Source organism: Spea bombifrons, chromosome 1 (genome assembly GCF_027358695.1).
Source record: "Spea bombifrons isolate aSpeBom1 chromosome 1, aSpeBom1.2.pri, whole genome shotgun sequence".
In the NCBI taxonomy this organism is placed as follows: Eukaryota; Metazoa; Chordata; class Amphibia; order Anura; family Pelobatidae; genus Spea; species Spea bombifrons.
Window position 1 is genome coordinate 135,294,862 of NC_071087.1, and position 144,179 is coordinate 135,439,040.

Below are 144,179 nucleotides of genomic sequence, written 5' to 3' on the forward strand. Positions count from 1 at the left end.
TGCTTCTTTATCATAAAAGAAATACATTTTTAAGATGAAATGCATGGATGAATTTCAAAGCATTGAGAGATTCCAACAGAATTAGGTACTTGTAAATGTATTTTCCTTTATTCGTATTACAAATTCACTTTTACTTTTATTGTATTTTTTTTTCATTTTGCTTTATATTTGTTTGGTGTGACATGCAGAGATTAAGTGAAGATATCTTCATTTATCAGGGGGAAATAAAAATTTAAGACACAAAGAAATAGCATAGCATATTTGCCATGTGGAAATGTGCATATGAATAAAAATGTCTTGCTATCCCACACTTATAGGGAAAATGTATTACTTTGGCTTTTGGATGCAATGTCCTTTGAGGAACATTACTGCAAGATTTAAGGGCCATACCAAATCTAAAGCAAATTACAGAGCAGATGTTAATGAGATGTGCGTATCTGAATATCTCATTAGTCCAATGTGGTATTCCATGTGGAAAACAAAACTGACACAAATTGAGGTAATTAGATGCATACTAAATACCGATATAATGTTAGAAAGGGAAGTTTAAGATGGCATGTGAGATTCAGTATCTTAGTTTTTATTTTTCTTAAAAGAAATACTAGTTATGCAGATCAAGAAGGAAGCTCAATATCCTGCTAACTTTACTACTTTTCCTCTACTGCTTAACTTCATCCATGCCAAAGTCAAAAACATTTTCCGCTTGCTTTATTGTCTTACTTTTTAATGACTTTAAAGAATACATGCAATTTGACATCCCAATGTCCTTAATGAGTAAGTTTTACATAGAAACCCACATAAAGTATATAGTCAGTGGCAAAAATTCAGCAGTTCTTGCCGATTCGCGCGAACCTTTTCTTTAAAAATGCAGAGTTCGCCTAACCATTTCTTAATTACCCTAGCTTAATTCATATGGCCCGACTCCCCGGGACATGCAGTTCTGGGCACCGGGCAGGTGTTTTTTCTTTTCTTTTTCATGTAGCTCTGCGGGCAAACTGCAGGGATAGAATCCAGATCCCCCACAGCGCTGCAGGGGACCTGGTTCTGCCTTTCTGGCAGCCGGTGGACGTCTGTGTGATGCAGACAACCCCGCTGCTGCCGGCACTTCCGCCGGGGCTTCTATGCCGGTGCTCCGTGGAAGCCCCGGCGGATGTGACGAGCAGCAGCAGAGGTTGTCACAGCGCAGACGTCCACCGCCTGTCCCCACTAGACACCAGGGAGTCTGGGGATGCATTGGTAAGTCGGGTGGGGTCAGAGCGGCATATCAGGGGACCAGCATGGCTATTTGGGGAGGGGGCTCTGACACACTAAACCCATTGGCGTGTAATCCTTATGTAGGTACATTACAAACCTTGATAACAAATATAAGTGTACCTAACTTATTGTGGTAAATTGCAGATTTTTAACGAATTCGATCTTTAAAGAGTACTTGGATTTAATATAATTGAACCAAGGAAGCCATATATCATTATCTTTCTGAATATTCTGGGGGAAAAAAGTGTTCAATTTTAAGTCTGGAAAAAGTATGCACTGGTGATTTTTAGATTATTGATTGAGATTTTTTATGTGACAAATGCTATTAATAAAACATTTACTGTATATATGCTAAACAGCTTGATATTCTTCAAAGTGCCTTTTTTACAGTAAATTTTACTTATTTGTGTGTGACTGCCTGAGTCTTTGTGTGTGTGCAAGAGTCTGCCTGAGTCTCTGTATATGTGTGATATTGCCTGAGTCTCTGTGTATGTGTGATACTGCCTGAGTCTATGTGTGTGTGAGAGAGACTGCCAGAGTCTGTGTGCGTGTGAAGTTTTTATTTTTTAGAAATCTCGGAAGTTGTTACTAAAAAAAATTGAATTCCACTACTGTATATAGTATACAGAATACAGTATAAATAGCATTTGACCCTGAACCCACTTGCTTATGTGTTATGTCATTTTACACTACACAGCAGAAACACAGTTCTCATTTTGTTGGGTGTTGAGGGGGCCCATCTGGTCCATAGGGACCCTCTCCTGCAGCAGGGATATTAGCACAGATACAGTTGGGCTCTGTTGCTTTGGCATGATCAATGATGGCAGAGGAAACTTCTGACTTCCTGTCATGACAGGATCAGCTAATAAGAAGCTTAGTAGTCACGTTTCCATCTGTAAGATTGGAAATTGCGTGGCTCTCTACTTGTAGGAAAATCCAAGAAGGGAGGGAGAGGTGGTAGATAGTGAGAGGAGGGTAGATAGTGAGAAAAGAGGGAGAGGGGGTAGATAGTGAGAAGGTAGGGAGAGGGGGTAAATACTGATAAGGGAGGGAGAGGGTGTAAATAATGAGAAGGGGGGAGATAGAGGGGGGTAGATAGTGAGAAGGGAGAGGGGGTAGATAGTGAGAAGCGAGGGAGAGGGGGTAGACAGTGAGAAGGGGGTAGAAAATGCGGAAAGGTAGATAGTGAGAAAGAGGGTAGTAAGTATATTGGAATGTCTGCCTCAGTATATTGCGATAGGTGTTATGCTGTACCACCGTCATTGTCTGCCTCAGTATATAGTGGCAGGTGTTATGCTGTACCACCGTCAATGTCTGCCTCAGTATATAGTGATAGGTGTTATGCTGTACCACCGTCAATATCTGCCTCAGTATATAGTGGTAGGTGTTATGCTGTACCACCGCCAATATCTGCCTCAGTATATAATGATAACAGTAATGCTGTACCACCTTCAATGTCTGCGCCAGTATATAACGATAGAAGCTATGCAGTTTTAAAGTGTGTGTGGGGGTGCCACATACATGATCCGCCCCAGGTGCCAAATACTCTAGGTACGCCCCTGGGTATAGAGGTTCATGAATAGCAATAAAAGACAACCGAACCATATTAAAAAAAATTAAAGTTTGGGATAGTGAATACAATTTTATTAATCTAGGACTAATATATAAGAATGTTTCCATCAAAAGCATAAATGCCACTGTGCTTTTTACTTTTTGCTTTATTAATAAAACATTCGCAGAATTCATCCCGGTAACATATACTCATGGAAATATGCTTCACTGCAGATAAACCTAAGTGGTTTGCAGAAAACTTCTTTAAAATGTAATTTCCAAACTAAACTATCTCCTTATTGGACCCAATCAAAATGAAAAAAAATGTTAATGTAAATAAAATTCAAGTTAATATTTTCCAATATGTAAAATGCATTTCATAACCACAAAAAAGGGATTCAGATGTTCATAGAATTGAAAGGAAAAAATGTCAAGGCCTGCAAAAAAAAAGTATCCAGGTTTGCAAGAACAGCAGTATTTTCTTCTGAAAATCATAATGGAATAGGAAGATTGTTTTGAAGATACAACTGCATAATCACACTTCTGAGTTGGAATAGAGGTCATGGCTGTTTCGATGCTATGAAGCATAACATTGCACTTTTGAGATTTTTGGTTTTCAGAGCATGTGCATATGTTCCACTTGATTATGGCTACCAGCTAATTACACACACAAGGGTGTTTTTATCATTACAGTTAAAATGTAGTTACGCTGCTTTGAGGTTTAAGAGAAAATTAATTGCATAGAATTACCTTTCCATGGCTAAAGCAAATATTTGTCTTTATGCAATACATTTTCTTAAACAATACGATTTTAAACGATGGCTATAATTTAAGAGCAAGGCAACGAAAAATTTAAGGATGCTAGTGTGATCTTTTAATTCCTTTCACATGTCAGCTTTTTACCTAATGTAGCCACTTTTATTTTTATAACAGGGAGCTAATTGTCAAAGATTGTTATGCCATTGTTATGATGATCTGTGGAGGTAGTTCCATGATCCCTGGAGCCACCAGATCTTGGGGAATAAGGTAGAAAAACAAATAAGAATTCAGTTTCCATAAAATTGAATGGGAACTGCCACTGATTACATAGTTAGAAAAATGATTGCCTAGTTTACGCCAAGAAAAAATACAAGGGGGAGTAAATCAATATGACCCACTCGTACATTATATTTTAAGGTATGCCAAAATATACTGTGTATCCAAACAGGCAAAACTGAAGGATAATCTATGTATTCAATCTGAAAAACAAAGCCTGGTTATTTTTCAGAGCCTACAAGAATATTATTGAGTAAATTAACAAGAAAACAGATAACATGCAAATCCATGTAAAGTTACAGTCATATAGCAAAGTTACAGTCATATAGCAAAGACACAACACGTGGTTAAAATACCCCAGATGATATCTGCAGATTGACAAAGCCCGTACATCTACAGGCTCAAAATGCATTGCTTTCAATGGGTCTAGGGACCGCCCATTGTCCTTAAGGGGTTAAATTTTTTACCTCCCAAAACTTCTTTTTATTTTAGATTGGATCCATCAATTATCTCTTAAGTGTAGCAACTCTATTTAGGACTCTCATTATAGTTTGCTGGGTTTATTACAACAAATCAGAGGACTTCACAAACAACATTTTTGGGCCCATGCCATTTGCTTCCACACTTGCATTATTTTTTCCCGTATGTGTATGTGGATTCACACTCTGACCAATTGAGCAAGAGGGAGCAGTGACATTGCGGCTTCCACTGGAACAGGATGATCAGTCTGGATTTCAGCCAAGGTCATGTAAAGAGATCCTGGAACTTTCTCAGTAGTACTTGAGAACTAATTTTGTGAAAATCTTGTACTATTTGGTGAAAAATTCAAAGGAGGGAATGAGAAATTTGTCAAATTGTAGTGTCCACAGATAAAGCACTTGAGAAAAATAAATTAAAGTCTATTGTTAGTTGCTAGTCTCTTGTTAGTTGCCCATATAACATCTACAAATCAATATGCACTTGTCATATCATTCGATATTTGCAAATAGCACACAGCAAAACTTTTACTCAAAGTCTTAAACATTACTGGACTTACAGAAGCAGGTATGTACATTTTTGATAGAGTATAGTTAATTGGATAAATGTCAGCATGGTCCCATTGTTTTCTGCATTATGTGTCTTTCATCTGCTGCATTACGTTTCCTTGGCCAACCACAGTGTCTATGGTCTTCAACATTGCTCTATTCTTTCCAAGCTCTTCTTTTCAAAAGAGCTTGGAAAGATCATCCTGGAAACTACTGTCTGCCTGGGAGAGACCTTACTGATACTTACCTTGCCATGGTATATGACTTTTGACATTAAACTTTCTTCAGCAACCTATTAGTGAGTTTGACTGTTTGGTATAGTTGTTAAATCATACACTTGACTATGTGCCTACAAAATCCTTTGTGCAGGTGCATCTAGAATAATTTGGTCACCAAATATTGATTTGATTTAGGTGCTTAGGTGGTATGATCCCCACCAAGGATATAATGGTAGTTGATGTTTTTTCCGGATAAAAAATATATAAAAGAGTAAAAACAGGTCCAGAAGAAAGAATAACTTATTTAAAAAAAAACTATTTATTCCAGATGGTAATAAAACCTAGTAAAAGATAATAACAGCAGGCTTCCTCATGGTGTGAAAAATTAGTATTTAGGTTACATCTTCCAGTTGCATTAACAATCTATATTAATAAAATCCCATCCTTCCTTAGATACAATCAGTCTTTGAAAGACAGCCCTAGCTGTATATAAGATGACTTAATGATTGATCCATAACTCTTTGTATTAAAAGGAATTTTACCACACAATTTAACCAACTCCATAAACAGTGTCAAAGTAACAAGAGAAACCTCACTCACTAGTAAGATTTTGATAGTGTTTTCGTAATAGTCAGTGTACCTTAAATTCAATGATATCTATTATTTTTTTATAGTATTTTGTTCCATTTTATTGCAAAAAGGATATACAACTATACGCATGCCATACAGGAGAAACAGAAAGAAAAAGCGTTCAAGCTAAGATACTACAAAAGGATTCAAAAGAAGAAAGACATTTTTATAAATGCTAATAGATAAGGAATACATTTAGAAATTTTAGACTTTTCTGTATTTTGTAGCATACGGTATTTGTCCAACAACCTTTTAAAATACACTATTCTTCCTGCATATTATTTTACTCATGTATCCAAAACACCCACCCAGTCATGCATTTACTGTATCACAAGGCATGATCCCCTCCAAAATAGCTCCTTGTAAATCATTTTAAAATAATCATAAAATGTGAGTGAAATATAAGAAGAATGTCATTAATATTGATGGATTTGTTCAAGATCTAACAGTTTTGTGTGTATAAGAATCAATACTAAAATACGTAGCTCTAGGGAAGAGCCTTTTAATGAGCATAGACCTAGACATTTTGCATCAACTTCTAAATGGAGTAGTTGAAGTTTTGCAGGTAAGGCTGTAATTTCAATTGATCCACACTCCATTTCATTTTATAATGACTTTTCTTTGATCATTTTGTATTGATAGTCAGTTGTAGCTATAGTGATATGCTGAACATATGGATATTGCAGAGGAATGAACCAACAACTTGCATAACAGTAACAATGTAAACAAAAAAAGCCCAATTAAAAGAAAAAGTAACTTTCTGCAAATTGATTAAAAGAGCAAAGGGTAAATGCAATACTGTCTGTACAGATAAAAGTGGACGGGCATGTACAGAAACTAACTGGCCTTCTGGCACACCCAGTCAATGCCTGGTCAGCCAGTGGTCTATAGAGCTTTATACATACTGATGCTAGATTATGTCCTGCAATGTGTAGGCTGCGAGCTGGATACACAGCCACACACTGTGAGAGTATAAAAAACATTACACGGCCCTTCGTATCCAGCTGTAGGCCACATGTATGGCTGCTGGCCTTGGAGTGCCAGGGCTGCTTAGACAACGCCAGTCTAGCCCTAGGCATATATCTGCTATTATTTGTCTTGCATGGCTATGAAAACAATGTAAGTAAATACCTAGAATTACACAACCCAGCTATATGGTCACAGTTATATGGACATCCAGATGGCTAATACATCTTCTATTTTCTTCTGTTTGTTGTTGTAAGACAATGGTAGAAATATCCAAGTTTCCAGTATTTATCAAGCAATAACTCTTTGGATATGCAGGTATGGGAAATAGCCAAGACATTGACGTAATTCTGCAGTTATGTACTGAAAAACTGGTAACCAATGATTTCTATTTTCACATTGGGTCACAAAACCCTGACGCGTAAAAAGTTAAGCTAGTCATTTAAGTATGAAATTGTGCAGTGTTTTCACTCCAGCAATTGCTGCATTTTGTATTATGTTCCCGTGTTATGGTAACATGGCAAAATGTAGACACTGACTCAACAAAATTGTTCCTAGGTGCACCATTGATGAACTATAATATTGGTGGTACGTACAATCCTAGTATAAGTTGCTTTATTAAAAAGCAAAACACCACGAATGCACAAGTCTGATTATTATTATCTATAGACTTTAGGGAAAGCAGGATCTACCTGAATTTTTTTTTGTGAACATTTTAGATTATTATACTTATATAGATTATGTTTCATATCCCTGGTGCTAACATTAGCAATCACATATTCTTACCACTCTGATAAATTGTGGACGTATTCAAAAACCATCACAGCCATAAGCAATATAAACACAGGGAAGGCAGAATGTGCCTGTAGTACCTTCAGTACCTAGAAGTAAAAAGGAAACAATCATACTAAAATCAAAGACCTACCGCAGATAATATATATCTGCCTTATACCATTAATTAGATGTGGTCACATAAATAAAGTAGCCATAACATTAATTACTGGCCTTTTATCCCTGGGAGGAGGAACATGATCATACAACTTTCAGAAGTGCTTCTTCAGCACATTTATGGCACACAATTAAAGCATAATATCATAAAGACATTATCTATATGGATCCTGGGCTCATTTATACTTAAACAGTTGGCTTCTGGAAAGGAACTAATCCTAAATCCTTGAGCTGTAAAGCATCAGCAAATGAGATTGTTTTTTTTTCTTGTCCTAGCACAGTCTATTGAATATATTTTGTAAATCATACTATACATATTAACAAAAAGGTTCAGACTTTTGTTGTGAAGAGGAACAAATAACATAAGGTAATCAATTTTCTTTTTGTCTAACTTCATATGAAGGTCCTACTCTAGTCTAATTATACTTCCCAATAGGATTGTTTTGTGCGTATGTTATCTTGAACTTTTCTGTTCCCCTGCTGAATGGAAAATTACAGTTCATATCATTAAGGCTGTGGCTGCTCATGTTGCGCATTTATCAGCTGTGATATTTCAGGGATATGCAAAATGGCTTTTCTGCTTTTGTGATTAGCATAAAAAGCTCAGATACGCTAACTGTAAATTGTACTTTTTTTTATATAATATAAATAAATAAATTTTATTTGATTCTTTTAACTCACTCCAAATCATTTTTTTAACATAAAAAAACACAACTGTATACATAGTTTAGGAATGTAAGGTCCATTAAGTTCAACATTCCCTCAAGGCAATGTTTTATCACTTTAGCTAAGTCAAAACACGTTATGCAGTATTTTCTTTAATGCCTGCTAATTTTGAATGAGTTGACCATAAAGAGAAAAGGGCTTCCTATGGCTTTAACCATGGTGTCCTCCCACTGCTGGTATGTAGCTAGAATAAATTTGAACCAATATAAAGAAATATTTCATACATAAGGGTAGTTTCTAATCAGGGAATTTTAAAATGCCGCCCCCCCTTATCTACCCTTCCTCTCCCTCTGTCCCTGCCGAACCCCCCCCCCACTATCTACCCTTCCTCCCTTGTACTTACCTTTCAGCAGTCCTGCGGCGAGTCTCCCTGTTCGGTCTCGGTGCCGGCTTGTAATGCTGAGCATTACAAGCCGGCACCAAGACCGAACAGGGAGACTCGCCGCAGAGGAGAGAGAGAGGGGCGCCAAGCGGGTACTGACCACTCGGCGCCCCTTTCTCTCTCTTTCGCTTTTTTTTCAAAAAAAAGGGGGACTTGGGGCGGCGAAGTGCCGCCCCTTCAAAAGTGCCGCCTGGAGCGGTTGCCCCACTCGGCTCCATTGTCGGGCCGGCCCTGTTTCTAATAACTGTTGACCTCAAAAGCTAGGTTTTCTTTGGTACCAAGATGTCAGACAAGGGTGCGGCATCTCTCACTTTTTCAATTATGATCTGAAATTTCCAAGTTAAGGTTACTTAAAAATTCATAAATTACAGTCCTCTCGATTTAAAAAAAACATTTGAAACATACGTAACACTAGTTTTACAATTCAAGGTTAAAGTAAATCGTTCTTTAACAAGGTGAGTGGCTGCTTGCTACACAAGCACACACACACAAAAAAAAAGTAGCGTGTGGCCACACATATCCAACCTCACATGATGTTATTATCCACCAAACATAAAGTGGCCGGGAAACCCAACCATTGCTAGTCCAGCCCTGATGGTTAGTAAGTCCCATCGCACAAAAATGGGAAACAATTGCTAACTGCTCATAATTGTTTGCATCTCATACTAGCAGCACAACATCTGATTCCACATTTAAACATGTGTTGATATGATCAAATTATCAGATTAAGCTCAATTATGTTAAAATGAAAATGTTTAGAGATTGTCCTATTAAAGTATAAACTTGAGGATAATGCTACTAATAGTTTATGTACAGGTGTTGCAGGCGTTGCGCGTTTTTTCTCACAATAAAAAAATGAAATGTTTAAATTATAAAACGGCTAGCCACGTTCTTTCATTTTGATGTTGTTATCCCAATTAAATTTGATTATTTTTCTGGGTTTAATGCCGGAAACATCATAACCAATTTCTCAATTGGTTAAACTATATAAATGGGTTAATGTTTCAGCTTTCCTCAGTGTGTTAAATTTCTTTTGACATGTCCCAAGAATTTCAAACAAAGTGATAGTCTAGAATGTACATAAGCAGTAAAATCTGCTCACTACAAAGAATCACCTAAATATTTTCTACGTACCAATTTACTGTATTAGCGGTCGCAGTCTATAATCTACATTCAGTATTTTGGCACTAGTCAGGTACAGACAGATCACCTGTTAAATACATTTTAACAGGTTTATAACAAAGTATATTTAAAGTACATTTAATAGCACAGTAACAGACATAGGTGTGAAGGTGATGTTCAGTGTCCTGCACAAATCTCCTACACAAAAAATGAATATCACATATACTAAAAAGGTTCAGGTATGATTCCAATTTTACGTAATTAAAAGAAGGGATTTCTTTTTAACTTTCTTTCAGCTCAATGATTGACAGCTAATGCGCATTAGAAAACATCTCAGTGAAATGTGTTTGACATAGCTAATAGTAGTTATGCTATTCACCAGCACGAGTCTGCATGTAATAGTAAAAGCAATTCCTTGAATTTGTTCCTAGCTTTCGCTAGTGCACAATCATTGTATTTGAGAAAGAAACAGTGTGACATTATAAAAATATTACTGGCCAGAGCAGGATTTACAGGATAGAATTAATCTAAGGAAATCCATATTAATGAGTGTTATTACAAACTGCAGTCATCCAGATCACACAAAGTATTCTGAGTATGACATCAAAATAAACTGCTTGTATCAGGCAGCACTTTGTCAAAAGATGGCTCTCCAGACATTGGTTACTGTAACATCTTTTATTAGTGAATTGTTTTTCTTTGTTCTATGCTCCAAGTGAAACATCTTTAGTGGGAATCAACCATTATAAAAAAGAAGCAACATTCACGCCACACGTAGCAGACAATGGAGTAAAAAATCTGAATAGGACAGGAGACATTTCACAGCCAACAAGCCACCTCAATATGACCTGAGTGCTGCTTCATTCCTCCAATGTATTTATTTTTTTGGAAATTGCACTGTTTGTGTGCATTAGCACCTCCCATTCACATCTACACTACATGAAGTCTAGTGTTCACCGGTGGAAACAGCTATTAACGTGCTAGAAATGTCACATAAGCTTTCAGGACTTTCAAGGTCTCCTCTTCAGGTACAGGACAGGTCCCTTCTTCAGAAAGTCTGAGGTCCCAAAAGCTTATGCAACTTAAAATATTTTTTGATGCTGGATCAATAAAAAGGTTATCAACTATCGACTAAAGAATCCATTTTCCTTGTGATCCTCCTGCAAATGTATAGCGGAGGTATGCTTCAGCAAACATTTTCAGATGGAGAAACAAGAATAGTTTGAAACAAAAAGAAATTATTCATTCGATGGCTTCATATCAAGTACTATCCACTTTTTTTTAGTCCCCTTCTTGTTTTATATGATGACCTACCTATTTGGCCTTTTTGTCATTTTTTACTTAAGACCTTTAAGACTGTGGTTATGCAGTTTAATAACCAAGTCATTACATTGTAACTACTGCTTAAGGAACATTAGTATTTGTACACAACCCTATAGTTAATGGAGATCTGTATTTTAAACATTTTCACCACTACTTAGTTATCTTTGCTGTTATGACTTTTACAATAAAACATTTTTAGGGTATTTTGTTTAATAAAAATTAAGTTTTAATTTAGTAATTCTGTACTGTTAGTTTTGTTAGCTGGTATATTAGGCTTCCTTATCCATGGAAACTGGCTCGTATTGGACCAAAAAATGAGAACTTAGAGGAAGGAACTTTTAAGGTCTTCTTGATGTCATGACTTTGAAGATAGAGTCACTATCTCATGCCATGTGCTGCTTAAATGTCTGCGAAGAAATATTTTATATTAGATTTAAGTTTTTGATTTTCTAACTAAAGAAACATAGGAATTTAAAATGATCACCTCTAGAGAAAAACGTTAACACGTACCATATGCTGATACCGACAGTTTATATTAACTATATCAAATGCTACCTGATCAAAAAACAAGTTAGAGGATAGGAAGTCAAAATCATATAGTACTCTTGGGCACAGACACATTCAAATGATTTTTATCTGTCAAATCTTGTTGTTAAACGACTTTCTGGTGCTACTGATGTAAAGTGAGAAAATGTCAGATGCACACAAGATAGAACAAGTATCTTTAAAAAAAATGGGTATACAAGTATGTGGCATCTTCAAACGTATCAAACATAGGTGCATAAACTTTTTGTGATGCACGGAGCTTTTGGTTAATGCTATATTTTTTATATTGAACCCTTTCTTCTACACATGCGGCACAAGCTCTTCGTGCTCGTTACTTTTACAATGCCAGTGGTAGTAACTTTAAGTGCACTGTAATAAACACACATCTAACTTTATTTGAGCATTAAAGTCAATTAACACCTATAAAAATGGCTGCCTGATTACATATTGCAGTGGTGCATTCCATGCTTTATAAATTATTTTAATTAAGCAGTAACAAAATCTGTCTGGCAAAACTGTAAAAAAAACCAAAACAAAACAAAACATATGCTTTGCTGTCACTGATAACAGTCTATATGACACTAGAGAAAATTAAAACCATACGATTTACCAGAACACTAGCTATGAATTGCTGATGCCACCCCTGTTTTCACAACCTCTTATACTGTTATACCTAATGCTATACCCTTGTCCTTAGACATACTGTAAAGTGAATTTAGGTTGTAGCCCACATATCACAAGATAATACATTGAAAACACCTTTACCTTTTAGATTTGAAGTAGTTTTAACTTAAATGATCGCACGTAAAAGAAGACATGAAACAACAGAATAACAAAAGTGTGATGTTCAGTGAGTGTTAGAAATGTGTGTGGCCTTAGAAAATATTCTGTGGCGCCCTTCAGTGTTTTTTTCCCTAAAGACACAGCTTCATGAATACATAAAATACATAAAAATGGCAAATTATTAATGCATACTTGTCAGTGATCCATTCCCTAGAGATATGCATTCAAAATTAGGGCATCCCAAATACCAGAGCGAAAAACTCAAGATTCTCCCCAGCTCTCTGTTAGTTATTAGTAGAGCAAAAAGTCACACAAACAAATGTATCAATTCAAGACTTCCTATTCAAACATTTCTTGTACTTTTATATACGGAGTGATGTTTACAATCAGTGCTGAACAGTTTCCTTGTAACTCGAGCATGGAATTTCCTCCACAACAATACAATGATTGACAGATCACTGCCTGAGAGTGAGGATTAGGGTGGACGTATATTCACATGGGGATTTATCAACTAACTCACTTTACTGGTCATTATGAAAGGCCAACACTAGAAGGGCTGGGTTGGATATGTATATGGGTTATAGAAAAAAAATTTAATTCTAGTCTGCTATTTTTTTTGTAGAGGCTCTGACCTTATTAAGTCTTTCATGGCTATCATGTGTGTGCTTAAATGTAATAATTGTATTAGCTTCTATTACTTCTGCTCTGAAGCTGTTCCATGTACCTACTAGTAAGTAATCTAAAAATCAGTGAGGACACCGAATAAATTTCACTGATTTAACTATACCTTATACAGGACAAACCTTTAGGTCACTGGGGATGGAGCTTGATAATATGCAGTCGTGTGAAAAAGAAAGTACAGTGTCTTTGAATTCTATGGTTTTACTTATCAGGACATAACAACAATGTGGTTTTAGTGGGTCACCCCTTCCGTTCCACTATCTCTTCGAATAGCAAATTTGGAGTGACTTAACTATTACATTGAACATTTTCTCCACACAGGTTTCACATGTATTTTAACATACACCCACTCTATATCCTGAATTCTTATTGCATAGTTGGTGGACTATTTCAACCTTTTTGTCTCCTCAGGATTTTTTAAAAAACCTTAACATTTTTGCTTCAAATACTCTTTCCAGACTCCATTTGCTCCTTTGAGTTCTTTTTTCTCTATCCATAACTCAAAGTTGTATGTTGATTGTATGATAGTGGAGAGTTCCATAGCCCTAGTTACTATTCAAAACCTTCTTTGTTACTTTTGCCTTTTAACACTATGTGGAGGTTATACATTTATTTGCTAAATCTTAATTGCCTACCCTCATCAGAGCCTACCGACCCTGATTTAGACAGATTGGTCAAGACCGATTGCATGGTCTCCTGGCTCATTATTTGACCAATTGCATGGTCCCCCCTGGCTCAATATTTGATGTGATTGCATCTGGCAGTGTTCGTGCCTTTTTAATTACTTTTGTTTTAATATGACTATACATGGGTCCTTTTGCTAATTGTTTTGGTGAGTTAGTGTGTCTGCCAATCTTCTCAGAACCTTCCAGACACCAGAAGCATGTCCACTGACCTTATGAAGTTTACCTCTCTGAATGTCAGATGCCTTAATAAACCCAGGGGTATGATTTGCTGTATTTGCTCCAATCCCTTAAAAGTCATATTGTGTTCATCCAGGAAACTCACTTTAAAATTAACAAGGAGTTCAAACTGACAATAAACATTTTCAATCTGTATTCTATTTGAGTTCTTCCATCCTAAAACCAAAGAGGTGGCAATAATGATCCATAAAACAATTCCTTTCAACTATTGGACATATGGAGGGACACTGAATGCAGAGCCGTCCTTCTTAAGGATATTATAGGTCTTCAGAAGCTAACATTAGTGAACATTTACACCCCTAGCAAAAATCAAGCAAAGACGTCCCAAATAGCACACAGGGCAGAATGACCAGATTCGAAAAAATGGTTTTGCAATAGCAAAACGCTACTTGTACTTATTGCCCTATAACTTGCGGGAAAACCCAAAACATAAAAACATCTATTTAGCAGGTTTTTCCTTAGCTTTTGTAGATGAGTAAAAGACATTTCAAATAAAAGGAAATTAGATGATATGATCTAAAAACAATGGCATCTACAGAAATTTTGAAAAAACAATATATAACTTGTATGGGTACACTAAGTGGGAAAGGAGGAAATTACAGCTAAACACGAGCACCACAACAGTGTTAAAACAGCCTTGGTCACAAAGGGTACAAAAAAATAGAAAACAGCCTGGTCCTTAAGGGGTTAAAGAACAGACTATCATATGAAGATCACTCATCTCTTGAATCACTCATTGGGTTAAAGATGGATTTACACTGGGAAAAACTACTGTACATTTTTGTTATCATCAGGCTCTATATTGGATCCACAATCTAATTTTGCCCATATAACATTCCCTAAACCAGGGAAAGATGCCAAAATCAATTTTTTTTTTATAAATTCAGATTTTAAATTAGTAGCAAATATTTTAGCTCTCAGACTCCAGCTCTTTATTCCTACTAGGATCTATCTGGATAAAGCTGGTTTTGTCCCTGGTACATAGGCCAGGGACAATACAGTCAGAATCATTAACTTTTTGACATATGCACATCACAATAAGTCTCCTTTCCTATTGATATCTACCCAGAGGATATGCTATGCATGATTACTGATCCACTCAGTTCTCTCTCGCATATCATCTCAAAATTGAATATATTCTACAAACTCACCAATTACAAAATTAATATTAAAAAATCAGGACTTAAAATCCCAGACACACTCAAACTATAACCCGATGCTATGCATTTAGGTGGTGTAAAACTTCTGTAAATTGCTTTGGGTTATATATTCCATCAGATTGAGGACACGTATGGGCATTCTGGATACTGACCTGTGTTGGATTGCCTCACATTTGAATGGTCTCAAAATGCTCCTAAGCAGTGGGTCCAAATTGGAAGTGCCCCTTTTCATACCATATTTCAACTATTCTGTGAATGCTGGAACAGTATAAACGTCATGTCTGTATAAACTGTCTGTCGGTCATCCCACTATAGCTGCCACTCAGCAATCTCAAAAGACTTCTCTCCAGAAAATGTCTCACTAGCTCCCCTTGCCCTCTTCTCCCAATCACAAATAACCCATACTATGCTACTGGCCTGGACATGAGTCATATGAAAACTCCAAAATCTGCGTTCACTCTGCCCAAATTTCACCCACACCTCCTCAAGCCCAATTTTATACTACCAGCTTTGACATTGTGTTTCTCTATTAACCTCACACAGCTAAGTAGACCCTTTACCTGCTTTGAAACGTTATGTGTTGATTTTACAGAGATGTCACACTTTTTATCAAAATTATATGCAATTCTTTTGGCCACGGAACCCTACTACATAGGCTTGTGGGAGAGAGATCTAGGTAGAAACTTTGATTCTGAAGAATGGGATCAAGTTTTATTGTTAATGCATAAGGGTGCGATATACGGTAATATACAAGAATCTGATTATAAGTTGTTAACTCGTTGGTACAAACTCGCAGCAGACCTTCATCCCTTTATCACCACACATTCATCCTAAATATACTGGCGATGTTGCTCTGATGTGAGATCCTATATCTACCTGAGGTGGACATGTCCTCTCATACACCCATTTTGGATAAGCATTTCCATGCTTCCCAAGCCCATATTACTTTACCACAATGATGTATCCTATAGAAGATCTTTACCTTTTCTCATTAATGCAGCAAAGTCCATGATCCCAAAATATTGGAAAGTTTTTGACACACCACCTACTTTAGCATGGATTAAAAGAGTAATATTTATCTGTCATATAGAGGACTTAGTTATGTCTTCAAAAGGGTTCACATACAAAAATAGTTTAAAATGGTTACCATGGAAAGAACTTTTATCTTCCTCCTCATTGTTCAGACCATTGTAGGTATGCTGGCTGCCACTTCTACTTAATTCAGTACTTACCGTGACTGTTACCAGGTATCAGACCTCTTTTACCTTTAGATATGAGCTTGGATAACGTATCTGCATTTATCTCACTTATGTCTGTTGGAACATAAGGTTCCGTTACTTGTCTTAAAAGCAACATACTACTCACCTAGTCATTTTAATATTTGTTTTGTTCAGTTATTTCTTCTGTTGCATTTACAGTACTTTGTATACAGTCTCTATTTCTCTGCAGGTCACTTGGCATGTTTCCTTTTATGATTTCTAAGATGCGACTGTTCAGAAATGTTGCAAAGAATGGGTGTAATGATTGCATCTTTCTGTTGTACTACTATTGCCCAATTGCTATTGTACTTTGTACCTGCACATCTTTGCACATTGCATACTTGTGCATCTTTCTAAATAAACAGAGAATTAAGTATTAAAATATTAGGAACATACATTTGATGCACATGACATAATACCGTATAATGATTTATTCAACAAAAATAAAGCCATTCTGTTGTAGATTCGCTGGCGTGCTTGGGATCTTTGTCCTGTTGCATGACCCTATTACGGCCAAGCTTTAGCTGTTGGACAGTCACATTTGATTCATTAAAATACTTTGGTATACAGAGAAGTTCATGGTCGATTCAATGACTGAATATGGGTGTTTGTGCTGATATGCGGTGTTTGGTTTTCACCAAACGTGGTGCTACATATTATGGCAAAACATTTCCACTTTGGTCTCATCTGTCCAAAGGACATTGTTCTAGAAGTCTTGTGGTTTGGTCAGATGCAACTTTGCAAATATACGCTGTGCTGCCATGTTCTTTTTAGAGAGAAGAGGCTTTCTCCTGGCTGCCCTTCCAAACAAACCATACTTGTTCATACTTTTACTTTCTCCAATTGTACCATCATGAACTTTAGCATGCTGAGGCCTGCAATTTCTCTGAGCATTGCAGTCTGACCTTTGGTCAGTGAATTGGGGTGAATTTGCTGGGATGTCCACTCTTAGGACGATTGGCAACTATCTTGAATGTTTTGCACTTTTGAATAATCTTTCTCACTGTAGAACAATAGACTTTAAATTGTTTGGAAATGGCTTTATAAGCATTTCTAGATTGATGGACAGCAACAATTTCTTCCCTAAGATCATTACTGATGCCTTTCCTCAAAGGCATTGTGTGATCCAGACCAGCAAGCTGCTAAAACTTGCTTTTACAGAGGTGGTCACACTTGTTGGTAATCACTTAATCAAGGGAATCTAATTAGCAACATAGGTCTGCTACTTTAGCTTTACTTTTGTTGACACAGTGTAATATGTCATGTGTTGTTTAGACCTGCTAAGGAACAGATGATTGTTATGTCCTGCTATCTAAAACCACAGAATTCAGAGAGGGTGTACTTTATTTTTCACACAACTGTATAATGATGTCAATAAGCTAAAAGTACAGCTCTCTTGCAAATGTTTCCTTAATTTTCGACAAACGGTTATTTGGAACACAGCAAGAGTGATACATTAAAAAGTTTTAAGACTGGAGTCTTTGAATTACTAAAACATAATTATAAAAAAAATGCAATTTTGTACACATAAATCATGGTATATATTTATTAAAGTTCAGGTTGCACATTATATATCAGAATCAGAATAAAAAAATCCTTAGAGAAAATATCAAAAATGTTTAAATCACTTTCAACAAATTGAGATAAATTGTCAAAATGCTGTTGAATCAAGACCTGTGAAAGAATTATAATTAAGAAAAATCTATTTTTCATTTTGTGGCCTTCGAGTATGGATATTTTAATTATTTATTTTCAGACAGTTAAGTTCATAGCAGAAAATATTTTGTATTCTGTTCAAAGTGGATAAAATATTGTATTTCGGATTTAATGCACCCAAATTTAATTCGGATTTAATGCACCCAAAGTCTTTGCGAACACTGCTTCATATCATTGCAATTTTCTTATGTACGGCAACAAACCTTACTTAAAAAGGCAAACCTAGAATTATTGCATCTTGCCATGGTTATGCAATGCTAAAGGTACAATACAGAAACAAAGGACTATGGCAATGTAATTATGAAACCAAAAAACAGTTTGCAGACTGTCAACTCATCGATCATTGATGCTCGAATAAAAAACATGCTTTGTCGAATATTGCATTTTACTATTTGAAGATAATATTCTGAAATACGCCCCATCCAAATTAAGCACTTTTGTGAAAGCAGCAATAAATGTTAGAATGAAAATACATATGGTAAAGTGCCTTTATTAAAAGCAAACAATGCCACTTAATAGCAAAAGCTATGTTATAAAAGATACATGTCCTCAGATAATTGCTGCCCTGGTACAGGTCTCCCCCAGATATGGACCTGAAGCTTTTGTTCTGGGTATTTTAACAGGTTGCAGCATGCGCCAGGCAGCCAGTGCAATATTTGACATGTTCACTGGAGCTTAAAACCAACATGCCTATATTTGTACAGCACTTTTTCCCCAATGGATGTGCGAGTAGTAGGGCTTGCTATCATAGGAAAACACAATGTTAGATCCACACGAACAGGTGGATGCCATGTACAGAACATTAAGTGTTCTGTCAACTTTTAAGCCGGGCCTCAACATGTATTGATTTGAGAAACAAACATAAAAACAATTTGTTAAAATGATCAATAATGGTTGCAATATAAGAAATGTCTTTTAAACAATGTATGTGTTGTGTATTAATAGTAAATTACGCTTAATTTTCTGTTGACCCCTTTTACCATAGGCTGTCTCTGGCTCATGTTAGGTACTAAGGAATATTGAAGTACACAACCCAAGCTATTAATGCATTAAACACTATACGACCTCTGAAAAGTCTGCAGCTTAACAAATTCTCATAAAAAAAAAAAACAGCAATATATGGTGTGTTCCATTTAAGTGAAATTATATTTTTACCATTGATTTCCACTGTAGATTATCATAATACTGCGTAGAAGAATTTGGATAAAGTAGTAAAAGAGAAATAAATGCACAAACTGACTAATAATCCCTTACTCCTTACTTAAAACAAACATGGAAATAATTAGTGAAATATGAAAATGCATGTACTCATCCCAAGCATGCACAACATCCACTGACAGCTTCACTGTAAATGTAACATTAGCAAGGAACAGTGAAAATATAAATTTCTTAAGAATACTTAAACACTCTTGATTTGTGAAGACACACATAGCATACACCAGCAGAAATAACACATCTGAACTAAATGAACTCAAAATGATTCTGCTTTGGTTGGCTCATGGATTCCAACTTATGGCACATTTTGTGCTGGCATCCACACTTTAGCAGTAATAGCTGCAGCCTGCAATCAATGACATTAACCATTAGAATTCACAAGGAGAGGAATGAAAAAACAACATTAGTAAAAAAAAAAAAAAAAAAAAAAAAGGCAGAAGACAGAATGAAAGTTTTTTTTTTTTTCCAGGTGACAATGTGGATAGTTGACATGTTCACTCTCAATCCATGGCAATGGAACTTGTACTATAAAAAATAGTTGTTTTTGAAGTACAGTAACGGAAAGCATCCTTGGCATCAAAAAAGTGTATTCTATAAAATGCAGTCTCCAAGATGATCTTTGAATAAACGTGTACATTCAGCAAGTCAAGCTTTATGGATTCACTGGATTCATTGTTACCTTAGGACATAAAGGTGGCTGTTGGAGATGTCAAGTCTGGATATAAAGAAACCCCCAAGAACATTAAATAATTAAAAGAAAATTGTAAGGCACTTTTTTGTATGGTTATTTTTGAAAACAAGGAATAACCATTATCCTTTTTTACTGTATATGATTATCTACTAACCTCCATTTTTTTTTTAAAGTGATGGAACAATTGCACATTTCCCAAACTGAACAAAAAGCACAAAAATACAACACGTTAGGAGACTGATTTTGGGAATAAACCAATTGTGTGTCTGAGAGGTGAACCGCAAAACAATTTGTTGCACACCCCAACTGCTGCTTGGTAATACTACAAGTTTAAAAAATATGCAAATTGCACTTAATTTTGTATTCAACTCTTCATCATAGGAAGTACATGGGAAACCATTTGCTTTTAATGGTTTTAACTATTTGGCCCCTAGCTGTTAATCAAGTTCTTGCTTACCTTCAAATATATATTTTTTATATTTCTTCTATAGTGACTTTTGTAGAAGTTAATGAATCAACACAAAATGACAACACAAAATTAACACACTTAACCTGAGATTTCAAAAATATTCGAAAGACATCTTACAAAAGCAGTGGCAACATTTCTTAGACATGGCCTATGGAATTAAAGCCCATGTTAAACATGGCTTCCTTAACCATTTTTTTCCATGGAGGTTTTGGTCTGCCAAAAAAAGGAAACAAACAGAATGCATATCCTCACAGTGTCCAGAAACTGGGCTCACAATGTGCTTCTTTATTGCATGTCAGAGGAGATGTAATTGTTGTCTATAGCAGCGATCATTTTAATTTAATTCGGAATGTACTTATATCCATAGGTTTCATGTTGATTTCACTTATGTTTCTACCATCTGAAGATGGATGCATCAAGGATAATGTTGAAGGTATTAGGCTTTCAACTTTAAATCCATTGAAAAGTTGGTAAATTGGAACCTGAAACAAGAATTGAGATGATGGCGTCAAAAACAAACATGCAAGCTTGTAAATGTAACAAAAGTTGAAACATTTATTCGAAGGAGCTGAAATAAATACTTTACATATAAGAACTGTACACTAACTTTTTTGTTGCCTGTTCAAAGCAGCCAATTACTGGGAAGGAAAAAAGCATGTGGCTGCAGAACCCTGTGGAAAACTTGTGCAAATTTGCGCTAGAGTTAAGTACCCACATGCATTTTCTGTCCGAGAAAAATTGGGGGGGGGGGGTGAAACACGCAAAATGCATAGGAATGTTTCTGATAAATCTCTAGTGCATTTGAGGGCTGGGTGTACCTCTAAGGCTGCAAAAAGTTATCTTAGAAAATAAAATGTATCTTTTTGTAGCAGAGAAAACTAGAATTCCAATCAACAAACCGAATTTGCGAGCAGCAGAAAAAAAATGAAAATTATTGCATAATCAAAACAATTCAAAAATGGAATATACCTTTCCCTGAGTTGTTGAACAGAACAGTCCAAGGTCTTTATTTGAGAATTTGCAGTCAAAACCTTTCCTATGAAGAAGAAGAGCTGCTTCATCCGATGGAAAAAATCCCACCTTAAACATAAGAAATGGGCTATGTGGTTAATTGCTGAAAGGTGGATTTAATACACAAATACAGACATTAATGGCTCACTTGTATACACATTAGGTAGACTTCCAATGCATGTTACTAATTTCAGTCTGTTAACACACCTACGTTAGTTTACTAAAGTAAACGCAAATGTAAAAAAAGTGGAATATGGGAAACCGACAGGCTCTCTTTTTTGATGGTATATATTTAAGTGCATTGGTTAAAGAGAAACACATACCAATCTTACATTTATTTTTACTGAAAATTACGACTCCTGGTCCCAACTGTAGGAAAAACCTATAACAGCAAGCAGTTATATCGTTTTGAAGGCATTTTAAAGCAACAGTTTGTGGTTTTAAACCAGGTTTTTTTTTTACTTTTTGCTTACAAGAATATGACACCTCTAATTGAACTTTGCTATGCTCCAATATCATACAAAAAGCAACACTCAGATTACTGCTTCCACAGAAGGATCAATATTTTCAGGAGACACAATAAAACATATTAAACAAGTACCTTTGATTGGATTGTCCTTAAGTTTATTAAGTTGACATCACAAGGCATCTGTGTTGTGAAAGCGTAGAAACCATCCAGTAATGCAGGAACATCGAGATCAGCAGTCACTGCCATCGGGATTACAGGGAGGTTTAGGAAGGTTGATGTGACGTGGCTCAGAAGAGACGGATAACTGACCGTTTTTTCTTCTTCTTTCTATTGCAATTGACAAAATATTCATACATTATAAAACATGAGTGCACATCTACAATTGATAGATAAAATAGTATTTCACAGTCACTATGGGTTTTCCACAATATAGGAAAGAAATTAAAACAGTAAAAGCATATTTTCACCAAATGTGAGACTGAGCATGTCAAACCTCATCTGAGGTGACCTTACTACTTTGTCCATCGCATAACCAATTTAAGGTCTGAAAACCACATACCACGTGTGTATTTACACTAAATCCAGATCAATACCTCATGCCAAGACCATAACAAGGTGATTTTGTATATTTTTTTTATTCATTTGATTCTTCATGCATCCCCACTCTACTGCTAACTCATGCAGTGATTTCTGGATTGAGGAAAATCCATAACAGGACCTCTTTAAAATGTTTTGTAGGTGTGATGTCAAAGTTGGAAAAGATGGAAAAATCATCAAAAGTGTGTGAACCTTAAGGGAAATGGGCAAAATTATCAAAACACAACTTTCACCTCCAGCTACACTAAAAACTAAAAGCTTAGGAATCAGAAACATACAGCAGACTATTCAGCCAACCTAGTCTGCCCATTTTTTTCTGCTGTAAAAGCCTCAAACTTTTTATTTTTATATCCAGGCTATCCATTTGCCTATTCCATACATGTCTGGACTCCCTCACTATAGTAAGCTCTTAAGAACATATTACCTTTAAAAAAAAAAAAACCTTCCTTACATTAACATCTAAGCCTCTGAGCCCTTTGGCTGCCATTCAAATATACTTCCCTCTTGTGCCTTGAGGAATCATATTTAATGTTTCTATCACATCACCTATGTCTCTCTTTTTCCTCCAAGCTATATATGTTGAGATCCTTTAGCCTTTTCAGGTTATTTTTCTTTCACAAACCGTATTAAACATTATTTGCGCTCTCTCCAGAATATCTACATTCTTTCCAGAACGGTACACAATACTCTAAACAAGGTCTGACCAGAGATCTGTAAAGTGCCAGAAGCACCTTCCTTTTGTATTCCACAGTGCTTTGCAACATTGTCTGCCTGTGTTTAAGTCCTCTGTCACCAACGGAACACTACTCCTAAGACTACATACTACCTTTGGATTTGTACGCCTAAAGCGCATTATTTTTATATTTATCAATAATTTACTGCAATTGCCACCACCTCAACTAATTTTTCGCTTCTGTCGCCGATTTCGCTTTAAATTAAGTACATTTATTTACATAAAATGTCCTGAAGTACAAGGGCTGCCCGGCTCGCATAGGACATAAGTGCAACTAATATTTTTTACCCATATGTCTGCAAGGTGTGATGTGGGACACATTTTCTGTACTGCATTTTACACAATAGAACTACAATAATTGAAATAACTTATAATAATTGGGGAACCTCAAGACCTAATGAGCTTCAGAATCAGCCTTGAATCTCTTTTGCAATTACAAACTATACAAAAGAACAACATTTGTTTTAGCTCATGAAATAACAATCTGCACAGGAAAATCTTAGTGGAAAAACAATTGCTCAAAATCCAAGCCTTTAGAAAAATCAGCTGTTCAAATTATAACTTGTTAAAAACCAACAATTATACTCTGAACCCTTGTGGCTGCCTATACAGCTAATTAAAGAACGTGGCAAAATGTGAAGACCATTAGCACTGTCTACATTTACAATGAGAGCTTTCATGTTTACAGCCTTCCAAATTATGGCTTGTAGAGTCTCTTGATTATGCTTCACAACTTTCCAAAATAGAGTGTCACAAGAGAAAAAAATATTGTTATAAGCCCTTTATAGTGTTCTGAAAACTGAGCACGCTGTGTTTGGAATGACTGAGCAGAATGATTCTAGGTTGTAGGAGGAAGCCACTGGAATAAGGAACTATCAATGGGAGGAACATTGCCAAAATTAAATCAGGATTTTTATTGGTCTTTTGCTTTGGCAAATATAATAAAAATCTGGATGTATAAATTATTTCCACTATTATCTCAACATGATATTTTTAACAAATTGCCCTCATTCTGTGCATACAGTGCACATTGTAAACGCATTTCTAGAAAAACTGCTACATTCCAAAATGTATAGAGATAACGATGGTAACAGTAACATTTAAGTCTTTAGATGATTACCACAATTATTATACCTACACTGCCATTTCAATATTTAGAGAAAGAAAGGAAAAAAAACATAGCGCGTTACGCTCTAAAGATGACATTTACTATGCTGGATGTGACAGTAGTAAAAATAAATACTATTAAACTAAAAAAACTGTACTGGTCATATGTTTAAAAGAAGTGCGATGGAGCTGCATGCTCTCTGTATAAATGCGTCTTAACACATATAGTAACTGAATGGGGTTATTTGGGGAAAGCAGAGCTCATGTTGAGAATTTAATTCATTCAATTCATACACATTTACTTGATGAAGGCAGACATACTGTGGAATACTAAAAACTTGTTCTGAGAAAAGCAAGAGAATGCAAGGAGTCTTCTGCGCTTTAGTGATGTATTATCTCAACTAAAAAGTCATGTCTGATTAGTGTCTGTAACGCGAGATAAAACTTTACAGAGCATCTTCCGGTTTTTACAAAACCACTTGGTTTTGTTCACTGACGTAGGCACAAATGAAACAAAAAAACTCAGTTGTTTTAAAAATATAAATGACCCAAATATTCTCCTGATTGTATAAGGTGTTTGTGCTCCCAGTTCTTTCCTGCATAACCTGGCCTAATAGCAGGGGGTTTATGGGCTGGGTGCAAACATTATGTGCCTAGGAGCATAATCGTTGCGATTGATGTCCCCACCAGTCTAGGAAGTAGGGACAGCGTCAGATGGTGGTATACCTGTGTGCCTTACACCTGTGTTAGAAAATATTGACATTATTTCTCATGCATTACTATGTCCACGTCCGATTAGTATATAGGAAGTATGTTGTTTCCTGAATATGTCCAGAGATGAAGCCCATGATGAACTTGAAACTATAAAAGTCTCTCAGAATATACGGATATAACTATGTAATGTGGGAAAGTGAAGTACCGTATATTCCGGCGTATAAGACGACTTTTTAACCCCAAAAAATCTTCTTAAAAGTGGGGGGTCGTCTTATACGCCGGGTACTTACCAAGCCGGAGGTTCCCACGAAGCCACCAATCTCTATAATCACTACGCGCCGGCTATTGATGCCGAGCGCAGGGATGCCGTCATGTCCCGGCGCCCGGCATAAATTGCCGGCGCGTAGTGATGAGGGAGCAGGGAAGCCCGAGGTCTGGCACTTGAGACCTCGGCTTCCCTGCTCTCTAATAACTAGGCGCCGGCTATTGATGCCGAGCGCAGGGATGACGTCATGTCCCTGCGCCCGGCATCAATAGCCGGCGCGTAGTGATTAGAGAGCAGGGAAGCCGAGGTCTCAAGTGCCAGACATCGGGCTCCCACAACTGGATGGAAGAAAGAAGACAGAAGATAAGGTAAGAGATGGGGAGAAAGGCACAAAGGGGGGAGAAATATATATATATATATATATATATATATAAATATATATATATATATATATACACACACACACACTGGTGTGTATATATATATATATATATACTGGTGTGTGTATATATATATATATATATATATATATATATATATATATATATACATATACATACATACGTGTGTGTGTGTGTATATATATATATATATACATATACATGTGTGTGTAAAGGTAGGGGTGTGTGGTGAGGGCAGTGTATAAATGTGTATGTATGGACAGGCATATGTGTAGATATATATATAGATATATATATTATATATGTGTGTGTGTGTGTGTGTGTGTGTGTGTGTAAGGGCAGTGCATGTATGTATATGTCAGCAAATCAACCAGCAAATCACCGGTAAGGTACATCGCTTGCCGTGATTGGCTGGTTGTTGTACGCTGGGTAGAGGGGTAGTCTTATACGGCGAGTATAGTCCAAACTCTATATTTGGACTGTAAAAGTTGGGGGTCGTCTTATACGCCCAGTCGTCTTATACGCCGGAATATACGGTACTCGATTGCTTTAAATTGTAATACAAAAAAACCCCAAAAAACACAACGTTTTGATTATTACTTTATATGGTTAATATGCGCATAATTCACACTCTCTGTTGTGGATTCTTCTGGTTCTAAAGATGCACAAGACAATTTAGCACCTAAACTGCCAAAATACAGCGATATTTTAATATTCCGTTTTAGAAATATACATTATGGATAAGTATTGTTTGTTCTGCGGTTTAATAGTCGGGATTTTCAAATCTAAAACAGCGGTTCAAAATACTCAGCAATTTACATACCTCATCTACTCCAGTTCTTTGCTCTAGAAGAAGTCTGAACAAATTAGATGTGATTTTGTTATCTTGAAGACCTTGCCCAAGACCACGGTTATCATCCTGCATCAGTCGCCGGTCCATGACAACGTCTAGCTGACCTTGGGAGCAAAAAGAGGCAACGCTTTATACAATCAAATGTCTGAAAACATTACATTTAGATAACAGTTTTATATTTGGCCTGCTTTTATTTTCTGTATTAAACATATACAAATGTCATCCTGAATAATTATTGTGCAGTTTCCTACTGTCACGGAATGCTGCTAAAGAGAAAACTATAGGCAAGTTCAGAAAAGCGTGAAATTTAACAAACGATCCAAGAATACAACACGAAAAGAAAATCTTGAAAATGTGCATCGTAAGAAGCGGGAGAAAAGACGAATATCTACTGTTTTCAAGCTTATGAAAACGTATAGTTTTAATAAAGCACAGAAATCTGTGCTATAGAAACAAACTATTTTCCATCTTTAAAGGGTAAGTTAAAGGACTCTCTTCCTGAGTATTGCTTCTCTATGTAAACTGTCTATAGTATGTTCTGTCATCTCCCGCCCTTTTTTGAAGATCACTCTCTTTTACCAACATTTTTACTATGCATTTATTTACCTCAAACCTAGGAATATACAAAGACATATCAGACAGAACGGCAGAATTTCTTTGTACACATTATTGCCGTCATTAAAAAATTAATATGGAATTAATATGTTTTTAAGGATTTATGCCCAGAGGTTTTAGTCAAAGTGGCTACATAAAAAGAAGCAAAGTCACAAATGCTTTCAAGACCTCACATGACTCTCTTTTTAAATACTCCATCTTCTCTTGGGCTTATATTGCTTGATATGAGAAAGCATACAAATGAAAGTAAAGCCAGGAATTTGATCTTCTGGAATAACGCACAATAAAAACACAAAAGTATCAGACAACAACTGGTTTACGCTCCCTTTGTTTAAATATTGCTAAAACATACTTTACGTGAAACACAAGCAATAATGAGGGTAGCTAGGCTGTGGAAGCAAATCATGTTCCAACATATAAGGATCATCACTCTAGTTAAAATGGCCCTAGAGGGTTAAGGCTAACAAGCAGCACAACAGAAAAGAAAGAGTATCAAGGCGTAATTTGTTTCCAAATGATGCTATGCTCAACATACAGAATAATGTTTTTATATAAATGAAAACCACAGGGGGGAAATAAGATTTTTAAAAAATCATGCTTAAAGAGACAGAAATTATTTTGACGTTTTGCTGGGCTATGTGAAAATGCTCAGTATGTGAACCATCGACACGGGTGCCCATTTTAAACACCTAAGAAGTTAACTGGAAGTTGTGTGCTTTGTATCGAAGTCAACAAGGGAGACTTTGAACTAGCTGAAGCAGATTGAGTACGGAACCATGAACAAACAAATAAGTCCACATACCACTCTTTAAGCTGGCAACACCAAGAGACTGCGCTGAATGAAGTGTCAGTCGGCCTTCATTATCTTGAACATAAGCCATTGTAGTCATTGGGTATATGTTGGCTTGAAGGGGTAATTTGCTTAAGGTTTGTCTTGGTTGAATCTGGAAAAAATAGTGCAGTTCAAAATCAATCAGTATCCATTATCCTGTTTGTACTATATTTATAAAATAAAAATATACTTTTTATTTTTCCCACCGCTAATCCTTTTGCTGCTAAGAGGGCTACAGCTGGCTGAGAATATAACACCTAGTCTGCTCTCATAACCCCCAGACCACATTTCAAGCTTCATTTATTTTTTTTTATTCAGTAGAGAGCTTTATGGTTCATTACCATTTTCAGAAGCTACCAGATATTAAACAGTATGATTACAAGCAGTGAAACATTTCTATTCAATAAATAAATAAAAATAACTTTTCCTCCTTCAGAAGCTGCATTTTGTTCCTATTTTAAAACTCTAACTTATGCATTATTGCCTTTATATATCATGTAACGTGAATGAGATTTTTGTAGGCTTTCTAGCAATCTCCTTATACATGAACAAGATCAGTCTGCTAGTCTTTGAATATCAGGTGTAGCATAACTTATTTTTATGCACCGTTCACTATACTGAAAAAATATCTCAATCTCAGGGATAGCTTTTAAAGGAAAATGTATAGTGCATTCCAAACATATGCACTAAACATATAATAATAATAATAATATATATTAAACACTTGAATAGCATGGGGTTTCCAAACATTGACCAATACATTTACGAACATTTCCATACATTAATAAAAAGATAAAACGTATTATTTTCCCCAGGGGACTAAAGCAGATAGAAAACCACTGTGGTGGGACGTTCTATGTCAAGCCCTGCCTCAGGCGTGTCCCAAGGCAGCATCCCTGCATTTGCATCCATGGCTGCCATTCCACTCTAGTGAGACAGACTGGGTGCTCAGCTAAGAATGCATTGTGCTGGGTACAGCATGTTATGTAGGCACACAGTAAATGGGCAGCATGGGAACTGTGCCTTGTAACTAGCAGTACATCGGGGGCACTGGATGGTCCTTGGCTTTTTGGACCTGCCACACTTGCCAGAGAATGCCATTAGTTGTCAGTGCGGCACAGATGAAATGCTACTCTTCTCCGTTGGTATGTTAAAAGTAGTCACAACAGATATTCAACACAATACTGTTTAAAAGAGAAGTATCTTTAAATGTGCAATCGCTAAACATTTTTGTTAAAATGAAAAACAATATGCAAGGTTGCAGCTAGAAACAAATTGTGTGTCACCATATTGCACTACTCAATATTTGAATAAACGCTCAGAAATATCTGAATTTTTACTGCAGGTGAGTTAACTGTTTTGTGCATGATAGAAGAGCTGTAGCGGATCACTTAAACATATCCATAACAATGTGTCACTCAGGAATATAGCTCTGTTAGAAGGCTGGAGGTTCTCTAGCTCTCCGAGACAGCATGTTAGCAGAGCATCATTGGGGTTGTAGCTCAAAAGCAGGTGGCTACATGTTACTAAGCCTTGCTTTATTACATAGATTCCTATAATTGTTACATAGTTACATATTTACATAGGCTGAAAAAAGACATGCGTCCATCAAGTTCAGCCTTTCCTATATCTGTTAATTTGTTGCTGTTGATCCAAAAGAAGGCAAAAAACCCCGGCTTCGCTCTTTCCAATTTTGCACTAACCAGGGGAAAAAAATTCCTTCTTGACCCCAAAATGGCAGTCAGATTTCTCCTTGGATCAATAAGCTGTTTCCCCATAATTAAAGATTATATCCCCGAATATTATGTTTTTCCAGGTATCCATCCAGTCGCAGTTTAAACGTCTGTACAGACTCTGATAAAACTACCTCTGCAGGCAGAGAATTTCACATCCTTGTTGTCCTTACTGTAAAACCCTTTCCTCTGCTTTAGTCTAAATCTCCTTTCTTCCAGTCTAAACGCATGACCACGTGTCCTGTGCATAGTCCTGTTTATGAACAGATTTCCACACAATGGTTTGTATTGGCCCCGAATATATTTATATAATGCTATACATGTTTAGGAGTGATGCATCTTACCTGGAATCCATTTAGATCACTGTAAAACCTGTTTTGACTGTTTATGTCTGAACTTATCCTCATCACAATCTCACGATTGAATTCTCCTCTGATATCCACTACATTTGATATTTCTGGAGATTGTCCGTCAAGACCTGTGTACATTCAATGTGTGAATCAGGTTAATTCGTTGTTAAAATAACTTACATCAGATTCAGACCATATGAAGCTTAATGCTGAAACACTGAGGATGGTAGGTTGTTTTTGCACTACAAAAAAAGAATCTGCTACACAAACTTGCCATAAACTGATTGCCATAAACCCTCCTAAACACCCGTGGAGAGCATCTAAAATAGCTGCAATGTAAGGAAGTTTGACTTTATGAGAGGGTACCAGATAAATATACCAGCCTTCCAAGTGAGCAATCTAACAGTGTATTGTGTAGGCATAAAACTATACTGAATTTGACAAGACCAAGGATTAAGGTCTTTAGATCAGGCAAAATAGGCAGTCTAGATGGGCTGAATCCTTATCCGCCGACACGGCTCAACATGTTATGTAGTCTTACCGCATGAAAAATGGAATGTGCATGCTGACTGCACCATTCCATCGGTTGTAGAGGAGAACCAAACAGAAATCAAATGTGTTTTGACCCTATTTTCATGCAATATAGTGAAGGCCAAACGCAGAGTAAAACAAAATACGTGTTGAACTCTATTGCCTGATGGGGCAGATCTCCGCGTATTTCATTTCCCAGGTATGTCTGTAAATAAGTATGATCTGCGGGTATGTGCCGGCAATACTCCACGTATCCCTTTATACATGGATTTACCAAGCTGTTTTAGTTGAAGGGACAGTCAGATGCCACTGACACCACTTCTAAAGATGAATGCATAACAAAGCACTTGCCGCGCATGCGGGGGGCACAGCTAGCTGACTGAAGGAGGGTATAACATGTGGAGTGAGATCGGCACTTTGAAATTATTCTGTGTTTTCCACCATTACTCTGAATTGTATTGAGCATGGTGGTTTCATTTTACAGAATGCACTGTAGTTGGGAACCAGGACGGGATGAATATACATATGTGGGATATTTCATATCTAAAGGCTTTATATACTAAGCACATGCAGAGCTGGTATGGAAAAATTAGACCACAAGCACACGCGTTAATTATAAGTGGACAATTCCATATTGATTCACAGCATGTACTTGGACTATTCTTCACTACATGACAAAAAGTATATAGACTCCGCTATTAGTTTAGGTGCTACGGCCATACCCATTGCTAACAGGTGTATAAAAATCAAGCACATCCATATAGAAACATTGGCAGTACATCGGGCCGTACTGAAGAGTTCAGTGACTTCAGAAGTGGCATTGTCATAGGATACCACCTGTGCCACAAGTCAGTTGGTGAAATTTCTGCCCTGGTAGATTGGACTCGGGCAACTACAAGTGCTATTAATGGGAAGTGCGGGGCTGCCAAGAGCTGAAGCATGTAGCGAGTAAAAATCGCCTGTCCTCTGTAGTATCACTCACTAGAGAGCTCCAAACTGCTTCTGGAAGCAACATTAGCACAAGCACTGTGTCTCGGGGGCTTCATAAAATGGGTTTCTCATGGCCGAGTAGCGGCATACAAATTTAAGGTCACTCAAGCATCAGCTGTGGTGTAAAGAAAACCACCGCTGGACTCTACAGAAGTGGAAATGTGTTCTCTGGAGTCATGAATCATGCTTCATTATCTAGAAGTCTGATGAATAAATCTGGGTTTGCCAGGAAAAGGCTAGCTACCAAAATGCATAGTGCTTACTGTAAAGTTTGGTGGAGGAGGAATAACTGTCTGCGGCTGTTTTTCAGAGTTTGGTCACATAAGTTCCAATGAAGGGTAATGTTAATGCTTCAGCACACAAATACATTTTAGACAGTTGTATGTTTCCAACTTTGAGGCAACAGTTTGAGGAAGACGCTTTCCTGTTCCAACATGACTTTGCCCCTGTGCAGAGCAATGTCCATAAATACACGGTTTGCAGGGTTCTGCATGGAGGAACATGAGTAGCCTGCACAGCGCCCTGACCTTAACCACACTGAACACATTTTGAGATGAATCTGAATGTCGATTGCGAGCCAGGCCGCCTCATCCAATATCAGTGCCTGATCTCATAAATGCTCTTTTGTCTTAATGGACTCTTATTATGGATTATATACTATATGATTTGACTCAAGGAACACACTATCCACAATTCAATAAATGCAACACGTTATTTCATTAGAAAGCATGGAAGGACACAGGTAAGGTATAATAAACTAATACATGTCCCATTCCTGAGTTAGAGAACTAGTCATAAAATGAATATTCTTACCTTGTACATTGTAAAGTCGTACTGTGTGTGTCACATGACTGAAGAAACAAACAACTTCATTGAAAAGGCTCCCATAACCGACTCTGATAATTGGTGGATTAGCAGAAATATAGGGCTAAAAAGAAAACACAAAATGTAATTCTTTTAAATGCAAGCGGCATCAGAGTGATTTAAGGATTATTACATAACCATTGAAATTCCCAAACATTTTGTTAAGTTCCACAAACATAATGAATGTTTTGTAAAATCAGAGTGCAAAACATTGTCCTTGAGTCTTAAGTCTCAAACTTGAATTACCATGAAAATAAAAAGTATAGTGCAAAAATAACAATATCTGTTTTAGATATTTAAATTAAAGGCTGCAGTAAGCCAAAGTACAGATAATGGCACTGCATATTCAACCATGATTTGGATGGCAGATGTGAAAGCTGGAAAATCTGAATAATGTACATAAAAATATCAGAGTGTGATAGAATCCCCAATACGCTGGTTTCTTGCTCTGTTTTGTTCTAGATTGTTTTATTGTTTTGTGCCAGATATAACAGAGCTCTGTTTAAATGCTAAAAGCATACGAGTAGAAACCAATCAATAAATATCCTACTTTAATCGATAAATCCTCAGGATACGTTCAAGATCCTCAGGTGAGACTTCTAAACTTACAGATAACCAAGGCCGAATATGTTGCTTCTGTACAGATAACGCTTAGATGTCCCTGACTTCAGTTTACAACGCAGTACTCGTATGTCAGACAATGAATGGAAATGCAAGACGCAGTCCAAGGTTAGACACCAATACTAAGTAAAGGGCACAATTTAAGGTTAAGAATAAATGGCTCAACTCTGTCCTTCCCTTACTAACTTACTAACTAATTTTGAGAACAGTTTTTTTTTTTGGACATGCATACTTCCTTTCCATAGTTTATACCCAACATATATATAACAGCAAGCAAACCTTCATTAATACCTATCTTAAGTTTAACACACACTAACCCACAAAAGCCAAGAAATACAATCTAATATTTGACATTAAGCTCATAGTGCCTGTATGCTTTGCTAATCACATCAAGGTATTATAAATGACATTACCAATTACATAGTTATGGCATTGTAGGACATTACATGTGATCAATGACAAGACAAAAAAAAGTCCTTTAAATTTAAATGCATCTACTAATCCGATTACAGATTTGCATAATCAAAAAGCCATTATAGAGCTTAATTGGACTTGGGTGCTGAAAAAGAAAACTTGACAGATTTACATGGTTGCATGGTTTGCGGTGATTGTCATTCTGATAAGGACTCCGACATACAGCTGCATTCAAAAAGTATTAGCAAAATAAAGATCAAGTTTCCAGTGTCAGGCTAAAATTATGCTATTTCTTTCAATAACACTTGCTAACTTAAAATAACAAAAACACTAAAATCATTCTGAAAGAAAAACTAATGTATCGTACCTGAATATTGTAGTATTAGGGTGGTCCTTTCGGGTTTACAATATATATAAGAAACTGCAAGGTTTGGTTGAATAGGAAAGGTATAAAAATACCTAGGGGGATTTTTAGTTATGAAGGGGGCTCAGCTAAAAAGGGCTCTTGTAAAGGAAGTTTTTATCCAATTCAACAGATAAAAGAGGCCACTTATTACCATTGGAGATGCTGTGACTCCACCTTACACAAAAGAGGGTCTTCACAGTAAGGTTAGAAATGCCATGGTTTGCTCTACTAATGGCGGTGGCCACTGAAAGTACAGAGGCTTTACATATATCACATTTATTTATACAGCACCAGCAGATTCTGTAGCACAGTTAGAGTCCAGAGACAATACGTTGACAATTTAAAATAGCGCATATTAAGACATACAGGTACAGAAAGGGAAAGGGGTCTTATTCTGCAAGTTTACTAAGCTTATTAGGTGGTTGAGGGATGAATTCTAGATTACGGTGACAGCACAGGTGAAATCCTGAATGTGTAAGCATGAAGACGTAATAACAGTAGAAGAGAAAGAAGTCATGGGAAGGAAGGAAGGAAGAAGCTGGGGAAAATATTTGGATATAAGAGGGTGAAGCATTGTTATAGGCTCTGTAGGATTTTGAAATTAATGTATTTATTAAAATGAGGGTATGGGGAGCCAATGGAATGACTGAGAAAGTGTATCAGCAGATGAGGAGTGATGGGAACATATTAGTTGCCCAAGGGAAGATGTATAGATGGAGAAGAGTAGAGGTCAGAGCGAGAGAGCTAGGAAACAGATGTGTCATGGATGCCATGAGAATGAAGGGTCTTCACAAGGACGGGTGGTCAAGAGTGTCAAAAGCTAAAGGGAGGTCCAAACTAACGTCCGGGGTGAAATAACCTTTGGTTTACTGCAGCCCCCTCCTCGCAACCTAAGTAAAATGCTGCCGCTAGGCTTATCCTCCTTACATGTCGCTCTTTTTTCTCCTCCCCTGCTCTGTGAAGCTCCTTATTTCCTCAAGAATTTAATTTAAAATCCTCAGACTGATATACAAAGCCCTGCACGGTACTGTTCCCCCATACTTTTTTGCCCTCAAAATACTCCTCTACTTGATCTCTATGTTCTTTCCATGGACTAAGGCTCTCATCCTCACTCATCACCTCTTACAAGACTTTAATTGTGCTGCCCCATTTCTCTGAAACTCACTTCCCCCTAACCACCAGCTCTCTATATTCAGGAAATGCCTCAAAACCTATTGCTACTGAGAAGTGCACAATGTTATCAGCTAAAACCTTCATATCTTATTTGCCACTTGTACAACTCCCACAGTCATCTATGGCTCTATGTAACTATGGCCCAGTTACACTGGGTTGTGGCAACATCAGGGCAGGATGAGGTAGAGATGCTGGGAAAAGAGAGGGTAGAGAAGGTGTGGGAGGCATAGCAAGAATGAATGTTAAGAGGTTGTGGACATAAAGAGAGTGGAGTGTAAGAGAAACGAGAGATTGTAGAAAGATGGAAGAACATCCAGACAATTTAGTGGCCATCACTATGCGCGTGGGAGGTAGTATAAGAAACGGCATTTCTTTTCAACAAGAAATGCTATTATTACTGGCTATGGAGTCATGAAGGAACTGGTATTCTCCTTTCTACAGAAAAAATAACTTTTGTGTTTATCTAGATCAGTGCAATAAGAGTCTGGGAACTGTTTTCCATCTGTACTAAATAATTATGTCCACATACCTTTGCTTCACCATCAGGAAGGAAGAGGTAGGCTCCACTCTTATCTCTGTTGTTTGTAGTTCCATACCACATAAATTGTACTTTAACTTGGTGAGTTTTTCCATTAACCTTTGTCATTATTTTCTAAATGAATAAAGAAATAGTTTTAGTTCATGAGCGCTGAAGGGCCAGGAAAATTGGATTGGAAATAATGAAAAACAATATAAAAATGGGCTTATAACTTGTGAATCTCCATTTGTATTATTTGGAATTAAATGTGTTTCTTCTTGTTCCTACTATTACAATTGAGAACCTTACCTCCAGGAGTCCAGATGTCCCAGAAAACCACAGCTTTAAGAATGAATTTTCAATGGTTAAATCATCAACGATATTGTCTAACTCTGTTATCTGAAAGACTCCATCGGCAATGACTTTGTTGCTTCTTCCTCTAGAAAAGACGGTATACTCTGCCTTGATAGCTTCTGAGCTTTCAGTTTCCACTAGCTGGTAGACCGTCATGCCAAGAGCGGGTAAGTGAGCGAGAAAGGAAACCTTGTAATTTAAGAAAGCAGTGAGGAAACAAAACCGTTAATATCATGGTAAATTATATGTGAAAAATAATGAACTAAAATATTTCTACAAGCATGCACTAATTAGATTAAAAAAGAAATACCTATATAGCATATGTATACTTATCCAAGCACAATGAGCAAACCTATAAAGAATGTTATATATTTTTCCAAAGTTATTTAAATACAAATCTAATGTTTTCTCATACTTATTTTGCATATAATGCAAAAAAGGAATGGTGCAGATGTGTAAAAACCAAAATATAATTTTCAGCTATGCATATACAGTATGTATAATAGCAACTTATATGACCTATAGGGACAAAATGAAAAAACCTATGATGAAACCAAAGTATATGTAAAGGTGTAAAAACATACGCACACCTTGCACCCCAGTCCATGTATGTATGCTGTAAGGTCAGAAAGTTTAGCAAACCATCTCTTCAACAGAAGTAGCGAAGTCTAGACATACCTACTATTAGGCTACTAACGTTATACTCCTGCCAATTGGTTTAAACAAGTTTAAATCAAATTCTATTCTTTTTGCAGTGGAACATTATGTATTTCTACTTTTGTAACAGGTACACTTTAAAATAAGACCGTGGCACTTGGTTGTGTAGATTTATTCTATGAAGGAATGTTTGTCACAACAGATGTTGACTGCTATAAAAAGGAGGACAAAGAAAGTATGTGTGTGGGTATGTATAATTGAACCCTTACATGGTTAAAACTGCCGAACCACTTAAATGGAACATATTTGGGCAGATGTCTGCTATTGATTGTTGGATGGGGTACAATATAAACACACTGCCATTTTTCTCATGTAAATATTGTTAACTTGGGGGCACAGGCTGGAATCAAAGCAGTATAAAACATAGTTTATATAATTATACCTGATATGTGTCTCGTAACACAGAAGAAGCTCCATCCCAAACTGCACTAGATTGGGATTTCAGAGGCTTTCCAGCAGAATTTCGAACTTCTGTTTTGGGTGAATTTACATACACAGAAACCACAGCAAAACGTTCTTGTTCCGAGGGGTTAAAAACAGTCAAGTACCTATTAGATATAATATAAGCAAGTGAGAACAATCACTGCACTGATCAAAAATGTTACGTTTTCTTTAAAAGAAACTGATGTTTAAGGCTTTTTTTTTATTACATCATCAAAAATGTGCAATATAGTTAGAATGCCCCTAGTGTATTTAGAATCCTATTTATTTTTATTACAGAAGTAAAACAAAATACAAATGTATGCATCATTAGTATTAAACAAACATACATAATCTTTATATATAATATATATTTAAGATGGGATTTTGCACACATTTTTATATGCATGAAGGCTGAGCATGCCTTAAAAAAAACACTGACAATTAGATAGATGGAATACGTGCCCAAACATTTTCTAATGTTGAATATACAGTGTGACAGAAAACCACATAAGGCAGCTGGGTAATGCCATAAACCATAAGAGACAGAACATAAAGCAAGCAGAATGTTTATTGGTACAGCTTAACCTGCATTCCTTGTAGAGACTAGCCATTACATTAATGTAACTCAACAGACCGTTTGCAGACATGATTACATTTAGAAAAAAAGATAAAACTCATCCCAAATACGAGCGTTTTTTTTTTCCGGCGCGCTATCAGCTTCGTAAAAAACCCACAGGATGAGCCTGAACAAATTCACCTGTTTTTCCTCCTCCAGTAGCAGTAGCCCAGTGTATTTTGTTATCAGTCCAAATACCAGCCCTACAATTGGTGTTAAATATGCTTGGCAAGGAGACGACAGGCCCTAGAGTACTTAAATCACTGCACTGAATTTACACAGGGTGCGGCCTATTTTCGGGGTCTCGTGCAGGAATGCGCAATTTGTAGCGCCCGGGTAGGCAGCAGGGTTAGGATACAGATCCCCCGCAGCGAGGCAGGGGCCCTGCATCCTACCCTCTGATACGCTCAGACAGCCTCCCCTGCCGGCACTTTCCACGGGGGAGTCTTGGCAAGGGAGATTGTTAAAGGTTGTTTATGCTCGCGTCGCCGCAGCCGGTGAACGTCTGCGCGATGTACGTTAACAATCTTCCTTGCCGGCACTTCCCACGGCGGAAGTGCCGGCACCGGAAGTTGAATACGTGTACTGCGTAGATTTCCCCCGCCGGCCCCGCAAGAGTCTGGGGAGTCTGCACTGGTAAGTTTGGGGGGGGGGGCAGACATATATATATATATATATATATATATATATATATACATATATGTACATTTCTATAAAATCTTAAGCACTTTTCTCAGTGATGGCATAACTTGCTACACATCTATCTGTTTTGGTCCATTATTTCTATGGAACTACTGCCCTTCTCATAATCTTCTGCTTACTTATAGGTCTTATGTAACATCTGCAAATTTAGCTACCCAAGACTCACTATATCCTAGAAAAGTAACCCTAAGTTTATACAGATACCAGTGATATGGCTCGTATGACATTCCTCTTCTTACTGTATTGCTGCATGTTTTATTACCTTGCTGTACTGTTCTAGCTTTGCAAAAAATTGTTGGAGATGACAGTGCCGTAAAGACACAATTTTAGGGTTCCTTTCCCTTTAAACCCTTAACAACCATGTAAAATGAAGGGGAAAAAAAGAATGCATGATGTGTGTGGATACACTAAACCTGCAAAAGTGGAATCAGGTTACACATATGGTAGAAAAAGAAAGGTGGAAAAACAAAATGAACAAAATTAGAAACTAACAGACTTTTGTATTTAAATAAACTGTAAAAGTCCTAAGATATATTTAACAAAGATTCAAAATATACATTTTCTGGAAAACTATTGCTTACCTTGGATGCCTTGTTATCTTTATTACTGTCTTTTGGGGTAATGCATCTTGTGACGGTTGTACATCATCCTAAAGAAATATTTCAAAAGCAATATGACAATGGAAAAAACACATAGTTCAACATCTAGCCTACTGTCTGGCAACCAGATTCTCAAATTGTTATCGCAATAATTACAATTTGTAACCTCCTCCTCACTCTGTTCACCTACGTTCATGAGGCAGACAAGTTTACAGATAGGAAAAATCTTAGCAAACACCGAATTTACTGTTCTGTTTACTGTATTTAGTGCAGTGGTTTCAACTTGTTGGAATAAATCCATTTATGGATAATTTTTCTTAGCTATTTTAGGTTTCTGCATAAAGTTTTTTCCTCAATGTATTTCTATATTTTTAATAATAAACAATGGGTTAAATATATAAATATGGAGTCCTGCTTCCTGAAAAAAATAGTATATAAAGAGGATAGTTTAAGAAATATATATATGTCTTAATTATAACTATATATACATATATATATATATATATATACATATATATATATATATATATACATATATATATATATATATATATATACACACACACACACACATATGATTTTTTTTTTATTGTAATGTGTCCAATGCAATTGGGTGTGAATGCTTTAAATTACCTTTTTTTAAGTTTAAGGCGTTTTTTTGGAGATGTTTGCTATAAAAGTCAAATAGGGCTTAGTGGGAATTAGCAGCAAACTTACATGTCCTTAAGTAACCTCCAATCTCATTGTTCAGCTTCAAGGGCTGCCAGGATCAGATTTAGCAAAAGGGAAAGAGTAACTTAACTGGGAGAAATAAGCATGTAAATGCTGGGAAAAGGTCGATAATACATCAGCCGACGGTAAAGGAATACAGTAAGCTTCAAATACCAATTCAATCTTTCTATTTGAAACGGGCGTATATAAGAATATAAGAGATTACAAGTAATATAACTAGGATATATATGCATGATGATTACATCTAGCAAGTAGTAAGGGGGATCCCAAACAGTTTTTCCTAGATTTTTTATACAGCCTTTAGCTTTCACTAAAGTGAATAAAAGAAAAACACCTACCATACTGAAGAATGGCATTGATGGGTTGTAGGTGTACCTTTCTTTATCCTTCAGGATAAGAACATGAGCAGTGTCAATGATCACCCTCTTCAGGTTCATAAGAGAATGGAAAAGTCTGTGCATTAAAGAAGAAAAACTTATTAACCCCTTCGTGACAAGAATTATTTTTTTGTACCCTTCATGACAATGGTTTTGACATTTCCGCTTTTTTTAAGCTGTAGTTTTCTTGAATCGTTTAGTGTACCCACACAAGTTATAAATTTCAGAAAGAAGGGCGAGCTTTATTATTTGGATAATATCCAATTACAAAAATATAAAAATAGTGAAAAATTTAAAAAAAAATTTACTCATCCACAAAAACTAATGAAAAAAATTGCTAAATAGATTTTAATATTTGTCCTGAGTTTAGAAATATGTTTTAAATGAGGCAATTTAAATGGAAATAAGTACAAGTACCATATTGCCATTATACAATCATTTTTTTTTTCAAAATCTGGTCATACCGCACTCATGTCCTACTTGTCCTACTTGGGATTTCTTTAAAACTGGCCAATTTAATTTACCCCATCAAACCATATATTTTTTAACACTAGACACCCAGGGTATTTCAAATGCTAGTATTTAAACTATTTCCATGCGCTAATTCAACCAACACATTGTACTTCAGGTATGAATTTACAGCCCCTGGCATGCGTCACTGTCAAACAAACCTGTCATCAAACAACCAAACAGGATTTCTATAGTATGACACCTTTTTAAATATTGACAACTGTGTTGGCTTTTTTTATCTGTATATAGGCTTGATTTCATCAGAAAATATACAGATGAAATTTAGATATGATAGGACACAAAGTTGTACATCCAGTTGCAGAGACTTCCTGTTTTCCAGAAAATGGTGAATGGTTAGAACCAGTAAAAAAAAAAAAAAAAAAAAAAAAAAAAAAAAGAGGGAGATGACAATATCTGACAATAGCGCCAATAAATTTGCTGTAACTAAAGCAGTGCATTAAATTCTATACAACTAGTGCAATGGTAATCATAAAAAGATAATGGATCAATAAAGCAAAGGCCAAAAGGGCTCAAATAGCATGCTGAAGACTAAAAGAACATATGCTACTTTGGTGTATTCTATATTCTGTGTACAGAGGCCAGCGAAATAGATTATAAAACAAAGACAGACAACCTAGGACTCAATTTCCTAAATTATTAGAGTTTAGCGTTTATATGTGTAGAAATGAGGCAGTTAACCTAGCGTTTTTCTGGTAGTATTTGGCAGAAAATCTGCCAGTAAAAGAATATAAAATATTTTTTCTATTTTTGTACAAAGCTTATAAAGTTGCGTATACCAAAAGGGTAGCAACACAGATGAGCCAAAATGATTGCATACTGCAATTGTTCATATTTGTGCTAACAAGTTAGTATAGAAGCCATTTCAAAAGTTGTATATGTATTTTTTTTACACGTTAAATGCCTCCAATATTAATTTTTCCATTTTGTGTATTCTATATTTATTCTATTTATAAACATATGTGCACTGCATATGACCGCTATTACCAACATGTATGTATGTAATATATATATATATATATATACATACATACACACACACACACACACACACACACCGTATTTGCTCGATTATAAGACAAGTCTTATAATCAGGGTCATCTTATAATCAGACCTCAACTAGGTCTGACTATGAGACTTAGATCGAGATCCCCCGCAGCACTGGATCCTCCTGTCTCCCCCCCCCCCCAATTTACCGGTAATTCTGAGTCCCCAGTGCGTAGTCCGGGCAGCGTGTAGAGCTCTACGGGATTCGCGTGCACAACTTCCCGGGAGGAGGTGCGGCTAGCAACGGGGGTTGTCTGCATCCATCGCGCAGACCTTCCCCGGCTGTCAGTGAGGAGAGTTCCCCGTGATCTCTGACAGCCGGGGAAGGTCTGCTCGATGGACGCAGACAACCCCCACTGCTAGCCGCACCTCCTCCCGGCTGCAGCGGAAGTTTGTCTACGTGAATCGCGTAGAGCTCTACACGTTGCCCGGACTACGCACCGGGGACTCAGAAGCTCCGGTAAGCTTGGAAGAGGGAGGGGGAGGGAGTGTTAAATGGGGGAAATAAGGCATTTCTGGAGGCAGAGTTCTACATTGTTTTCTTTTCATATTCCGTTACCAGAACAGGGACTGTATTACTTCCACACAAAGAAACAAATGATAAGCTATGCGTATGGATGTAGATTCCTACAATTTTTAATGTGAGATACTACCTTTCCTAATAAATGTGATTTTTTTATTTTGTATTCCTTTTCCATATAAGTATACAAGGAGAGAAGTCTATTTTAAGGAGTTCATTTTTTCTTCACAAATATGCGAGTGTTACATTTAAAAGCACAGGTCACGTTAATTTATATTTTTTTGGGGGGGGGTCAATTCTTATTTGGTTGTTGCGTGTATCATTTGATGAAGAGTTACAATATATATAGAAGGTGAGAAAACACTGTTTTTAGTAGGTGTGTGTGTGTGTGTGTGTGTGTGTGTGTGCGCGCAATATCTGATAGCACAAGTCACTTTAATCTTGCAATACTACTACTACACTATATATATTTTTCATTTTCCTTTTTTATGTCCAACTTCTATTTTGGATGCTGAGCGCATCGTCGCTTTTACAATATTTCCACGTAGCCTTCCTATTGTTACAGTATTACACTATATTATTTTTCTTTTTATGTTCAAACATTGTGAGGTCATTTTTTTTTGTATGTGCAACAAAAAATTATATAATGTTTTGCTTCCTAAGTGTTTCACTAAGCACATTAATCATATTTATTGTATATTTTTTTCTAATTTTCTGTGAAATGGAAGTCACATCGATTCACGTGCAGCTGGTGTGGTGTTAAGCATGAAGTAGCTTTTCTTTTTGTATTTACATACATACACACGCTTATGTTTAAGTTCACAATACAGACACGGCTCTTTTTACCCAGTAAAGGCCAGAACAACCAACATAATTGCACAAATGCTATACTAATGTTTGGCATTGGCATGTATTGCTACATGTTATTTTGCAATAAATTATAAAAAAAGAAAAATAAACATACCTTGTACCATAGTCAACCACCACCCAGTCTTTTGCAGTTCCAGTGATTGCATCATGATGTTGGAATAGTCCCAAGTTTCTTCTAGCCTCTGTTAGGAGTTTGTAATGCTCTGTAGAAGGAAAGCTCTTCAGTTTGCTGGATTTCTGAGTCTGTACAAGTGCTAAAGAGAAAAGGATTTCTGCTGCTCTGTAAACAAAAAATAAAATGTTATGTAATTTAGCTATATGTAAAATTAATTAGACCTACTTTTTTTTCCTTCAAACTATGTGTTTTAGAAGACACTCAAGTACAATAGAGCAAATGCTTGAATTCATGAATTTCATCTTGCTCACAAGCCTTTCTTCTACATTAGCAAATCATGCACAGTGCATCAAAACCATTACTGTGGCTTAGATTCTGGTTTATGCAACTCATTAAAAAAAATATATCCATTATTTCAAACTTTAAATAATAGAACAAACTGGCCTGTGGCAGTCAGTACAAGCAAGGTAAATTTAGCTAATATACTTAAAATATCAGATAAAATAAACCATGCAAGTTAAAGCTGTGCTGAATTATCTACGTAAAACATATTTTTTTTCAAAACGTACTAAAAATTATATTGCCAAATAATTTAAAGCATTGTGTCGAAAGACTAGATTAATTAAGCACTCACTGAAGTTACATAACAAAAGGTTGCATCAAATGCATCCCTAAATACAAGCTCATTACACAGGAACACAATTGTAGTGCTTTACAGATGTATTACCAGGTATAACCTAGCAATATATCAGTATAATTGGAGGCAGGTTGAAGAAGTTTCAGGATTCAGTCAGCCTTCCGCAGAACAAAGAAATCCTCTGAATAGCAATGGATCGGAAATAATGAATATTTTAACACGTTCAAAGCATCTGCAGAATGGGAAGAGTGGGGGAAAAGTCCAAAGTCTTATATTTTTTTCATAAACTTGGGCCACTTAATAATGCGTCATGATTGCAAAGGTGTGAAAAGTTGAGAAGCCACTGCGTACATTTGCTAGCAGAAGGGAAGGGATTATGGAAAAACTAGCTTTCTTCCAATGTAGAAACTCAGCATTTGCTTGGTTAACAAATTTATTTGAATCTCACATTACACAAAATATAAACAGTTAAATAAGATGAAGAGCACTTGAAGGTCATATGCTCTATTGAAACCTCCCCATAGTGTTTCTCTTTTTTGAATGCTAATGTAATGTCCTTGAGAATTACTCAAGGCTGCCACAGTTGTGACAAGACATATTAAGACTGCTTAAGAAAGCATTTATGAGCTTTGTACTTCCAGTGCATGATTCATACGGGAAAATGGGGAATAGAATAGTCTGCCTAACTTAAGAAAGGGTCTTACTTTAATAAAACAAAGAATTACGCAGGCATGTTTTATGTAAATATGTTATTGCTAGCATCATATTGAAAATAAACTTTCAAAAATATCGTGCAGATACAATATTTTCTTTTTCTACTTTTTGCATATTGTAATGTTTTCAGGCAGCTGTATATTTGCCATTTGTATGTCTTCCTGGCCAGATACTCTGAATGTCTATGGGGGGGGGCTTTGTTAGCATTGCCATAAAGAATCAACTCGATGCTGTGATTGTGCAGGGAAAGTCAACCAAAACATCAGATGACCGATAATGGCAGCTTCCAGGTCTTCACATCAATGCAGTTGGAAGAAACTTAGATAAAATTAGATTTTTGTCAAAGCTAAGCTACATTACTTTATACAGCAGTATTTTTCTTCCATAGGACACCCTCCTTAATTTTAATTATGGGATTCTTCAAACCAAAGATTTTGTTTAAACATATTTGTATAAATAATACATTATTTTGTGATAAGAAGTACAGGCTTCATTGGACACAAAGCTCCATGTCTGTATAATGCTCTGCTAATCTTTACTTGCATTGAAAACAAAAATATCAATGAAAATTTTAGCTATGCTCCATGTCAAGGAACGGGCAATAATATAAAAGATTTAAGGAATATATATGTCTGCTTTTTATGAAGTTAAACATTATACCTTGTCACTTGGCAGTGTATTTACAGAACGCTTAAATTATTATAAAACTACTTCGCAAAGGCTTGCGTTTTATTTTTTATGCAAACTGTTGCAGGATTTTAGGAAGAATTAAAAGACTGTAAAATGCTTAATACTGACCAAGCACAATGGGTCTTTAAAAAAAAAATACGCCCCAAAAATCCCAATCCCAATATTGTTGATGGCCTTATTTCAAAAGAATTTATGCAAGCTACATGTAACCATCATACAGCAAACACACTCCACACGAAAGTGCCAGCAACAAAACCTAGAAGCCAAAGGCTGCCCACATTACTCTGGGGTCACAAAACCCTGCCGAGGACCCACCAAGGAACACCCAGCTCTACATATTGCCAATTGCAGGACAGGCAAATTGGCTCTCTACAGAGCATCTTCTACTGTCCAGCTGGTGAAACTTTAGGTTCCATCTTCCTTTGTCAATCCGCTCTCTAAACATACTGTCCTAGAGCTATAAACATGGACAAATGGAAATTTGTGCAAGTAGCCATTACTTTCCTTATAACAATCAAACCTAGTTTAGGACCACATCTCAACCACATGGATGCTTCACAGCTCATAATTACTTAGGTTGCTTAAGTGTTGCATATGTTTTTGCAAGAATCTACAGGACTGAAATTCTACGTTTAGTTTTATACAGAAACAAAAAAATGCATATCTCACCTCATGTGGGATTCCATAACTCTTTCAAGCCGTTTATAGAAAGGTCGCGAGGTAAAATAACCACTCCAGTAGTGATCATCTCTGTCTGCATAGGTAAAGAAATCACCACCCAAGGCAGGAAAAAACGATGGACTGTTATCAATATTGCTGGCTTTTCGAAGTGCTTTGAAATAATCAGATACAGTCCCAAATTGTGCCTATAAAAGAGTAAGTGTTTGAACGACAGAACAAATAAGCAATGTTGATTTTGAAAGATGGCTATCACACTGGTTCTGCAGATGATGTTAGGCATTTTTTTAAAAAAAATGTTTTTAAACTTTGTCTTGTACTTAAGGACTGTCAGACTGCTGCACTGTTCTGGCAAGCATCCAAGCACAAGTGGCAAATTATCTTAGTGGGTTATTTGGTGGTATTTTGCAGCGTATGGACAAAACTGTGGAGAGAATAGAGTGTTTCAAAAGTACCTTAAGTACTAAACACATATGATAGAGATCATCTAAAAGATTAAAGTATTGATACATGTTTCCATTAAAATAATCTTCTGAGACAGACACTGAAAATTCAGAAGCAAAGTCCCAGGACAGCAGCTACAGGACGGGAAACAAATGCATGCTTTCAAGGTCAGGTCTGTACTGCATCGGATTCTTCCTAATATATCACCGCAGTAACTTTAAAGTTTTATTTTAGGCTACCCAATTGATTTAAGAACCAGCTGTATTATTTCAATACAGTTCACTATATAGGAATTAGAATTGGATAACCATAATACATACCTTAACATTGAGCTCAGGGTTAGAGTTCATGTAATCGAATAGCTTTTGATAATTCTGATATTGTTGATCCCATTCTGAGCTCTCGCTATAACGGAAATCATCGCCCAGAGGGACTAAGAGCACTTTTGTGCGGAAGAGCTTTGACTTCTTTCGGTACTGATCTAAAATCATCCATGCCCTACAATGAAAGTTAGGGGAACAAAATGAATTTATTAAGCAAAAAGGAGAAACATTACATTATTTTCCCCCAACAGCAAAGTAAATCACAGCCTATATAAGGTAACCTGTGCAAGGCAGGGTTATGTAGACTACAGACAATATCTGTGTTAAATGTAAAATTAGGGATTTTTTTTTCAGTTTTTCATAATTTTATCATACCCAAGAGCAGACCTGGGCAAAGCACGGCCCGCGGGCCACATCCGGCCCGCTGAATAGCTCGGACCGGCCCGCAAAGAGTGTCCTGGTGACTCACCAATGAGTCCGGTGTCCCCCCCCCGCCCCGGTCACTTACCTTAAACTCCTGTGTTGGAAGCGTTTGTCTCGGGTGCCGGCGCTTTACGCTGGGCGCCGGCATATGACGTCAGACGCCGGCGATCAGCAGTGAAGCGCCGGCACCCGAGACAAACGCCTCACGCTTCCAACACAGGAGTTTAAGGTAAGTGACCGGGGCGGGGGGGAGATCCTGAGAAGGGGGGGTTAGGGAGTTAGAGGGGAGATACTGAGAAGGGGGGTTAGGGAGGGAGGTCTTACTGTGTGTGTGTGTCTTACTGTGTGTGTGTGTATCTTACTGTGTCTGTGTGTGTCTCACTGTGTCTGTGTGTGTCTCACTGTGTCTGTGTGTGTCTCACTGTGTCTGTGTGTGTCTCACTGTGTCTGTGTGTGTCTCACTGTGTCTGTGTGTGTCTCACTGTGTCTGTGTGTGTCTCACTGTGTCTGTGTGTGTCTCACTGTGTCTGTGTGTGTCTCACTGTGTCTGTGTGTGTCTCACTGTGTCTGTGTGTGTCTCACTGTGTCTGTGTGTGTCTTACTGTGTCTGTGTGTGTCTCACTGTGTCTGTGTGTGTCTCACTGTGTCTGTGTGTGTCTCACTGTGTCTGTGTGTGTCTTACTGTGTCTGTGTGTGTCTTACTGTGTCTGTGTGTGTCTTACTGCGTGTCTTACTGTGTTCATAGCTTATTCAGTTATTGTAATAAATATTTTAGCCCATTTTTTAGCTCAAAATATTTTTTCCTTTTTTTTCTCCTCTAAAATCTAGGTGCGTCTTATCAGCAGGTGCGTCTTATAGAGCGAAAAATACGGTATGCACTCCGAAGCCTTGTTCATTTTGTTCACTTCTGTGCTGTGCTAATAGTTATTCAGGCCTTACTTATTCAAGCACCTCTACCAATGACGTAGGCTTGAATAACTTTATTAAACAGCACATAAGTTAACAAAATGGACAAGGCTTCGGAGTTTGTAGTTTGTAGAGGTCTGGCCCTCTAAAACCATTCCAATTTCTCATGTGGCCCCATGGGAAAATTAATTGCCCACCCCTGCCCAAGAGGAATGGTCATAATGTTGCACAATGATAGTTATTATTGGATAATTAGACCAAGGTGTGAAAGAACCCAAACCATGAGACTCATGGTTTCTTAAAAAATGTTTAAAAAATGACTAACCTATGTTGGACATTTCCTGGATGGATAGCCTCTGGAGGTACTCTCCATGGGCAACTCACTCTGCTTCCAGGGAGGCGCTTAAAATCAAACTGACAGCATACTTTTGGATCAGGTCCGCAAGTGTGAGGAACATCATAGCTGTAAAAAGGCATCATATGGCACAGAATGTCTGTACTACTTCCCAAATCTACAATAGGAACAAAATAACTATTGTTAAAAGAAAAGTTATGTGTTATTAGTATCCACAAACCATATCATGAATCTATGCTAAACAATAAAACTAAAGAAAATGGGAAAGTCATCTTGTACACACTATAAATTAAGTGTTACATATAGTACTCATCCAGCCACTTTCTTAAATCCCTACGGTGCAGTATGCTTAATTATAATTGTACTTAAATACACAATTTACCAAAACTACCAAGTATTATGACAGAATATAACTGTTTTTGACAGGAACAATAGAACTCTGTTTCCTGGTGTAACACTAACTTAAACTATCTTCTAAACAGGAGCCATGTGGATTTTTTGTTGTGGCCAATGACATCGATCTCTATGGGTGTAGCACTTTCTTTAGATGACATTGTTTTGATTGTATCATATTATTTAGTATTAAAAAAAAAAGTATAAAATATGGTGAAAAATTTAGAAAATAAATGACTTTTTCTAACTTTTAGTTGAAAAATCTTTTACTCATCTACAAAAAGGTAATGAAAAAACCTGCTAAATAGATTCTACTGTTTGTCCTGAGTTTAGAAATACCCAATGTTTTTATGGTTTTTTTAAAATGGTATTTTTTGTGTGTATTTTTAGCACACACACCTACTTTATGTATGAATTTACAGCTCCTGTGTTCAGTAACATCTCCTGACTACAGCGATACCCCACATGCATGGGTTTGTCGTTTTTTTAGGGGGGGGACTAAAAAGCCACATTTGGGACGTGTGCATTTTTCTAATTAGAAATTAGATGTGTGACCACCCTTCCCCCTGTGTTGATTGGGACGTTGTTGAACCCGGCCAATTCAATTTACCCCATCAAATCATACATTTTTTTAAAAGTAGACACCCCATGGGCATTTAATATGCCAGTATTTTAACTCTTTCCATGCGAGAATTGTTTTAAGGTAATGTGCTAATTTTAGGACTTGCTCACAAAATATATATATAATTTTTTTATTTAATTTTTTATTTTTTTGGCCTTTTTTAATTTTCTTTTTTTACATTTTTTTTTTAAACTTGAAGGTTCCCCTGATGGTGGGAAATTATTTTTACATTTTACCTTTTTTAACTATTCTTTTCTTTTTATTATTATTTTTTAATTTATTTTTACTAATCACACTGATTAGAAAGCTAATACAGTACCTGTATTCAACCTGCAAGTGGAGCCAGAGTTCTCTAGAGGGTCTGGAGACAATCTAGCAAACTTTTTCAGCTTGATTGTTTTTTACAGGGCGGCCGCCATCTTGCGGTTGGCGAAAATCACTCACAGTGGCGACTGTGACCGCTCTCTGGAGTGCCATACAGTGTATGGCGGACGTTGACGCCCCGGGGAGGGGCCAGACACAGCCCCTGATGTCGATCACGGTGTTGCTGAATGAGTCGAGGTCGAGGCATTACAGCAACACCGTTTGGGTGCAGAAAGCGAACGTACATCATTTTCTGCTCCCGTTTAAAGTCATGGCACGTCAATTGTTGTTAACCCTTCGTTTTTGCATGACATGCCCGGGTCGTCAATTGCCATTAAGGGGTAAAATAACAACCAACAACCATAGCACCTATATTTATTCTAAATGTTTCATACTGCTTGTTGCATTTAATTCACTAAAATGAGTTAGCAGGAGCTCAGGCCATGGATAACATGCAGTTATTTAGTGAATAAACCCCAGTAACCAAAAGTCTATATATATATATATATACATACACATATATATACATATATATATATATATATATATATATATATGTATATATATATATATATATATGTATATGTATATATATGTATATGTATATATATGTATATATATATATATGTATATATGTATATATATATATATATATATATATATATATATATATATATATGTATATATATATATATATATATGTATATATATATATATATATATATATATATATATATATATGTATATATATATATATATATATATGTATATATATATATATATATATGTATATATATATATATATATATGTATATATATATATATATATATGTATATATATATATATATATATGTATATATATATATATATATATATATGTATATATATATATATATATATATATATATATATATATATATATATATATATATATATATATATATATATATACACACACACACACACACACACACAGAAATCTACACATACAATGAGATTTGGACACCCAGGACTTTGAAATATAACAATTGGACGTGATAGTCCATTACAATAATCCCCCCTTGTAAACTTCAATTAAAGTGTGAGAATTATTAATCAACCATTCCCTCCAAAGTACAAATGAAGTATGAATGAGTGTAGCGTCCGAGAACAACATTTTATATCTAAAGAGAACTAGTTTTTCATTAGTATATCTTATGAATCATTAACTCAAATAAATAGAAATACCCAATAAAGAAATTCTGAGATAACCATGCATTAATAACAAGAAATCTTTACTCCTAAATAATAAGATATTCCTTTAAAATAAAGAATATCTTGAATACGTTTGGACTATCTGAGTATCAAAAAAAAATTACAATTACCCAATACAGGCACTAAAGAGATAACATTGATTAACAGACCTGGTCCCCAGAAAGTGATAAAAGTGTGCAGGTTAAAGGAGAAGAAGAAAAAATACATATTAAAATTACCCCAGTTTTGCCTCCAAAAAAACTCCAAAGTTTTCTTTGCTGCAAAATGTTTCTTTACTGAATAATGTACACGCTGAATAACCATATTTGACAGTCCTGATTGCTTAAGCAGGTAAGCCATCGTTGGGGAGTGGCCAAACGGATCAACTGCCCATCCAGATTTTGGTTTTACCCCTGTTTTAACAAAAAAAATATATGTAATGTAAATCATTATCTGTTGACCTAAGCAAAAAGTACGTTAGCATATTTTGCGAATTAAGCATCTTAGTCTTTTATTTCGACATAACAGCAGACAGGTATCCATAGACAGTTTGGGTACGAACAATTACAGTTTGGGTTAAAATTAAAAAAAAAAAATGGGATAAATGGATTAAGCAATTTTAAGTCTTTTTAAAAACCATTTCACAAGAGCAACTGAATCCTTGTGAGATTGACAGCATCACAAGAGGACACCAGGCACGCCAGCTAAATAGGTTTGTTTTAAAAAGGAAGGGTTGCTTAACAGGAATACTGACATTCCCTTTGGCATTCATTTTCCACAAGTTAAGACACTATGTTGTAAACCACTGGTAGCAAACACTGCCCTTTGGGTTGCTTACACAATGGATTGGATTTAGTAAGGAAAAGTTATAGGTTAAGCTTTAGCTTCTCGGTGCACTCTTTTGTAACGTTGTGTGAAACATGACATGTATGTTTTGCACACATAGGCTAATGGAATGCTTTAATAAAAAACGCAATTTCTTGCATGTGGAGAAGTACTTATAATTCTTAAGAAATAGAGAGGTAGATTGGTTTCAAAATGGCCTCACCAAGGTTTTTTTCCAGCCACTGATGTCCTTCTATGAGTTGGTCTATCATTGAAGAATAGTGAGGAGAAGCTTCGTCGGGCATCACCCAACCACCTGTTACAATCTCAAACTTCTCACGTTCTATTAACCTGAAAAATAAAAACATAACAAATGTTGATTTAAAAAAGTGTATTTATGTTTAAAGCTGAAAACCATCTGACAAGTCAGTTTACACACCCTTGGATTTGTCCATGCTCTTAACCCCTTAATGACAATTGCCGGTCCTGGCACGGCACGGAAAAGCATGTGCTTTACGACAATTGACGTGCCAGGACCGGCACGTCTTTAAACGGGTGCAGAAAGCGATCTACTATCGCTTTCTGCACCCAAAAAGCGTTGCTGAATGCCTCGACCTCGAGGCATTCAGCAACGCCGCGATCGGCACGAAGGGGCCATCTCTGGCCCCTCCACGGGGCGTCAACATCCGCCATACTTTGTATGGCGGCGGACGCCCGTTTTAAAAGCGTTTAGGAGGCGATCGACGATCGCCTCCTAAACTTAAATGGTGTCGCTGGAATGCCTCGATCAGGAGGCATCCAGCGACACCAAACACTAACCTTTTGATGGGCTGTGACCGCTCCGGAGAGCGGTCACAGCCGCAGCTACCGGCAATCTTCGCCATCAAGGAAGATGGCCGCCGTCCTGTAACAGGAACCAACAAATTTTAAAATTTAGCTAGATGGTCCAGACCATCTAGAGAACTTTGGCTCCACTTGCAGGTTGAATACAGGTACTGCATTCACCATGCAAGTCAATGGAGCCCAGCTTTCTAATCACAGTGTGATTAGTAAAAATAAATTAAAAAATAAAATAAAATTAATAATAATTAGAAAAAAATAGTAAAAAAACAGTAAAATGTAAAAATCATTTCCCACTGATGTCACTATCAGGGGAACCTCCAAGTTGAAAAAAAATGTTAAAATTTTTTTTAAAAAAAATAAAAAAAAAATATATATATATAAAAAATATATTTTTGTGAGCAAGTCCTAAAGTTAGCATATTAGCTTAAAACAATTCTCGCATGGAAAGAGTTAAAATACTGGCATATTAAATGCCCGTGGGGTGTCTACTTTTAAAAAATGTATGATTTGATGGGGTAAATTGAATGGGCCAGGTTCAACAACGTCCCAATTAACACGGGGGGAAGGATGGCCACACATCTAATTTCCAATTAGAAAAATGCACACGTACCAAATGTGGCCTTTTAGTTCCCCCAAAAAATGACACACCCATGCATGTGGGGTATCACTGCACTCAGGAGATGTTGCTGAACACATTATGGGGTGTCGTGTGACAGCGGCATATACCAGGAGCTGTAAATTCATACATAAAGTAGGTGTGTGGGGGAAAAATACACACACAAAAATATTACTGCAAACTTTGAAAAAATGCTGGTGGTAAAATGTGTGCATGCAAAGAGTTAAAATACCAGCATTTAAAATACCCTGTGGTGTCTAGTTTTGAAAAATATATGGTTTTGTTGGGCACACTGAAATGGCCTGGCTCAAAGATGTACCAAATAGGGCATGGGCAGTGGATCCAAATGCCAAAGTTCAACATTGAAAAAAGCGCATGCCCCAAATGTGGCCCTTTTGCCCCAAAACAGCCAGGCAAAATCATTCATGTGAGGTATCTCTGTACTCAGGAGATGTTGCTGAACACATATTGGGGTGTTTTGTGATAGTGACATATACGAGAACATTTTAATTCATACCTGAATTAAAATGTGTGTGGAAAACCAAATGCAAAAAAATGACTACCACAAAGTTTGACAAAGACTGGTGGTAGATATGGTGCATGGAAAGAGTTAAAATACTAGCATTTGAAATACCCTGGGGTGTCTAGTTTTCAAAAATATATGGGTTTATTGGGCACACTGAAATGGCCCGGCTCAAAGATGTACCAAATAGGGCATGGGCAGTGGATCCCCAAATGCCAAAGTTCAACATTGAAAAATGCGCATGCCCCAAATGTGGCCCTTTTGCCCCCAAACAGCCAGGCAAAATCATTCATGTGGGGTATCGCTGCGCTCAGGAGATGTTGCTGAACACATATTGGGGTGTTTTGTGATAGTGACATAAACGAGAACATTTTAATTCATACCTGAAGTAAAATGTGTATGACAAAACAAATGCAAAAAAATGACTACCATAAAGTTTGACAAAGACTGGTGGTAGATATGGTGCATGGAAAGAGTTAAAATACTAGCATTTGGAATACCCTGGGCTGTCTAGTTTTCAAAAATATATGACTTGATGGGGTAAATTGCATTGGCCGGGTTCAAAGATACCCGAAATGGCACAAGGGGGGAAGAATTACCAGATTTGGAAAAAATGGCTTTGAAATAGCAAAACGCTACCTGTACTTATTGCCCCATAATGGGTAGAAAAAAGCAAAAAAACATAAAAACATTGGGTATTTCTAAACTCAGGACAAATAGTAGAATCTATTTAGCAGGTTTTTTCATTACCTTTTATAGATGAGTAAAAGATTTTTCAACTAAAAGTTAGAAACAGTCATTTTTTTCTAAATTTTTCACCATATTTTATAATTTTTTTAATAGTAAATAATATGATACAATCAAAACAATGTCATCTAAAGAAAGCCCTTCTTGTCCCGAAAAAAACAATATCTAATGTGTGTGGGTTCAGTAAACGGGAAAGAAGAAAATTACAGCTAAACACAAGCAGCGCAGAAATGTTAAAAAGGCCATTGTCACAAAGGGTACAAAAAGTAAAATCAGCCTTTGTCTCGAAGGGGTTAACCCATATTGTATTTGTTTTCCAATAAAATCTTGCTAAACCAACAATAATCATTATTTTATTTGTTCTTTCAGCAACTCATATATATATATATATATATATATATATATATATATATATATATATATATATATATATATATATATATATATATATATATATATATATATATTTTTTTATTTTTTTATTTAACAAGTATAAATACATACAGACATAAAAAACCATAATACACCAATTACAATGTCTTCCGGCATCGGATAGTAGGCAGCAAAAACAAAAACACACAGAGGAAAAAAAACAAAAAAAATCACAAAGAATAAAAAAAGTATTACCATTGGAAAGTGGACGAGGGCCCCAGAGGAGAGAAAGACATTTTCATTAGATTGTTTTTTATTTATTTTTTGTCTCTACAATGTCCTGGGCTTTTTTTTTAGCCAATTGAGATAAATCCATGCAGTTCTACCGGTTATATCTAAAGACCAGCTAATATCCTTTTCCATGCTTAATTGATGGATAAGCTGGACCGAGTAATGGTCTATTTGAAAGAGGTTAGTAGATCTCCAATTTCTAGCTATAATTATTTTTGCAGCTGCTAAACAATGTATCGCTAGTGGTCTCCTATCTTTTGAAATATTTTTTATATTTAAAAGGAGCAACGCGGTCTTGGGGTCTCTGTCTAATTTTATATTAGATAGTTGGCAAAACAATTCATAAGCATATTTCCAAATTGGAGAAACTAATTTACAATACCACCACATGTGTAAGTGTTTTACTTATTTTATGCCTTTTCCTATTTCATCTGAAGTCACACATAGGTGTAAAAATCCAACAACTTGAACACTTCTACAGAAAGGGTGCACAATACTATAAAAGCATCCAAAGAAACCGCTCCTGGCAGGCAGAATTATGGGATATTGCCATTAGCTTGCGGCAAACGATGAAAAATAAGTCATTGGTCATAATCCGTTTTTAAAATGGGTCTGGGTGCCTAAAATAGACAGACGTGGTAATACTGCCTATGTATTGTGTTAGTCCTTTTAACACATGGACGTTTCTGAAATATTTGTACTAAAGGATTTACGGCATATGACACAGACAAACCACTTTATGGGATTATAGGCAAAAAAAAAGAAAAGAAACAGGTAGGCCTAACAGAACAAGATTTTATTTCCTAAAACTGTCTGAATAAAAATAAGTCTTTCGGTATAAAAATGTCAAACGTTCAGACACAACGTTACATTGTGCATTATCACTTGCAATTTAAAAGTTTATTTACTAACACAACAATCCATTTTGGTTTTCCAAAAATGTCAAATTGATCAATAAAGAAGAGAGTGAACAAAGAAAAGGCAGCTTTTTGAGATGTTGGAACAAAGACGTGTTTTTCCCCATATATACTCTTATTCAACATTACTAGTATAAAATGCATTCTGAAATATCTTCTAGAATCATTTTGTAGCTTATGGGAGCAATTTGTATGATTATCAGGACTTTTATCCTAAACGTTTGGGAACCCGTGAATTTTCAACACATTTTTCCTTCTCCACTCTTGGCTGTAAGACTTATTTTTTGTAGATTGGAAATGGTTTCCTTGCACAATTCAGGATTTAATAATTGAAGCTTTGCTAAAAACGTGGCCATTTCCCAATCTCTACATGTCACAATATATTGTAGTCAATAAAAACTCCATGATATTTACAAATAGGAAGTCACTTTAACCCCTTAATGACAAATGCATTGTTTTCAATGGGTTTAGGGACTGCCCATTGTCCTTAAGGGGTTAAATAGAGAAAATGGGGTGCAAATTAATTCCACCAGTAGCAGTTTGCAATCCAAGAGGGCAGCCAAGGACTTCATATCTACAGGGAAGCGATTTATGACGATTTTAAAGCAATTATCTGCAGAAGTGATTATCGCTCAAGCTTTAAGTTGTTCTGATTAATTACTTATGATAAAGAATGAACAAGTGGAAACGACCGAAAACAAACTCAAGTATGCAAATAATTCTTCTTCAGACAGACTTAAACAGACTGGTGGGCTGGGCAACTTGTCACAAATTTGGTTTCAGAAGTGTAGAGGAAAACAGCAGGTCGTCTGTTAGTTGAAGTGCTATCTGTGCCATGTACCAAAATGACCCATCAGAATGGGTGAAAGGCAAGAAAGATTTAAGAAAGTCAAGACCAGATGATGTGGCAGGACCTGAAATCAGCAGTTCATTATCAAAAGCCACAGAGGTCACTGAGCTGGCACAGTTCTGCAGAGACTAGTGGACAAAATCCTTTCATGAGGCCTGGGAGGTCAATAACTAGAGGAAGTATTGATCCAATAAGAGTTAAATAACTTTTCCACAAGGGAATTGCTTGTTGCATAATTTTCTTTAACAAATAAATGGTACGAGTTTCCCTTCATGCAAGTTAGCTTTTATATATTACCACGTTATGGTTCAAGAACTTATAACCTTCGCTTTTCATTTGTAAACATGCATACTTATCTGATATATTGATTAGAACTAATGAACATTTTATTACATTTTTTTTCTGCCATGGTTACATTTGCTGTCAAACGGGGACGCAACAAGAGAGATTTTTTAGTGTATTTTGCATTAGTGATTATTTGTTTTGTTCAGCAACAGAAATCTCAGCTGATTTTTTTCGTTATTGCCCGTTTAATGCAACACATTTCATAATACTAACCCCTCTGTGCTGTCCATGTTCAGCGCACAGAATAATAGTCTATATACTGTATCATTGCTTGACGTTTACCTGTGTTTTTGGATTGTTTAATTATTAACTTTAGATAAATATTTGTTTTTGTTGGGTCATACAGCTTGGTAAATGATTAAATTATTTGCCTAGGAAAGCATCCCATATTACCCACTAAATTATTTACACTGAGTAAAGCAAAAAACAGAAGACATAACAGATGCTCAGACACATTTCAAAATATATTCTGCATTTATCATTGAGCCATTTCCCACAAAGTAATTTCTCACAGATGGCGAAGGTCAAAACAAAACAGAATGTGAAATGTTCCTATGCATCCTTACTCCACATAGCCATGCAAAGGGGAAAAAAGCCTAAAATATAACACCAACGCTTAACAGTATTATGTCTCAGACAGCAGACTAAAACAAATCCTCTGCCAAATTCTGTTGACTATTTCAGTAGAACTCCCAAGTGAAATCATTAGGGTCAGCTCACTGGAATCCATTCACAATCCTTTGATCTCCGAAGAGTGCTATACAGATTTAGGGCTGTAGCCCAGGAGTAGCAGATTGAAGAATTATTATTTTCTACCCAAGAAGGAGCAGAGAGTAACAGATACAGAGACACTATTAATCTGCAGGTAACCAATGAGGTTCAGTGAAGGAATCGTGGATACATGGTAAAACATTCCCTTAGAAATATATTAAGTTTAGATGGCGGGGGGGGGATAAATCTTTTTTTTTTTTTAAATCACATTTTTTATTTAAATCAGATATAAATGCTAAATAATGTCAAATTTTAACATTTTCTATATGAGCAAAGAAGCATCCATTACACAGCAGGTTTTCCTCCCTTTTTACCTCCTCTCTCATAAAGCATAAACCTTTCGATCCCCACCCGGCAAAAGGTGACAGTCACCTCCCCTCTGTAATGTGATGCTTCAACCAAAGTTCTCTGCATGCATTTCCTTCTCATTTTATGTGCACTTTGATACACCGTACGTGTATCCTATAGCTATTCATATAATATGTGTACTCTTAATTCTTTCCCTTCCTTCTTGTATTGTCACCTGATTCTGACTACATTTTAGGACTGCTGTTCTCCTCAACATTTGATATCCAGCAGAAGTCCTTAAGAATTTATTCTTTTGACCAACATCCATTATTTCAAGACATCCCCAATCTACCTATATATTGTGCCTGTTAATAAAGGACTAAAATCCAGTCCTATGTTTAGTGGCGTTTCAGTTCAGGACAGAATGTACAAAATTGGGATTGCATGGCATTGACAACCATCTAGTCAAAATAGGCAGGTTTAGTCCAGAATGCCTTCTGCGGTTTTTCTACTATTCTATGTATTAGCCTGTTTAGTTTATTTAGCTTTTTACAATTATAGTCAACATTTTGCATTTTATACTCCTTACCTTATAATGGAAGTGCTGAAAATCAAATCATTTAACGTATGATGGATATCAAAGAATCCTGCTATTTTATATTCATTTTCAATAGACTGGGGGGGTTTATGTTTCTACTGAGAGGGGCTGGAGATATTTGAAAACACTTTAAAATGCTTTTTCTCAAGATCTGCATTGCTCTTAATCAAGAGAGACCTACTGTGTGACCAGAGGTCCTCATGGGGTTTTATAGACCCCTGGATCCCTTTTAAAGGTGAGGATGTCAATAAATCTCTTAAGATATATATTAATTTTCAATTACTTTTAAATTAAACATATCCACAACAAGCCCTCTTCACGCTCACAGCCACTGATGCAGAAGACAATGCTAAATACATAAACCTTTAAAGAAGAATATTTAGTTTCAATGACGACCTACCACCACGGTACTTGCAGCTATGAGAAGTATAACCTGCAAAATTAGTAATTTATAGTTATGATTCATAACGAAGACTGGGGGTGAGATCTTGAGAATCCAGATATTATGTTACCAAATTACCAAAAATAAAACTTCCACTTGAAACCATATTCTAGGTTTAAAACCATTCTAGTCCACATGAACCTGAATCAATAAAATAACACAACTTTCAATTACAAACCATTTATAAAACTGCATCAAGAAACATAATGTGCAAGCAGAACTAAATAACAGCTTATGATTTTAAGGAAAACATTGTACAGAAAGAGAACAAAGTTTTTATCTACAATAAAACATCAAAATAAGACAACAGTTTTTTTGCAAAATACCACCCCCAAACAGGAATAAGGAAAATTACATATTTAAGCCTGACAACCAAATATTATCGGTGAGCAACTGTGTTACACTCTGGTTAAAAAAAACAACAAAAATAACAAAGCTTGTAAAATATGAACACACACAATGTTAAGGTTACAAACAAGTAGGCATACAGTGATGTCAAATTAAAAGGCTCTGTAGAGCAATTGGAATTTGTAATTGGGGGTTAAATAAAAGCAATACTTGATTCATAACTTTTGAAAACTTTTATACAATGAAAATGGAATCAACTACCGTATTTGCTCGATTACAAGACAAGGTTTTTTCCGAGCAAATGCTCTGAAAAATGTCCCTCGTCTTATATTCTAGGTCATCTTTAATCAGGCCTCAAATACACTAAGACTAAGACCCAGATCCCCCCGCAGCGCTGCAGGGGACCCGGAGCCGCCTCTCTGGCAGCCGGTGGAGGTCCGTGGGATGCATGACGGAGTGCCGACATCACATTACCCTTCGGTGCTGCACCATAGAAGTGCCGGCAGAAGCGGAGGCTGTCCGTGCACATTGTGCAGCCGGTGAATGTGCGCATCCCGCAGACGTTCTATGGTGGAGCACCGGAAGGTCATGTAATACCGGCGCTCAGTTATACAAGCTCCGGTGGAAGTACTGGCCAGCAAAAGCGGAGGTCTGCACCACACAGACCTCCAACGGCTGCCGCAATAGACACCAGGAAGTCTGAAGCACAGGGGACAAGTGAAGTTAAGTGGCATGGGGGGGGCTTCAATGGTTTTCTGGAGGCAGAGTGTCATATAGGGGGTTAAAATGCATGGCAGGGTGGCAAATAGGGGGTTAAAATGCATGTCTGGTGGGCACAGTGGCATATAAGGCATATCTGGGGGAATATGTGCATAACTGGGGCAGAGTGGCAAATAAAAACAAACATTTTCAATCATAGTTTTTCTTAAATATGAAAAAATTGTTTACACGTGAATCAATATTTATTAGTAAAACTTTTTTCCTATAGGGTAGTCTTATATTCAGGGTTTTTCTTTTTTCCTAAATTACCGTATTTATCGGGGTATAACACACTTTCAGAACTAAAATAAGAAGCTGAAACCTTACCGGCGTGTTAATATGCTGATAAATCCTAGAGCTGCACAATTTGCAGCCGCGTCTCCCTCACTTCCGGTCCGGGCAGGGGTGTGTGTTATGTGCCGATAAATATGGTAATATTCAAATTTGGGGAGGGGTCGTCTTATAATCAGGGTCATCTTATAATTGAGCAAACATGGTATTTAACAAACTGCCTGATTTCTGCAATTCCACAATATTAATAGACACTAAAAGGCACACTCTTCCATCAACATAAAACGCTTACCTCTTTACTGCGTCTTTTTTCTGGTTATCGATACCATCCCACCATTTGGAAAAATATGAGATCTCAGACCAAACAAACTTCATTTCTTTATGTTCCTGGAGCTTTACAACCATGTTATTAAGAATATGTTGTGTTTGGTCTCGAAAATAGTCATCAAATGTTTTCACCCAACCTATGGAAGAAATAAAACCATGAGCTTGGAAGTTCTCAAGCAATTAAAATCAACTTGAATCAAACTGGATAATTATATTTTGACTATGATTGAAAACTGCATGTGGCTAAAAAGGCAAGATTTCCTTCTGCTTGTTTATATCCAGCTCAACTCATGCAAGCCTCGGAAACCAGCGGCATTGCTCTGGCTTGCCTAGTACTCGGCAACAGCCGGTACTACCACTGCTAGCGCTAAGTTGGATGTCAAGAATTTTAACAAGCAGTTTGTGACGGAACCATCTATCACTGGGGCCACTGGAGAGGCCTGAGAGCCAGCCTCCTCCCTGTTGACTATGGGCCCTGGCTTTGTAAAGACTTCTGTGGCTACCCCCAGCAGTATATCATCCCATCACTTGCGGAGGAGATTATCTCCGGCAGACGGCCAGGATATGCAACCAGAGAGTGACGAGCCATTGTTTCAGTTTAATGTCAGACTCTTCTCCCCCACCCCATGGTGTACTAATATGTTGTATAAGTCAGCCCCCCGCACCCCCCAGGTCCACCACAACAGACATTTACCCCAGTCAAACCTTGGAACTGATTTTGGCCAGTGATAGATGGTGGAGGTTGGGACCCTGTTGTACTGTTAATTCATTTACTGACCCTGTTGTCTATGAGTGGCAGATTAAGGGGCGGTTTGTATCCCAATCTCCAGTGACTGGGAAACCGTGGAAAGAGTGTGTTGCCCCAGGCTAAGGGATCACAAGTCAGAGGAGGTAGTCGGTCGGACTATCCAGCTCCGTGACACGCTTTAAGATGTTAATTTTCATTTCAAGGCTATTCTCAGGCTGATATGCCAGTTAAAGGTTTGACTATTTTAATTAATTAGTAATCTGCTCAATCATGATTAACACTAGGTAAAATCGGTTTCATTACAGCAATTTCCCACTAGCCAATTGCTTCAACTTTACAATGGAAAGATTCATTGAGAGGATCAGACTTCTTTTCAAGGCATTGACAGCACATCACTACAGTAGACGATACTTTTGATCTTTGTAACATTTCTACAGCAACAGGTCAAACACGAAACAATTTACAATTATCTGTTCTTCTGGTTTAACCAGTTTGGTAACACACATTCACGCAAACTTAAAGCTGTCCTAAGAAGTTTATCAGGATATGTGATTAAACACATTGCACAACATGATTTTGTAATAGACAAATCTAAAAATTATTAAAAAAACAGCCAAAATGTGTGTGTCAGAGAGGACATATGAAGCCCTATAGACAATAAAAATTGTGTTAACAAGGACAACATATTAGAAAGAAAACAGTGCCAAGCCAGTTTGTGTATTTTAGCTCACTATACAAACACTACACTTATGACTGTTTACATTAGGAGGTATAGTCTTGAAACTGAAAAACCAGGGAGACGCTTTATATAAAAAATTCACTCCCTCAATGTATTCACGCCAATAAAAAATAAACAAACACACAAACTTAGGCTTTTGTATAGATATGCATTATGATGGTAGGCATAAGGGCACAAGGCTAATGATTTGTAATGACAAGCCAATGAATAGCTACTAAACCCTATAACTAAAGCGTGACTAAATAGTGTCTAGAGAAGAGTACACAATAATGGTGCTGTATTCACTTTAGTTTCACTTTACAATAAATATCAAATAAAAGTGAATTTGCTTGATTTCACCAGGTTATTCGGTAGCCTTTTACATTTGAATTAAAAAAGGAATCTAAATTATTCATGTAAATTACACTGTGAGCCTTTGGTGTTCTAATGTATTGAAGCTGAACCCAACAGAAAGTAATATCTCTAAGACATTTACAAGAATTAAACTAATTAGAACACAGTGGAATAATGCTTTTGTCTAATTCAAATGAACTGTTCAAAAATATATTCTCTGCACAATGAGCAAAATCAATAGAAAGACGAAAATAAAAACTGAAGTAGTCAACCTAAAGACAAAAGAAAAGAAAAAAATCAGCAAAACAGCAATGCACGTAAAAGATGTCACGTAAAAGATGTTTGTCCCACCTGGTTAGACATTCTCTACACCTGTTGTACCTCAAACCTTACTTGGCCTTTTCTTATGCTGCAACAATAGTGCTTCAAGCAAAATTCAACAGATTGTTCTATTAAAATGTTTTGTAGTCCTATTAAAAAACCATGGCTTTCTCACCAAATATAAATTTGACATTAACCAACAGTACGCAAAATTCTGCATGTATAATATGCTATTGGAGAAAAATTAAATAAAACCCCTTTTCTCTTCAATGCTAGACTTTATTACAGTTTACAGTACTTTATTTAGTGCTAAATGAAACTATATTCTCATAGGACTTTACCGTGAACGAGTCATTCTATAATTTATTCTAATTCTGCATAATAAGTAGTCAGTGTGTTACATATTACATTAACTTAAAATTATAACCGTTTAACATAATATCTTCAAATGCATTTTTTAGTGCGATTTTAGTAATATAAAATTTTGGCAGGAGCTACTCTTAATTATGGTTCTATCTTTCAGCTAGGACATGGTGGTCCCTAATGCTAGAAGCTGAGAAACACTGGGCCAAAGAATGTCATACCATATTTTTGTTCACTAAGTCAATATTTCAAAGATGACTCCAGCATGGTTTTTGTATTAAATGCATATGGAAGTGCATTGTGCATGGACTCCCAACGCGCTTTACTGCAGGCAAATCATTACGTGCATTCTTCAGTTAGGAGTTAGGAAAAGAGACGCGTCTTATTCTTCTCCCCTGGTTGCGTGTACTGAAACCAAGAAGCATACACTCCCGATTACAAGCATTGCCACTGAAATCAGAGGGGCAGCCACTATGTCTGCGGATTACATACCTCCCAACATTTCAAAATGTGAAAGAGGGACACTGCCCTTACGCACACACACATATACACGTACAATGCCCTTACACACACACACATATACATGTACACTGCCCACACACACACATATATACACGCACACTGCCCTTCAGACCTCGCTTTACTGCTCCATCTTCACTACGCGCCGGCTATTGCTGTAGAGCGCAGGGATGATGTCATATGTGATTAGTGAGCAGTAAATGCTCCCTAATGTTGAACTAACTAGAGGGAGATCGTGATCTCCCAACTAGTCTGCAGGCTGCAGCTGCTGATCGGGCGTCTGTACCGATCTCGCCTCACCCTTCCTCTGCCCCTGCAAATCGGGGCAGAGGAAAGGATAGGTGGGACAGCGACCGAAAATTGGGACTGTCCCGCCTAAATCGGGACAGTTGGGGGGCGTGGGATTACAGTAACAGAACTACGGAGCACGTGCAGGAAGTGTACTTCCTGGTTTCACAAGAGGCAACAGGGAGAGAAAGGCGAGACAGAAGTCTAATTTTTTAAATCAAATAACTCCACCAATTTGCAGTCAGTGAAATGCACTGGAGCCCATACAAACATAACTCCAACATGCATTAAGTATCTTACAAACTAGATACAAATCAACTTTGCAAAAAACATACAACATGACTGCAGTAACTATTAACTTATTTACAAATTACACTAATACGGTAATACTAAATCAAGCAAGCATTTGTACACACAATATTTGGTATCTATTTTATGCATATTTTACTGCAAATTTAATGGATAGTGTGCAGTTCACATATTTTATCAATTTCAGAATACCTCAAAGTGGTATGCAATCCCAAATGCCACAAGTATTTGCTTAGATATAACCTATGTTTGTATTGAATTACCTTACCAATCAGGTCTGGGGTGTGACCCTGGAGGACTAGAATTTAACTGCCAAGTTTAAGATGTAAGGGCCAAGTGCTGTAGGTCATTAAACAACATTTACCTGGGTCATTATGGGAGTGTGGCACAACAAAAACTTGAAGTTTTTCATTATCCCATTCATGTTCGTCATACGTTATGTCAAAACCTTGCTTCCAAACACCACCATCTGGATTATCAAATGGAAGTATATCATATACATCCAGCATCTAGAAACAAAATAAAACTAAAGTTAGGCTTAATATTTCTTACTGCACTGAGAACATGCAATAAAAGGAAAATTACTGGCTCATTCGGATTTTTACCACCAGACGTACAGTAGACACGTTAATTATAACGACAACAGCAGAAGACACACAATGTCAAAGTATTACGTTTTAATGTGTATAGCAGCTAGCTCAGTGTGGACATACTACCGAATTGCTGTGAAATGATATATATAATACTAGACACACACACATACACCCCTTGAATTAAGTGGAGCTGTGCTGGGATCACAAAACAAAGGGCTGTGTTTATAAAGTGCTAGTCTGAGGCCAAGTCCTCAATATGATAAATCACTAGGGAAACAATAGATTTCTGCACCTATTTAGAAAGTCCTTTAATGAGGCCACCCCCCCCCCCCGAGTGTGTTGCATTTCAGTGCTAAGCTCCAAAACATAGTCAAATCAACGTTCCTTTTATTAGCTTTTTTTATTAAATCGGCACCATGCAAAGAGAGCAAATGACCATAGTGAAATATGTTCTCTGTTTATCAAAGATATATACCTGTCCCGACTGGTAATTCTTTAAATATGAAAGATTTATTGCTTGGAATAATTTATATATACCATGTAACATTTTAACCTGCTGCACAGATAAACCCAAAACAAAAATATTTTGGTTATTTTTGTGGAAAATATGCAGATTATCAGTTTTAAAAAAGACGTTATTTTTATTTCTCCCATTTGTTTTTGTTTGAAACTATCAAAAACTTGCATGTCCTAAAAACAGTATATACTTTTTTGTGTGAGGAAGAAAGGAAAAATAATGAAGTTGTAAAAATTAAGGTATATAAAATTTTTCTAATAATCATTTTTCCTGCTAGTCTCATCTAATGATACTTACCGTAACACCCCTGACCTGATGTTGGTTCCTGTATTTCATATTTATTTTAGTGCTTCTCCATAAAAATTGACCTCTAAAACAGAAAAGCCTCTGCAACCTCAACAGTGCAAACAGCTAGCTAGCAGAATTATCAGAAAAAAGGTGCTTTAAGTTTGTTTGCACAGTACACAATTTATGACAAAATATGACCTCAAATACATGAGTGAATTACTACATTTCAGAATAATCTGCACAGTGGTGTACACAGTCAACACATTCATTTCCTTCTTAGTCAATGTAATTAAAATTATTTTACTTAAAAAGGTAGGACAGTGTTTTATAAGTTACACAAATGGTGACATATTTAAGAAGAACTGAAGATGTGGGAGGTTCACCAGGGCTTACAATATAAATACTTAAGAACCAGGCTGTTTTTTTTTTCTTTTAGCACTCTTTGTTTTAGATTTTTTGCGCTGCTTGTGTTTTGTTGTAATTTTTTTCTCCCTCATTTACTGTACCCACACAAGTTTTTTTTCCAGGACAAGAAGGGCTTTTTTAGATACCATTATTTTGATCATATCATCTACTAATTTAAAGAAATTAAATGGGACTTTTCTGATATTTATTTGAAAAATCCTTTACTCGTCAACAAAAGCTAATGAAACAAAACCTGCTGAATAGATTCTAATATATTTCCAACATTTAGAAATACTCTGTTTTTATGGGGGGTTTTTTGCAAGTTACAGGGCAATAAGTATAAGTAACGTTTTGCAATTTCAAAACTGTTTTTTTTTCTCAAATCTTTTAATCATGTCCCTATATCCTATTTGGGACATCTTTGAAGCCAGTTACTTCAATTTACTCCCATCAAACCATATATTTTTGAAACTAAGCAAACCCAGAGTATTTCAAATGCTGGTTTTTTAACACTTCCCATTCACTAATTTAATTACCAGCCTTTGGCAAAACTTTATTTTGTGGGGGAGGTTTCACACAAATTGTTCTTGAGGAATTTACTTACAGCTCCTGGTATATGTCACTGTCAAACAACAGGCCAATATGTGTTCGGCAACACCTCACAAGTACAGTGATACCACACATGCATTGGTTTGTCGGGTTGTTTGGGTGCTAAAAGGCCATATTTGGTAGGTGCGCACTTTTAAAAAAAATATATATTATATTTTGACATCTGGTCAGTCTGCACCTGTGTCCTATTGAACCTGGCCAATTCACTTTACCCCATCAAACTATACATTTTTTTTTTTTTAAACTAGACACCCCATGGTTTTTCAAATGACCTTTCCTTTTGTTTTTTTTGGGTTTTTTTACATTTTATTGGAAATGGATGGTTCCCCTGATGGTGAAATTTGTATTTCTTTATTTTTTTTCACATTTTTGTTTATTTTTATATTTTAATAATTAGAAAGCTGGGCTCCCTTGACTCCCATGGTTGCAGTACCTGTATTCAGTCTGCAGGAGGGTCTCAAATTTCATGGGGGTCTAGAGAGGCAAAATCAGTCGCTATGACTCTTCTGGTCGCTCTCTGGAGGGACTACAGTGTGTTTTGGGGGTGGGTTTTCAGTGCCACTGAATGCCTCAATAGATTTGTCATATCCTCTGAATACAGGTACTGTAAGAAGTGCTGCGTAAATTGTTGGAACTATATAAATAAAATATAATAATAATGAGGAAGAGGCATTGGCTAGAATTATTATATTATTAGTATAGAATTTACACTTTAACTTAAACAATTCTACCTTCCACGCTTTTAACTTTACCTGTTAATAAACCTTGTCCCTTACAGTTTTAAAATGGCAAAGGAGCACACATATGACTAACAGCATATGACTTACCTGGACATTTGATTTTTGGCTACCACTTGCAGAAGCAAACTGACAGTCCTCGTTACTAATTGGAAGGAGGGCAGGGGCCGATGGTAAAAGGCGAGAGAATGACCCACTACTGGCGTTCATGGCTTCTGGGTTCTTCTGGCCATCTTTTACAGATTCACTAAGGTTTATTACCGTTTCTCTTATATTAGTAATGATCTCATTATTTTCTGCTAAAAGACGTTCTAGATGATCAATTTTTTCTTGTAACATTGAGAGCTGACCCTAAGAGGGAAAAAAATGGAGACATTCAAACAACTTGACATTTTTACAGATTTCACAATGTTCCAGTAAGTACAAAAACAATTTGAATGGATCTGCCAATTGAGATCAATATTTGAATTGAATAAATACATTTAGTGGAGAAACACAAGTAAATCACGATGCAAATTGCTGCTGCTGTATAAACTGTGATGAGGATTATAAGGATAATGATATCAATTCTACTAGTAATGAAACTATTTCGTGTGAAAATGGATAGGGTTTTTCCAAGCCAGAAGCTACACTGGGGAAAAAGGCACAAATTACTTCAACGTACTTTACAGAGGAGGTGGTAGATAAATGGGATAGCCTTCCATCAGAAGTTATAGAGGCTAATGCTGTGAGGGAATTTAAAAGTGTATGGGATAGGAGTAAAGCTATCCTAAATCTAAGAAAAGGCCAAAGATTGATTGAGGTTAGTTTTTACATCAGGAAAAACAAGCAGACTGGACTGAATGATCTGCCGTTAAATTCTGTTTCTATATTTTTAAACATCTCTTGAATGGAATTGGTACTTTGTTAAGTGTACATTTATTATTCACACCCTCATCTCAAAACACTCCATCATGACTAAGGATCAGCTGGGAGTGCAAGTATCTTGAATAATAAAAAGATAAAAACTGGTATGACTTAAAGATGTGAGTGTATACATATGAAGATATGAAAAGTTTAAAGGTGGTTGAAGCCACATTTACCAAAGTACATCCACCATACCAATGCAGTTGAATAAAAAATTTAGACTGCAACAATTATTCTACATCATTTAAATAAATATTTTAGATTATGGGGGGTTTTTTTATAATCACAATGATTTAATTAAATTAACATCTAAGGGTACAAAGGGCAAGTTGGTTTCTGGGATAAGATATTAGCATGAAAGATGTTAGAGAAGAGGATACTCACCCGACAATAACTGTTCAATAACTGTTTAAAGTATCTTATTTTAATGCTAAATGAGTAAATACGGAAATTGTCTTGACAACTACAAGTCAACCACAGCAAGGTTATCTACACCTTGCTGCTAGCAAATTTTTCAGCAGCCAGAAAAAAAAAAAGTTTCCTCCGAGATCAATAGCTACATGACATTTAAGGAGAAATGCCAGTAGGCCACTGCGCGGGCCTTACTGTGCAGTCAACACAAAAACATTGTCTTTCAGCGTCCGTTAAGGCATAATAAAAGAACAGCCATTTAACTTAGCAGTCTTCAAGTTCTCCCATTTCCTGTGATTCCAGATAGTGTGGAACACACGCTGTATAGTGGCTAAAACCTTTCCGATGAAGTTCACTCCAGTACTGAGTCACAAGTTAATTTTCATTTTTCAGGATGAATAAACCCTTTGACACCACGAGGGAGCAGGGTATAAGTATTTACTGATTTATATGACAGCGTCATATTCTGCTTCTACCAGGCAGCACAAATAGATTACAATTTTAAATTAAAATTGTAATAACTTTTTTTTTGTAAAAAAGTTTCTAAAGTCCCAAGTACGATAGTATGTTTCATAAATATATTTCAAATGAATCACCATGAGCGTAAAGACAAAGAAATCCAAAAAAAAGCTTGCCAGGGCTACCAATGTGAATCTGGCTCTCTATGCTTTTCCACAGGGGCGCTGCGAAGCCTCACGGCACTTGCTTCACTGCACCCCCGCAGGAAATCATAGGGTGCCGGATTCACGATGGCAGACAAGCAGCAGTGTGGCAATTCTCCACGGGGTGAGTAGGGAGGCAGAGGGAGTAGTGTATGTGAGTCTGTATACTGTAGTATCAGTATGCATTTATATAGTGCTAGAGCCAGTGTGTGTGTGTGTGTGTGTGTGTGTGTGTGTGTGTGTGTGTGTACACACACACACTCTAGTGTCTGTGTGCATATGTATAGTGCTAGAGCCAGAGTATACTGTATATACTGTAGTGTCAGTGTGTATATGTACAGAGCTAGAGTTGTGTGTGTTACATAGTGTGTGCATGTGTGTGGTGTTAGTGTGTATGGTGTTTTGAATGTCACAGTCAGTGCATGTCAGCATGTAGTGTTAGCATGTTTAAGTACATGAGTGTATGATGTTACATGTACTTTCCTCAATCTATAAAGGATAAGGTGTTCATCTACAGAGCAGATTAAAACACTGGGGATTTCATTCATTGTTTCATCCATGTGTGGTTGTAAATATTAGAGGTCTTGCTAGCCATTTGGTTTGGTTTCAGGGTGATCTAGCTTCAGGTCTCATCTTTATTAGATATTAGTGGCAGCAGCTTCAACACAGAGCTGAGAAAAGTATAAATTAGTCATTGTTCTTATTTGAAAAAAGTCAACATTTTAGTAGTGGTTCTGTGGAAAGTTTTCCAATAGCTTCCACAGAAGGATTGATAAAGACATAAGAAAGATCTCTAGCCAGAATGTTGAACACAGAAAAAAAAATGGTGGGGGGGAGCGCCAAATACAACTCAATGTTTTACTCTTTCATTTTATTAAAAATAATTGACAGGTATGCAAACACACACAGAGGAATACCGTTTAAACATGCAAGTTTAAGTCTTTGTGGGGTAAAACACCCTTTTTAATTGGTTATCTGCGTTACTCTACTAAGTGGTGCAGCACGGAAGAAAGGTGTGTTTTATGTTGTATTACCCCTAATAAAAATCCTTTAACTGCAGACCATATGGTAATATGAAAATAAAATCATAATTGGGGGAAGAAAATAAAGATGGCTCCTAAATGTTTTGGCTGGCTTCTAGGTCCAAACCAAATCTGTTGACGCCTATATTAGACAAAGATAAATGATGAAATGTATAGAATGAAACAGCTATTCAAATCTATGCAGAGCATTGCAGAAGGATGCACGGGTATTGGGGAGATATCAATGTCTGTCAGAAAGAATGACTGATTGGCTTTAATCACCCATACCACACAAATGAATGTATCTTACATGGTAGAGCTGGGAGCATTCATTTCAGAAACAAGTATAGGAAGCAGGGCTAAAACTCAGAAAATAATTATAAAAATAAGTTGGTCAACAGGTAAATGACTGCGTAGACTTATCTTAAGTCATGTAGTTCTCCATAACAGCTGGTCACCATATATCTAAGTTCAAGTAAAACTTACAAAAATTTTAAGTTGTGTTCCAATTCTTTGGTATTTTTGCAAGGGGGTGCCCCCTTTTCCCTAAGCGATTTCAAGCAAAGATAGCACAGGTAGGAAGACCATTGTTTAACTAATCCCATCAATAGGATTGCTGCCAGGGGAATTAACGGTTGGGTTGTATCCATGTATCTGTTTATCTATGTTAATGCAATTCTGTGGATATAGGAGGCTATGTGTTTCACAATATTAAAATGTTCATTCTAGCTGTACTCAATTGAAGGTAGTTGTGTCTACTTATTGGGTACACATCGCAGGGTTCGAAGGTGGGCATGCTGACTGGCGCTGGAAGCGATTGTGGGGACAACAGAAGGATACATCTGGGTGATCTCTGGGAGTGACTGCAATTCTCTTGGTGAACCCCTTACATTATTGATGTGAGAAATAGGGAACGTTAGGTGGTTGTAATATCTAAATGACGTAGGAAGGCCACATCAATTCTTGTGGACTGCACTAGGATCATGCAGGTACACTATAAGACCAAAAGTATGTGGACACCTGACCATCGCACATTTGTGAACTTGTTTGACATCTCATTCCAAAACCAGGGGCATTAATATGGAGTTGCCCCCGCTCCCACTCTTCTGTTAAGGCTTTCCACAAGATCTTGGAGTGTGTCTGTGGGAATTTGTGCCCATTCTGGCATTAGTGTGGTCAGGCACTGATGCTGGACAAGAAGGTCTGGCTCTGAATCTGTGTTCAATGGGATTAATGTCAGGGCTCTGTGCAGGCCAATTGAATTCCTCCAGAGTCATCAAACCATGTCTTTATAATGGGCCTTGGTTTGTGCATGAGGGCAACAGGAAAGGGCCCTAGTCAAACCGGTGCCACAAGAAGGAAGCATACAATTATCTAAAATGTCTTTGTATGCTGTAGCATTACCCTTCACTGGAAGTAAGGAGTCTAGCCCAAACCCTCAATTCTCCCCTCATGTAATTACTACTGTAAGTTTATTCGCAACAAAATCATATTGTTTGCAACAAGAAGGTTTCCAGACTCATCAGTTCCACAAATGCAAATACATCCATATCCTAAAGTTAGATTCCTCCTTGTCTCATTGGCTCTTTTCCTTCCCTCTCCATTGATCTATTCTCAATTGCTTACCCTTTTTTATCTTTTGGCATCACAGAGCGAAACGAGCGTGATTTGTTAGTGACCTCTGAAGACGCAAAAAGCATCAGTTTTATTTTAACAATAGATTTGATGATTTCATATATGTATTAAGTATGAATTAAATTCTGAAGTCATTATTACTCTGTTCTATCATATCACTGAAGTGCCAGTATATTATTATCATTATCTCTCCTCCACCAAAGTTTACAGTAGGTACAATGCATTCTGGTAGGTAGCGCACAATGCATTCTCCTGGTATCTGCCAAACCCAGATTCTTCCAATGAATCACCACTTTGGAAAACACGTATCCACTGCTCCAGATTTCTGGGGTGGTGTGTTTTTCACCACTCCAGTCGATGCTTGGCATTGCACATAGTGATCTTCAGGTTATGTGCCGCAGCTTGGTCACGCTACCAAATATACACATACAGTTCTTTTGCCGATATCGCTTGCAGAGGCAATTTAGATGCTGGAGAAGACTGGGGATTTTTACACGCTACATGCTTGGGTACCTGGCGGCCACTTCACAATAATAGCACTTACAGTCGACCGGTGCCAAATCTAGCAGGGCAGAAAAACCAAAGGTTTCTGGCAAACATGGCATCCTATGACAATGTCATGTTTCAAGTCACTGAGTTCTTCAGTATGACCCATTCTACTACCAATGTTTGTCTATGGAGATGGCATGACTATGTACTTCATTTTCTACACCTGTAAGTAATGGATGTGGCTAAAAAAAACCCAAAATGAAATAATTAGGAGGGGAGTCCACATATGTGGTCACATAATGTGTGTGTACAGCATTAACATTACAGATGTGCAGTCACTGTAGCCTTTAAAGCCCACATTATGTAACCACTGAATTGCAAACAGATAAAGATAATATCTTTATGGTATACATATAAGGGGTTTTGGTAATTTGTATATGTTAACACATGTCTTTGGTGTCAACAACTGTAAGATGTAGGATTTGGGAAATATAAGATTCATTTCAAAATTTGACTTTTGCACAAGTGTTTTTCAGAAGAGCACATGGCAACCTATCTATCTAGATTGATTATTTACCAACACTACAGGGTATGTGATAATATGTCTGGCCATCAGAAGAACAAGGACTCAATACAATAACAAAGTAAAAACTCTTTGGCAATGGCAAGATCTTCTAAGGATCAGCCTCCATTTATAAACAATAGTGATCAAATTATAATGATTTAACAGTACTTGTTGACAAAGTGGTAAGAGGGTTGGATAACTACCGATCAACACAATGAAAGAATACAATGTATTTTTTCAAAACCTCCAGACAATGAGATGAAACATTTATCTTACCACCTATGCTTTAGGAACTTTCTCCTGAAAGAAAAGTTGTCAATTAACATATACTTAAAGGGACATTCCAGGCATCATATATCCTTTAATGCATGTAATAGCCGAGTGTACACTTGGAAATGCATGGAGGGATTCAGCAAAAATCTATACTAGCGTATACAAACACTGTATTCAGAACTGCCTGGACAAATCAAAACTTTATGCGACAGGGCCTTCTAATTCCTTCCTTGGGAGATAATCACCTGGTGTGGCCCTTCATAATATGGAGTTAGACAGCTAAAATGTCTGAAGCAACTGCAAATGCCCAGTTTACTGAATATAAAAAAGGTATGTTTTAAAGAACAGTACTAGTGTACTAAATGTATAATTGATAAATTACAGGCAAATTCTGGATTAAAGCCGACAAATTAAAGGGTGAAAGTGGAAACGTTAATAAAAAAAAAAGTAACGAGTATTATTCTAATTTGACTTTTACGTAATTATAGCGATTTTCTCAACTGTTAAGAATTTGAGCGCTGTCCAACAAAATACATTTATTTGACAGCTAGTCACCAGGGGACAGTTCTCCGCTGCTTAGAAAAATGTATTGGAAATACTTAATTCAAAAACTAGACAAGGGTTGTCACTTGCACTGTGAAAGCCCCCTAGTGCCCACATATTCACATAAAATATAGTTCTGCTCCAGTGGAAGTCAAAACTAATAAAAAAAAAAAGTTCAGTCAGCTTTCACTTCACGGCTATACCAAGCGTTCCATTACATTTCTTAGTGTGTGCCGTAGATATCTGCAATACAAGGCAGGTCATCCACCAAGATAGAAATAAATCCTACATCAAAAGAACTCATTATTTCCAATTGAAGAAACTGGGTAACATGAAACACAATTTCACTGCCCAGGCTGCTAGAACGATTCTCTAAATTGCAGTGCAGATGGAAAAAAAACACACACACTATGATTGTGTGCATCACATTTCATTCCGTTTGCCTGTCCTTGCACTCGATATTTAAAACTTTAAAATAAAAAAAAATAGCACAGCTTCATCTGCTCTTCCATATAACCTGGATAGCTGATAAGTAATCAGAGTGAGTAAGACAGCATGTGTCTATGAAAGATACAGAATAATGGAACCATTTGGGCCAGTACCAAGAAAGAAAAAAAAAGCACAGCTAGCCAATGTAAAGAGGTGGGCTACCAAGATAGCACAAAAGGCAGGAGAGCAGGTGTTACAACATAAGGGTAGAAAATAGCACAGAGTCAATGAAGCGCATTAGTATAAAGAAAGTGAAAGAAGCTTGCGGAAACTGTTTTTTTTTCTTCATATAAGGCACATGTGACAATAAAAGGCTAAAAATAATCTCTCACAAGGTATCTCAAAATGTAAGGGCCAGATGTGAGGTTACAGCTTAATAGACAATCATTCTTTAATTTTACAGAATCATTGGCAAGGAGAGAATGCATAGCGGTGCCTGGTTATTGCCATGCTGTAGAATGCATGCAAGTGACAGCTGGAATAGAACACACAGTGGTTCAGAGGGCATGGTTGGCATAAAAGCACCATGAGCAGCTGATCTCACCTTGGGGAACGCTCCATCTCGATGAGGGGCTTTGGGTTGGTCAAACTGCCCCCTGTCCAGCATCAGGTAGAGGGAGAAAATCACCACACAGAAGACAGCACTGCCTAGCACTGTGATCTGACGGCTGAGCTTCATGTTCCAGGAGAAGGGAGGCAGAGATAAATCCAAACGGCGAGGGCTTTATGTGCTGGGGTCAGGGCTTAGTCCAGAAGTCAAAACAGACGGGAAAGAGGTCCAGGTGTGTCACCCCCGCGGGCATATAAACGCGGGGGGTGTCACTGCTCCAAGGGGCAAAACCTGTGCAGTCACACAAACACCAACACGAGTGGCACAGGCAGAAGTCACACACACGGGGCAGCACCTGAGTAGCCAGTCATTCACAAGCTCAGGTGGCAAAGCCTCGACTCACACAGGGCGAAGCGGTAAACGTGAGCTCTCCATACACCTCTGGCACTGCTGTAACGGGGGCACAGTGTCTCACACAGCCGGGGTCACACACCGTCTCTTCGTTCAGCGGTTGTGTGGGGCCAGGCGCACACACTGTCACTTCGGAGACTGGTGCTGTGCCACTTCGGGCACTGTTACACACGGTGACACAATCGGTCTTCGGGCACTGTTACACACGGTGACACAATCGGTCTTCGGGCACTGGTTGTATGGAGCCGGGTGTGCATACAGGGTGACTTTACACACTGTTGCTGTGGGTCCAGGAGCGCACAGAGTCACATGCTCGGGCGCTGTGGGAAAGTCCACCGGTCAAACTCTGACAGGGCAAAGTTTTCCTCCACAAGGATACAGCACACAACGGAGCGACCCGGGGCTTACAGTCCGACGGAGACCAACCAAAACCAGAGAAGCTGGCGCTGGGGAGGACAGGCGGAAAGACCACTTCCCAAAACACCTAGAGGCGGGTACACACAGCTCTGCCTGGCCGGGACTTCCGCAGAGTGAACACAAGCTCCGTGTAGTAATAGCAGCCGACCTCGGAGAGTTAAACCGAGTACCGGTCACACGAAGCGCTAGCTGCTTCAGGGAGTAAAGCTTTAACCGTTGATATGTGGCAGTCAAGTCCTCGTCCCGCAGCCTCCACCTCAGCACGCCACCTCCTGCTGCCGCCGCCGTTCCACAACTCCGACCAGCGGCGGGCGAGTGAATGATGCGGGGCGTGGCTTGCTATTACATGGTGGGCGGGGTTACAGTGCTTGAATGGCGTGGCTACCCCGTGAGAGAGCTGCGTCGTGTTAGCTGGGTAAAGCGGCCCGAGGTGAGCGTTAATGACGTCGTATAACATTTCGCGTTCTCTGGCTCCGCCCCAGTGGAATTTTGGAGCTTGGATGATCCGTCCTCGGCCAGAAGCCAGCGCTTTACATGTCGCCGCCCTCCGTTGGCCATTACTCCGTGGGAGGAGCGCTCATTGAGAAGTGAGAGATATTTCTGAGAATAGAGAGGATGATCTGCCCCCAGCCGAGCTCTGCCGCTTCAGGCTGTCGTAAACCTACTTGTGGGTCTCTGCTCACTGGTTCACGTCATCTCCAGCTGTTAACTATTACTCCTATTATGCTCAGGCAACCACAGATCGTATAAAGCTGTTTTTTTATTAAACCAAGTTCTCTTGTCCTAATACTATAGTATTTACTCCAGGATAAATTGTTACACCCATCGGTAACAGTGATGGAGTCAGTGTACCCAAAGGATGGTTGAGCATGATAGGATTTGTTACGAACAACAGTTGATGTAGTAAAATGACGAGCGTGATGGGAGCTGTGGTTTACAGTACACGTGTTAGGGTTAGATGTTGATCGTGAATATATTTTATTTTAATGCCAGGGTGGTGAGATCTTATCTAGTACGGAAGGGACGAGCGTTTGTAATTAATTGTCAATTTGTAGCGAAATTCTGCGTTTTAAACCGAGGAACAAGTATAATGTAAATTTCACATTATTTAAAAAAAAGAATACACAAATACGTCATTAAATTTGAGGACCCCCAAATTCTTATCACTGGTTGCTAACATCTGCATCCTATCCTAATCCACAGCACGCTGCACCATTGGAATAGGTGAGACGGGAGGACCACGCAAGAACATGGCTTGGGTTCAGGTTCACGCGCAAACACAGACTGCTGGCAATTTTGACGGTTATGTATAAAGGTGACGCAGAAGCAGAAACTGGTAGAATTGAGATCTACCACAAGGTGGTCTGTGAATGGAAAAGACCAGTCCCACCAGAAAATGAAGTAATGGACCAGCTGAGGAGATCAGTGATCTGTCCTTTGAGCGTACATAGAGCCATTGCTCTACAGGGAGTCTGATCATCCAAGAGGGCTATGAGCTCCTTGTTAGGTGGTATAGGGACTGTCTCCTTCCTAGATTTACTTCCCAAGCCCAGAATACAACCCAACCCATTTTATGTGAGGGTCACTCTGATTACATCATCGACCAAGGCTTAAATTGTAAATATAATGTCTATTTTCCCATTAAAGGTAAAACCATTGTTACCATGAGTGTGAAGTTTAATATGGAGCTGACCTTGCCACGGCTGAACATAATAACCCTAATGTGGCTGCATTGATTCTTCATGTTGATTTGCTGTCTATTGTTATCCAACGTGCTGAAGCCTGCAAATGGAAAATAAAGAAGTAAAAGAAAATAAATTCAGCTCCATTCAGTAACAAAAGTAAGAAATGAAGATAAGTACTCATCGGAGGCAACTCTATGCCCTGATGTGCTGGCCATGAGCTCAAATCATCCTTTGACTTCCCGTGCATGATGATCAATCACTTGATTTCCATAGACAGCAGTGATTTCAATTATGCTTCTGAACTAAAACGTCAAGCCAAGAGTTCTACGTACATCATTTATCTCTGTTTGTTAGTCCAGACCTGACACAAAAAAAAAGAGGCCAAGTTTTAGACAAGCGGTAAAGTAGCATGATCGAGACCGGTCAGATCATACAGGACAGGTATGAGGTCATGAGAAGACAGACTCGGATGGAAATATACGATTTTAGAGGTTTGGGCGGCAATCAAAATGAGATGATTTGCTGAAATGCATGTTGAAGTGGCAATCACAGTAAGTCAGATGAACTTAATGGGTAACAGTAGAGCTCTAAAACAATGACTCCACATCCAAGCCCCAGTTTGTCATACTGCGTGTCCGGGGCAAGCAAACGTGCTGTGTATTGATCTCTTTTCTTTAATTGGAAAACAGGCTACATATTCTAAAAATATCTATTTAAAAACAGTTACCTTTGCCTGCTAGTAAAGCACGTAGTACAAAAAAGAACATGTTACATGGGATACTATAGCTTTTAATGAGAACAATAATTGTTAAAGATGCTGTTCCACCTACACACCAACACCTGCACTTTCGATAAGCAAAGTTTATCTGATTTATTAGATTAGATTAGATGGCTTAAAGGGGAATGCCTTTTTTATTATAAATATCGCATTAAAATGATTATTATTTAATATTGGGCAGTGTTCTAGTTTTTACATAATATAATGTTTTTAGACAGTTGGATAATGTCATGTGTATGTGTTATCCTGACTCCTTATCATACTGCCTTGCGGTGAACAATACAATGGGTGATTAAGACCAAGCAAGACACTGACACTGGCTAATTAAATTCTCTGCAAAAGTCTGCAGAAGAAAGGGTTTCATTGGACAAGCAGGAGTAATTTATTATTGCCAGAAACAGCACAGTGTGATTTGTGACACGTGGAAGAAGGGCTTTTATATAAGCATGAGATTTGAAGGGGCATTTTTTTCCTGTGACTAATTGCATTACATTACCTTTATGCTGTTACAACAGTCAGTAAGATAAACTAAAATCACAATCGATAACAGACTGGTACAAAAGGAGGAGAAGGCCCAGGGCCGGCCCTGCTATGGAGCAGTGTGGGGCAATTGCCCCAGGGGGCACCTTTAAAGAGGCGCACTTTGCCGCCCCAAGAAATTATTTTGGACGCCAGCAGCCAGCAGCAAGCTATTATTAGCCATTATTGCACCCTTCAACAGCGGACTGATAGTCTTGTGCTGTCTTATATCTTGCAAACAGGTGTCAGATGTGAGAGCTCTGGATGTCTCCTCTGTCTCTTGTACACCGGAGGGTGTGTTGTTTGACATCTCCAGACGTACGAAGACTGCTATTAAGCCTGTTTTCTATCCGTATTTTCCCCTACAACCCCAGTTGTGTCTGGTCCTTTGCCTCAAAGCATATGAAGATAGGACAAGAGGATTTAGATCTATATGCCACCCAGAAGTGTTCCTTGTGTTCCGTAGACCCCATCAGCAGGTTGCTACAGCATCACGTAAAGTCATGATTTATAAAGACACGGAGGCAAGTATTATTCTTGCCCTATATTAGGTTTTTGTTTTGTTTTTGATTTACTGTTATGTTACCCACTCTGTATATTATGAATATTTGATCTTAAGTGTGATATCTGATTTTGACATCTGTTTAACGTAAATACGTATATATATATATTCTTATGGATGATACACTGCTATTCAGCTGTCATTACAAGTGTATTATTCATATGTTTTCTTCTCCTAGCATAAAGACAATATATTGATCCTATGGAAGTTTTTCGTTCAGCGATCCAGTTGGATTTTGTGGAGAAGTGGCGTTTTTTGTTCCAGTTTTTCCCTTTTTTCCTAGATTAAGTATTTATTGGAATTCCAATTGTTTACGGGACATTTGTTGTATCTGATGGAGTTATTACAAAGAAAGAGGAGGGGCTTAGTGATGTATCCTGTTATATGTAGGAAGGAGGAGTATTATATTTGTTGTTATCTGATGGGTTTACAGTTTTTTCTCTCTTTGCATAAGACTCGCCTCCGTGTCTTTATAAATCATGACTTTACGTCATGTTATTAGTAAAATCTAAGAATTATTCCACTGATTATAACAGCACCACGGAATCTGATGGTGCCATATCAAGAAATTTAATGTAATATGTGCCGAGGCTACAATTCTTTGAATACTGGTTTTGCTTCAATGAGTTCTACGCAACATGTGCAGGTAATATGCATAAATAATGCTTACTGCTATAGCAACTGCTATAACGAGTTAAAGGATGTAATATCCCTGACACCTTCACCATAGAAGGTGGCGTATTAAACTAAGGTTAAAAAATTACACACAGTACCATAGGGAGAAGACAATTAGTTGCAGGAAAATGATCTCATTTAAATCAATTTGAACACTTTCTGTCTGCCGAGTCAGCGCTAGAGCTGACTGGTGATAGATATCACGTGCCATACCAGTCCAAAGGGGTTGGCACCATCAGATAGTCTTTAAACTCCTGATTTGATGAATGCACTACATTATTTTAAGATACACACAAATACAATGTAATTTACATAATCTTAAAAACCTCTTTTACAGAATCCAAAGTAAAAGGAAAACAAGACTTTGTATACGTTACTGTTGAGAAGCTTATTTGTATTTTATAGCAACCGTACTATCATAAAAACTCCCCTGCCATGTGATGGTTCAATTGAGTCTAACCTCTAAATGATTTCAAGTTAACACAAAGATCTTATTGTAAAAGCAATCTAGACTCTATTCAAAAGCTGACTATATATTTTGTAACCCAAGGTAACGTGACAAAGAGATGAAGTTTAGGTCAAGGTTTATTTCACAACAGCAACAAGATACAATTGTAACTGTATAACTGTAATTAGACCATAGAATTGGGCTTTTTTGCAAAACCAAAAAGCAACATATATCTAACATTGTGTTTTTTAATGTCAGAAGGAGAATGAGTGTCTTAAATATTGAGTTATTGGTGCTAATATTATTGTATGGAGCAGAGGTTCTGTTGCATTATACTGATGTGTGCCATTAGAATTATGATAGGCCTAACATTGTCTACTAACTTAGGCCGAGTCTAGAATCTGGCTTGCATATAACGAAGAAGTAGCAATACAGGCATTACAAAAATGCAGATGAGAGCAGCCTTACTGGTATTCTAGAAAAATAATGTTTTTCTGTTATAATAAGGTAGAAAAACCTGTTTAGTCATAACGTCCATTTTATTTGATAACTAAATGATTAGTGAACCATTTTGACAAGTACTAGAAAACAGAGATGAATAAGTCAAAATCCATTATTGGGTAGGGGTATACTATATCAACAAAAGTATGTGGACCCCCTCCTAATTATTAGGTTTAGGGGTTTCAGCCTCACTCATTGCTAACAGGTATGTAAAATCAAGCACATCTCCATAGACAAACAATGGCATTAGAATAGGCCACACTGTCATAGGATGCCACACTTTGCCACAAGTCAGTTTGTGAAATGTCTACTACCACACACATACACAGAGCAGACCACACACATACACAGAGTTGGTGCCACTGGGTGCTGAAGTGTGTAAACATTGCTTGTCCTCTATAGCATAATTTACTACAGAGTTCTAAACTGCCACTGAAAGCAACATCAGCACAAGTGTTGTGCGTTGGGTGCTTCATGAGGAAGCAGCTTCATGCAAATCTAAGATCACTATACACAATGTCAAGCGACATAGAGTGGTGTAAAGCACATCGCCACTGGACTCTGGAGCAATGAAAATGTGTTGTCAGGCCCCTTTGGCCCATACCTGGCATGGTCAGGGGTTGCCTTCTCCTGTCCCCTACTTCACAGCTATGTGGTCGTGGAGTAAGTCTCAAATACGATGCATAGTAGGATGAGGTTCGCACTTGTGGAGGAGAAGGAGACCCTGGTTCGATAGTTGCAAGACCACTTATGACCTGTGGTCAAACAAGCAGAGATTTTATATGTATTATATATAACCACTCCTTATGTATTATATAAAACCACTCCTTATGGGCCTTACCTGCAGCATTGGAAAAAACCCACAGACTTCTTCCACATTGTTGCAGTGTTCCAGTGTTGTGTGTCCTTGGATTTCAGTTTCCAGATATACCCTCCCTACTGTGCTACAGTGTCTTCTTTTTTGATTACCTGGTATTTGACCTCTTCTTTGACTCTTGGATTACCCTTTTTGCCTTTGCCCTTGACCTCTTTGGTTCCTGATTACGTATTTTGCTCTAGCCTTATTTATTTGGTACTGCTTATCTACTGCTTTAGAGTACCTGATAGGCATAATTCAAACCCAGAAACGCATTCTCTAGGATTCTGATGGATGAATCTACCTACTGGAATGCATGGTGCTTACTGTAAAGTTTGGTGGAGGAAGGCCTTTACATTAGTAGGAACGAGTAATATTTTCCTCTGATTAATTGGTTAATCAAAAGTCCCTCTCATTTGATCAACCATTATTCTGGGTGGTAGTGGAAGTAAAATAGTCGGTAACATTGCCAGATTTATTGTTAAAAGTTCATATGCTTGTGGTATATTGACTGGGAACCGGCTTAACTGGCCAGTCTATTATTAGCTACTGTTAAGTTAGTCTTTTAACCCCTTTGTGACAAAGGCTGATTTTACTTTTTGTACCCTTTGTGACAATGGCCGTTTTAACATTTCTGCACTGCTCGTGTTTAGCTGTGATTTTCTTCTTTCCCGTTTACTGAACCCACACACATTAGATATTGTTTTTTTCAGGACAAGAAGGGCTTTCTTTAGATGACATTGTTTTGATTGTATCATATTATTTACTATTAAAAAAAGTATAAAATATGGTGAAACATTTAGAAAAAATGATTGTTTCTAACTTTTAGTTGAAAAATCTTTTACTCATCTATAAAAGGTAATAAAAAAACCTGCTAAATAGATTCTACTATTTGTCCTGAGTTTAGAAATACCCAATGTTTTTATGTTTTTTTGCTTTTTTCTACACATTATGGGACAATAAGTACAGGTAGCGTTTTGCTATTTCAAAGCAATTTTTCCAAATCTGGTAATTCTTCCCCCCATGTGCCATTTCGGGTATCTTTGAAGCCGGCCAATGCAATTTACCCCATCAAGTCACATATTTTTGAAAACTAGACAGCCCAGGGTATTCCAAATGCTAGTATTTTAACCCTTTCCAAGCACTAATTCTACCATCAGCCTTTGTCAAACTTTATGGTAGTAATTTTTTTGCATTTGTTTTTTCACACACATTTTACTTCAGGTATGAATAAACAGGTTCTGGTATATGTCACTATCACAAAACACCCCAATATGTGTTCAGCAACATCTTCTGAGTACAGCGATACCTCACATGAATGATTTTGCCTGGCTGTTTGGGGGCAAAAGGGCCACATTTGGGGCATGCACATTTTTCAATGTTGAACTTTGGCATTTGGGGATCCACTGCCCATGCCCTATTTGGTACATCTTTGAGCCGGGCCATTTCACTGTGCCCAACAAAACCGTATATTTTTGAAAACTACACACCACAGGGTATTTTAAATGCTGGTATTTTAACTCTTTGCATGCACACATTTTACCACCAGCATTGTTTCAAAGTTTGCAGTAGTATTTTTGTGTGTGTATTTTTCCCACACACACCTACTTTATGTATGAATTTACAGCTCCTGGTATATGCCGCTGTCACACGACACCCCAATATGTGTTCAGCAACATCTCCTGAGTACAGTGATACCCCACATGGGTTTGTAATTTTTGGGGGGATGGCGGATGTTGACGCCCCGGGGAGGGGCCAGAGATGGCCCCTTTGTGCCGATCATGGCGTTGGTGAATGCCTCGAGGTCGAGGCATTACAGCAACGCCGTTTCGGTGCAGAAAGCAAAAATAGTTCGCTTTCTGCACCCGTTTAAAGACGTGCCGGTCCTGGCACGTCAATTGTCGTTATCGACAATGACGTGCCAGGACCGGCAATTGTCATCAAGGGGTTAAGCAGGAATAGGTTACTGGTTACCTTATTTTGTGTTTGTGAATCCCGTGGTCCGCTGCTTAGGGGAACAAGATGCTGAGGCTGCAATTATACTGCAATTGTTTAAATAAAACTGTGAAAGCTCTTTGGGTCTCTGAAAACCTCACTGAAGTTTGGCCTTTGAGGTATCCTGGCACTTCCCTTGCCATCAAGGATAATGGTCTAGGGCTGTTTTTCAGGGTTTAGACTAGGCCTCTTACTTCCAGTGAAGGGTAATGTTAATGCTACAGCATACCAAGACATTTAGGACAATTGTAAGCTTCCAACTTTGTGGTACCAGTTTGAGAAAGGCCCTTTATTGTTCAAGAATGGCTTTGTCCCTGTGAACAAAGCAAGGTCCATAAAGACATGGTTTGAATATGCTGTGGGGGAACTTGAGTGGCCCGCATAGAGCCCTAACCTTAACCCCATTGAACACCTTTGGGATGATTTAGAATGCTGGTTGTGAGCCAGGCCTTCTTTGTCCAAGATCAGTGTCTGACCTTATAAATGGTATGTTGGCTAAATGGGCACGCATTCCCACAGACACACTTCAAAATCTTGTGGACACCCTTCCCAGAACAGTGGAAATTGTATAGCCCCAAAAGGGGGGGAGTGCAACGTCATATTAATGCTTGTGATTTTGAAATGGGATGTCCAACAAGCGCATATAGTATAAGTTGCACCTCTGATTCTCTGCGGACCTGTGTTGTCCGAACATCTTCAGACCTTTTTCATACCACTATCACAATATGATAGAAAATGATATTTGAGACTATAATCCCTCAGTTTATACCTTACATTATAAAGAAAATCATATATGAAATGGGTGTTTTATCAAAAGATTGCAAATATAAAAACCAAAAAGTGTACCAGGAAATAACTTTACTTTAAAATATCTACAGAATTGTAATTGAAAAATGCTGGTGTGTTATATAACTCCAGCGTGCTGACTACTAGACTTAGAATGCAGCCTTTTTTTCCATTGAAGAATATAATTGTCACAGCATGGAGATACAAATCTTATGAAAAATGTCCATGTTTGCCAGTCTATTGTTTCTCTATATAAGTACTTCCAAGTTATATAGTTATATAGCTTGCGATTGTTGTGATGGTATTGTAATATTAAGCAATACCTTTTTATTTGACTAACATTCCATTTTGATGATGAGTTTTCAAGGGTTTCCAAGTCTGCATAATACATACATAAATCTATGAGATTTTCATGTAACACAATCTCAACCTTCTCCATACGGGGAAGGGTTAACAATTTATTATGCATAATAAAGTAAGAGAGATTAAAGCTTTCCCTTCCTGCAACTCATCTATAAACTTGGAAAAACAACATGGCTTTGGTTTATTTTCTATGATTTTTTGATGAGATGTGTCATTGTAATGAATTAAAATGTATCATGTTTTCTCTTACTGTTGTATTAACCCCATGATGGCAATTGACATGCCTGGGACGTCACAGGGTCAAACAGGTTTGGAAAGCGATCAAATGTCACTTGCTTATCCCAAATGGTGTGGCTGTGATGCCTCAACATTAGAGGCATTCTGCAAAACTGAAAACTGCTGCAGGGGCCATATATAATATGGAGGTGGTCTCCTGCTTTCAAAGAGCTTAGGAGGCAATCAGTGATCACCTCCTAAGCTCAAACGGTGTTGCTGAAAGATGGGGATGCCCACTAAAAAATAAACAAGTTCCCAAGAGGGTTTGTTCAGATCCTCCTGAGAACTCTGAGCTGCCCTGCAGGTTGAATACAGGTACAGGTAAGCCCAACTTACTAAATAGTGATTAGTAAAATAATAATAAAAAAAGAAAATAGTTAAAATGTAGTAACATGTAAAAATAATGTAAAAATAACACTCCAGTGACCCATTCATCCAGTTCCCAGGGCCTGATTAAGAGCATCATAGGCCTGGTTCTGAGGATTTTGGTGGACCTTTTTATGGAAATAAAATTGACAGAATATCCATGTGTACTGGATAAAGAGAACATCAGTGCTAGGCAGATAGTAAAACATAGAATCTTATGTGATGGGATTGGGAGTACATCAGTACACTAAAAAAGTCATCATACATGGAACACCTGAAGCCACAATTTAGTGACACTAATCCTTTTTAATAAGATATGCAGAGTAAATAACACAAAACCTTTACTTTTCCTCTCAGTGATTTCTGGGCCTAGAAAGTATTTTCCTCTGAAGTGACTACAAATTCAGGAGGGCGTTTTATCTCTAGATAAGTAAAAATGTAATAATTCAATTTATTCCTACAATAAGTAAAGTGCCAGGAAACAGATGACCAACTACACACATCAGAACAGGCTCTGCCACACCAACACCCAAAAACACACACCAGGACAGGCTCTGCCACACCGACACCCAAACCCACACACCTGGACAGGCTCTGCCACACTGACACCAAACACACACACCAGGATAGGCTCTGCCACACCGACACCCAAACAGACACACCAGAACAGGCTCTGCCACACTGACACACAAATACATATACCAGGACAGGCTCTGCCACGCTGCCACCCAAGCACACACACCAGGACAGGCTCTGCCACACTGACACCTAAACATACACACAAGGGCGGGTTTTGCCACAGGAACACCCAAACACACACACCAGGACAGGCTCTGCCACACCGACACCCAAACACACACACCAGAACAGGCTCTGCCACACTGACACACAAATACATATACCAGGACAGGCTCTGCCACGCTGCCACCCAAGCACACACACCAGGACAGGCTCTGCCACACTGACACCTAAACATACACACAAGGGCGGGTTTTGCCACAGGAACACCCAAACACACACACCAGGACAGGCTCTGCCACACCAACACCCAAACACACACACCAGGGCAGGCTTTGCCACAGGAACACCCAAAATATATTTAGAAATAAGTCTAAAATATCTACAGAATTGTAATTGAAAACTACTGGTGTGTTGTATAGGTGCTGACTACTGGAATTAGAATGCAACCTTTTTTCCATAGAAGAATATCATTGTCATAGCATGTGAGATACAAATCTAAGTAGGACATGGGCACAGTCTGACCAAATGTAAACATACCAAGTTGAAAAACTGAATTGTGCATGTCCCAAATTTGGCCTTTTAACCTGAAACAACATGACAAACCTATGCATTGGTAGTACCTCAGTATTCAGAAGATGTTGCGGAACATCTGTTTGGGGTGCTGTTTGGCAATGACACATACCAGGAGCTTTCAGATAATACCAAAATAAAATGTGTATAGAAAAAACATACCATATTTGCTCGATTATAAGACAAGGTTTTTTTTCAGAGCAAATGCTCTGAAAAATAACCCTCGTCTTCTAATCGGGGTCGTCTTATAATCAGACCTCAAATAGAGGTCTGACTATGAGACTAAGATCCAGATCCCTCGCACCACTGCAGGGGACCTGGATCCTTCTGCCCCCCCCCCACAACTTACGCTGCAGCCGGAAGGAGGTGTGGCTAGCAGCGGGGGTTGTCTGCGTCCATCGCGCAGACCTTCCGGTGCCGCACTGGTGCGGGGAACTCTGATCTCTGGCAGCGAATCGCGTAGACGTCAACCCGCTGCCCCGGCAATACAACAGGAAATTGTAAGCACCGGTAAGTGTGTGTGTGTGTGGGGGGGGGTTAAATGGGGGCATAGGGCATTTCTGGAGGCAGAGTGCTCTGTGAAATGCCTTTTAACCCCCTTAATGCCACTCTGCCTCCTGAAATGCCTTATACCTCCCCATATGCCACTCTGCCCCATAATATGCCTTTTAACCCCCTAAATGCCAGAGTGGCATATAGGGGTATAAGGCATTTCTGGAGGCAGAGTGCTCTATACAATGCCTTTTAACCCCCTAAATGCCACTCTGCCTCCAGAAATGCCTTTTAACCCTCTATACGCCACTCTGCCTCCTGAAATGCCTTATACCTCCCTATATGCCACTCTGCCCCATAATATGCCTTTTAGCCCCCTAAATGCCAGAACGGGATATAGGGGTATAAGGCATTTCTGGAGGCAGAGTGGCACATAGGGGGTTAAAAGGCATATCATGGGGCACAGTGGCATATAGAGGGTTAAAAGGCATATCATGGGCCACAGTGCCATATTGGAGTGGCAAGCCTGGGGGCAGATGTGCGTAACTGGGGGGCAGGTTGGAAAATACAAGGAAATAAAAACAAAAAAATATTTTTCTCAATCGTAGCTTTTATTAAAAAATGTAATAGTTTACATGAATTAACATTTACTGGTAAAACTTTTTTCCTATAGGGTCGTCTTATATCCAGGCTTTTTCTTTTTTTCCTAAATTAATATTCAGGTTTTGGGGGGTCGTCTTATAATCGAGCAAATACGGTAAATGACTAGCACAAACTTTGTTTAAGGCTTGTGGTAGAATCTATTTAGGAGTTTTGTCATTAGCTTTTGTAGATGAGTAAAAAAAATTTAATAAAAGTCAGAAAAAAATGCCTTTTCAATGTTTCACCAAATTGTATAATTTTCTTATAGTAAAATAATGACATCTAAGGAAAGCCCTTCTTCTGCTGAAAAAACCTGTGTGGGTACAGTAAAGCAAAATCACAGCTAAACACAAGCACTGCAAAAATATTAAAACAAAGGTGTCACGCACAGCGTAAGGTAGAACCTGTAATCAGGTAGAACAGCGTGTGCAAGTCCAATAGACAGAACACCAGAGTCCAGTATAGAATAGCCAATGAGCAAGCCAGGGTCAGGAAGCCAGAAGTCAGGATCGTTGCAGGGTAAGCCGAGGTCAGGAAGCCAGAAGTCAGGATCATTGCAGGGTAAGCCGAGGTCAGGAAGCCAGAAGTCAGAATAGTCGTAGTGTAAGCCGGAGTCAAATGCTAGGAATCGGTAACAGGAACGCGTACTGAGATGACACTATACAAGATAGGTACAACCATCAGAAGGCAAGGCTGAAAGGTTTCTGAGGCTCTTAAATAGAAAGAGGAAGTGCAGACTTCAATTAGCATTTTCCCGCCATAAATTCAAAATGCCGTTACGTCACTTCCGGTCCGCGGCCATCTTGGGGTTGGCGAGATCTCAAATTTTTAAAAGGACCGGTAGTACCGGCTGGCGCCACTAGGTGGCGTGCGGAAGAGCGTGTACGCGCGGCAGGACCGGACCAGGTTTCAGAAGGCGGCGGCTGCCGTGTGGAGTTGCGGGGTCTTCCCCGTCCTCGCGGCGGCAGAAGCTGTCTTGCGGAGGAGGGGGGTCTTCCTCTCCTCCGCGGCGGTTGAAGCTGCTGTGGTAGGGCGGGGGGTCTCCCCCTTCTCCTCGGCGGCTGTGGCTGTTGCGGTAAGGTGGGGGGTCTCCCCCTCCTCCGTGGCGGCTGAGGTTGCTGCGGCAAGGTGGGGGGTCTCCCCCTCTTCCGTGGCGGCTGATGCTGCTGCGGCAAGGTGGGGGGTCTCCCCCTCTTCCGTGGCGGCTGAGGATCCGCGGACCCGGAGGGACCGGCAGCCAGGTACGTTACAGTACCCCCCCTCAAAGGGGCGACCACCGGGCGACCCCTGGCAAGACCCACACGTCTCCTAGCAAGGAAGGCACGTACCAGATGGGGAGCGTTGAGACGAGCAGCGGGAACCCAGGAACGACTCTCCGGACCAAGTCCTCTCCAGTGAATCAAATATTGCACACTCCCTTGTTGTCTGCGCGTAGCCAAAATCATTTGAGGACAACGTCGAAGGGAATCTGCGACAGAGGTGCCCGCCGGTGGTGGTCTTCTGGTAGTAAAACGATTGCACACCAAAGGCTTCAGAAGAGAGACGTGGAAAACTCGAGGAATTCGGAGTGTTCGGGGTAACAGGAGTTCATAGGCCACCGGATTGATCCGGCGGATTATAGGAAAGGGACCAATGAAACGTGGAGCCAACTTCATAGATGGCACCCTCAGCTTGAGATATCTGGTGGATAACCACACCCTTTCTCCAGGCAAATACGCAGGGGCGTGAGAACGTTTCCTATTGGCTTGACGTTCCTGTCGCCTGCCCGCGAGTCGTAGCGTCTCCTGTACAGACGACCAAGTAGCCCGGATGGCAACCAGCCTTTCTTGTAGGGCCGGAACCGTAGAGACAGGAAATGCCCCAGGAAAAGGCTGAGGGTGTAAACCGTAGAGGCAGTAGAAGGAAGAGACCCCTGTGGACTCTTGCACGGAGTTGTTACGGGCAAATTCAGCAAAGGGTAGTAGATCAACCCAGTTGTCTTGGTGGTTGTTAATGAACAGGCGTAGGTACTGTTCCAGATGCTGGTTAGCCCTTTCAGCTGCCCCGTTAGATTGGGGATGATACGCGGACGAGAAGGCCAGAGTAATGCCCAAGGCTTTGGTGAATTCACGCCAGAAGCGTGCTATGAACTGTGAGCCTCGGTCGGAAACAATCTCGGTAGGTAGTCCATGGAGCCGGACGATCTCGCGTATGAAGACATCAGCCAATGTAGCAGCAGAAGGTAACTTCCTCAACGGAATCATGTGAGCCATTTTGGAAAAACGATCCACCACCATGAGTATGACTGTATGCCCTCTGGAGTTAGGTAAGTCGACAATGAAATCCATAGAAATGTGTGTCCATGGTGCGGAGGGAAGTGGCAAAGGGTGGAGCAACCCGGCAGGCGCCCTCCTGAAGGACTTGTTAGCTGCACACTTAGTACAGGATCGGACAAACAAAACCACGTCCTTGGCCCAACCTGGCCACCAAAAAGTTCTGGAAACGAGATCCCTCGTGCGAGTAACCCCCGGGTGTCCTGCCGTTCTGGAGCCATGGGACAAACGGAGAACACGGGACCTGAAACGGACCGGAACGAACAGCTTGCCCGTCGGTAGAGATCCTGGAGCTTGAGACTGCAACCTGGCAATACGATCCACGAGAGGAGTGAGACAGGTGAGGTGAGTAGCAGCTAAGACCTTTGTTGTTGGCACAATATTCTCGGGTTCGTGATTCTCCTCATCAGGAAAGGTGTGCATCCGCGAGAGAGCGTCGGCCTTGGCATTCTTGGACCCCGGACGGTAGGTCAATACGAAGGGAAACCGGGACAGGAACAGGGACCATCTGGCTTGTCGAGGGTTCAGACATTTCGCGGACTCAATATATTGCAAGTTCTTATGGTCCGTCAGGATCAAGGTTGGAACTTGTACACCCTCCAGAAGGTGTCGCCACTCCTCTAAGGCCAAAATGACAGCCAAAAGTTCTTTGTTGCCGATATCATAATTTCTCTCCGCCGGAGAAAATCTTCTAGAAAAATAGCCGCAAGGGTGTAGTGGACCGCTGTAGGAGGCTCGTTGGGAGAGGATCGCCCCCACTCCAGTCTCAGACGCATCTACCTCCAGGACAAAAGGTAGTAGGGGATCCGGATGTCGGAGCACAGGAGCTGTGGTAAACCTCTCCCTCAATTGATTGAACGCGGAAACAGCGGCCATCGGCCATACCATCGTGTCGGCCCCTCTCTTAGTGAGAGCTGTTAGGGGCGCCGTGATCTTAGAATAGTCTCTGATAAAGCGTCTGTATTAGTTGGCAAACCCCAAAAAGCGTTGTAGTGGTTTCAGACCCACAGGTTGCGGCCAATCCCTGATAGCACGTACTTTAGCAGGGTCCATCTCAAACCCCTCCGGGGTAATGACGTATCCTAAGAATAGCACCTTGCGAACCTCGAACTCGCACTTCTCCAGCTTGGCGTAGAGCCCGTGTTGCCGTGAACGGTCTAATTCTTGAGCAACCTGTGTGCGATGGGTGGAAAGGTCTGAGGAGTAAATCAAGATGTCATCGAGATATACTACAACGAACTGTTGCAGAAAATCCCTGAGGCAATCGTTAATGAACTCCTGGAAGACAGCTGGAGCATTGCATAGCCCGAACGGCATAACCGTATATTCGTAATGTCCCGATCGTGTGTTAAATGCCGTCTTCCATTTATCATCCTCGCGAATTCGAACAAGGTTATAAGCACCCCGCAGATCCAGCTTAGTATAGATTGTAGCTCCGCGCAGTCTGTCGAAGAGCTCGGAAATTAACGGAATGGGGTACGTGTTGCGTCTGGTGATTCGGTTCAATCCTCTGTAATCGATGCAAGGGCGAAGTCCCCCATCCTTCTTTTTAACAAAGAAAAACCCTGCTCCAGCGGGTGACGTGGAGCGGCGAATAAATCCCCGACGAAGATTCTCCTCAATATACTCCTCCATAGCTTTAGTCTCTGGGACCGAAAGCGGATAGGTCCGACCCCTGGGTGGCATGGTACCAGGGAGCAGGTCAATGGGACAGTCATACGGTCGGTGTGTTGGTAATTTCTCCGCCTCCTTCTTGTTGAACACATCCGCAAAACAACGATACTGATCTGGCAGCATTGAGGTTTCAATGGAGCTTAGTGTCACAGGAACAGTCTTTACAGGTGAGAGGCAGTGGTCCATACAAGTGCTGCTCCAAGCCGTAATCTGGTTCGTAAACCAATCAATCGTAGGGTTGTGATTGCGCAACCATGGATACCCCAAAATGATCGGCACAGAGGGAGAGCTGATGACCAATAACTGTACTGATTCGCTGTGAACCACTCCCACCAAGAGGGTAAGAGGTGATGTGTGAAGAGTGATGTGCTCCTGAAGGAGCGGTCTCCCGTCGATAGCCTCCACAGATAACGGGTTGGGTAAGGGAAGGGTGGGAACCAGGAACCTGTTACAAAATTCAGAGTCAATAAAGTTGCCGGCGGCGCCGGAATCCAGGAAAGTCACGGTATCCACGGAACCCCTAGCCCAGACTATTCGAACTGGAACTGTCATACGGGTGATTTTGGTCTCAGGGGATGGTCGAATCACACCTACAGTAGGTCCCCTCAGCCTACCTAGGTGCGAGCGTTTCCCGGCCTCTTTGAACAGTTCTTCAGGAAATGCCCCGAAAGGCCACAATACAGGCATAGCCCCTCCCTTCTTCTCCTGCTCTTCTCCTTTTCAGTGAGTCTAGCTGCCCCCAGCTGCATGGGTTCCTCCGTGGAATCAGGCATAGTGGATGGGGACGGAACTTGAAAAAACTGACGCACGGTGTCCCTCGCTCCTCTCTCCTGTCGTCTTAATCTTTCTCGTTGAGTTTGTCTTTCGCGAAGACGCAAATCCACCTGGGAGACGTACTGAATTACTGCGTCCAGATCCGTAGGAAGGTCTCTAGCCGCAATCTCATCCTTCAGGGATTCGGATAGTCCATTAAGGAATGCGGCGACTAGTGCCTCGTTAGTCCAGTCAACCTCTGCCATCAGGGTACGGCATTCAATAGAATACTCCTGGAGAGAACGAGAACCTTGACGGATGGAGAACAGTGATGCGGATGCCGTACTCCTCCTCCCAGGAACGTCAAATACGGAGCGCAGTGTCGAGACAAACTCCGAGTAGGACCGAACCGGAGGAGCATTTCTCTCCCATAGTGGAGAGGCCCATGCCAGAGCCTTGTCGGTGAGCAAGGAAATCACATAGCCCACCTTAGCTGTTCAGTAGGAAAGGCGTAAGGCGAAAGTTCAAAATGAATCTCACATTGATTCAGGAATCCTCTGCATGCTGCAGGCTCACCAACGTAACGTTGAGGAGGAGGTAGATGAGCAGGTACAGAATGAACAGGTGCAGGCGGAGGTGGATGGACCGCAATTGACGGAGGACCTTGTAGCGCTGGGTCGGTGCGTTGCAATAACGTCTGGAGAGCTTGGGCAAACTGATCCAGACGGTGATCCATCCCATCCAAACGATCCTCCGTGGAGCTCTGCTGTCCTACCGATGCAGGTCTCATGTTGGCCTTCTGATTCTGTCACGCACAGCGTAAGGTAGAACCTGTAATCAGGTAGAACAGCGTGTGCAAGTCCAATAGACAGAACACCAGAGTCCAGTATAGAATAGCCAATGAGCAAGCCAGGGTCAGGAAGCCAGAAGTCAGGATCGTTGCAGGGTAAGCCGAGGTCAGGAAGCCAGAAGTCAGGATCGTTGCAGGGTAAGCCGAGGTCAGGAAGCCAGAAGTCAGAATAGTCGTAATGTAAGCCGGAGTCAGATGCCAGGAATCGGTAACAGGAACGCGTACTGAGATGACACTATACAAGATAGGTACAACCATCAGAAGGCAAGGCTGAAAGGTTTCTGAGGCTCTTAAATAGAAAGAGGAAGTGCAGACTTCAATTAGCATTTTCCCGCCATAAATTCAAAATGTCATTACGTCACTTCCGGTCCGCGGCCATCTTGGGGTTGGCGAGATCTCAAATTTCTAAAAGGACCGGTAGTACCAGCTGGCGCCACTAGGTGGCGTGCGGAAGAGCGTGTACGCGCGGCAGGACCGGACCAGGTTTCAGAAGGCGGCGGCTGCCGTGTGGAGTTGCGGGGTCTTCCCCGTCCTCGCGGCGGCAGAAGCTGTCTTGCGGAGGAGGGGGGTCTTCCTCTCCTCCGCGGCGGTTGAAGCTGCTGTGGTAGGGCGGGGGGTCTCCCCCTTCTCCTCGGCGGCTGTGGCTGTTGCGGTAAGGTGGGGGGTCTCCCCCTCCTCCGTGGCTGCTGAGGTTGCTGTGGCAAGGTGGGGGGTCTCCCCCTCTTCCGTGGCGGCTGATGCTGCTGCGGCAAGGTGGGGGGTATCCCCCTCTTCCGTGGCGGCTGAGGATCCGCGGACCCAGAGGGACCGGCAGCCAGGTACGTTACAAAAGGGTACAAAAACCTATGGAAAAGGGTATAATAATTCCCATTATACTCCAGTTATCAGTAGATTAGAGTATTTCGGACCTACAATTCAGCAACCGCTTCAGCAAATAATGGTTTCTATCACTTCATGTTTTGTTTCGTACTCACCTTGGGTGGAGGTGGGAAGATAAGTGCTTTATTTTTTCTAACTTTTAAAGAATGCATATTAGAGTAGTCATAAAATACTTTTAATATGCATTATTTTGGGACAAGGCTGTCTGGGACATTAAACTGTCCCATTAACTTTTGGATACAAAGCCAGCAAGGGTGAAATCACATTTAACCTGACCTGCATAAACTCTTTGTAGGGGCATGGATTTGAAAACAGATGAAAACAACTTGAATGAGAATGTCAGCTTTGGTAAGGCAGGAGGTTTTTCTTATCTCACTGTCCTAAAAGTGCCTATAAGAGATGAGCAGCTATTCAAAGTGTGAAATATTGTGCCTGCTATCCTTCTCAAAGCTAAAGAAGATAAAATGGTATTATTTTAATGAAAGCAGATGATTATATGTGGGAGTTCGGCTGCAGAAGTAAGGTTTTATAACACTTATCGTACTGTTATATTTTGCTTTGATTCATTGAAGACGATGAATGTCGCTATTGTTAACCCTTGTGAGTTTACAATCTAAGGGATTAAAGTAAAACCTTTTATATTAGATTGGGGAAAGGTATCTTAACTCCTTAAATTAACTCCCTACCGTTAGGTTGCTAATTGTCGCGCATTTTCTAGCAAACATTAAACATTACTATTTGGATTAACTAGTGTATGCGTGAAACCCAGATGGCTTCTCTATCTTTTGGCTAAGGCCAAGTGAGTATGTGGGAGAGAGAAAGCCTGGTCCTCTGGTCTTAAGGCCGGGTGGCTTGGAGCCCTGATGTTTCTCAGAGCCCCTTTGCTCGGTTCAGCGAGATCACGTGCATATAATTCAGCGTTATGGGGTTAGTGCATACTTTTTTGTTTGAATGCATATTGTTTAGCCCACTGAGCAACTTGGGCCACTCCAGTACTTTTTTATTTTTATTTGTCAGTAGTCCAGCCTATTAGTTATTTTTTGTATCACGCCAGCCTAAAGGGCTGGGGCTTCAATATGGAGCACTTTTGTATATAGTTTTACATCGTGAAAAGGAAAGAGTGATACTCAGCGCTTAAAATGAAAATGCCAGATATCTGGTGTAATGACACAACTTAAACAAGTATAATACCTTGCTGCTGCAGAACCAACACACTGACCACAAGTGTGTAAAAGATAATACACAAAACAAAGAAATAAAGTGCTGCGCAAAATTTACAAACGACACCACAATATGTGCGGAAATTAAATAATACTTAAATTCATTAAAATGTATTCTTCAATAGGTTCCTCTGTTGACAGAAGAAACTCTGAAGAAGAAACTCCATTCCCCAGAAGGGGCTCTATGGGCTTCCCAACAGAGGAACCTATTGAAGAATACATTTTAATGAATTTAAGTATTATTTAATTTCCGCACATATTGTGGTGTCGTTTGTAAATTTCGCGCAGCACTTTATTTCTTTATATAGTTTTACATCCACTATGAAAATAAGTGCAGTGGTGTGTGTTTACTTTTTTTATTATTTTTATTTTATTAATATTAAAAATGTACCAAATGAGTACACTCTGAAAATTGCCATGGTGCAGCCAGGTCCCCTAAAACATTCCTTCTTTTGGTGAGCTGTGGAATTGGGTAGGCCCTCTGAGCGCCTCACCCCTTGACCATAGATTTCAATGCTCCTTCTCCCACAAAATCCTGCTATCCTGCAGACCTTCTGGTCAAGGGGTAAAGGAAGTGGTTGCATATCTCTTCAGGGAGTGCCGTCCTGATGAAGGGGACCTGGTGTCCACCAATGGCCTCACCTTCAATTTTTTTGGCACTAGGAACAATTGACCTTGAGGCTTCAATAAAAACAGTGTAAAACCCAGATGACGTGGGTATATGTTGGGCATTATGGAGACCTTTTAGGTTTCATTATAATTCTATTCAGTCCTCAATATACACCAATTAGCTGCCCAATGTGGATGCTTTACAGGCTTCATAAATTCTGGTGCCACATAAGCCATGTTTGCGTCTCATGGAAGATGAAACACATTTGGGCATGCAGGCTAGGGAGCTTTTGTTGCATTGGGGTTTTATAGTGATGACATTGAAATGGCTATGTGCTTGTAAATAGAGATATATATGACTGGTTCTAGCTCAGCAGCTTATTGGTTATACTGAACAATGAACTCCATTTCACTTTGTTAAGAAAATCTTCTTATCTTAACTCTTTTACCCTCGGCATAGGATATTTTGGTATAGTTTTTTTTGTTTCATTTGTTGATTTATTTTTATTTTTTCCCGAGACCACCCTCTTCTCTTTAATTGTAATTTATAGCTCTGTGGGGTTACCCAGGAGAGATCTGGTACCTTGTGGCCCAGGGGCAGGTAAAGCCAAGTGGCCCTATTGGCCCATTGCCCATCTCCGGTAACTCACATATACCTATATTTACTGGCATCTATATTTACACACACACACTCTCTCACGTTCACACAAATTTACACACTCATGCTAACATACTTACTCATACTAACACATACTCCCTCTCACATACACATTCATGCACACACACTCATACAAATACTCTTAATCCAACATACATAATCACCTTCTTACCTCACTCATAGCCTTCTCTTTGGCTGGTTGCACAGAGCACGAGCAGCCCCGCTTTTACTTCAATCACACACATTGATTCAGGAACTACGGTGATATGAATAGAAATAATTCTGGAAGCATATAATAGTGTATCTGCCTGTTCCATTAACACATTTCTAATATGAGCCAGATAATTTTGTTTTTAGAATCTTGAGATGTCAAATTTGTATTTCCTTAGTTTTTGTCATCATTTTTTATTCATGTGTTATGATCAGCAAACACTGAGGATCCTGTGGTCTGAATAATGGTGATTATTGTCCACTCGGGTAATTTTGATTGATATCTTACCTAGACGTAGGTAATCTCTTCCTTAATTGATATTTATAACATGCACATTACATTACCCACTAAATATGTATTAAATAGCTTCGTGTTGGTTCTAGCATTGGAGATTTCTGCTACAAGCTGTAAAAATGTGAGGCAATACAAATTGTCATTCATTAGAAGCTTCTGTATCAGCAAAACTGAGGCGAAAGCTCAACTTTTCTTTATTGCATATAAAAATTATAGCAGCATTTCATCAAATTTACCATTCAACTGTTACATACACTGATGAAAATATGAAGGCAAGATATAAAACTAGTTTTGATTATAGTTTTAGGATTACAGTCAATATATGAACTTTCACTTGTTTAGAATAATATACTTCAATGAAATGATAGGTTATATGATACATAGAAATGCCATTATTTAAATCCCCTCCTATTTTAACTGAAATAAATTATTACAAATATGACATACCTATATTTGTAGGACAAAAATGATTTATTTTCTTTATTGCCATTTTGGCGGTTCTTTCATGCTTTCAAGCATACCCTAAATTGCATAGTTTAGATTACATAAAAATAGTTTTATAGTGTTAATAGACTAAAATGAGAAATAGATACACTTGTCAAAATGTCAAGAAAAGATTGAGACAAGTTTTTAGTTTTTGGTCCATTTGTTTTTGTACAAAGAACTTTGTTTCTGCCCTTTGTTTCTGCCCATTTATAGGCCTACCTCACAAGTGGTCATATAAGAAGATTGCATGTAGGATGCAGATGTTTCACACCTTGTCTTAACACTTGCAATTAAGCTACACAGAGGCAAGGGAGCATTCTTCCTGGCAAAAGACAAATTGTTATTCTGACACCCAGACATACAGACCAGGACAGGCTCTGCCACACCGACACACGCACACAAACATCAGGACAGGGTCTGCCACACCGACACCCAAACACACACACCAGAACAGGCTTTACCTACACAGAAATGCAAACACATACACCAGGAAAAGCTCTGCCACACAGACACTCAAATACACACACACCAGCACACGCACTGCCACACCAACACCCAAACACATACACCAGGACAGGCACTGCCACACCAACACCCACACACACATACCAGGACAGGCTAAGCTAAAACAATAATAAAAATATTTTCAACACAGCCAGCACTATTTATGCCCCCAGCCTGCCCCTCCACTCAGTATTGATGAATGAGAGGACATGGCCCCAGCTGTCCCCCTTGTGTATTGATGCCACCAGCTCCTACGTATATTTGTGCCCTCCAGCCAGCCCCACAATGTGTATTTATACCCCCAGCCACCACCCCCTAGTATTGACTTATGTGATGCCCCAGCCATTCCCCTCTTGTTTATTGTTTCCCCTACTACCTTGTATACTTATGCCACCTAGACCCCCTCCTTTAGTATCATGTCATGTTATCATCATCAACATAATTTTTTTGGTTACTTTAATTTTTTCTGGACTTTCCAGCCTGCTCTTTGCTCTTCTGCATGGGACTGACTGCCACATTAGGAAGTCTCTTGGTTTCCCGGTGGGCCAGTCCAGCCCTGACTGGGCCTATTTCCAGGTAGGGACCTCTCTCAAACATATTCATGCACACACACGCATGCAGACTTAGACATTCATGCTCACATGCACTTACACATACACATCAATATTCACACACAAGCACACATTCATGCTTACACACCAACATTTACACATCCATGCTGACACCTTTATCCATAAATATCTATGTTCACACACCAACATTTACACATCCATGCTCATACACATTTACTCATACACATCCTTGCTGACAAATTAACCCATATGCATCCTTGCTCACATACACACTCACTGCCTTATCTCAACCACAGCTCTCCCTCGGCAGTGAGCCTTACGTTTAACTGCATGGTTACATGACCCCACTACGTTTCAGTCTCTCTCATTTCTCCTGCAGGATGCCACTGCTCTCGTTGCATGTCTGCAAAAGACAGGAGCTTCCAGGATCGGGGCAGAGGGTTTTTGCGAAGTGCATTAGAGTCAAGGTTGATAAATTCATGGGGAGAGACAGGTGCAGAAACGCTTCTCCTTCTCTATGAATATATCCATAAACTCCATGTTTTGGGGTGGGAACTTGCTGCCACCTGGGCCCCATGGACCCACTTTCATCAGCGGTCCTTATCTTAGTCTAATAAAGCCATGAAAACCTTGAAGGCAACTCTGGTGGAATGTGTCTCTATTTATTTGCATTCAGCACATCACTCCACAATAAGGTGAGAGGTTTTATTTTTATCCAAAAGGGGTGTTATTTTGACACATGGCATCTGCCCATTGGGGGAGTATGTAACCTGTAGTATGGCTGCTGCATTGATTAAGAGAAAGGACATTTTAAGGTTCCTTTTTACACTTAATTAACAATGTAATTCTATATGGGCTAAAATTATTAGAGGTTAAAACTAACCTGGACAGGGGCATATCTAGAGTATTTAGCACCTGGGGCGGATCGTGTATGTGGCACCCACCCACCTTAAAATGTAAAGACTGCCACAAAAAATTAATGTTGGCAAGAATATTTCACAAATTTGTAAACTGTATGTTAACTTGAATCTGGAGAATCTATCCCTAAAGTATGATTTTAGGTCCTCACACTATTCCATGCTAATGCAAGGTACAAGGACCAGTGATGTTATATACTTTTGAAGAACTGTTGGATCAGCATCAACAAGTAATGATGTTGAACGTTTTGTTTTTCTTTATTTTTTTTTTAAGACCTCAGAGTAACTGCTCAAGGAAAAATTGACTACTTGTTGACATACTTCTTAAGTTTTTGTTTAGCTTTCTGTTCATTACGGAAGTATTTGATGAAAAGTTGAATCTTCAAATTAAAGCCTTTTATTTCTGTTTTATTTTGTATATCAGGCTGTAAATTGCTCTATAAAAAGAAGCAATATCTCTCCATCTGGGATTGTCTCCAAGTAAAACCTATTAATACTATTAGCCTTTGTTACTCAGGGTCAATTATGCACTGTCATTTTAAATTGAGACTAATTTTATGAGGGTTCTAATTATGCTATGATAATCATTGCAATTAAGGAAAGAGTTACTACATGAACTGAGAGCATTTTAACATTACGAACAAAAATATCCTATTATGGATTGGAAATGGCTTATTGGACCTGTTATTTTTTTCAATGTATAGGTTTACTTATAAAAAAGGGTAAAAGTAAAAGTATGAAAAATTACTGCGGTTTTACCGCAGTTATTTTTTGTAAGGGGTTGCATTTTGGGAATAGATATTTGTTGAATTCACAGTTTTGTTTCTGTTGTAGAAGTGTCTTCCATACCTAAAAAAATATGTTACCCAGCTGGGAGCTGTACCAAAAAAACCCATTTCATTTTCATGTATGAAAATCAAATGTTGATCACATGGCGTTATCCTGTTCAATGCACTGACACTATGATAAGGCTGCGTAAGACTCTAATGGGACACACAAGAAGATTGAGATAACATTTGTAAGGGTAAGCGATGAGAAACAGGACAGGAAATTGATGAGATAATGCTGGCCTCACCACTCAGATATTCATCTTGATTTCTATGAGGTGAACGTTTTAAACTAAATGGCTGGATTGCATGACATCACAAGTAATGGAACAGAAATGCTTTTATAGATTGCAATTAAAAAAATAACATAAATATATTGATGCATTGAGTGGAATTCATAAACTGAGATAAAATATCTCACAAATTCTAGTACATTTTTGTTCTTTTGCAGTCTATGGGATGGTTAAGATTTAATTCCTTGTCATAGGTTATATAGCGCCAACAATTTACGCAGCGCTTAATCACATGATTAACATAATTAAATTAAGTATTTAGGTTTATTGTATGTATGTATAAATATATATATTTACAGTACATTATATATATATATATATATATATATATATATATATATATATAATGTGCATGTGTGTGAAAAAGTTGAGAATTGTATTTACCATCCTGGAGAAATGTATTTTGAAACATTTTTTTCATTGGAGAGGAAAACTGAGGATATGTATATGTTACTAGATAAGTATAAATATGCTAATCATTGATGATTGATTAAATACACACATGATATAAATGAACATAATGAAGGCTGAGAAACACTTGGCAGCTTTAACAGGGCTATCACTGCTCTATCTGCTATTCTAGCCAAAAATTCTGTTAATGGCTCACAACAAACAAGATTAAATTGAAATTAACAAATGTTTTGCACAGTTTTACGAACAGCTCTATAACGCATGGTTTACTGTATCTCTGGAATGTTAGATGTCTGTTCATCAAAGTAAAACTTCCCCAGTTGTCAGCCGATGATAAGTAAACTCTGGGAAGAGTTCTTACAGTAACAGAATCATTATTATCTACTTCTCACTAACAAGTCCCTAGGGCTGTATTCATACAACACTAAGGAGAACAACAAAATACACCTGTTCTAGCCACTAAAATGTTTCATAAACCAGACTATTTTTCATAACAAATAATAACAATTTATTTATATAGATCTTCCATCCAAAAAAAACCCCAAATCCCCTTTTCAATGTAAATGAGAATGAAACAAAGTTAAAACAAGGGAAAGATAAAATACAAGTTTAAAAGAAACAAACAAGAAAGTGAGTCCCATTTTTCTCTTAAAAGTACAAATATTTGGGATTGGTATGCACAAGATGATGATTTCTAAATCTGTCCCTAGCATGTTTTAACCCGGTTTCTGTTGGGGCATATTTTTTTGCGGTTCAAAGACAATCCTGTCGCTAGTACTGTCAGGCACTAATCGCTAAAACTTATAAAGAAATGATGATGTCTCTTATAGTTGATTGTGGGTAAACTATCTTGCATTTAATGTTTGATGTTGGTTGCTATTCCTGTTTACTAGTGTTGGCCATGGAGTATGAGTATGGTAACTGAGAGATGGTCATATCAATGTCTCCATCACATTAGAGTAACTGATGGTGGCCATGCCTCCATCACATTACAGTTACTGATTTGTGGTCGTTATACCTCTATCACTTTATGATGTCTGACTGGCAGTATCTTGGTCTTCAACAGATTGAGTAAAATGATCAATGTAAATTTTTGGAGGTGGATGTTATCGTCTGCCGCATTAAGCTAATACTTCTTTGAAATGTACTTACACTCCATTGTATTTGCCATCATAGGGCAAATGAGGGTAATATTTTGCTCAGGTTCACAGTATGCAGTGAATCGTCTATTCTAACATCACTATACTGTAGTACCAATTGGAAGTACATTTGAATGTATTTTTAATTGAAGGACAAACTTTTGAACTTTAGTAAATCCAAATGGCTTTTTTTGATGTTTGCTCTGTTTTGCTTGGGAAATTATGCAAATGTAAAATTTGTGCATTTTTAATCATGGGATCGTTAATGGATGAGTTCCCAATTAGCTACAAACAAATACTTGTTTTTCTCATGCACCTGTAATATAAATTTAAAACGTTCCTGGAATGTAAATATAGGTAAGTTGCAGAGCTTATTGTTGTTTTTGTGGATAGCTTATGTGACCAAAGTATTAATTCTACACTGTCATTCAGTCCATAACTAATTTGGAACTTGAAAATAAAATATGAGGTCAACTGCCTGCAGTTCCAAGCTGAGTATTTAAAACCTCTCCTTTAGGGAACCAGTGCATATTAATTGAGGGTTCTAAAGGGCACCAATTGTTAAACATGAATAAAAAGATAAGTATTAGATTTTACTATGTAATTTCTGTTCTATGTAAAATAGTTTGGACAAAATAAATATTTGATTTTCTCAATTATCATAAACTACATAATAGACATACAAATATTTTTGTATGGTATTTTTGCTTTTTTGGCTCAATCTACTTTTGTTTCCGTTCATTTAACAAAAATGCTACTTCTATTTTTAAGAAATTCATTTCCTTGGCCCAGCAAGAGCATAATGTGATTTTCTGTAACATAGCACTTTAATAATCTTGCTGTAGTGCCATTTTTTGATCTGCAGAGTTCTGCAGCACAAAGTTTCCGTGGGAAATCTTTTTTTCTACTCCCTCTGTTTAGTATGAATCTTCACTCTATATATGCATTGTACCCTTCATTTTTCTTTACAGTAAAAAAAGGAGCAATCTAGTTCCCAAAATATGTATTTTTATTTTAATGCATGTTGGAATTGTTATGGAATATGTTGAAGGTCTATAAATGTAAAGTTATTTTGCTCAGCTGCCTTTTGACTAGAATTGGTCTACTGAGCATGTGCAAGAGGCATACTGACATATGCTCCCTACCGTTAGTAGAGGCAGTTGGGGAGGAGCTAAATGCGTCAGAAGTCTAATTTTTACCTCCAATACCAAACGTAGTTGCTTGCGCCGATTTGTGTGCAGTAAAATGCACTGCCCTCTATGAAAAAGTAATTACAATCATGAGTAAGCCCAAGGGGGCACTGTCATGAACCGGGAAAGCAGGTCGGGTAGGGGCCAAGGGTTCTGTCTGTACCCCATGATACATATTAACTGTGGGATGATACAGACAGGTGCAAAGAAATACACCACAGGCAGAACACAAGGATATAGTCTGCATTGAGGACAAATAAGTACAGGTAATAAGTCTCTTGGCAGGAAGCCCTCTGTAAGGGCACATGGCATGAAGCCCACTGGCGGGGCACACGGCAGGAAGCCCACTGGCGAGGCACAATAAAGGACAGGGAACAAGGCAAGGAGCACAGGGGATGGAGTAAGGAGCTGAGATCCTCAGATGCTTCTCCTTTAAGCAAGTATAGGAAATCTTAACGGGGAGAGGATTGAGGGATCGAGAATCTCAGATGATTAAGGGAAAAGAGGGCAAAGGTACATAAGAGACAGACAAACATGAATACAGGAACTAGCCTAGGACTATGTGATAACAATTGGAGATTCCGTCACATCATATGGCCATAGTATGCTTAGCCCACCACTACGCCAAAGTACTCCAATATTCGGTGGGTCCTATTGCTAAACCCTCCCTACTGAATAACTATAGCTGAAACTAAACATTGACTCTAAACACAGAACCAAGAAGGACATACCTTTAGACTGCAGACTGAGACAAACATAACAAATGAGTGGGGCACACCTTATAAAGGAAACAGAGCTGAAGCAAAGAGCAGAACTTGAATCAAGGAATCAGAAGCACAGAACAGATCATATAGAAATCCAGGAATTGATTACAGCAAAGAGGGAACCGTAGCAAGACTGAGAAAATCAGAGAAATGCAGCTCCACAGCCTGGATGGACCCTGACAAGCACAGGGCAATTGCCCCCCCCCCAGAAAGATGGCAGCATGCTTCATGTGTAGGGATGAAGAGGTGAGTCCTGAGTCCCAGACTTACTTCTTTATGACCCTAATTTTAAGAAGAAGGTAGGGTGTGTTATTGTGTGTCTGGGTATGTTTGTGTGTGTCTGGGTATCATAGAGTTTGTGTGTGTCTGGGTATATTAGCCTTTATGTGTCTACGTATGTTAGTGTGTGTGTCTGGGTAAATGTGTTTGTGTGTGTATAGGTATGTTAGTGTGTGTGAGTTAGTGTGAATGTCTGGCTGTTGTGTGTCAGTTTGAGTGTCTATGTGCGTCTGTGTTAGTGTGAGTGTCTGGTTTTGTTTTAGTGTTTGGATGCATGTGTTAGTTGGAGTGTCTAGGCATGTTGCCTGGGTGTGCGTGTGTTACTGTGTGTTAGTGTTAAATGTCTAGTTGTGTTAGTGTCAGAATGTGTGTGATAGTGTGAGTATCTGAGTACATTGGTGTGCATTAGTGTATGGACATGTGTGCCCCTGATTACAATATGCAGTTAACATGAAAATAGCAATGCAATGCTCATTGGCCGTCTGGCTGTAGGCTTATATCATACCTTTAAAGTTACATAATCATAACATTGTGTCATATATTGATGAAATTTAACATTTTCAGATACTAGGATGAAAATCAGTGATCATGTTTGCAATGAAGTATTCTAATCTTTTTGTAGTGAAGTGGGAAGAGAGGGCACCATCTGGAAATATAATCCCTTCAGCTGTTCCTCTGGCAGCAGCGCATTCAGGATAAGTGCACGTTTTGTCTATTGGTTAGGTGCTAGAAGATTTACAGAATTGTTTGAACTGAATTAATGTTCTTGCCATGGGTTTTGTTTGAAATTTCATAGCTATTAACCCCCTTCAGTCCTGGGTTTTTTATAACCTAAGATCAGATTTTATTTCCTCATTTTTTCCATATGTTTGTTAAACCCTGATTTCTCATTTCTTTCGCTTTTCCATATTTGATGAACCTGCATAAATTAAACATCATTTTGTTTAGGAGAAGAAGGGCCTAACATTTAGGGCCTAATTATTAGTAATAATAGATATGAAAAACGTATACTAAAATAGAAAACACACTGCTGAACAATTTCTCTCTTGATTACAGATTAGCAGACAGCCTGATCTCCCGTGTAGCCTTGCTGCTGCACCAAAGTCAGGACATACCGGTACGTCCTAATGGGCTTCTTGGGACAGGTTTAAAGGACATACTAGTCTGTCCTAATGGGACTGAATGGTTTACAATGTCTCAGAATTAAAACAAATTGTGCATAATAACAATTGGTAAGCAATTGAGCTTTTAACCTATTTTGTACATTGCGCAACCAGGGCTGGACTGCAGATGGTTGGGGTGCCCTGGCACTTAAATTCTGATGGCCTTCTGATGCGACTGACAACTGGATATGGCGGCCACATGCTACTTTTTTCTACTCGTGTAGTGTGTGGCTGGGCATATCCAGCACACGCTGTAGCATACAATCTGCCAGATCAGGTACGGTAACGAGGTAACAGCAGCCAGCAGCCCACCAGAGCTAAGGCATAGCTCCAGGATATAATTTCACACCCTAGAGTGGTATATGTGAAGGTATTTATTGTAATTAATTTTTATCTGTAGTGATTATTTTTACATTTTTCATGCTATTTGATTAGCAAAACTTAATTGATGTTGGTATTTAGGTGTATATAGATATATTATTTAGCATTCATTAATTTATATTCTGGTATGTGCACGGTATATACTGTTCCACCAAGATACGTACTGATTTAGTTGTAGCGGTACTCATGGACTATTACATAGATGTATTTAGTGTAGTGAACAGTGTTCCCTCTAAGCTGTGCGCTTGTGCACGTGCACATAGCTTTTTTAGAGAGCGCACATGTCCAAAAATTTCCCAAAAAAAGAAAAAAATAATATTTTTTTTGAATATTGTGCGCACAACAGTTTTGCTCTGTGAAACTTTTTGCACAAGAGAAATTTTCTGCATACGCCAACTAAGAAAAATTAGATGGAACATTGGTAGTGAACTGCAAATATTTTGGGGGAGAAATTCTGCTTTAATTCTGAATGATCTGCTGCAATAGAATATTTTGGTAGTGTTGTTATTATAATGCAAACACATACCTTAGGAAATGTGAGTATAGGTTTTATTGACCTATAAAAGAAACCTGTTTGAACATGCCCTTGCCTCGGCAGTATCCTTTTCCTGCTACGAGTGCTACATCTCTGAGATGCAGCGGTGTTTAAAAAGAAAAATGTCTTCTTGGAAGCTTTCGAGATACTATGGTCTGTTTAGGAAGTATGGGACATTTTTTAATACATTATTTATATGATTCCAGCTAGTTCCAGGCAAAGGAGCAGGGAGTATACATTGTATATGACAGAATGATATGTATTTATAATAAAAGAATAGTAAGCAGTAATAAATCGGTTTCATTTGAAATAACATAACATTTTTTGAACACGTTCAATATCGGCTTTGTTATTTTTAAGTATCATGTTCGGTAAAAATGTTGGTGTAAATTTTTATAATGACATTGACTGTGCCCTTTATGATATTTAAATCACCAAAACCAAGCTGTTTTTGTGTAATAATTTACTTTTCTACTCAAGTTGGGTTTTAGCGGATAATTTCAAGGACAAATAGTAAAAAGAGGCACCTAAGTTTCAGTCAGGGGACTCTCCTATGAAAGGACTTGATTTATTAAACTGTATCAATCTCCTAATAACTCATTTTCTTTTTAAATGTATAGACACATGCTAGGAACTTTTAGTTCTAGTAGGAGTCCAATGATTGTTGGATATGGGTGCTGTTGACTATATGGAATATTTCTACATGTACTTCCTTGTGCAAGAGCTTAATGGTGAATCCATCCCAGTAATATGAATACTCCAGCATCTTCTTAAAATGTGTTATTATTTCTGCGTTATCAATGAGCAATAAATATACATTTTTTTATAGAATTTCTTCTCCTTTTCCTCAAATTAACGTAGTTTAGAATTCCCCCATGATGTCGATCTACTAAATTGTGATACACTAAAAGTTGATAGTTTGTGACAAACATAGCATAACCTCGCCCAACTCTTACAATGACTACCAAAACCAGTTTGGTTCCAACAGTAAGATTTTGTATTTTGATAAAAGGGCTATATGTACATTCTTATGTAGGATTTAGCAAATTCACTTTGTCTCCAATTAAAAATATCTGAATCAGATATATTTTGTTTCCCCATTTCTTACCAATAACTTATGTTCAAATTATCCAAAGAAGTGCATAAAATAGATCCAAATATAGTTTTAGCAGAGTATAAGCAGAGATGTCACAAAGGCACTTAACAGGGATAAGATGAATACAATAAGAGTGCTTGTTTGTTACATTAAACTATTCAAAACCTTTTGACATCAGATCCTGTTAAATTATCTACATTACCTTAAACTAACATCCAAATTATTCTAAAATATATTTATTTACAACAAAGCAAGGAATAATTACAAACACAGCAAATACTCTTTAAAACACCATTCTGGTGTGTGGCCATATAGTAAAAATTTTATGTTTCAGCTAGGTGCTTTTAAATAGTATTTGCTGGGTGTGCGCCGATTCCTTGTTATGTTGTATTTACATATTGGTCAATGTAGCAGCACCCCAAAATCTGAATTGATATGCTTTTTATGGTGAGTTCCCTTTCCGGTACTTTTTCTTTTTTATTTGTAATAGTTTATGCTCTTGTACCATAACAGCCATGCATACCATTTAGCTTTAAGTGATAATATTATTTGGCAAACTTTATGGAAGAGGGAAGTTAAAGTAAATGGGGGATTTTGGAGTATTTTTCCGTTGTCTGTATCCTGTATGATAAAATAGTGCTCGATGCACTCAATCTCAAAAACAAAGTAAAACTTTCTTCAAACATATAATTAGTATATCAACACTGACTGATAAAAGCACAATTCAATAGGAAAATGTATTCGTTTCGAGAAATTTCTTTTTAGAAAAATCTTCTATTGAAGCCTATTCAGATCAAATTGAAACAGTTTATGCAACCAAGTCATATATTTCAAACAATCTGTCATAATTAAAAGTAGGTTGCCAAAGCATAAGAAAAATCTGTTGATTATACTAAACATTCCACATTTTTATTTGTTTTGGCTTTTAATAAAGGATTTAAAGAGACAGAAGAAGCCGAAATGTTTGAATCTGAGCAAATATCAGTGCGGTTGTAGTCCAAACTGTATACTGTTATCAGACTGTTTTGCTGTTTCCTCTAAAGATCATTAGGAAGTTGAAATGATATATTTAGATAGAGAGCGGGTATTTTGCATTCAGTTCCCTAGTGCTATTATTGTTCTCTTCTATAGTGGAACACAATGAGTTGAGCATATAAAGTCCCATTTAAACTGCATAGTGTAAGCTTACATTAACACTGTTTCTACTTATTTTGGTACTTTTTGGTGTGTTTTTTTAAGGACAGTCCCTTGAAAGCAGCCCTCGAAAACAGAAAAACAGTCAGTTTTAATGGTGATTTACACTATAAGACTAAAAGTCTGTGCCTATATGAGCTTGCTGGACATCCCATTCCAAAACAACAGGCATTAATATGGAGGCCCCACCACATTTTGCAGCTATAATACCCTCCACAGTTCTGGGAAGGCTTTCCACAAGACTTTGGAGTTCCTATTCATCCCAAAGGGATTCAATATGATTAAGGCTCAGGTCACTCAAGTTCCTCCACACCAGACTCATGAAACCATGTGTTTATGGAACTTTATGGACCTTGCTTTGTGCACAGGGGCTGTAGGAAACAGTATCTTCTCCAAACTGGTGCCACAAAGTTGGAATACCATTGTCTGAAAGGTCTTTTTGATGCTGTAACATTACCATTACATTACATTAACATTACCCATCACTGAACCCTGAAAAATAGCCCTAAACTATTAGTGATCTTCAGTTTTTGTGCAAGTGCTTTGCCATGGAAACCCATTTCATGAAGCTTCCGATGCATAGGGCTTCTGCAAATGTTACTTTCAGAGGCAGTTTGGAACTCTGTAGTGAGAGATGCTACAGAGGACAGGTGATTTTTACACGCCACACACTTCAGCACATGGTGTGACTCCTAGACAAGGAAGACTGGCCTACTAGAATACTGGGGATTTCTTGGTAGACTGCCTCCCCTGGGGGACCTGAGGCCCCCCATCTATTTATACGTGTGGTATAGTGCAGCTGTTAGTGCAGCTGCAGGGACAAAAGAGAATTTGCAGTTGCATTGGCTGCAAGTCATACACTGCCTGTCAAACTGCCGCTACACATCTACCAGTCATCCCCTCGCAGCATATGACACATGAAGCAATACCAGACTGCCAGACTCATGGGGCGAAGGCGAGGGGAGAAATATGTCAAATTGTATGAATTAATAAAAATAATTGTTGGATATTGTATGACTATGAAGGGGGCATGCTAAGGGAAGGGTACAGTATTTTGCCAGGTCCCCTGCACATTCCTTCATTCAGTGCATATCCTGTGTATCATCAGAGAACCTCAACCATAACAATTCGCTCTCCACTAGGTGAGAAGAGTAACAGATGGAATTAACTCATATTCATTAGCATTTGTCCTAGCTACCCTGAAGATGTCTTCCATCCCAGAGTAAAGCCGTCTCCTCATTATTCTATGTGGATTCGGAACACTCCACACTTCAAACCCCATAAATATACTGTGAACAGGTTGCTGGAGGGAGGATCATTGACCTGTATAGAACCCCTTTTCCCTTTGCATATGTCTTGTATCGTAACAACATCCTCATTGCCCCGCTCTCCGGCAGGTGATGAATATAGTCTTTAAATGTAATTAAATTGAGAGCATCAACATTCTCCAGATGGCTGTCACTATATTAAACCAACAGAAGGAAAAACAATGTAAAATATGTACAGTACATATTTACATGCTTTCATGGTTCTTATGCAATCCTCTCTTACTAAGTGTAGTATGATTCTTAGAACTTTTGCTTTTTGCCCATCAGCAGAACAAATGGGCCCTGAGCCTCCTTTTTAAAGGTGAAATTGCAACTTAATCTTGTATTTTTATGGTACTTTTAACACTAATTAATAGCTTTGTGGGAAACCCCCAGTTGTATAGGATTTTTTGGGAAAGAGTAAACGCAGATAGGTTAGCATAGAGGGAGAGGTGCCTGTATTGGTCGGTTAATTTAGGATTGTCTCTCATTGCCCCATTATGACCTTTTGTTCTAAAAAAAAAAAAAATCATACTTTGACATCCCTTGGAACTGTAGCTGCCAAATTATTTGGCTTAGGCAGAAGGTGGACGTGATATATAGTAAAATCCAAGTCATTATGGTGTGCTCTAAAGTATGCTAAGAAATAGGAATTATCACAGCTATACCTCTAACTCTTACATTGATTATGTATGAATGATATTCCATGTCTGCCACATTTAACAAAAATTGATTATGTACAGGTTCAAGATCATTAACAATCTTCCAATTCATTATGGCCTGTAACAAATTTTGTTCATTTTTTGCTCAAAATATGCTGACCTGTCTCCCAAAAGCTATTTCACAGTAGAGCTCAAGCAGCAGTTTCTTTATGTCCTGCATGTTACCAGTAAGTCACCTGTCGGAGCTTTTCTTCCCTAGCAGAGAGTCCGCCTGCTTAATTCCGCCATCTTGATTGGGCAGGCCATACTTACCTACTTTCTCAGGGGCCATGTCTGCACTGCAACAATATTCTTTGGGGTGAGTGTACCGAGTTTTAGTCGTTTAGTCCCTGGATTGCCACAACGCGATTTTGCCTTGATCACTACCAGACCACTTCTTAAGGGTTTTTAAGAAGAAGCAGGTGATTCATAATGTAAAAAGTAGAGGAAAGGTCCAGTGAGGGGTTGGTTGTTGTTGGGACTACTTTCAAAAGAAGAGAAGCAAGGGTGGAGTTGTAGAGAGAGGTTCGGGCAGGAAAGTTCAAGGAGGGAGAGAGGAAAGGTAGTAAATTGTAGAGAAATGCTGGAACCTGACAGAGTGGAGGTCCCTAGTTGGTCATTTTTTTCTTAAAGAACAAATTAACAAGTGGCTGAAGTGTATATGACACTCCAGGACTTAGTCCAATTATAGAATCCCTTCAAATAACAATACAAGAATGGAAAACACCAACTATTCAATTATGGCTATGATGTTTATTAAAACTATCAAGGGGTAGGGTATAACATCCCTACGTAACTAGACAGGGTAGCTACCCGGATATTTGAAGAAAACCACAAGACGTGAATAAAAAAAATCCTAATAACTCAGGATCTCACTTAGAGTTTACTTGGGCTTGTAAAGAAAAATAATTCATACCGGGGTGGGAGAAATCAACTTTCTTTTACCCCAATATGAAATGTTTTTCTTCATCAACCGGGTAAACTATAAGTGAGATCTTGATTTAGCCAACTCTTTTTTATGCCGTTTCTCCCATGCCTTAATGAACAACAGCCCAGTTTGAGGTGACCTTACATCTTTTTTTATCACCACTGTCTAAAAATCCTATGCATGACATTGATTTTACAGTTATATAACCCCTGATGTATTTCTCTAATTTTCCCATTCAATAGAATGTACTAAAGCAGATCATTGACGTTATTAAGTGTCTTTATTATATTGCTATATTAAGGTGTTTCTATATCCAAGTTCCCCTAGGCGTGCAGTAACCTCATTTAGTCTAACATTAAAAGCATTACATATAGAAGAATAGTAAGATAACGTTGAGCACTCTTCTATGGATAATCGCTTTTGATTGGTACAGTATTAGTGAAAAACGCTACAAATTGCTAATTTTAACATTTAAAAAGAAAGGATAGATATGTCAGTACATTTATTTGGGAAGCTAGCCTCCAAATAATGTGCATTAAAACAGATTAAACAATAAAACTTAAAAATTAAACAAAAATAAAAATATTTTAGTGTAAGTAAATGCATATATTTAAACTACTTCTTGCCTGTTGTGTAATACATGGAATTATGCAACAGGGATTACTTTATCGCATAGAAAGCTGTGATTTGTCATACATGGCATAAAAACTGAGTTTTCAGGAAGTCTACTTGGCACCAAACAAGGACAAAAATGGAGAAATAAATTGAGAAGAACGTTTTTATAACTCCTGAGAACAGACCCTTGACGTCAACTCGCAAACACATACATAATGATTTGTAAGCCTTCGCATATGGGTCTTGCAGCCACTTAATGGCAACATGTTTTTTTGGAATACGTAAGTTGCCTTATATGTTGTATTTTTGCGAGATCAGACACTAGCTTGTACTCTAGAACTGCTGTAAATAAAAGGGAAAATATTAATACACCAGCATAGAAAATCATAAATAAGTTCTATTTCTTAAGTTTTTTTTGGTTTTTTTTTTAAAAAGCATAATTAAAGAAACATTTATAAGAAGCAAAAAAAAGAAGACAGAATCAGGATTAAATAATGATTTAATTACTTCACTAAGAATCCTACAAGTTGCAGCATCTTCTAATGAGATTTTTTAGTGAGCCAATCAATTTTAGATTCATGCCAGTAAATAACCAGCTTAATTTTTTCTGGTAATCATAATAATCAGAAGAATATATCTGCATAATTTGTGGTGATAAAGCTTTTGAATAGTTAGAGGCAAGAACTGAATCTCCATGAATATGATACCTCCCTTCAAAAAGCATTTCAACTTGAGCACATCTTTTTATATAACATTTTAAAAAAAGAAAAATAGGTATTTATGAAGAGAACCATAGTTTGTCTCGCAATATTTTGTGTTAATTCAATGGTTCACATCTCACAAAATACAGACTCACCTATCTAATAAATCCGAAAAACATCTACACAATCTATTTAGTAATGGTAATAGTAATATTATTTTTAGTAATAGTAATCAAGTAAACCCCTAACCTTTTTTTTTTTTTTTTTTTTTTATATTTACATGTATTTTTATAGTTGCCCAAACTATTGCCGGGGAAAACCTGTCTACAGAATTTTGCACTAGAAACGGTAACTGGTCGCCAAATTCTCAACATGATAATTTTAAGATAAAATGGTAACAATCTTTGGGGATGCAGATCACATGCCGTGGCAAGAAAAAGTGGACCCTTTGAAATTACCAGCATTTATGTATACATATACGGATGGTGCAAGGATTTTTGCCACCTTTGGAAAAACCTTATTTTGGCTTATTTGGCTCCACCCCTTGTGCCTCGGGCCCGTTGTGGCCTGGTGTTGGGGGTGGGGTTATGTCAGCACATTATACACATGACTGTCCCCCCTGCGTTGATGGTACCCAATGTAGCTCAGGTATAGATCCAATAAACACCACATTGAAACACAGCATTGCAGGTAAAGATCAACTGAAAAATCAAACAAATCTCTCTGAACAACACCTCCAATTTAATGACTTAAAGGTAGGGCAAAACAACAGAAGGTGACAGTATTTCATCCAACATACAACCGATCATGGTATTATTCACTTCAAAGAACCACACGTAAGATGCTACTAATTGTTTAGAATGAAACATAAGTTCAAAAATAGATACATAGCCAAGATTTTTGGTGTATTGCACTGCATGACATGCATGTGGCCGAGAGCCAACAATTCTATTATTCCTAACTGATATATGTTTAACCATTTGAAAACCATACTTAAAACAAATTGTCATATAAAAAGAAGTGAGTATAACAGAGCATATTTTTTTCCATTCAATAACCAACTATTTTTAAAAGACCCTTGCCTGCTTGTTTTGGACAACTTAGTAGACTTGTGCAAGGCAAGCAAAATTGCTTTGGGCAAAATGTTGGCTTCGTTTTTGCTGCGTTTGTTTTCAGACAACGAATTTCATTTCCAGGCTGTTGCGGTCGGACAAAATTCGGGGGGGCTTTTTCGATATTGAAACATAAATGGGCAATTGTTTTGATCAACTAAACTCTACTCAGGAGAAAAAATGTCTGCAGCAGTCCCTGTAAAACACTACAGTAGTCACTACAGCTTCTCCAATCCACTCTACAACAGTACATTTGCATCTGCACTAAAACAAACTATGAATTAACTTGCAGTATGGTAGGTGAGGAATGATCATCAATCTCATTCTCTGCTAAGCTGTCACTGTCTCACACTCCAACTCCCATCAGCCTGTACCTGCTGCTACTGACAAGTTAAAATGGCATCAGAATGCACCCTTCCACTTGTAAATGCTGATTGGCAGAAGTGAAAAAGTAAGGAAATATTCCCACAAGTTGTTGGACCCATCAATCACAGCCATAAATAAACTTCTTATGAAAACAAATGAACATGTCTACTTAGTAAGAAAAGATAAGTGAATATTTACTGTAAGTGAAATCAAGAGACCTCTGAATAACTGAAAACAATGGAGAAAACAATCTTAATTTTGGAAAAAGAACTGTTTAGTTAATGTTCCCGGAAACAACATATTCAATGCATAAAAGAAGACAGAGAAGGGAAAGACTGAGACATAGCCTGGTTTGGAAAGAATAATATGTGTTGTTTGGACATAGGGAAGGTATAGTTATCTGGGTATATGTCACTGATGGTGGTAAGACACGGCTTGGTTATTCTGAATATACAAACGTTGTGAAATCTATGCCACATTTCTCTGGAGACAGTTGCAGCTGCATTTGTGTTGGACTTGGCATATGAAGCAACTGAGACAGATCTTTTCAAAACATTTATTTCAGCAGGGCATTAAACATTAAAGAAATTGATAGGCCAAGTCAATGAGTGATGTTGTCATGGAATGCGACTGAATGAAGTATAAGAGAAGCAGCGGAGTAATGCTTTGCATACATATTTCCTGCTTTCTGAACTTATTTCAGCAACAATGGTTATTTGTTTGCATCATGCTTCATAGCTTGAATTGGTTAAACTACGATGTAACTAAAAAAAAGACAGCTGGGGTTTAGTTTAATAACAGCTTAATCGTGACATCAATAGCACCTAAATAATTTTGCATATATATAATAAATTGCATTTTAAGGGCATATACGTGATTTTAATATTTTAAAGGAACTGTATGAAATATTATAGCAACATGTGAAAAAAATCATTTTTTTCTAAGAAATGATTATACGTATTTTCCCCATGTGCATCAAGGTAGCTGTAACGAAACATCAGACATTGTTCATCTAGGTATGTTTATAATGAGTATAACATAAGTAGTTGTTAAGTTCATCTGTCAAAGTAAAGAGTCTCTGTGAAAGGTTAAATGTAAATTCTAAATTCAGATAAATTGCACAAATAACTAGGACACGTTGTGTCACTGTACAAACACCACAGCCTCAGGGAATAAAAAGGAAGAACTGTTCACTCATATCAATGATCTTACAGTCTCAGAGATACATTTGTGGTTAACTGGCACTTGATTTAAAGACTTGCTAATTAGTAGACTTGTGCATTCATATTCATATACCGAACATACGGCAAAACGTAGATGAAGACACACAACACGAAGAATCTTCGTGTTCATCTTCGTCTACTAATCTCCCTGGTCCCTTCCCCATCTAGCTTACCTTATCTACGCAGCATCGCAGGGATAAACGGAAGCGGAAATCCATAGGTTCACCATCAGGTGTTAAAGGGGAGGCCCCTGCTGGCGACCAATAGGCTCACTTGCACGGCCCTTTAACCCCTGACTGTGCAACTTGGCCGGGAGAGACCACTGGTCTCCCTGCTCCAACAGTTAAAAGTCCGTGCGAACGACCAATAAAGTCGCTTGCACGGACCTGTTGGAGCAGGAAGACCAGTGGTCTCTGCCGGTGGTCTTTATAGTTCTCTATACAATACCCAGCTTGGTACTCCATGGAGCTTTCCAAGCCTGAGATATGATGTCACATTCTAGATCAAGGGAGCTTGGTTGAAAACCTGTGCCAGCAGAAAGAACTATGTGTGCTTCCTCTGGATTGCTGGTGGAAAGTCTATCCACACATGATAATAGGTAGATGGAATAAATAAATATGTATTTTGCAAGCAAATGGAATTGAAGGGGAAATAGATAGTAGGGCAGAAAAGAGTTTATGGATTTAAGGAGGATGACTTGAAAAGGATAGTTGAGAGATAAGATGGTCTAAGAATTCAGGTTTGTGGTTAGGAGAGTGAAACTTACAAGGGTTAATGGTTGAGAGACAGCAATAGTTTTATTAATTCCGGTAATGAGCCTTCTTGCACTTGATTTCACTTGTAATGCTGCGCTCTCAATTATCACAATCTATTGATCCTTTAATACAATTTTCTTTCAAGTGTAAAAAACAAGCAGTTACTGTTTTTTTCTTGATTCTTATCTTCCCTGGTGGTAAAATATGTTTCTAATTAGTGAGAAGTAATTTCTGTGAAATGCAGGAACTTCTCGAGACACAGTGACCTTTATTTTACTTGATCTTTTTTCTGTTATTACTATTAAAGATAAAGCAAGTTTTGCATCAAACTACAATATGAACGTCAAAGCTGACAGCTTTCTACTTACAGCTTTTTAAACTCTGAGGCTAGCCTTTAATCTCTTGATGGTTGAAGTAATGTTTACTTCTACCCACTCCCTCCTCATATACAAGAACTGCTTTCAGAGGAATGCATGGGCATATCTGGAAATTTCCCAGATTAGGCTTCTGACTTCACAAGGAGATGGGGCCATCTACAAATTAGCGAGGGTAGCCACACAATGTGTGGGCAAGGGTGGGAACAGCCCAATAGCATTAAATGGGTCAGGATTGGGAGGAGAATTGGGCAGATAATGGGTATGGCTAAATGCTGTTCCTATGCGCTGGAGAAGGAGGAAGGTGAGCAGGAGATGTGCGGAAGCAGCATTTCACCTAGAGACTCAGAGTAACCCCTGGAGAATTCCCAGATATGTTCATGGATCAACTCCTTAATAATTTAAAACAAAACAGCAAAGAACATGCAGGCTGGATTTAATAATGTAGAAACTGAGAAACAACTGATGCTGAAAAATAAAATACAAAATAAAAAGACATATAATTTAACCTGACACACATTTAGCCAATGTGCTTGTCTTCATTTTATTTTAGTTTTTGTTGTTTTTATTTGTCTCCAAACAAATGGGGTCAAAATGATAGCAGGAACCCAACTACATTAATATGAATATAAGCATTTAGCAGATTAGAGACTGGGGTTTAGACTGGGGAGACTGCTATACTAACTGCCAAGAAAATAGGATATAGATCCAGGAACTTTAATAGCTAAATCTGTTTCATGATTCTCAGGACGGGCTTGATATATATTGAGGTTTAATATCAGGGATACTGATTTCCCTTTATATATATATATATATATATATATATATATATATATATATATATTTCCTTTTCACCTTAATTTGAGAATAGTTAATGGTGATATGAAAATAAATCTAAATATACATAATAAGTATGCATTTAACATACAGTATGTGTCTGGTGTCTTTTCTTATAGCTAGCATCATGTCTACCACATTAGATAATTCAGCTCTAATTTTACTCTCAACTAAAGAAAGAATGTATTGTGCACTTTTTTTTTTACCAAGTATGTGTCACGCTACCGACAGGGAGATCCTCCGGTTCCCCCGGCCGGCAACGGCAGCCGCCAAGAGGTAGGGGGAGACCCCCGCTTCGGTCCGGCAGCCGCAGCTGCCGCGAAGAAGAGGGAGACCCACCGCTTCTGAGCAGCAGCAGCAGCCGCCGCGAGGTAGGGGGAGACCCCCCGCTTCAGCACGGCAACCACAGCCGCAGCCACCGCGCAGAAAGGGGAGACCCCCCGCTTCAGCACGGCAACCACAGCCGCAGCCACCGCGCAGAAGGGGGAGACCCCCCGCTTCTGCACAGCAGAGGCAGCCGCTGCAACTTGGAGAAGGACTTACCTCATCCACGCCCAGCAGCTTCAACCAGCAGCAGCTTCAACCAGAGTACAGGTCCAACTCTGGTGTCCGGACACGTTCGTCTTCACGCCACCTAGTGGCGCCAGCCGATACTACATCGCCCTATATTGGGAGATTACGTGAACGCCACACACAAGATGGCCGCGCAGGAAATGACGTATCGGCAGTTTGAGAATTTGGCGGGAAATCCCTAATTAAGTGCCTAAACTCCTGGACCTATTTAAGAGACGCTCTAACACTCAGACCTTGCCTTCTGATGGTCGTGCCTATCTCGGTAGTGCCTTCCCAGTACGCGTTCTTGTTGGTTCCTGTTGTTCCTGTTATTGACCTCGGCTTGTTCCACGACTACTCTGATCTCTGGTATCCTGACCTCGGCTTACTCCTCGACTATCCTGATATCTGGTATCCTGACCTCGGCTTGCTCCTCGACTTTCCCACTCTCCGGTATCCTGACCTCGGCTCTCTGGACCATCCTTTGCCAGTCTTACCTGACTACGGTGTCTCCTCTGTACGCTGTGTCGTGACAGTATGATATAATTCAGTATTTTAATGTTATCAAAGTAAATGTGCCTTCTTTTATAAATATACTGTGAGTAACATTTCAAATAATAATTCAAAAAAAGCTTATTCTCGGAGGCTAAGAGGAAAATATTTCTCTATTGGCATTTCCTGTGTAAAGTTCATCTGAAAGATTAACACACAAAAATTGGTAATTTACATTCATGATTATGATATTTAGAAATTGTCTGGTGGACTTTCATCTTTCACAGATAAAGGTTTCTTTTATACAGAGAAAAGCCAGAGTGAAGCTGACAGATAAATACTTAAGATAATTGCTTGCTCAGGGGGATGTCATCTTTACAAGGATAACACATGTTTGTTAAGTAGTTGGTACTGTATGTTTGAGTCACACAGATTTAAACAGCTGGAAAATGTAAATTCAGTAAAGCTAATGAGTAACAGCATACCTCCCAATAATCACTGTCCAGGTAGCTACCCCACCATCCCAGTTGGGAGCATGGCCGGTTAGGGAGATCCTCTGATCTACCCAACTGCCCTCTATCTGCTTTTTACACCAGCTTTGGCTGCTTCAAGCAATTAATTTTTGTTGTTAAGTTTGCTTGGCATGTTGTATTTATTAAGTCAAGTTATGCTTTTACCCTTCAATCCAGCTGCTTTGATTTGGTTTTTAACCGGAGGCATGAGTAGTAAGGAGTCAAGCCCCGATACGCCAATGTGATAATGCTGATGACTGACATAGTCAAACATTTGCTCGTGTTTCTGTTACTTATCTGTGGTACTATCAGTTGTAGTGATAGCAGTAGCACCACCAACTAATGAACTATATGACCTGATTTGAACTCCAGCCCAAACTATCATCTATAATCTAACTATTATCTATGTTTTCAACTGTACTGAAATCAGTAGTTACAGAAATAAAGAAAATAAATATCCCTTGTGAATGTGTAACAGAAATCATTGACATTACTTCTAAAATATACTTTACTTATTATATTTACTTACATATCACTAATGCTACGCTCAGTTGGTTGACAGTAACAATTGTAAAAGTAGTAGAAACGCTGTGTTAGCAGAACCACTGTTAGTCATCCAATGCACCATGTAACACAACTGAACCATGGCACAAGCTGTTATTTAAACAAACTGTACATGTTTGCAAATCGTTTTAAAAGCAATAGTTATATAAATAAGAAAGGTATAATATTTAATAATATTAGCACAAATAGACTAATGAAACTAACATTTAGTTTAAAAAATATTTATATTTTTAATTATTAATTTAAAAAAAATGTATCTGAAACCAGAATTAAATAGGAAAGGGAGCCGTTGGGTGCAGGAGATTTTCTTGTTATTGCATGAGTGGCTTACTCTCTGTATTGGCACGATGTAATATAAGATATATACTGGCAGACAGTGATTGTAGTGACACTGGTGATAATAATATGCTAATCTAAGACCTGGCCTACCTTGTGTACCTATTTAATCTGTTTATCTTCTTCCCTACTCTGCTGCATACCTGCAAAGATATATTGAAATCCTTTTATCTATATGGATATTTTTGGTGGAAGCTGGGCGAGATTTTTGATGGAGTAGAAAGGACTACTTTTTCAGATGTGGGGAAGAGTTTTCACACAGCTGTAAATTTAATCGAGCATCTTAAATACTAATGTGCTCCATGAAGACTCTTGCAAAAAAAAATAATAATATACTGTAGATGCCTTTGAAACAGAAAGCAATTCTTATGAACAATAGCTAATTATATATTCAAATTGTGGGTGCAATTTTACAATTCAGTGGGAAATAAATGCATTATCTGCCAGAAATACAGCAGCACATCTATGAATAATTCTTAATCCTGAATACAAAATGAGGATGTGGTATTCCTAATCCATTTATCGTATCTTGTTGTTTGGATTTCTTTCTTTATTATAAAATACAACTAGAAATTATTTGAATGCGTGCAGCACAATTAATTGCAACTTTTAAATTGTTTTTTTTTAATAACAACTACTCATTGGAGATGTATATCTCACAGATAACCATAATAAAATTACTTGAAAAAACATATTTTCATACATATTTATTACAATTAACTGGGAATATATGCACAGCCTGGGAATCTTTTAGATAATTTCATAGGTTTTTATTGTTCCTATTTCTCATTTTACTACCAAAATGTACACCCTCTTCTACAAAACAGGTAGTGAGTGATCTTCAGTGGATGCCAGGTGATTTCAGTCACGTAAGGGATACAAAATACAATTAAGTTTCCATTCCCTTTTTCCATCCCCCTTAACCCTTTTTATACTCTTCATAGGTTTTCTTTAATTCACAACATCCTTTTTCTGTGGTCAGAAACACTGCTACTATCACACACAATTTATCCAGCTACCTTAAAAGCAGGGCTTCAACTTCCACGGGGATAGAGACACAATTGCCACAAGAGCTGCAAGGGAAGGGGCTTCATTGAGCCGCCTGGTAGACAAGACAATTGTGGGTCTGTTGACCATCACCATCCATCAGTTGACATTTATGAAACCAGATAGTACTAGTCTATGATGTTAGCATAAATGTGTGTTAGTATTTGGTTTCACAATATGTTCATGGATGTAACTGTATGGTGTTAGCATAAGAGTGTGTTTCGTTGTATGCTATTGGAATGTCAGGGGTGAGTCTAAGAGGTGCAAAGAAGACAAGGAAGGGAGATTGTTTGTTTATGTATATGGAAGTGTATAGAATGAGTGGGCATTAGTATGTGCACTTGTTTTAGCTGAGGAAGTTAAACAAATAACGCCCCATGCCGCCCCTAAACCTAGGTTGATCCCTGGCAATGATAGCTCTCAACCCTGTTTAGTCTGGTTTCAAACCCCAATGACATGCTGCCAAATGCAGGGGCGGCCCAAGGCAAAATGCCGCCCCCCCCCTTATCTACCCTTCCTCTCCCCCACCGTCCCTGCCGCCCCCCCATTATCTACCCTTCCTCTCCCTCCGTCCCTGCCGCCCCCCCTCATTATCTACCCCCCCCTTGTACTTGCCTTGCTTTCAGAAGTCCTGCGGCGAGTCTCCCTGTTTGGCACTCAGCATTACAAGCCGGCACCGAGACCGAAGAGGGAGACTCGCCGCAGAGGAGAGAGAGAGGGGCGCCCCTTTCTCTCTCTTTCGCTTTAAAAAAAAAAAAAAAAGGGCTTGGGGTGGCAAAGTGCCGCCCCTTCAAAAGTGCCGCCTGGAGCGGTTGCCCCACTTGGCTCCATTGTCGGGCCGGCCCTGGCCAAATGTCACTTCTTTCTGCTAATTATCCTGGATCTCTCTGCTGTATTTGATACTGTTGATCACTACCTTCTTCTTGTTAATTGTATTGGTATACAAGATACAACTCTCTCCTAGATCTGGTCATATCTGTCTAGTTGTTGTTCTGTCACTTTCTCCAGCAAGACAGTTTCACCTCTCATACTTCTTGTTGGCGTCTCTCAAGGATCAGTCTTGCCTTCTTCTCTCTTTACACTTCATCTCTTGGGGGACTAATCACTCATTTGGCTTCCAGTATCAGCCACACTGGACAAAAGTATTGGGACACCTGACCATTACATCAACAAGGACTTTGATGACATTGCATTCTAAATACATAGACATTAACATGTAGTTGGTTCCTACTTTTCAGCTATAACAGCTTCCAGTCTTCTGGGAAAACTTCCACAAGATTCTATTTATTCATTATTTGTGAGGTCAGGAACTGATGTTGGATGAGAAGGCCTGGCTCACAATCTCCATTCTGGTTCATCCCAAATGTGTTTTATGGGATTAAGGTCAGGGCTCTGTGCAGACCAGTCAAGTTCTTCTACACCAAACTCATCCAACCATGTCTTTATGGACCTTGGTTTGTCCATCACTATATGAACAAAAGTATTGGAACACACCTCTTAATTATTGAAATCCGGGTTTGGGCTAGACACCTTTACTTTCAGGGAAGTAAAATCTTAATCCTTCAGCATACCAAGGCATTTTGGACAATGCTACGCTTCCAATTTTGTGGGAATGGTTTAGGAAAGACCCTTTTCCATTCCAGCATCACTGTGCCCCAGTGCACAAAGCAAGGTCCATAAAGTCATGATTTTGAGTGATAACATGGATGTGTAAGTGTGTGTGTGGGGAGATGGCACACTGAGGCTGTTTGGGGCAAAGATGGCATACCGAGGCTGTTTGGGGACAAATATGGCACAGTCAGGTTGTTTGGGGACAAAGATGGCACAAAGAGGCTGTTTGAGGACAAAGATGGAAAGTTCAATGTGTCCAATTTGGGTGCTAGGCAGGTCCTGTGGATGCAAACGGGGTGCTGGGACAAGTCCTATGCATGCAATCCGGGTGCCAGGGCTGGCCTGTGAAGTGTGCTACCTGTGATCTATGTCTACAATTTAGGCTTTACATGCATTATTTATTTGATCTATACATTCAATGCTGATTTTAATTTTGATTTTTGAGTTGATCTATACTTGCAAGGCTGGGTTTGTGTGTTATCCAGTTGATCTATACCTGCAATGCTGTGTTTCCATGTGTTGTTTATTTGATCTATACCTGAACTACATAAGGGGGTTCCCCTAAACAACCAAAAATTGTATCCCCATATTATCAACCTATATTGCATCACAATCATCCCCTTCCATAACTTCTTATCATCTCTATACACACACCCAACATTATTTCTCCATCATCTTCATAAGAGGCACACTCATAATTATACAAACATATTTCTCACCTCACACTCTTTGGCTTCAGAGCCTGGCAGTCTGCATAGCAGTATCCCTTTGTGCGTCTGCCAGTCAGCTTTTGTGGCGACAGCCACTCTGCAGCCACACTTACAATTGGATGTCTGTCCTCAACACTGACCCCCTGGGTAGGTGGCCTACTGGGAGATTTTGTTAGTAACCTTTTTTTCGCACATAAATTTCCTTTGTGCACTGGTTGCAAAACATGCAACGCACACAGCTTAGAGGGGAACATTGACTGACACTACCGGTTTATCAAAAGGATGGGCATTAATTGACTGGAAATCTTGTAAAAGTTTAAAAGGACAATATTCCAATATTATTCTATGAATATCAATTTTAGGTGACAGTGCTCCGTGGAATATCATTATAACTTTTACCCCCACAGCTAGTTACACCAATATAGGTATGGTGTCAAAAACATTCAGGCTGATAGAGTCTCCACTCCTCTTTTGTTTTTAATCATAATTGCTGGTTTAAATGTTTTACAGACTATTTAAACAATAACCCTGCTGTCTAGGGGACTTTCCATTTTACTTTCCTTTTGTTTTTGAAATTCAAATTATTATTTATTGATTTAGATATATTGCCATTATATTCTGCAATGCTGTGCAATGGATCTATAATATTTTAAGAATGTTAAAAATAACAATAAAATGTTTTGAATTATAATTGTTGTTTTAACCGTTTGAAATCAACATTTAATAAATAGCCTTATGTAGCGTAAAGCGTAAATCTCCATTTAAGGCCGATGCTGTGCCAGAATTTTTAAAATGTATTTATTCTTTTGAATTTGTGTGTTTAAACTGCATAGACATATGTTCAAAAGAGGATTTTATGGCATGTGACGACTATTGAAATCACCCATATGCTAGATGTTTGATTTGATTTAAAGCCTCTTTGTCCAACAAATGAATGACAGTAGATAATGAGTGTTGCTTGATATTCTTACCATCCGTTTCTTCTATAACATGAGGAAATCTGAAACACAGTGTTGACACAAATGAATTAGATACAAGAAAAATAAATGACATGAGATTGGAAACTCTGCCACCACATTCTCAATTTTCAGTCCACAAAAGGAACTGATGGTACCAGATAGGAAAAGTGTTCATCTAATCTACCTTTCAGAAATGTTGTAAGCCAATTTCTTTCCAGATCAGGTAAAGATGCAAAGGGCACATGCAATTTCTATTGGAAGAAAACTTTGTATAATATGGTTTTCTCCTACCAGCAGAATCACCTATGGCAGTCATAGTTTCTATTTACAGTAAATGCATTTAAACATAGCTTGCAATGTGAAACATATATTTACTTGCTACTCTCTGGTTCAGATGTGAGACAATCTGTTATTTTATCTAAAAAGCCATTTTCAAATCAGTTTCTTTGGCATACAGGCATCAGCATTATTCTCCATATCGCACTCGCTACAATAAATTCATCCTCACCCATGCAGTCTTCTCCAACTCTTTCCCTTCTCCCTCCACCACCAAATAAATTGTGGGACCTTCCTCTCCTTCTGTACCAGTATGTTTTAATGTGTGTTAATGTTGTTTTAAACTGTCTTTGTCAAATAGTTTCACCGTCCCCTGTTATAACAATGCTACAAAATCTGCTGGCGCTATATAAATAAAAGTAATTTAATAAGATACTGATGTGAAACAAAATATCATTTCTGTAGGCATGAATCACACTATGCCACCAGGCCTATATCCTGTACGAGTGTTTAATAGCCTCTAAGAAAGTTCTGTTTCCTTTGGTATCCTGGTCAGTGTATTCCCTGCCTACTTTCCCTACTCTCCATAGAGTTTCCACTTAAGGCTGTGAGGGACTAGTCATCTGGCACAAAAGCAGGCACTCATACCAGGGTTGCCAATGTAATAATGTATCGCGTGGCTGCACGCTGGATACGCATGACCACAAACTGCAATGTCCACATTAACCATTAATGTTTGGTACATACATTTACGCATTTTATTGTTAGCTATGGTATTTACTATGTTTACATATCACAAAAATTAAAAAAAACATTAACAAAAGCACTTAGGTTGAATATAGCTCAACATCCAAGATACATTGCACAAATAAGTAATAAGTGTGTAAAATGGGAAAAAATACCGGTAATAGCTGCATGATGATTTTTTCTTTACACCTTGACATCTCATTCCACTGTAGTACTTTACTTTGCGGCTTCATGTGGAATTGCATTTAAAGTGAAGAGGAAAAAAAGATATTTGAGGTTTAAATTCTAAATCTAGAACAGCCTGGGGGCGTAGTGCCAACCTTGGCAAGCATTAGTATAATACATTGCACCATACAAATATTTCACGGCTAAACTTGTATCCTTGTAAAACATCTCAACAACCAAAAGTTCTGTCCATTATTCTAAGAGATTAAGCATGACAGAGATTACATTGATCTGATTTAAAGTATTTTTTTTTATTACAACAGGAGTTTGTCAATTGAAAGTCCCAGATTCATCCTTGTATGTGAGGAGAAATGCTGGCAATTTTAGTCTGCATTTCACAGGGTAGGGGACTAGGCAGCCTTTCGACAAAGGAAAGTGACTGATTTCCACACTTAGCAGGCCAATGTAACACATAGGAACATACAGTGTGTGGAGAGAGGGACTACTGGCATGCGGTTGGAAATATGAGCTACAGTATCAATGCATGTGTGTGCTGGAGATGTGTAGAGTAAAGAGGTAACCCAGAGTACTGTCAGTATGGAGGACACTGTTTGTTTTTCAGATATAACAGGTATATTTTCTTTTTTTCTGATGAAGTTGCTATGGGTCAAAATAATATGGCCAGTTAAACGGTTTTCCTGTTCCCCTCCTCTTCCACTTTTGCTCTTCCGTCCTTTTGGTTCTTTTCTTGCCTCCTTTCTTTTCTCTCTCCTTCTATTTCTCTCTCTTCCTTCTCCTCTTGTCTCTTTATTAGTTCTCTCATTTCTGTATTTTCACTCTTCTCTACTCATCCTTTCTCTCTTTCTTTTCATTCTCTTTTACTTTCTCCTTTGTTTAATTCCTGTGTTTCCTTGTCCTCTCTTTTCTATCCTTTCTTCCTCCTCTCCTTTTTTCTTTCCTTCTTTATTTATTCCTTATTACACAATGCATATGTGCTGTAAAACCAAACCCATGTTCACACCCATGAAATGCCCAAGCCACATCCCCCAGCAGCCGTGTACTTGGTTCTGTTTACCAAAGGCTTTTACTTTCCACTAAGCATTAGGCCACCGATAAAATAATAGAATGACAATGTTGGGGGAAAACATAATTGAATATTAGGGGCACAGTTCCCCAAAACCTGGCAGATATCCCGTAGATATTAATAAACTGCATTCAGTATTGGACAAAATGGTATTACATAATTCGATCTTGTTAGAGCTAGAATTTGTACAATTCAGGGTGCCATGATACCTTGATTACTTTTTAAATAAGTCCCGAAAGGGAAATACCAATGGAGGACCGACAATACAATTGCCTAATTACTAGGTATTACCGTATTTGCTCGATTATAAGACGACCCTGATTATAAGACGACCCCACAAAATCTGAATATTAATTTAGGAAAAAAAGAAAAAGCCTGAATATAAGACGACCCCAAAGGAAAAAAGTTTTACCAGTAAATGTTAATTCATGTAAACTATTTTTTTTTAATAAAAGCTATGATTGAGAAAAATATATTTTTTTGTTTTTATTTCTTGTATTTTCCAACCTGTCCCCCAGTTACGCACATCTGCCCCCAGGCTTGCCACTCCAATATGGCACTGTGGCCCATGATATGCCTTTTAACCCTCTATATGCCACTGTGCCCCATGGTATGCCTTTTGACCCACTATGTGCCACTCTGCCTCCAGAAATGCCTTATACCCCTACATCCCATTCTGGCATTTAGGGGGTTAAAATGCATATTATGGGGCAGAGTGGCATATAGGGAGGTATAAGGCATTTCAGGAGGCAGAGTGGCATTAAGGGAGTTAAAAGGCATTGTATAGAGCACTCTGCCTCCAGAAATGCCTTATACCCCTATATGTCACTCTGGCATTTAGGGGGTTAAAAGGCATATTATGGGGCAGAGTGGCATATAGGGAGGTATAAGGCATTTCAGGAGGCAGAGTGCTCTATTAAATGCCCCCTTAACGCCACTCCAGAAATGCCCTATGCCCCCATTTAACACACACACACCCTATACCCCCATTTAACTAACACACACACTCTCTCTCCCCCCCCCTCTCTGACCCCCCTTCCCCCTCTCTCACCCCTCTCTCCCCTCTCAGCCCTCTCTTACCGGTGCTTCCAGCCGGGGCAGCGGGTTGACGTCGCCTTCCACTGCAGCTGGAAGGAGGTGGAGTTGGCAGCGGGGGTTTGTATGCGTCAGTCGCGTATACTTTCCCCGGCTGTCAGAGATCAGAGTTCTGATCTCTGACAGTCGGGGAAGGTCTACGCGACGGACGCAGACAACCCCCGCTGCTAGCCACACCTCCTTCCGGCTGCAGCGGACGTTGTCTACGCGGATCGCGTAGACGTCAACCCGCTGTCCCGGCAATACAGCAGGAAGCACCGGTAAGTGTGTGTATGATGGGGGGGGTGAGACAGGAGGATCCAGGTCCCCTGCAGCAGTGCGGGGGATCTGGATCTTAGTCTCCTAATCAGACCTCTATTTGAGGTCTGATTAGAAGACGACCCCGATTAGAAGACGAGGGGTATTTTTCAGAGCATTTGCTCTGAAAAAAACCTTGTCTTATAATTGAGCAAATACGGTATAATTAGCAATTTTATCTTCTTTCTACCAACATTTGTCTTTCGTCTACTCACATTTATCTTCTCCCTTTTCTCTTCTAACTTTATCCGCATTTCCACGGACATTACCTGGTGTGAACTTCGGCCAAAATGACAGCGCTTCTGGTGTAGTCCTGTCAGGAACCACGGGGAATCCAACCTGCAAACTTGTGGTATGTAGATAAATCACTTATCCACTACAACCACCAGGTGGATCTTGGGTTGCTGTTTCCTTTTGTCTCTCCTTGGCCATATTATTCCTGTGTGCTCTTGACACACCTGCCCCTCATTCAATCAATTAAGGCCCAATATAAACCGGATGCTAACCTCAGGGCTAGAGTGTTCCTGGCCTGATCTGTTTCCTGTGTATGACCTTGGCTACGTTCTCGATCCTGATTTGTGTACCAGACCCCGGTGTGTCCCAGACTTACCTGCCTTCTCATCCGTGTGCCCTGCCTGAGTGCTTCCAGCCGTGTGCTCTGCCTGAGGGCTTCCAGCCATTCTACTGCCGTGTGCCCTGCCAGAGGGCTTCCAGCTGTGCTCCTACATCTTGCCCTGCCGGTGTGCCTCCAGTTTCCTGCCTGTACTGAGCTTGCCACCCCAAGTTTATATCCTGATCAGAACACCTATAGATGGCACCCAAGAGAAAGACTAAGTCTAAAGTGGAGCGCAGCCCTGAAATGGATATATCAGCCTACCTACAGCCATGCTCTGAACCCGAACCTGCCCCTGAATCGAGACACCTACCTGATCCGACACCCAGTGTCCTTACAAGTCCTCTCCCCCGATCTATCACTGATTTTGCCCTAAAAGAGGAAGTAGGGAAACATTGAGAGAGAAAGAGTGAAAGAGAATGAGAGTGTGAGAGAGTGAATGAGAGTTTATGTGGACACCAGGCAGCAAATTTCCTGACTTAAAACTGCCTCCAGATTTTTTATCAGAACCAAACGGACAGGGAACAAAATTTGTTGCCCGAAAATGAATGGGCCAAAAACACACCCAAACATTTGTCAGAATCTTTTTGGCCCATTTGAACATGTCTACTATAAACTTGCCTGGAACACCAGCCTGAAATTCCCAATTCCACTTTTAGGTGCCCCTTATAGTTTTCCCCATTAAATTAGCTGGTTGCACTCAAAAGGCACAAAACAAAATTAACCATTATGCACTAACTATACTAGGGACAGGAGAGCATGAAGTATCGGGGGAAAGCTTGAGAGTCTCCTCTTCCTGGAAAGCATGTACAGTGTAAGTGTGCTGTTTACACAGAACAGGGCAAGCACAGCACACCCCTACAACATTTACATGTAAAACAAGGCGCAAAGCGAGCAAGATGTCATGACTATAAACAGATACCAAGTAAATCCTTCATTGCTTTGTTATAGCAGTGCCCCAGTGGCAGTGTTCAAACTCTCACTGTTTCCTTTGCCTGTCTCCAGCATATTATATACTTTTTATTTACTTGCCTCTGGTTTTTGACCTCTAGACTGTTTGCTGACCACAAATCTTGCTACTAGCCCTGACCTGTGCCTGCTTAACAGTGAAGAACCTGAAGCCCTTTCCTCTGACCTTTGGACTGTCCAATCTCTCATTTTTGCCCTATTATTGCACATCGATTCCTGGGCTTCCTGCTTCTGCTGCTATTTGGGTGGTCCTGCCATCCCTCAGACCACCCAGGTTAGGGGGTGTTTGCATGTTCCTGGTTTGGTGATCCACAACACCAATAACTACAGCTGACAGGTATACAGGTACAAAATGTCACATAGTGCGACCTGGATAAAAGTAGTGAGATAGACTAAGGTTGTAGAATGGTGGTTTGCACCTGACATGAAAATTATTAGTTAAAAACAGAACCTCAGGATGTAAATAACAAAGGAAAAAACTTATTTGTAGCAAATTTCCCACATGTTCAGGTCCCTGCTTATGACAGTAGAATGTATTTTTGGGCCTGGTGGCTAAAACATAATTAGACCCTTGTGTCTTCAGCTGTCTTAAAATGACTAGCCGTGAACTCTTTCACCAATAATGACGCTGCCATTGAATAGAACATATGTCTGAATGCTTCTCTATCTTATTTGAAGGTTGAACTTGATGGACTGAAGTCTTTTTTTCAACCTACTATACTATGCTATACTACTATTTATACAGTGCTCCATTAAGGGATTGCATCCCTAGAACTGAAAATGCAAAGCATCAAAAACTTCCTTTTTTTACAATGTCTGAACAAGAAAAGAAGTTGGGCAGACATTTTAGGAAAACAAATCAACTTTTCTTCCTGCGATTGTGCACAGCACACTCTAACAGTTCTCTCGCAATCACCCAGAAGAAAGCCAGTGTCCTCATAATTTATTCTAATACAGTATTATAAGTATTATACAAAAATTATGGTACTTTCAACTCATCTGTTTCCTTTAGTGACGTGCCAAGTAAAGTTATAAATCCTGGCAAAAAAACTCCTATTTACATTCTGATATACTGTAATGCTAATCTACAACCTACCTTTCTGCCAGTGTGCGCAATATGACCTGTTGTAGGGTGGAATGCAGCTTCATAGGGCCTAATATTTATGACACAGAGGACCGCATACTAGCACATTCCCTCCCCACATTTCCAACCATCCCTTTAAGAAAGACTCAACAGGTTATTAAATTATTCTTATTTAATTTTTTAAATGTTATTATTATTATTATAATGGAATAAGCAATTCTCTGGAAAGGAATGCACACAGTGTTTATAAGCTTAACTAATTGAGAAATAGTTACCACAAAACAATAACATGCTTAATAGCCTGTGCCCTGGAACCCCAAGACCTTCCCCCAGAAGGTCAACCTGTACCACCAGTCTCAAGTCCAGCTCTATGGTGTCCCCCATATGACCTTTAAAGTGAGTAACCTGGTTCCAGAATCAAAACATTGCACATAAAACATCACGATCCCCAAGGACCCAAGATTTAAACTATCCACCGCTGTGACAAGAAATTGTCACACATACCAAATAATTATTTATATAATTAATTAATTATTACGGGACGCTGCTGATCCAGGAATGGAAATTCAGCCTGCATGTCCCTGTAAGTCACCTAAAACCTCTCCCCCTGACAACAATGTTTCAGGACTGACCCTGCGTCCTTCCTGACCCCTGTCATGTTGCCCCTTCCTTTAGGATATGCCGTTTTTTGTTAAGTCCGGGGATGCTCTTTCTGGGACATTGCCCAGGATGCAGAATATGCCCTCTAGCAGTCTGGTACCTGTGGTCACCCTAGTGTGGCTGCTGATGAGCCTATTTAAGAGACATGGGCATGAAGCCATAGCTTTATCAGACCCCCATGTTAATCCAGCCCCATATTTCTACCACAGTGCATGGTCAGAGAGTTTTACATTCTGTATATGTATTTATATAAAGCAATAAACATATCTGTATGCACACCTGAGCAAGTAAATGGATAATGATTATTATCTTATCCTGTAAGCAATATCCCTCTGCTCTCTTTTTCTCTTCTTGTACTTAATTTTTTTTCTTTAAGCTATAAAATCGATAATGTGGTAAAAAGGACAGAGAAAATGACTTTTTTTTAACAATAGACATCACTTATATGAGCATAGTGACAAGGTGGGCAGATTTCCTGCTTCCTCTGCAAAATGCTTCAATAATGTCCTTCCTATGCAGGCAATAAGGGATCGTAATAGATCTGTACTCCATATCTATGGGCACATAAATATGACATTTTATCTGCTTTATGAAAACTTTTATTGCTCTCCTATTCATTTCTCTGCAGCTGATTTGTCCCAGTGTTTTTCATGTTAAATAACAGAAAATTTTCAAAGGGATGCAGTGCTTTTTACAAGTCTCTTTGACACAAATGTAATTCAGTGTTTTTTCTTGTAAACAGGTGTCTTCTGAATGGTACCAATAAATTTCAAGTTTTGATTGCAAAATAATCAAAATGCTTATTTTATGAATAATGGAAATAGTGGGAATGTCGTTTCTACATAAAGACCACCTATGATAAGACACATACAGAACTTATGTCAATGCTGAGTTCTGGATCTGAATCGAAAAGTATATATTGGATCAATGGTAGTGTTAACATCCCTCATAACTGTCTTGGTTATCTTGTTTGGCGGTAGTGGGGATCATGGGCCAGTTGGGGATATCCTCTGATCTCCCCTGATTGGCCCAGGGAAATTAAAGATAGACCAGAAGTTGGGAATAACCAGTAGTTCAGTTTTGAAACACCGACCTTGAGGTAGCAAGATGCCATTCAGGTAGGGACAATGAGAAGAGATTGTGAGTGGTCTGTAGAGGAAAAGTACATTTCTCTATTATTTTTTTTCGCTCAGTTGCCGCCGGTTTAAAAGCTGTTTGAGGTTTTCCCTTTGTATACCAATGGGCTGCTGGGGTCTACATTATACCTCTAATTTCTAGGTATTTATACCTGCAGGAAACTTGCTTATTTTCAATTTTAGAACTTCTTATGGAAATTTTTTTTGGAAAAAATGTTAGTAGTTAATATCACCCCACAAACCCACACATAAGTGAATATAAAAACTAAATCTCACAAGGAGCATTTAGATTAATTGGTGATAAGCAGACTTTTGCGAAAACAGAGAAAAGTGAATATTAACTGTATCAACACTGCAAAGTCACCTGTGCAGTTAGTACAGTTCACTGGAAATGCTACCTCTTGACTGGAATATGTGGACCTGTTAATTTTACATATGGTATCTCACAAAAGTGAGTACACCCCTCACAGTTTTCTAAATATTTTATTATATCTTTTCATGTGACACCACTGAAGAAATGACACTCTGCTACAATGTAAAGTCGGGAGTGTACAGCCTGTATAACTCAACACACAACCATTAATGTCTAAAGCTTGGCAACAAAAGTGAGTTCACAGAAAAGGTATAATAAAATATTTACAAAAATGTGAGTGTACTCACTTTTGTGAGATAAGGTATATTCATTTAGATACCTCTGTAGACAAACAAGAAAATGCCCTTAAGTTTATTTTTTTATCTTTTCTAATCATACTCTTGAATCTTGCTTTCTTCATTTTACCCCAGAACAAAGGAATCAATACTTCTCTTTGAGCCACATTCCCATGAAGAAAAAGGCAGGATCTCTTTTACGCAAACAAAGACATAATTAAATAAAAGTACTATCAAGAATGCTGTGTAATTAAACTTTAATTGGGATGTTGCTGTTACAGTTGTTAGCAAAAATACATTATCTCTTTTAAGTTGCCTATAGCTTATGCTCTTTATCGGTCTAAGTGTTTCACAGATATTTCATTGAAAAGTTCACTACATGGAAGCTGAGACCTGTGGCTGCATGTGGCAGGGCCATGATTATCTAGTCAAATTCCTGGCCTTCCCTTCACCTATCCTGACAATGGCTGGATTAAGGCTCTTTGGGCCATGGACCAATTATACAGGAAAGGTGCCTTTTCTGTACTTTTGGCCTTTAGCAACCTGTTTCCCACTTTTTCTCTGCTTTCTGCTTCTTGTGGTCCTTTCTCCTTCTGTTCTATTCGTTTCCCATCTCTTCTTTTCCTTTTTTCTTTTATCTTGTTGTCTGCCTTTGACATTGTTCATCCTCTTTCTAACTTCTATTCTGCACCACCTAGACATACATTCATACAAATGCACACATATACACACACACACACACATATATATCATACATGCACACATTTACAAATATACACATAAACAGTGCCCCCCACTAATATTGGCACTCTTGGTAAATATAAGTCATATATATGGTATTGAGCAATGATTAATTCATGTTATTCCCTACAAAATTAAGTGTCAGACTCACCGTCATGCCCGATACCCCATCCATCGCACCCACGCTGCCTTCAAACGATGGCCCCACTCAACTCCGTCGCACCACTGGCGGGGGCATCCACAGCATGGTCGGCCTCGGCATCCTGTCACCCTGGCCAGCCAGGAGAGCACATCGCAGGACGTGCTGCCATATTGCCCTCAGTTGAAGTTAGGGCAAAATGATGGCACTTGAGATTGGAGGATCTGGGAAAGGACATCATGGTAAGCGTCGCCATTTTGACGGCAGTTCCTGCTGGGTTATGTCCGTGGATGCGTACGAAGATAGAAGATAGCCGATTGAAGATATATCAATACTAGCGTATATGCCCATCATTAAAATGATGTGTTCTTTTTTCTTCTCTCTTTCTCCCTTTTCCCTCCATTTCATTCTTATCTTTCTCCCTTTTCTTCTCTCTCCCTCCATCCATTTTTTCATCGAAATCTCCCTTTTTGGTCTCTCTTTCTTTCTCTCCCATAACCCTTTGTTTCTCCCTCACACAATCTTTTTTCCTTCTTTTTATTTGAAAATCCCTCCATTATCTACCTCTTTCTTTCTTTCTTCAGCTACCATCAACTACCATATTCTGATTAGTAGATCCTGCCAAACTGAAGCATAACTAAATGGCATTTCCCACACAACTGTGACCAGTATTAGATAAACACAGCTTCTTGCTGTTGTCAGAAATTATATTTATATATAAAGTACATGGTATATATACTGTGTATATATATATATCTATAAATATATATAAAATATAGTTTTGAATATTTGATAAACACTCACTAAGATTCAGAGGTTATTTTGTATTTATGGCTTTTGGTCTAAGTGTTCCTGTTGATTGGACCATTACATGAGTTGCTATGGTGGTTGCAAGTCGCTAAGACCAGATTTAAAACTAGGGACCAGAATCACTTTTTATACATAACCCTTAATATTGAAAAAGAAGTCACAATATCCATATTTGTGTTATCATCTACACTCAGTTGCACTGTGTGTTAATTATTATCCTCTGCAGATAAAGGGCTGTATTTGATGCCAGAGATAAGTATATAATAATTGAGCAGCAATGCTTCAGTAGACTGCAATGAAAATTAATCAGATAAAAAGAGTGATATGTTTCATCTCAGTTAGCAGATCTAGGCCAATATATCTTTATTTTGTCTCATTTTTGCAGAGGGGTTACTATTCTATTACTAATTAAAGATTTATTTGAGGCATTAAATCTATCCTAAGGTCAGTAGTGCTCATAACTATCATAATGTACAATGGTCTTTGGATAGTAGGTGTCACTTCTTAGTAAACCGCTTTGATCATGTATGCATTCATAACAAGATTTTGCTTGCAAATTTTCACCACTTGGAGAAAATGACCTGAATCTGTGCTCATACCCACAATGTGTGGCATATATCTTCACAGGGGGGTGCAGTAAGAGCTGGGTCTGGGGGGGGGGGGCGATCATCCACCTACCTTATCTACCCAGCCACTGCCCAGCATATTGATGCATAACATTGAGATATATTAGTGTACTCTGTTTCATTCAATACAATGCAAGGTGTCCAAGCAAGACAGTGGGGCAGCTCAGTAGGAAAGGAAATCATGACTGTCCCTGTTAAAATGGGACACTTGGGAGGTATGGTCATGGTATTGCACAGTCACTGTAATGCCAACATGACACTGGTTTGTACAGCCAGGATAGTTAAAGCTAGGATATATATATTCAAGGAATAAAGAATTTAAAGAGTTTTTCTAGGTTAAAAAAAATAATGATCAGAACATTTTAGACAACTATTTTGATAATTCAAAAGTGCCCATAAATTGCATGTCACAACCAAGTATTACAGAAAATAATGCAGGCTCTGTCAGTTATTAGCCCCACAAAAGACATGTAAATGTGTTCAAGAGTGCCTTTTTCCCTCATTGTTCAGATATCCTTTATTGAGTATAAAAATGTCAAATCGTGCACTTTTCTGTTATCAGAAAGTTAATAAAGACAGTACATGGAAATAAATGTTCAGTCCACTGGATAATAAACATTGTTTAGCTGTCTCCACCATTGTCTTTCCATCAGCGTGATTAATGGGAAGAATGTCTCCAAAGCTTGTAATGGCATTCCCGCAAGACACTTTACAGCTTGCACAGATAGGAAAATATTAGCAATTCTCTTCAGAGTTCCCATCTGTAATAAGAGAAACGCGCTGGTAGAAATGGGAAACATAGCAAAGAGAAATCAATCAGTGCAGTGCCAAGGAGCATGTCCAATGTAAACAAAAAAGTACATTTTGTTATATTGAAATGTATTGCTGTCTGAACTGTTCATTCTTGGTGTCATCCTGTAGGAGGGAGAAACATTGGACTGCAGGAAACAATATATAAAAAAGTTTTGCACTTACACAATAGCATACCAACATCCTTTTAACAAAATTTACAAAATCTTAACTTTGAGTTGCATTATTGCATTTATTATATAAATCAATAAAGTATAATTATAGTAACACAACTCATAGAAAATCACTAAAAGGGATTTTTTACATTTAGAGCTAGTATTTTATTAATACATTCATTGCTTCTGGGCAACAGGTTAAATTTATAATTGTAACATGTTTAGTAATTTCATAATGTTTGAAGACGTTCTATAAAAAAATATCTTTGAGTGTGTAGCATTGAAGAAAATGGTTTTGTTTCATTTTGTTCCAATAAACCACCATTATCTGTAGACCAGGAGGCTGCCATTGTTGTCAGTCATGTGACTTTCTCTACTCTACTCTACTGAGATGATTCTTTATAGCAATTCTAACAAAGACCTTCATAATTTTTTCCTCTGTTGCTTTTATTAGTGAGAGTGTCTGGGTGGATGATCAATAAGGCATTGTGCTGCTTACCACAAGACAGTGGACTTGTCTAGTAGATTGGGCTAAAATAACAGAGCTATAACTCATACATATGCACAGCTGTCCAAACACGATATCATGTAAAAACCAAAAGCGTTTTAAAATACAAAACAAAACAATATTTTTTTAAGCATTTCAATGTGACACTTGTAATAAAAATTGGTGGGAGTTACCCTTCACATTTTCTCCAGAAATCTTTAATAGAAATCTCACTAAATGTAAAACAGCAAAACAAAGATCTGACATAAATTCTGAAACTTGAGTTTATATGCTTTAAATGCCTGAGGTTAATTTTAATCCCACTCTGGCTCTGATATATAAAATCCTTTTTAACTGTTAAATCATGGTTTTGCTGAGCGTCTCCAGCAAAGGTATAAAGGGTTATGCATTTCATATCAGTTTTGGAGTATTTAGGAATGTAATGGGTTCACCAAGAGCGCTGTAGTAACTCCCAGAGATCACCCAGTATCCTCCTGTTGTCCCTGGAATCACTTCCAGCACCAGTCAGCATGCGCACCTTGGAACCCCGCTATGTGTACCCAATAAGTAGACACAACTACCTTGAACTGAGTACAGCAGGAATGAACAGTTTATTGTAGTAAAACATAGACTGATATAGCCACAGAACTTCATTAACATAATTAACAGATACATGTATTCCACCCAACCTTTAATCCCCAGTTAGCAATCCTATTGATTGGATTAATTAAACAATGGAGTTCCTGCCTGTTTGGCAGCCAGGCTGGAGCCATCTCTGAGTACCTTGGGCCCCTGAATGACAGGTCATTCTGTCACAAGGAATATTATATTGTTTGCTTATCTCAAGGGTTAACTGTAATATTTGACTTGCTTACATTAAAGAAATGCTCCATGTCTTTTCAGCTTTTCTTGGGTAATGTGTCTTCACTGGATTAATGGCCTAGTCTCTGTTTTATGACCTCCAATTAAAACATGGCACTGACACTAGCCAATTCTAGTTTGGTAACCACGGTCATGAAACTCTTGTCCAGCTATATCTCGGACCGCACCCAGGGACATTTCCATCACTGTTGCTCGGGATCCTGCCCCCGGTGCTTTTTGGACTGGGACATCCTGGGATCCCGAGCTATCCATCAGTACCCCAGAATTGCTGCTGCTTCATCAGGATTACCCCCAAATCAGTGACTTTGTGTTGTGCAGGTAATGCTGGGTATGGTGACGGATTTGTGGTGCCAGGCTGTATTGTCTGTCTTAATGTAATCATGCTCTTATCAAAATCTGTGTGTATATATCTGTGTTGGTATGCTGCTAATTAACTTGTTTTACCTCAACATTGGTTCTGTCTGATGTTTGGGGTAATAGGCTATAATTTTTCGATTAGTGCTGTATTTCAACTTTGTGTATCCGGGGTCCCTGATTCCTGTCCTAGGCTCAAGGAGTGGCTTCTATGTCACACTGCATAAATGTTGGGAGGTATGATAACCTGGTTTTCACCTGTGTAAATTTTGTTTCTTGTAATGTCAAAATAATACTCAATAATAATGCTCAACAGAAAAATTCCTAATAGCAATCACACTCCTATCATGCCCAGGTTCTAGCATGTGCTGGTTGCCTGGGCATGATAGGAGTGTGATTGCTGTTAGCAATATATATTGTTATTATTGTTCACATGTGAACTCAGCACTGGAGTCATAGAATCAGACATACAAATCTGGTATTTGCAGGTATACAATAATAATGTATGGAAACATAGCCTTGCAGGTATAGATCAACTGAAAATCACATGAAAACCCAGCAATAAAGGTATAGAAAAAAACCTAAATTACAGGCATAGATCACAGGTTGCACAACCAAAGCCAGCCCTGGCGTCCACACATAGAACCTGACCAGCACCCAAATTACACAAATAGGACTTACCATCTTTTTCCCCAAACAGCCCGGCATGAGTCAACTTTGTCCCCAAACAGCCCGGCTTGTGCCATCTTGGTCCTCAAGGCTCAAATCTTTGCCTTTCCACAAATCAATTATGCATCTATGATACACACAAACACTTTTACAGTCACTCACTAATTCACACTTTCATTGACACAATCATTTATTCTCTAACTCATTCACACAACTTTACACATTCATTAATTCATCCACACATTCATTCATTCTCTCACTCATTCTCACTGTTTATTTCAATATACTTACTACCCTCTTTCTCACTATCTACCTTTCCCCCTTTTCTACCCCCTTCTCACTATCTACCCCCTCTCACTATCTAGCCCCCCTCCCTTCTCCCTATCTATCACTCCCTTCTCACTCCCTTCTCTACCCTCTCCCCCTTTGTAGCTAAAGGCAAACAGGTTTTGGACTTACCATCCAGAAGTCCTGCACTAGGAACATGCTGCCTACATCTTCCCGCTCTGCTCGTTGCACGCTGCTTCACTGCTGAGTGCCGGAATATGACATCATATTCCAGTGCTCAGCCTGACATGCCGGCACTGCGATGGAGTTAGAGGCCTTGCGAAGGAGACTGAGGGCCGCCGAGTGGTTGCTAGGTGCCCGTCTCTCTCCTCCGCGTCAAAACAAAAGTGACAAGGCTGCCCGGGAACCGAGACATGTGGTCACCCTAGGTGGCATCCCCGTGATGAGCGGCACCCGGGACGGACCCCCCCCCGCCCGCCGCTAGGTACGCTACTGCCCCCCAGTAACTCATATATACGCACTGGCACATATATTTACACACACACTCATGCTAACACACACTCCCTATCACACGCTTACACTTTTTCATACTAAAACACACACTTACAAATTCACTCTAACATACTTACATACTCCCAACCCTCACTCATTTACCTCGGCCACAGCTTTCTTTATGGCTGCTTGCACACTTTTCCCACGGGGCCACTTAACATTATGTTAAGTGACTCTGCTGCGCAAGTGCCAGGTGGGTGGCAGGTCACACCGGGTCTTTATGAGGAATTTTGTATCAGCCCTGGGGGAAATTTCAATTTCCCCTGGGCCAGCCCGCCTATAATAACTTGCTTTCTATAACCCACTGGCAACAAATGCTTTTTTAACCTATAGTTCTATATGGAAAAGTTATCATGGAGATATGCATCATTTATATAGCACTCTTGTGCTTCAATTCTTTTTTTTGTTGCGTTCTCCATGACAACATGAAACACCACATTTTTTTCCAAGTAAGAGACAAGACCAGTGAATCATGACAACCTGCATTGTGTTAATATGGCTTAGATAATAATCTCATTTCATACTGCTGTGGCTATTGTACAGAGGGAAAGAAAATAGTTCAGAGAATTAATTATGTTTTTTCCAGCTTTTCCATATATGAAGGTGTGCTATTAGAATCTAGTTGGAAAAAATATATTTTATATCTCACGCTCCAGCCCAGAAATAAGTCAATTAATCCAGTTACTGTTATGACCCTGCTCGTTTACTGCTGCTCTTGATTTCTGACATCTTGACCTTGGCTTTGGCATTTCAACTTTCTGATTTCTCCTATCTTGACCTTTTGGCTTGGTTGACTATTCTTACATTATCAACTACCAGATCAAGGCACCTGTGGTTCTGGGTGGTTTATCAGTAAGTTAAACAGCCGCTTGAACCCTTCATTTGGAGGTTGAAAAAATCCACTTTGGTTGCAATGGTGTCTCAATTCTTTTGGTATACATTAGACTTCTGCAAATAGACCAAAAATTATTTGGTCAAATTTGATTGTTTTTTTTTTGGTCCATTGGTATTCGGACAATTAATTTCGCCCTTGTACAGATAAAATTCAAAGTTGTCACTCACTCATGCTCTCTCACACACATACTCACTCACTCTGCAGTAAGATTTATGGATTGTGTGTTAATGTGACTATTCTGTTCCCTGGCTTCCTGATCTGCTTGTTTGTTCCTTTCTTTAACCTTTGGGTTGGTATTCAATTTATTTTGGTGGTGGTGTGTGCAAACAGAGTTTTCTGTAACACAATATAAGCTAGCAACATCTGTGAGGGCCTCAAAAAATATCAGCTATAACTTTTATCTTACAATCTTGTTGAGTGTAAACCAGACCAGTGCCGAGCTCTGAACATGCACCTGCACAGAAACTCTTGTCTAACACAGTACCAGCAGTTGTGACAGGCACAGTGTTGTTAAGAACTATGCAGGTAATGGTCCGGAGTTAAGGTTACATTTTGGAGTGTTTGGGGTGCAAATGGACCAGCACAGTGGGACAGTAGATAAAGAGTGACATCTATCTTAATATTAAGATTAGGATTACAATTGTCTGGCAGAATGGATTGGAACAATGAAAGGGGAAGGCTGGTTAGTTGGGAGCTGCCAAAGAAAGAGAGACTAAAGGTAAGGTCAGAGAGGTAGGATTTGAGTCAGGAGAGAGCTATGAAATCAATGCAATCAGAAGGTAGGCATTGCAGGTGCAGGAAAAGGGTGTTTGTTAACTGTGAACAATTTACAGAGATGTACAAAAGAATAAAGAGGTGACCTTTTGTGTTAGTAGTGAGGAGTTCAATTTTATTGAGGGCTGTCTTGGTAGAGTGTTGCAGACAGACTGGAAAGGGTAAAGCAAGGAGTTAAAGGACAGCATGTGGGTTAGGTGATTGTAGGTTAAAAATTCCAGTATTTTGGAGATCAGACAGAGAAAGGAGACAAGCACAGTAGTTGATGGGGCTGTAGGTTTTAAGGTGCATTCCTCCAGAAATTAAACTTGAGTAGAAATGTACATGTTGATTTTTTTCTGTTTATCAAATTTTTCCTAGGAAAATTGACAGGTCAAAATCCATTTCAGCCCTCAGCCCGTTTGTAATATATCAGGAAGCTGTTTAAGATTATGATACAAAATACAAGATTTTATTCCGTTTTTTGTTTAATATGCATTGTTGCCTTATAGAGCTAATGAGGCTTCAAGTATCAGTCAAGCTTAGTGTGCTCCATGGGTATAATGTTTAACAACACATCAATTCTTTTTTCATGGATTGTGGATCAATACTAGTCTCTTTTTATAAAAGATTAATATATGAGTGTATGTGCTTGTCTGGAGGACCATACTGCATCCTCCTCCTATGTTGTTTTAAGTGCAGTATAATGATTTTTATAAGGCAACACTGGTGTGAACCGAGGTCATAATGAATTTTGCAGCCTTTTCGAAAAAGCATACTTGAATAAAGATTATATGTCTCCATATGCATAAATATTACAGCTAGTAATGAAATCAGTGACTCAAAAATCTTGATTTTTCTCTCAGGTGCTTTAATGCCATAATGCCAGTCTTTATATTATTTATGATGTATCTTCTCTGCTTTACATTACAAATGTATTTATTTTTAATTTTCTTCCATTTATTATTGTTGTTATTTTTTTTTTACTTTTGAAACTTTTTTTTTTTTTTTACTGGCGATCCCTGAGGTCTTGGAACTGGATGGTACAAATTATGATGCTACATGTGACATCATTGTATTTATTTATATTTCAACTATTTTTAATAACTGTATTGGAGGAGAAACGTCCCCACCTTGGGCAAAAACCATAGGATGTACTATTATGTTCTCTGTCACCTACAGTATGTCCTGTGTCACTTATGGATTATGTTTCAAACAAAACCGAACATGTGTGGGAGGAGTATGTTTTTGCTAAGGGAACAAAGTGGATAGGTGACACCACTAACGGCAAAAACTGGTTCAATTGATGGTGTATATTCAGAGGAAGGTTTTGTTACTAGTGGGATGCCTCAGGGATCAGTATAGGTACTATATATATATATATATATATATATATATATATATATATATATATATATATATTTCAATCTTCAATATTTTTATTAGTGACATTCCAAAGGATCTTCATGGTAATTTGTTGGCAAATAATACAAAGCTCAAGCCAAACTAAGTGAGAAAAATTGTCAAACATGCGGCAGATTGACATTGATAAGTATAAAATAATGCAGCTGGTACTTAAA

The 144,179-nt window shown here is 38.5% G+C and overlaps 1 protein-coding gene across 1 annotated transcript; it reads right to left on the reverse strand.

Moving 5' to 3' along the window:
* Positions 1-20,033: 20,033 nt before the first annotated feature.
* MAN2A1 (mannosidase alpha class 2A member 1) lies at positions 20,034-76,134 on the reverse strand. Its single transcript, XM_053474365.1, has 22 exons — positions 75,663-76,134; positions 68,214-68,474; positions 65,339-65,483; positions 61,320-61,491; positions 52,250-52,377; positions 51,441-51,614; positions 48,560-48,746; positions 46,903-47,080; positions 46,130-46,326; positions 43,399-43,584; positions 40,301-40,415; positions 39,213-39,280; positions 37,273-37,438; positions 36,129-36,362; positions 35,832-35,954; positions 32,638-32,752; positions 30,298-30,431; positions 28,191-28,332; positions 26,744-26,877; positions 22,236-22,430; positions 21,593-21,703; positions 20,034-21,105 (listed from the first exon to the last, which is right to left on the reverse strand). Exons 1-22 carry the CDS (start codon positions 75,795-75,797, stop codon positions 20,953-20,955), a joined length of 3,453 nt encoding a protein of 1,150 aa, XP_053330340.1. The 5' UTR covers positions 75,798-76,134; the 3' UTR covers positions 20,034-20,952.
* Between the last annotated feature and the right edge of the window lie 68,045 nt (positions 76,135-144,179).

Excerpts from the sequence above, each read along its gene's own strand:
- MAN2A1 (XM_053474365.1), bottom strand. The coding sequence starts at position 75,797 with ATGAAGCTCAGCCGTCAGATCACAGTGCTAGGCAGTGCTGTCTTCTGT. Across the intron at positions 36,363-37,272 it reads TGTTACGAGACACATATCAG|GTTTCCTTTCTCGCTCACTT; the intron begins GTATAATTATAT and ends TTAAATTACAAG. Across the intron at positions 35,955-36,128 it reads GGACATCTGGACTCCTGGAG|AAAATAATGACAAAGGTTAA; the intron begins GTAAGGTTCTCA and ends TTATTCATTTAG.